This window comes from Cryptomeria japonica, chromosome 8 (assembly GCF_030272615.1).
Source record: "Cryptomeria japonica chromosome 8, Sugi_1.0, whole genome shotgun sequence".
Classification (NCBI taxonomy): Eukaryota; Viridiplantae; Streptophyta; class Pinopsida; order Cupressales; family Cupressaceae; genus Cryptomeria; species Cryptomeria japonica.
The window spans coordinates 491,089,675-491,233,853 of NC_081412.1; the positions used below are offsets into that span (position 1 = coordinate 491,089,675).

The 144,179-nt window shown below is 38.8% G+C and overlaps 1 protein-coding gene across 1 annotated transcript; it reads right to left on the reverse strand.

Moving 5' to 3' along the window:
* Window positions 1-29,451: 29,451 nt before the first annotated feature.
* Window positions 29,452-77,329, reverse strand: LOC131060069 (uncharacterized). The gene is made up of 5 exons (XM_059210455.1): window positions 77,231-77,329; window positions 73,556-73,606; window positions 32,387-32,498; window positions 31,281-31,808; window positions 29,452-30,940 (listed from the first exon to the last, which is right to left on the reverse strand). Exons 1-5 carry the CDS (start codon window positions 77,327-77,329, stop codon window positions 29,646-29,648), a joined length of 2,085 nt encoding a protein of 694 aa, XP_059066438.1. The 3' UTR covers window positions 29,452-29,645.
* Window positions 77,330-144,179: the final 66,850 nt, after the last annotated feature.

Genomic DNA, 144,179 nt, shown 5'->3' on the forward strand with positions numbered 1-144,179 from the left:
TTAGGCAATTGTCCATACGGGACGTAAAATTCCATCTATCCAATACAGGATAGGCATCTACCCATACGGGGTAGGCATCCATCCAAACGGGATAGGAGATGCTCTGGCCAGAGACTTAGACTCATCGGGACCATTCGAGTCCTGAGCCACTCACTAAGTACTACACTCTTCTAACAAGAATGCACCGAGGTCGCCGTCCTTAGGAGTAATTAAAAATAATACAAGCTTGAATTCCGCCTCGGAATTTGGCTTAAAGCCTCGGGAAGTCAAGCAAATCCATACGGGATTCCTTCCGAGTATGCATTGAATTAAATTTGATTATCTTATCTTTCAATTAGGATTCTTACTCAACCAAGCCTAGACCCCACCCACGAACGCCTGAGTACGAGGGACAACTCCATCCCAAGACTGCCTACATACTCGCTTCGGCACGGGATCAAGGCGTAAAATATGTAGTTCTATTTTCTATTCTATGGTTTGATGTAAACTAATTTGTGGGTACACAACCCTTTCTAGGGTCAGTGTCCCAGACAGTTTCTTTGCGGTTGCTACCCACGATGGTAGCACTTAAGCGAAGACTCAAGATGGCCTATTGCTTGTGGCCTAAAAAAAAAACTAGATGCTAATACTTATCATGAGCGTCACCCAATTGCAAATCACCAATATCCCTTCAAAAAAAGAAATCAATTTCATGAGAGCATTTAACTTGACCATCCCTAAAAGGGGTTTACTATGGTTTATCTCAACGGATGTAAAAATCATTTAAAGGTTATCTTATTAAATTATCGATCCAAGGGGGATTACCCGCCCCTTGGATTTTAACTTCCAAATGTCCCTTATTACTCCCCGACGATTTATAGGGACAATGCCATAGACGTCGTTAATGCAGCTTTATTAGGCGTTAAGTGCAATAGTTCAACACGACGGCATTCCCGTAAGCGTGACCCAGAGGCACCGTATATACCGAACGCTGCTAGTTTTGGTTTTCCAACTTCCTTTGTTTAGTTTTCTAAACTAACATCATGCTTGAAAATATAATTATGAAATGGATGTACATAATTTAAACTTTAATTACTATTTGAAAAAGAGAAATATCATTGTTCTACAATTAAATGAATTAATACATGTATTGGCGTGGTAATGATAATTGTGAACTTATGAGTAATTGCATGAAAATAAGGAATACGAAATAATAATGATGCAATGCAAAAGTAACGTCATTTACATACAAAATGCCGAAATGTTTTCTCTTATCGCGAGACTAATTAATTATAAGGTTACAACTTTCCCATGAGTGATTAGCTTATAATTTTTGAATTTTTTTTTTTTTGGATCAAATTAAAATAATAATACGACTTGTTTTCATAATCATGGATCAAATAATCCAATAATTCCCTAAAGGAATCGAAACAATATTTTGAATTCAAACCTTTTGCTAATTTTAAGAAAAATAAATTTAATTAAACAATAAAAAAAAATTAACTTAATTTTAACTTAAACGATATATATATATATCTTTAAAAAAAATAATTTAAATTTTAAAAAAAAAAAAAATGATTATCAAAAAGTTTATCGAATAGCAAAGAATTGTTTTTTTAAGTGTAGCATTAGGGGAAGGTGGGGACGACGGGTCCCATCATCCCCTGCGGTCCTGCATGCGCAGGCCCGTAGGGAATGAGGGGCCACGTGGTCCCCTCCACTCCCCTGCGGCCACTTACAGTGACCACAGGGTAGTGGGGGGTACCATAAACCCCGCGGTTTTCAAAACCGCCGCCCTGCGAAATCTCATTATTCGAAAAACATGCAACGTAAATGCGGTACGCTATTAATGCATTATCATTTGATTATTCGGTACGCTATTAATACATTGTCATTTGATTATTCGGTACACTATCAATACATTATCATTTGATTATTCATTATATATATATATATATATATATATATATATATATATATATATATATATATATGAATTCTAAATTTTTATTATTATTATTATTATTTTTTATAATTAATTTAAATAGGCACAGAAGTAGATTTTTGTTAAAAGGATAAAAAGAATACTGAAGTAAAACAATAAGGATTCATTCACAGGGTGAATAATCCAGGAAGTTACAGATAAACAATTCAGGAAGATGAAAGATAGATAATGTGCTGGGAAGGGTAACCTCATAAAAACTACAGAGATAAACTTTTGTTCTCAGAGATAGACAATCTGGATACAATAATTATTTCCAGCCATGAAGGTAAATGAATTATGCTGGTAAATGCAAGCTCATAAAGTCTGTTTTTTTTTCTCTTTTTTATTTATTCAATCTAAAACTTACAGAGATAAATTTATATTTTGCTTCTTCACATAGAGTTATTTCACATATTTAAATATTACAGAGATAGAAAGAATCAAGCATACATATTTCAATATTACAGGGATAGAAATTTAGAATAATCGCAGTGAAATCTATCCTTACTTTCAAATAATTTCTTTTTTTTTTACAGAGAATTTATATAACCAGATACAGAGGAAATAATCACAACGAAATCTCTTTAGAGGATGAGATTCAAATAACAATAACCAGAGAGATGATTCTAGAGAAAATAAAGATGGTTCTACCTCAGCAAGAATCAATCTAAAACTTAATAAGAAAAAAAAAAAAAAAAAGCAATTTAATCTGGATCTAACTTCTTAAACAATGAATCTAATTCTTATCAAAATTTGAAACTAATGGATCTAATTCTTATCAAGAATCTGAAAACAAATGATTCTAAATTTTTTTTTTTTAAAAAACAATTCAATCAAGTTTGAAACTAATGGATCTAATTTCTTAAACAAATTTAATCTAATCTAATTTACAGCAAGAATAAGATGTATGAAAAACTAAATTGAAAAGAACCTGGGTGCTTGGAAATGGTGTGGAATCCTCTATGAATCTTCCTTGATCCTCCAAACTTGAAGAGAAGTCCTCCCAAACAAAAATCTTAGCTGAAAATGAAAATTGACTACAAAGGAAAATTTTACTTGAAAAATTTCTTATGGAATAGCCAACACCTCTTTTTGAAAACTTGTACATCTTTTATAAGAAAAAAATTCCAAATTCCACTACCTAATTTTTTTAAAAAAAATAGAGATTCTCTCCAAATTTGGCCTTCATGCAAATTGATTAGACTTAGTGGCAGGAGTTACATGCAAGGTGGTGGAGAAGCCTATAGAAGCTTCTTATTCCTCCTACAACATGTGCCATAATTTGGGTGAGGAAGTTTAAATAAACATTTTAAAAAAAGGTTTATTTTCCATGTGTGTGTGATTTATTATTTTTATTCCTTTATAATATTCATTCAATAGTTTATTCAAAAGAAATATAATAGAGTTTGTATTTTAAATCAAAAGGTGATAAAGGAGGGTTGTGACATCCTCCCCCCCTTAATCTGTGCATCGTCCCGATGCACTTATTAAATGCATTCAAAAGAGTTTATAGTTCATGTTTAAAAGAAAAAAGGAAACAACTGCTGCATCTCCTTAGTGTCCTCCCACGTGGCATTCTTTTCATCATACTGGTCCCATTGCACTTTGCATTGATCAACCTCTCTGTTGCGCAACTGGCACTGGCGCCTCTCCAAGATTCTGAATGGCTCTATCATTATTCCTCCCATTTCTTGGACCTGTAAAGCATCCCAATTCAAAATGTGTTTCTCATCAGGTACATACTTTTTAAGAAGAGATACATGGAAGACATCATGGATTTGGCTCAATTGGGGAGGTAAGGCCAACCGGTATGCAACTGGATTAATTCTTCCCAATATTTCAAAAGGTCCGACATAACGAGGTGCAAGCTTTTTCCCAAATCTTATGGAACTCTTGTGTGGCCTAACCCTTAGGAAGACTTTCTCTCCTACCTCAAACTCCCTTGGTGTTCTATTTTTGTCTGCATAACTTTTCTGCCTATCTGAGGCTTCCTTCAATCTTTGCCTAATTTCCTTAGTTTTCCTTTCCATTTCTTTCAACATATCTGGCCTAATAATCACTCTATCTTCAAGACTATCCCAACTCAAAGGTGTTCGACATGGTCTACCATACAAGGCTTCAAAAGGTGCCATTCCCAAAGATGTTTGATATGTGTTATTGTAAGCAAACTCTACCAAAGGTAGGTACTCTTCCCATTTCCTCTGTTGGTCCATGCAATACATGCGAAGCAAGTCTTCCATAATCTGATTTGTCCTTTCTGTCTGATCGTCTGTTTCAGGATGGTATGCGGTGCTAAAATTTAGTTGAGTTCCTAGAGCTGATTGAAGTGTGGTCCAAAACCTTGAAGTGAATCTAGCATCTCTGTATGATATGATTTTCTCTGGTATTCCATGCAACCTAAATATTTCCTTAACAAAGCGTCTAGCCAAGGTGGGTGCATCATCCGTCAGATTTCCTGGTATAAAGTGTGCCACCTTAGTGAGTTTGTCAATTACCACCATTATTGCATCATGCCTAGAAGGTGACATGGGTAACCTTTGCACAAAATCCATGCTAATAACTTGCCACTTGTGTTGAGGTACATCGTGCAATTGTAACAATCCAGCTGGGTGTCTATGTTCTGCCTTTACTCTTTGACACTCCAAACATTTAGCTATATACTTGACAATATCATTCTTCAACCCTTGCCAAAAGTATAACTCTTTAGATCTGCATAAAGTTTGTTAACTCCTGGGTGGCCTGAATAAGGGGCATTGTGAGCCTCCGACAAGACTACTTCCCTCAAGTTCCCTGAATTAGGAATATAGATTCTATTATTGTATCTGAGCAACCCATCTTCATCTAATGTATACCCTTCGACCTTAGGATCGGTTGGGTTGTGTCTTAAAGTTAATTTGACTTGCTCATACCATGGGTCATGTCCTTGTTCATCCATTACTTGCCTTTTGAAAGAGGTTTTGAATGTTGCTATAGTCATCAAGTGTCTCCTCCTACTTAAGGCATCTGCCACCCTATTTTCTTTTCCCTTAATATATTCAATTTCAAAATCATATTCACTTATAAACTCTAACCACCTTCTTTGTCTGGCATTTAAGTGAGGTTGGGTAAAGATGTATTTTAGTCCTTGGTTATCTGACTTAAGCTCAAAGGGCTTCCCTAGTAAGAAGTGTCTCCATTTTTGTAGGGCATGCACAATTGCTGCCAACTCTAAGTCATGGGGTGCATAATTGACTTCATGAGTCTTTAGCTTCCTAGATTCGTAAGCTACTACCCCTTCATCTTGGACAAGTACTCCTCCTAACCCTTCAATAGAAGCATCTGTTATGACTATGAAGTGTCCATTTGGATCTGGTACCCTTAGAATGGGTGCTGAAGTTAGTTTTCCCTTCAAGATTTGAAATGCCTTATCACTTTGCTCAGTCCACACAAACCTTTTGCCCTTCCTTTGCAACGAGGTGATGGGATTTGCTATCTTAGAGAATCCTTCCACAAACCTCCTATAGTAACCTGCTAGCCCCATAAAACTTCTTACCTCTGAAACATTCTTAGGGATTGGCCATTCTACTATCGCCTTTATTTTATCTGGGTCGACTACTATTCCTTCCTTTGATATTATATGCCCAAGATAGTGAATCTTTTCCTCAAGGAAGGCACATTTGGACAATTTCCCATATAACTTATGTTCTCTCAACCTTTGCAAAACAATTTGTAGGTGCACTAAATGTTCCTCTTCATTTCTAGAGTAAATCAATATGTCATCCAGAAATACCAAAACAAATTTATCCAAGTAGTCATGGAGTACACTATTCATTAGGTTCATGAATGCAGCTGGGGCATTAGTTACACCAAAAGGAACTACTATGAATTCATAATGTCCATACCTCGTCCTGAAGGCTGTCTTCGGAATGTCTTCCTCCTTAATTCTGAGTTGATGATACCCTGACCGGAGATCTATCTTTGAGAAAACTGCCGCTCCTTTCATTTGGTCAAAGAGATCCTCTATGCGAGGTAAGGGATACCTATTCTTTATTGTGACTTTGTTCAACATCCTATAATCGATGCATAGCCTTAAGGTTCCATCCTTCTTCTTAACAAATAAAACTGGCGCTCCCCATGGTGATACACTTGGCCTTATTAATCCCTTAGCTAAGAGTTCCTCTAACTGCATTTTGAGCTCTTGTAATTCAGTTGTCTTCATCCGGTAAGGTGCCCTTGATACTGGTTCAGCTCCTGGGAGTACTTTGATAGAAAAGTCAAACTTCCTCTTAGGGGGTAAACCGGGTAATTCTTCTGGAAAAACATCCTTAAACTCCTTTAAGAAAGGGGTATTTTCAAATGTTGGTGTATTTTCCTCCTTTCCTTCATCAATTTCAACCGTATAGATTTGTCCTCCTCTTCTCCTTTCCTTCTTTAATTGCATTGTTGAGATAGTTTCTATATTAATGGGTTTAAACTTTCCTTGGATTTTGACCCTTTTTTCCCCATCATCCAAACATTCAACAACTTTTTTATAGCAATCTACATTAGCTTGATGGTCTGCTAACCAACTCATTCCCATAATTACATCATATAATCCTAGGGGTGCCACATAGAGATCTACCCTTGTTTCGAACTCAGGGAATTGTACCCTTGCCCTCGATAAACACTTAGTTACTTCCCTAGTTGCCTTATCCCCATATTGAACCGTCCATGATGACTCCATTTGATTAACTTTTAGTGCAGATTTGTTTACTAATTCAGGTGAGATGAAACATTCAGATGATCCAGTGTCAATTAGAATTGATATTGGTTGTTCAAATAGTGTACCTGTAGTTTCCACGGGAACATTCTGGTATCTTCCTCTTTGGTTCCTAACCGCTGCATGAATCCTTTGTTGGGGCCCTTGTTGGGGTTGATTGGCCCTAATTTGTCCTTGCATCATGGGGCACTCTCTAGCAAAATGGTTTTCCCCGCACATAAAGCATCCGCCTGGAGGACCCCTCCTACCTTGATTTCTAGGGGGATCATTCCTTGTTTCATTGCCCCTGGGTGGATAAGTTATCCTGTTCTGCTGGTCATTCCTATTATAGTTGCCCCTGTTATTATTGCCCCTGTTATTATTACCCCTGTTATTATCATTTCCATTCCTCTGATATTGATTAGGCAGTGGTCTCCTTTCGGAAGAATTATTCCTTTGACCCTTGTTGAAATTAGTGTTTCCATTGAATTCTTGCTTCCTTTTAAATGAGTGGTTCCCATTATAGTTCCGCCCTGCTAGTGTTTGAATCTTCCTCTCTTGCCTTAGGGACTTTTCAAGTACTTCATTCATATTTCTGGGTCCATGCATGTCAACCTCTGCCCCTATGTTGGTATTCAGCCCCAAAATGAATTTCCTTGCTTGGCCTTCTTCATCCTTTTGGTACATAGGCTCATATTTAAGCAACTTGGCGAACTTATCCCAATATTGTTGAACGGATAGGGGCCCTTGACGTAGATTATGGAATTCTGTCACCTTCTCATCAAAGAACAATTGAGGGAGCCATCTATCTCGGAAGTGGTGAACAAATTGATCCCATGTGACCGTATCCCTGTTATACCCATTTTGTTCCTTGGTGTTGGTCCACCAACTAGCCGCCTCCCCTGAGTTGATAGGAGCCCCATAAAGCCTTGGTTGTTTCGCTAAAATCTCTTAGCTCAAAATATTTTTCCATTTCATTTAGCCAATTCTTAGCCCCTTCACCAATCTGCCTCCCATCGAACTTAGGAGGGGTGATTTTCTTGAAATCCTTGGAGAGTTCCAATATGTTATTTTCCTTCCCATTACCCATCACATTTCCTTGATTGCTACCAGGGTTTCCATTTTCGGTACCACTTCTATTCTCATAGTCATTCTGCCTTTCCCTAAGGTCCCGCAGTGATTGTTCCAAGAAGTTGATTTTATCTCTTTGTTTGGTTAAAAGGTCGATTATAGCTTGGACCCCATCTCCGTTATTCCCTGGGTTGTGTCGATCCTCTTCATGGTCTTCCTCATAGTTTTCTTCATGGTTTTCCTCACGGTTTTCCTCATGGTTTTCCTCCCCTTGACTCCTAGTACGTCTTCCATTACCCCTTCCTCTTCCTCTTCCTCTTCCTCTTCCTCTTGCCATTCTAGGTTTTACTTGAAAGTTAAATTATGTAGTTAGCTTTTTTTTTTGATTTAGGATTTTTAAAAAAAAAAAAAAAAAAATTAATTTCTATTATTGTAAAACATTCCCTTAGTTGAATAAATTGAAGTGAGCACAAGGCCTAGATTTGAAACTTGGCTCTGATACCACATGTAATAACCTACCAAAATTGATTCAACAAAAATTGAGTATTTTTTTTTTTTTTCATTATGTTTTATTCAATTGCATACTCTGGGCATCCATCCAATTAGGATTAGGCATTCATCCATCCGGGATGAGCTTCTAACCATACGGGTTAGGCAATTGTCCATACGGGACATAAAATTCCATCTATCCAATACGGGATAGGCATCTACCCATATGAGGTAGGCATCCATCCAAATGGGATAGGAGATGCTCTGGCCAGAGACTTAGACTCATCGAGACCATTCGGGTCCTGAGCCACTCACTAAGTACTACACTCTTCTAACAAGAATGCACCGAGGTCGTCGTCCTTAGGAGTAATTAAAAATAATACAAGCTTGAATTCCGCCTCAGAATTTGGCTTAAAGCCTCGGGAAGTCAAGTGAATCCATACGGGATTCCTTCCGAGTATGTATTGAATTAAATTTGATTATCTTATCTTTCAATTAGGATTCTTACTCAACCAAGCCTAGACCCCACCCACGAACGCCTGAGTACGAGGGACAACTCCGTCCCAAGACTGCCTACATACCCGCTTCGGCACGGGATCAAGGCGTAAAATATGTAGTTCTATTTTCTATTCTATGGTTTGATGTAAACTAATTTGTGGGTACACAACCCTTTCTAGGGTCAGTGTCCCAGACAGTTTCTTTGCGGTTGCTACCCACGATGGTAGCACTTAAGCGAAGACTCAAGATGGCCTATTGCTTGTGGCCTAAAAAAAAAACTAGATGCTAATACTTATCATGAGCGTCACCCAATTGCAAATCACCAATATCCCTTCAAAAAAAGAAATCAATTTCATGAGAGCATTTAACTTGACCATCCCTAAAAGGGGTTTACTATGGTTTATCTCAACGGATGTAAAAATCATTTAAAGGTTATCTTATTAAATTATCGATCCAAGGGGGATTACCCGCCCCTTGGATTTTAACTTCCAAATGTCCCTTATTACTCCCCGACGATTTATAGGGACAATGCCACAGACGTCGTTAATGCAGCTTTATTAGGCGTTAAGTGCAATAGTTCAACACGACGGTATTCCCGTAAGCGTGACCCAGAGGCACCGTATATACCGAACGCTGCTAGTTTTGATTTTCCAACTTCCTTTGTTTAGTTTTCTAAACTAACATCATGCTTGAAAATATAATTATGAAATGGATGTACATAATTTAAACTTTAATTACTATTTGAAAAAGAGAAATATCATTGTTCTACAATTAAATGAATTAATACATGTATTGGCGTGGTAATGATAATTGTGAACTTATGAGTAATTGCATGAAAATAAGGAATACGAAATAATAATGATGCAATGCAAAAGTAACGTCATTTACATACAAAATGCCGAAATGTTTTCTCTTATCGCGAGACTAATTAATTATAAGGTTACAACTTTCCCATGAGTGATTAGCTTATAATTTTTGAATTTTTTTTTTTTTGGATCAAATTAAAATAATAATACGACTTACTTGTTTTCATAATCATGGATCAAATAATCCAATAATTCCCTAAAGGAATCGAAACAATATTTTGAATTCAAACCTTTTGCTAATTTTAAGAAAAATAAATTTAATTAAACAATAAAAAAAAATTAACTTAATTTTAACTTAAACGATATATATATATATCTTTAAAAAAAATAATTTAAATTTAAAAAAAAAAAAAAATGATTATCAAAAAGTTTATCGAATAGCAAAGAATTGTTTTTTTAAGTGTAGCATTAGGGGAAGGTGGGGACGACGGGTCCCATCATCCCCTGCGGTCCTGCATGCGCAGGCCCGTAGGGAATGAGGGGCCACGTGGTCCCCTCCACTCCCCTGCGGCCACTTACAGTGACCGCAGGGTAGTGGGGGGTACCATAAACCTCATGGTTTTCAAAACCGCCACCCTGCGAAATCTCATTATTCGGAAAACGTGCAACGTAAATGCAGTACTCTATTAATGCATTATCATTTGATTATTTGGTACGCTATTAATACATTGTCATTTGATTACGCTATTAATACATTATCATTTGATTATTCATTATATATATATATATATATTCTAAATTTTTATTATTATTATTATTATTTTTTATAATTAATTTAAATAGGCACAGAAGTAGATTTTTGTTAAAAGGATAAAAAGAATACTGAAGTAAAACAATAAGGATTCATTCACAGGGTGAATAATCCAGGAAGTTACAGATAAACAATCCAGGAAGATGAAAGATAGATAATGTGCTGGGAAGGGTAACCTCATAAAAACTACAGAGATAAACTTTTGTTCTCAGAGATAGACAATCTGGATACAATAATTATTTCCAGCCATGAAGGTAAATGAATTATGCTGGTAAATGCAAGCTCATAAAGTCTGTTTTTTTTTCTCTTTTTTATTTATTCAATCTAAAACTTACAGAGATAAATTTATATTTTGCTTCTTCACAGAGAGTTATTTCACATATTTAAATATTACAGAGATAGAAAGAATCAAGCATACAGATTTAAATATTACAGGGATAGAAATTTAGAATAATCGCAGTGAAATCTATCCTTACTTTCAAATAATTTCTTTTTTTTTTTACAGAGAATTTATATAACCAGATACAGAGGAAATAATTACAACGAAATCTCTTTAGAGGATGAGATTCAGATAACAATAACCAGAGAGATGATTCTAGAGAAAATAAAGATGGTTCTACCTCAGCAAGAATCAATCTAAAACTTAATAAGAAAAAAAAAAAAAAGCAATTTAATCTGGATCTAACTTCTTAAACAATGAATCTAATTCTTATCAAAATTTGAAACTAATGGATCTAATTCTTATCAAGAATCTGAAAACAAATGAAACTAATTCTCATCAAATTTTGAAACAAATGATTCTAAATTTTTTTTTTTTTTAAAACAATTCAATCAAGTTTGAAACTAATGGATCTAATTTCTTAAACAAATTTAATCTAATCTAATTTACAGCAAGAATAAGATGTATGAAAAACTAAATTGAAAAGAACCTGGGTGCTTGGAAATGGTGTGGAATCCTCTATGAATCTTCCTTGATCCTCCAAACTTGAAGAGAAGTCCTCCCAAACAAAAATCTTAGCTGAAAATGAAAATTGACTACAAAGGAAAATTTTACTTGAAGAATTTCTTATGGAATAGCCAACACCTCTTTTTGAAAACTTGTACATCTTTTATAAGAAAAAAATTCCAAATTCCACTACCTAATTTTTTTTAAAAAAATAGAGATTCTCTCCAAATTTGGCCTTCATGCAAATTGATTAGACTTAGTGGGAGGAGTTACATGCAAGGTGGTGGAGAAGCCTCTAGAAGCTTCTTATTCCTCCTACAACATGTGCCATAATTTGGGTGAGGAAGTTTAAATAAACATTTTAAAAAAAGGTTTATTTTCCATGTGTGTGTGATTTATTATTTTTATTCCTTTATAATATTCATTCAATAGTTTATTCAAAAGAAATATAATAGAGTTTGTATTTTAAATCAAAAGGTGATAAAGGAGGGTTGTGACATGGTCATTCTGTGGCTTTAGCTTTTCCCTTGTCATGCTTTGGGAATGGTTCCTTAAACATCTCATGCTCTTGATTGGATGAGTGTCCCTCAATCTCAATGTCACCTCTATCAATAAGATCTTGTATGATGTTCTTCAGTCGATGGCAATTTCCTGTCTTATGACCCTTGCTCTTATGAAATTCACAATACTCATCATCATTCCACCAATTTGGTTTAACCTTTAGCTCATATGAAGATAGATCTGGAATTGTTATTATTTTGTTTGCCACTAGTTTTTTGAAAACTGATTCTAGTGGTTCTCCCAATGGAGTGTACTTCCTTCGTGACTTGGAAGTTGTTTGAGTAATCACCTGATTGTTTATAGAGCTTGATCTGGAAAAAATGATTTTGGGTCGCACTATATTGGCATCCACAACATAATCATTGATTGTGTTCTTGTTTTTATTCCAAAATCTTGGCTTGTCTTTTCCTTTATAGTCTTTGTTTTCTTTGAATATTTTGATGTCTCCTTACTCAATTAGGACCTTCTCTGTTGCCAAGCCTTTTTCAATGACGTCCTTCAAAGTGGACAAGCAAGCTTTCCTTAGATCATAACTAATGTATTTGTTAACATTTTGGGTGACCATCTCTACCATTTGTTTTTGTGAAATTTCACAAGAGCATCTACTGGCTAGATTCCTCCATCTTTGTAAAAATGATGAAAAATATTCTCCATCCTTTTTCTTGGTGTTGCACAAAGTGGTGACTGATATGTCTGTTTCTATGTTGTATGAGAAATGCTGGATAAATACCTCTGCTAAGTCATGCCATGATTTAATTCCAGGTGGGATTTGGGAGAACCATTCCATAGCTTGTAAGCTCTGTGGGAATAATCTCATCAAATATGTCTCTTCTGCCGCTACCTTAATGCAGGTTGTGAAAAACTGTCTTATATGTGCCTTAGGATCCCCTTTTCCTCTATGCTTATCAGACTTAGGTGTCACAAAGTGTGTAGGAAATAGAGGCATTAAAATGCTTTTGTCAAATGGATAAGGACATATGTCTCTCATTGTATAAGTTGGCTTTGGTGTATTTATGTCCTCCATTTTCTTTTGTAAATCCTTAATTTTCTGTTCCAAATTGTTCTTTGGTGGAGATCGACTTCTTAGACCATATCCCATGCATGAGGCACTGGGTGGAGGAGGAGCATGCTGCATATATGGATGATATTGGTCATACACATATTCATATGGAGGAGGTCTATATTGATGTTGCGTATAAGGACCACTTGGTATAGAGTCATGATGAGGAATGGAATATCTGCTATGTCCATGTATACCATACTCTATAGGTATGTCATGAGTTTGTTCTAGTGTGTTGCCCCAAAATTTGACGCGAGGTTTCCTTGTGTCCAAATTTTGAGCATGCCTTTGGATATCCAATTGCTTTAGTGGTTGATCCTTAGCATTGGTATATGATTGAGTATATTTTTCTGCATAAGATTTCCATAATGGCCTGCAAAGGTGAGTATCATATGCTTGACCATGTGTGTATGGGACCTCCAGTTTTTGAAACAACGATGATGATGATTCAGGCACCATATGTGGTCCCCTATTGCCTCCACTATTAGGCCTCCTTTGATCCATGTTGAGGTGAGGTTTTTGCAAAGATCGATTTTCCATTATTTGAGACATGTCAAAATTATGAGGGATCTTGGCTCCACTTTGTGCCATCACTTGTAAGAAATATTGTCTATCTCTCCTCATTATCTCCTCAACCAATCGATTGAAACAGGGATCCATAATGGAGTCTTCCACTTCTGCTGAATGTATTGAAATGTTGTCCATATTGTCATTGTGTGTGTCATTGTTGTTTGTAGTGTCCATGTTCTCAATATTTGGAATGTTTCTATAAGCATCCATGTAAGGTAATGTAGTATGATCAGAATTGAAAAAGATATTATTGTCATACTCATAGGAACTCATGTTTGCAGACTCTTGAGCCTCTTTAGCTTTTCTCCTAGATTTTTGGGAACGGGTTTCAACCATGAACTAGGTCTTGACCAAGATGTGTGAGACTACATGAAAATGGAAAGAGTATGGAAGACCAAGAGTTGGATGGAATGTAAATGAATTTGAAGTGTACTTGCAATGTCCAAAGTGTAAGACCAAGTATGTATGTAGTAGAGTAGGTGTGACTTTTAAAGAGATGATAGTTTCTCTTGATGAGGTAAGTTGACCTTGACTCTAAGTAAAACCAAATGAGACCCAAAGGTGATAGACCTTGATGAGGGACCACTTAGCAAAATGTTGTTATATGTAATGTGTTGACAAAGTATGATGAGGACAAGCAAGTGACCTTTTGACTCAAGTTTAGACAAATGTGAATGTAATGCAAGATGTAAATCAATGATGAACTTTGTGAGACCCAAAGATAGGTTAAATTCTAGATGAAAACCTAAAGAGATAGCTTAGGAAGCTCCATAAGTCTAAAACTAACTGTTCTTGTTTGCTGGATTGTAAAAGTTTTTCAATTCTGAACACGGACGTGCCTTTATACTTCACAGACGCACTTAAATGACACAGACGCGGTTTTGTCAGACACAAACGCATTTATGTGATTTTGTAAGTGCAATGTTGCTTAAGAGAACATAGATGCATTCCTGCCCTTCACAGATACGGTTAGATGACACAAACGCAGTTTTGTCAGACACAAACACGTTTCTGAAAACTTTGTGCAATTTTTCCAATCTATGAACTGACTTGTTGTGACCAAATCTAAAATTTTGACTATTTTTCATGACAAGAGGACACAATGTTGATGAGGACTCAATTTTTGTAAGTGTCTAGATTCAAAATGACTCAAAAAAGTGTGTTGTTTGATGTAAAATTTTTTTGCATACACTTGAAGACACCAAAGACACAACGTTTTGATGTTTGGTCTTGAATGTTTGATTGTTCAAAATAAGACAAGCACAATTCTTATGGTTGGCTAGGACAATAGTTGTTGATCCCACATGGGGTTTCCCCCAAGGCTATGCTATTCAGAGCAAATACTTAGATGCTTGACCCCATTGGCTCCACCCTCGACACTCACTTCTCGGGGTAGCCAAGCATTAGTCCCCATGAAAACTCCCCATGGTGAACTTTGTATCTCTACTAAGAACCATATGTGTGTGGGTCGCTCTAGAGGTTCGACCTCCCAACCTAACAACTAGAAGGATTTTGGCTTCTAAAATAAAAAGGTGCTAGTAAGGGCATCCGCTCGTGTGGCGATACATGCGGCACTTTCAGCTTTGTAAATACAGAAGGCTCCCAACCGATAGGGGTTACACCCTATAAATGATCAAATAAATTTGATCAAACGAGTTTATGGGGAGACATAGTGTCAGTATGAACTAATCAACACATATTATCCATAGTTTTCACTATGGATATAGTTGTTTATAGTGGTTTGGAAGAGGTGGGTTTTCCTCGCTACCACTTGGGTCGTTCTCTTCTCACTAGTAGTCCAATTGACCACATGGGGAGACAAACCCTCTAGAGATTAAACAAAAAGAGCCTATTGCTCAAGACATAAAAGATACTAGTTCAATTTTAGTGCACCAATTGAAGTGCTAGCTAATCTATGAAAACAAGGCACACAATAAAGATAAAAAACCCTTGCCAAGGTCCTGCAACAAATATTTGTTAGTAGTTTGGATTGTTTCAAATGATCACCCCTTCCTGCAAGCACACAAGTTAGGTAAATTTTAAGATCCAAAAGACTTTGTGAAATAGGGGCCTTTGACAAAATGATTTTGCTTTCAAGACAAGTTGCATCAATTTTGTTAGCTAGATCTGAAGATGTTAACTCAAAATAAACCAGATTTGAAACCCGAATAACGAAAAACTAAAATCAAAGAAACCGAAATGCAAAAATTGAACACAGACGCAATTATCAGTAACACAAACGCTATTAAAATACGTAAATGCACCTAGATATGACACAGACGTGGCTCCCGAACACAGATGCGGCTCGCAGACATAAATGTGTCTGGATGCGTCGCAAATGCGATTAGAGAACACAAATGTGGCTCTGTAATCTGCAAAAATAAAATAATGTCGAAGGCGCAAACGCAATTCCAGAAGTCACAAACGCGGCAAAAAATAAAAAACGCGATCCAAAAGTGCACAGATGCGAAAATTTTGAAATGTTGGAAATGTCAAATCTGCAACTTCAAAAGCACAAAATCTACAACAAAAGATGTTAAATGTAAAAGGGACAAGAGTCCCACCGGACGTGCCAAAATGTATACGGTGAAAATGGAAACAACAATAATATTGAAAGACTAAATGAATTCAACTACAAAATCCTAGCCTAACAACAATAAAGACCCACCATAACATATGAAGATTATCTAAGACAATGCAAATCAAATGAAATCACAAAGATTATACCATCACATGTTCAATAGGGTGTGGATCTCCATTGATCTTGCTTGATATATTTGCTCTCCGATTTTATGTGTGTAGAAGAGCTCAACAAAGAACGGAAATGTGGTTGCAAGTAGACTTGATCGCATATGAAAGTTCGAATGCTAGAGTAGTCAGATAGTTAGCCAAGGTTGATAATGAAGGAAGCATCCTCTTATATAGAAGACACTATAAGAAATGGAGGGAAAGATTAAGAGGTGTAAAAGATAAATGGTCGGCTATGATTAGAGGGTAGGTAGAGGAAATAAAAAAATAATGAAAAGGGTAGGTAGTGTAGGAATTAAGAGATGAATGACATGTGTCATGGGTAGAAAAGGCTAATGAATTAATTAAATAAATAAAGATTTATTTAATTAATAGAGGAAGTGGGATCAATTAAATAAATAAAAGTATTTATTTAATTTAGGAAAAGACAATTTAAATAAATAAATGTATTTATTTAGATGAGAAATAAGGCTAGAAGAGGATAAATGAATTAATTAAATAAATAAATATTTATTTAATTAATAGAAGAATTAGGCTTAAATAATTAATTAAATAAAGAAATAAAGATATTTATTTAATTAGTCTGGACAATTTTAGGTGTCTACAATCAGTACTATTGAAACAACCTTACAAAATACATATAAGATGAGAAGAGTAATGCAGATTTCTACAGCAAGAATATAAATTTCTGTTGCAACCAATCTACACGCTGAAAGTACAAATCAATAGCCGATGGAAACTCCAAAATGCTCATAACTCCCTCATTTTTCACCCGAATCAACTCAAATTAGTCCCAAACCCATAATATATCACTCACAACAACAACCAATCCAAACTACAATCCAAACAACCCAATATTTATTTGGCACACATCTCAATGCAAGTACAAAAACCCACACTATACCTAGGAAGTTTGATTTTATCTAGGAAATTCATTGCTTAATGAAAATTGCTAAAAACTCACAAAATGAATCACCATTGTTGGGAAGGAGGATAGAGCTGATACCCATAATCGTCAGTCGCTTTAGCAGAGATGTATGATTGAAAATGTGCTTCAGCCACAGGCAAAACCAGCAGTCTCCAGAATCACTTCAACATCAAAATTGTCTACGGCCAACTCTGAGAATGTAAGAGAACACAATGCACAACTAGGTACTATATTTCAAGTACGAAACCGAATAGCACTAGGGAGACACACTCCGCAACCTCAAGTTCTGTCGCCAAACTAGCAACATAACATTACAATTTTTCAAGATGATGCAAATGGGAGCCCAAGTCTCACATTTATAACTTCACACACCTCTAACTCAAATGCAAATTCCTTCAATTTCAACGCCTCTCATTTGCATTTCATTCCACTACATGTGGACCCAAGTGTGGCGCCATTTTCCCACAAGTCAAACCTCACGCCCAAGGCTTGGACCCACGTTAATTACTTGGCAAAGAAGAGAGATGCAATATAAAATAATATCCCTCCAAATAAATTCGACATCGCTTATTATAGAAGAATTTCACCAAATACTTAAGATAAAAAATAAGGATTAATCCCAAATTCAATAAATCAGTAGCAATTAATCAAATTAATTAAATATTAAACCTTATGATAAGAAAATAATATTTAATTTGTCACATGACTCTCGTACTGATAACTATCCAAACCCGAATGAAACTAAGCCAAGAAGACCACTGAATTGCTGCAAAATCAGGACCCTATCCACTGCCAGAAATAGAATTATGTCATACCGCCACTTAATAAAAATAGTAAGTCAAGAACTAATGCTCTGAAAAACATGATCTTCGCGCCCATAGATAGAGCATGGAGAGCTCAGTAGGATAGTGTCACCAAAATAGTCATTCCCTGACTTACTAAGAATAGTAAGTCCTCATTTCATCAATACTGGACCCCTCATTCTTCATTCCACCTAGCCTACGGGTCTCAGGAATAGGCTAATGGACCACTGGAAGGTCGTCAATGAGAAGGGGACATTATAGTCTGCCCTCCCCAAAATTTCTTGTCTTCAAGTAACTGTAAGACTGGATGCAATAAAATCTCCTCATTTTCCCACGTAGCATCCTCAGCTGGTAGATTCTTCCATTTGATCAAGTATTCCCTGATCACTCTTCTCCTCAAAGATCATTCTCTAAATTCAAGCATAGCTTCAGGAACCAAAACCAACTCTCCCTCCTCATCAAGAGGAGGTAACTCAACTGAAGCAACAACATTATGTCCCAAAGCCTTCTTAAGACGAGACACATGAAATACATTATGGATCTTGCTGCTTGCTGGCTTCAATTTCTCAACCCCACTCTTCTTGAGAGTAGACTGTCTGTATGGTTGGAGCCTCAAATAAACCATATTGCCCACCTCAAAGGTGCGCTCAATTCCCTACTGATCAACATACAACTTTTGTTAATTCTATGCATGTTGTAGATTGTCCCTCAGAATCCTCAAAATATCTTGACTCTGCTGCAACATGTCTTTTGCCTGAGGGGTTCTGCTATCACCAAATACCAAGTCTGCGAAGCTAGGAGTTTCATAACCATATAGTGCCATAAATGGTGACATACAGATGGACATGTGATAGGAGGAATTGTAATAATATTATCCTAGGTGAAGCCATCTCACCCAAGTATTCTGTTGCTCCGAGACATAGTTTCTTAGATAACCTTCCAACCACTTATTCACTATCTTGGTCTACCCATCAGTTTGAGGGTGATAACTGGTGCTTGGAGTGAGCACAGTACCACACAATCTAAAAATATCCTCCCAAAAAACACTTAGGAACCTATTGTCCCTATCACTCACAATGTTCTTCAGTAAACCATGTAATCTGAACACCTCCCAGAAGAACACTTCAGCAACTTGTGCTGCTGTAAAAGAGCTGGTGATGGCAAAGAAATGGAGATACTCTCCCATTTTTGACCGGGAATAGGCAAGGGTTGTAACAAACCAGTTGGTAGAGTGTGCTCATATTTGTTCTTCTGACATGTATGACACTCCTTAATGTACTTCAAAACATCACTTTTAAGTCCCTTTCAAGAGAATCTCTCCTGGATCTTCCTTGGTGACCAGCAAGGGGGATGTCATGGAAAGTCTTCAAGATCTTCTTTTTTAACTTAGATTCAGCTACTATGAAGATTCTTCCCTTATATAGTATCAATCCCTCAACCAGTTTGTACCTTTCATCATGAAAAGTACCTTCTATAAGGCTGGTTGCAAACTGATTTTTGGCATAATCAACAAGCAACAACTTCTTCCAATCAACAGTAAGCTCGCCAAGTGAGCTTAAATGGGGTCTTTTGGACAAGGCATCTACCACAACATTGTTTTTCTCTTTAACATACTCAATATCAAAATCATAAGCCTGCAACTTACTCATCCATTTCTGTTGTCTCTCATTTAAATCCTTCTGATGCATGAAGTGTTTAAGACTATTGTGATCAGTCTTAACAATGAATTTACTCCCCACCTGATACTGCCCGAATTTTGCAAGGGCATGCATTATGATAAGCAATTCCTTGTCATAAATGAAATACAGTCTCTCCGGACCTCTCAACTTTCTGCTCTCAAAGACTATAGGATGTTTATCTTGCATGAAGACCGCACCAACACCTTCTCGAGATGCATCACACTGTAGCTCAAATAGCTTGGTGAAATCAGGTAATGCTAAAACAGGGCAGGAATTCATGATCCCTTTAAACTGCTCAAATGTTGTATGTGCCTTTTTGGACCATTCAAAAGCTCCTTTCTTTGTAAGATCTGGAAGGGGGGCAACCAACTGAGAATATCCCTTCACAAACCTCCGATAGAATCCACACAACCCAAAAAATCCCCTCAAATGTGTTATATTTTTGGGAGTAGGCCAATCAATGATGGCTCTAATCTTTTTAGGATCCACCTTCACACCACCCGCAATCATAATGTGACCAAGGTAGAGCAACTCTTCCATCCCAAATTCACACTTGGACTCCTTAGCAAACATGGATTTAGATTCTAATATACTCAACACTTCATCCAACTGTTGTAAATGTTCTTTCCAAGATTTGCTGAATATTAGTATGTCATAAAAAATTATCAAAACAAACTTCCTTAACTATTCTTGGAAGGTTTTGTTCATGCATGATTGGAATGTAGCAGGTGTATTAGTCAAACCAAAGGGCATGACTAGGAACTCAAAATGCCCAAAGTGGCATCTAAAAGCAATCTTCTCCATATGTGACACTCTCATTCTGATCAGATGGTACCCCGACCTGAGGTCAATCTTGGAAAAGAAAACCGCCCCATGTAGCTCGTCAATGAGCTCATCAATCCTCGGAATAGAATACCGATTCTTGATGGTTTTCTGATTCAGGGCTCTGTAATTCACACACATGCACATGGTTCCATCCTTCTTTCTCACCAAAACAATAGCCGAAGCAAATGGGCTTTTGCTAGGTCGTATGTAACCCATGTCAAGCAATTCCTAGATTGCTTTCTCAATCTCATCCTTGTGCTTCTCAAGATATCGATAAGGAGTAGCCATGACTGGCTTAGCTCCTTCTTCAAGCTCAATAATGCATTTGACACCTCTTTCAAGAGGCCTACTAAGAGGTGGATTTTCAAACACCTTTCTTCTCTTGGTTATCAAAGCTTGAATGTCTTCAGGATAATTTATGTGCTCCTTTTGTGGTTCTGAAGGCATGACCATGATCTTTCTTCTATCCTTGATCATTGCTGAAATATCTGAGGAATAGCTGCCCTTATCTACCGATGGATTGGAAGGCATTATCAAACACTCTGCTGCCCACTCCGCCTGATTATGGCGGATCAACCTTTCCATTCTTTTCAAGGAGACCACTTTAAGTCCCCCATGCGACATTCCTCTCAACACTACCTTCTTCCCTTCAGACATGAATTTCAGCTCCATGGTTTGTAGGTTTAGTGTGATTTCACCAAGAGACCTCAGCCATTGAATCCCGAGGCCTGCATCATCAGTCCCTCCAATGCTCACCACAAAGAAATCATCTCTGATTTTATGATTTCCCAACTTCAGAGACATGTTGGAAATCATTCGGTTACAGGATATAGTGGAGCCATCTGCTACCATGACTTTGAAGCCCTCAACTTCCTCTGCCACTAGTCCTTTTTTTGCAACAATCCTTTCATCAATGAAGTTGTGTTGCACCTGTGTCAATGAGAGCTATGACACGATGCTCTCCAATCATACCCCAAACTCTGAAGGATTCATTTTTGTGAATGCTTGAGAGTTGAGCAACCACTCCTCTATCTTCTGACCCAAATTCAGACCCTTCAGGGGCCTCTTCATACTCGTTGTCCTCAACTTCAGTTTGTTGTTCCGAAGTTTCAGAATCTGATCCATCTTCTAAATAACACTTCATCTGATGCAAATTCCCTTTTCCATGACACTTATGTCCGGGAACCCAAGTTTCTCTGCAAGAATAACAAAAATTCTTTCTCCGGAGCTCTTGACGGAGCCCATCATCCATACACGGAGGGAACCTCTTGGTCTGATTAGTGAACTTCTTCTTATCCTTTCTAAAAGGGAAAGACTTGGACTGAATTTTACTCTTTGGGGTAGCCAACTCCATACTTCTAGATTTTTTAATAGCCTCTGTCAAGGTGGGCAAATCAAAAGCTTTGACCCATCCTCTCAAAGGTTCTTCAAGTCCTTTAGTGAAAATGACAACTAACCGCTTCTCCGAGATGCTACTCACCATGACTGATAGGTTTTGGAATTCAATCGCGTAAGTGTCCAATGAACCTTGTTGCCTCAATTGTGCAAGTTCTCTAAACTTCACCTCTGGATCCTTAGTGTCGAATCTCTCAATCAGTTTGTTGGTGAAATCAGCATAGGTGGTGATTAAGTTATGACCAAGGGTGACCAACGCATGGTACCACCATTCGTGGGCCACTCCATCCAAGTGAAAGGTAACAAACTTGATGGCATCCTCCTCTGGCATAGGTCTCAAGGACAAGTAATTGTCCAACTTCTGTACCCATGCTCTAGCTGTACTCTTAGCGCTTCCATCAAAGTGTGCTAAGGTCACTCTTCCAAGAGCTTTCTGAAAATCTCTTGGGGCAGCAAACTTGTAGTCATTCCTCCTTCCTCTCTTCATTTTCTGATTCATAAACTAATCTAGAGTTAGGATATCTCGGATCTCACCAGGAAGGGAAGCATACTCCATGTAGTTGTTTCTTATTTCATCAGTTGTGGGTATCTCTATTTCATCTTGTTGTACTTCTTTTGGCAAAAATACAGGTTGTAAAGGCCTTGGGGCTGAACCTCCATTGTTACTCTCGTTGTTACTCCCATTTCCATTACCGACAGGAGTGTTAGAAGTGTTGGCTTCTGATCTATTGTTGGGTTGATTAGTGACCCCAACAACATTCTGGTTGAGCTTGGCCAGTAGTAGAGACATCGTGTCCATCATGACATTCAATTGTCTATCTGCCTTCTTATCGGGTGCCTCATTTGGTTCTGTAGTCTTATCTACCATTGAATCCACTGAATCTGAGGTATCTAGATCATTCCCTTTGTTTCTCAGTACTTCTGAAAATGTGTCCTTTTCGGGCACTATAGGAATCTAAAACTACTATCTCTTCTGCTCTCTGTTGTAGTATCTGACGTCTCTATCACTCATGGAGACTTCTGAACCCACTAACTCTCACAGGCTGGCAGGAAAACTAGCTCTGATACCACTGTAATATTCTAGTAATTTTTATTTTTTTAACAGTAAGAGTTACAAGCAAACACATCAACCCGTTAAGGTTAGAGAAATAATCCAAACTGCTGAAAGGGAACCCTTCCACCTTTTATTCACTGAGAGCCCAAGCTGCGAGGGTGAGAGCATACGGTGTTCCAGGGATCGTTAGCACCATAAAACAAATTGAAATTACAATGCTTGGGAGGCAAGCCAGCCCCTTCTGCTTATCCAACAGGACATAAAACAAACTCTTGGCGGTAAACCAACCAAGGGAAAATAACAAGAAACTGAAACTCAATCACTCTGCTGCATATTTCAGCGAGAGGACATTACATTAAGCTATCACTCTACCGCATATTTCAGCGGGAGGACCATTGTATTAAAACTTATCACTCGACCACTTATTAAATGGGAGGACTGAGTACATAAACTGAATTACAAGCAAGAAGGCAACAAACCAGCCTCTTCCACTTATGCAGTGGGGATTACAAATAAGAACAACAAGAATGGATGATCAGTACTACAGAAACAACCTTACAAAATAGAGATAAGATAAGAAGAGTAATGTAGATTTCTACAACAAGAATATAAATTTCTGTTACAACCAATCTGCAAGCTGAAAGTATAAATCAGCAGCCTATGGAAACTCCAAAATGCTCATAACTCCCTCGTTTTTCACCTGAATCAACTCAAATCAGTCCCAAACCCACAATATATCACTCACAACAACCAATCCAAACTACAATCCAAACAACCCAATATTTATTTGGCACACATCCCAATGCAAGTACAAAAACCCACACTATGCCTAGGAAGTTCGATTTTGTCTAGGAAATTCATTGCTTAATGAAAATTGCTAAAAACTCACAAAATGAATCACCATTGCTAGGAAGGAGGATAGAGTTGATACCCATAACCGTCAGTCGCTCCAACAAAGAGGTGTGATTGAAAATGTGCTTCAGCCACAAACAAAACTAGCAGTCTCCAGAATCACTTCAGCATCAAAATTGTCTACGGCCAACTCTAAGAATGTAAGAGAATACAATACACAGCTAGGTATTGTATTTCAAGTATGAAACCGGGTAGCACTAGGGAGACGCACTCTTAAGCCTCAAGTTCTGTCATCAAATCGATGACATAACATTACAATTTTTCAAGATGATGCAAATGGGAGCCCAAGTCTCATATTTATAACTTCACACACCTCAAACTCAAATGCAAATTCCTTCAATTTCAATGCATTTCATTTGCATTTCATTCCACTACATGTGGACCCAAGTGTGGCGCCATTTCCCCACAAGTCAAACCTCACACCCAATGCTTGGACCCACATTAATTACTTGGCAAAGAAGAGAGATGCAATATAAAATAATATCCCTCCAAATAAATTCGACGTCCCTTATTACACAAGAATTTCGCCAAATACTTAAGATAAAAAATAAGCATTAATCCCAAATTCAATAAATCAGTAGCAATTAATCAGATTAATTAAATATTAACCTTATGATAAGGAAATAATATTTAATTTGTCACATATGACTCCTGTACTGATAACTATCCAAACCTAGATGAAATTGAGCCAGGAGACCACTGAACTGCTACAGAATTAGGACCCTATCCACTACCAGAAATAAAATTATGTCATACTGCCACTTACTAAAAATAGTAAGTCAAGAACTAATGCTCCGAAAAGCATGATCTTCATGCCCAGAGATAGAGCATGGAGAGCTCAGTAGGACAGTGTCACTAAAATAGTCATTCCCTGACTTACTAAGAATAATAAGTCCTCGTTTCATCAATGCTGGACCTCTCATTCTTCATTCCACCTAGCCTACAGGTCTTAGGAATAGCCTAATGGACCACTGGAAGGTCGTCAATGAGAAGGGGACATTACACACATGTTCTTGATTGGAACTCTTTGCAGGTCAAGGACGGACAACTTTCCATGGAGCCCGTGCGCATTCTTCAGTGTCGGGATTTGATCCTCAGGGGTCGCACCATCGACCAGGTAAGGGTCCTATGGGACCCAAATGATGAGACATCAACGACTTGGGAGGATGCAACGAAGATGAGAGAGTTGTATTCTTATTTGTTTTAGACTTCCAGGAGTAAGCCTAGTTTTGGGGGGGATAATGTAGTACGTCTCCTCATTTGAACTTATTAGACTCAGATTTTATTATTGTTTACTTTTAGTGGATACATTACCATGATATGTTATTCAAACTTATATGACATTATTTCATGCTTTATCTGGATATGAGATGCATAATTTATTTGCAGTATTTCAGTACTTGTGATTTATGACATTTTATGGATTATTGCTATGTACTGACACTTTATGTTATCTATGCAATGTGAAATTATATGTTGTGTCTGTGGGTGTATTGGATGCAAGGAGATGATTTTACTTCACTCACTCCGGTGAGACAGGGAACGTCGCAATTCTCCTTCATCGGTGTGTATGTCGTGTTTTCTATATTGTATATATGCATGTGTGGTTCGGTGACGGAGGATATTGCAGGTACAAGTACCAGGTAGGTACGGGGTATCGTCTCCACCTGGCTTCATAGGTCTGAGCGTGCCTTATATTTGTCCGATGGAAGTGGAGGAGGTAGTAGTTGACCCTATTTTAACTAGTTACACTCTTGTGAATGTCGTCAGTTGGTCGTCCTGTCAATTTGTTTGGCCTTCGTGTATTGTCATTTGACTTTTTTTGAGTCTTTGTTTGGGGTTTGTTGAGTTTGTGTGTTTTAGTGGATTTAATTAATTAATTCAATTTATGGAGTTATCTCATAGTTGGTATTTTTGAATTATGTATTTTATGCATTGAGATAATAAATTTAATTAATTAAAAGAAGTTATTAAATTAAGTTGCAAGCTGCATGATATTAGAAATATATTTTATTTAATTTTAGTGAAAAATAAATTAGATTAATTTCATTTATTGTTTCCTAAAATTTTAAATAAATAAAAGAACATCAGAATAAATTAGAATTAAATTAAAGTATTGCTTTAATTCTTTTTTTTAGGAAATTAATTAATTTGAATGAGAAAAGAAAAGAAAAAAATGATTTTTGTTTATTGCATGTAATTTATTCCTTTGTTAGGAATTAGAAAAGAAAAATAAAATTGCTTTTAATTACTAAAATTAAATATTAGGGTTTTTGAGAAAAATATATGCAACTTAGAATTTTAGTTTAAAAGTGGAATATATCATTTTATTTTTGGGAAGTCACAGGAAAGAGGCAGTGATTTTGATGAAGAAAAATTATTGGAAGCTTGTTGAAGGATTGAATCTCTCATACAAAGTTCTTCCAGGAAAGCTATACCAGGTAGGGTGTGTGTTAAAATATTTGTCAAATCTAATATCCTGTCTAATTATTCCTTGTTCTTGACTAAAGTCCATTTCTGAAATTAGTTTCTAGTTTATGGAAAGAAGTTATTTCCTGAGTGTTTGTAGATTAAAATTTTTGAGAAGATTAGGAACAGTTAATATGACAAATTTTGCCAAGATTTTTATGGTGCATGAAAATTGCAAGATTTGGGAGAAATGAGATTTACCAGAGAAAATATTCCCTCTTGTTTGATTTTTGTTTCGATATTTGGCTATGGAAATCCTTTTTAATATATAGAAATATATTTAATTATTAATTAAATTTATTGGATTATTTAAGTTTTAGGGAAATTGTTTTTTTTAACTACTTTTGAAAAAAAAAATTGTATTAAATAAATTTGTGAGAAATAAATTTTTATTGGAAAATGAAATTTAATATATTGTAAATTTTAAATTTTTTTTTAAAAAAATTTAAAAATAAATAAATATAACATTTTCAGTAGTTACTACCGACGGTAGTACTTGCTACCGGATGCTACCATAAGGTAGCATGTACTACCTACGGTTGTACTTGCTACCTACGGTAGCAGGGGGAGGGGGACGGGAGGGTTGGCGGGGGTAGCCGTGTAAAATAAAAACTGTCTCATCAATTTTTTTAAATGGCCCACCGAATTTTATAAGTTCAGTTTTATTTTAATTTTAATATGTTTAAAAATAATAATATGTATATAGTATTTTATGAGGTGTTATCATGTAATTATTGGAAATGAAAGTTATTTCAATATTAAATCTTCATTTTATTATAGTTTTAATGTGCTATAATTACATAATATTATATTTGAAGAATATATATATTTATGTAAATATATTATATTATTATATATAATTTTAATTTGAAATTTAATTTAGATTATGGATATAAGCTAATCGGAATTATTTGTAAATTAATCATGAACATATAACTAGGGGGTTAATTTTTATGTGATTTTATTTTACCTTATTGGACAAATGACAACATTGATTTCTTTGTATTAATATAGTTGTATTTTCTTGTTTTCTGGATAATCTTTAATTGCAAGAATTTTATGTTTTTGATTGTTTAAAGAAAAAATTGTCTGTATTAAGATCTTGTGTAAATGATATTTGTAGTCGAGCTTAATTTCGTTGTAATTTTGGTTGAGTTGTCATTATGTCATATGTTGTTGTACCCCCTTGGTCGGGTGTTGTTGTGTAACCTTGTTGATATGAGCCATTGTGTGTTTTGTTCCAAATGGTCAATCCTAGGTTAGTGATTGTGTATCCTTCACATGTGGTTAATCAGGATTAGTTACGACTGTCTGTTTCACTATAGAGTTCTCGTAGAGAGACATTTCCTGTTAGTGTCCTACGAGAGAGTGGCTTTCGAGCGGGGGTCGTGCCCGAAGTGGATGGCAAGATAACCCCTCGAAAGTCAGTTAAGAAATGATAACCTCATAATTGATTTGGGGGTGAGTAGTTAAAAATATTAATTAAGATAATGTGCCTCGCACATGGTTGAGTGCTTGTATAAGCTCAGGATGTGGTGAGAAGGCCTGGAATGACAAACTTAGTTTAAAATATTAATTAAGATAATGTGCTTCGCACATGGTTGAGTGCTTGTATAAACTCAGGATGTGGTGAGTAGATTTGGAATGACAAACTTACCATCTTGTCTTCACGAAAGATTTGGTAGGGTCCGCATGAAACTTAGATGGAGTCGGAGGTTTGAGAGAGGTTACCAGGATAACCCAAGATGGGGGCTGGGACCTATGGAGGCCTACCCGGATAACCACCATAAGCCATGCGATGACACTCTCTTCTTAGAGTCGCTAGTGTTTGTGAGTTGAATCACATGGATGTTTGCGGAGTCATGTAGTTCTTTCGTACTTGTCTTATTTTGTTTGCTTGAGAGTTTTTTACCATCTCTAAACACACTGGGGTGGTTCCATTTCGGGATCACAAGGTCGAATGGTAGTGCCACTTTCCATTGGATGTTCTGGATTGTATTTTTAGGCGAAGAATGACTTCACTGGTGTTTCTTGGTTTGTGGTTCATGTACCAGCTCTTGTTTGTGATCATTGTTGAGTTGAGACCTTGTGGTCATTGTATCAAACTTTTATGTAACCTTGATATTGTAACTTTTGGATTCCGTGGTATTTTTGGAAGCCATGTATTTATGGATATTTTAATATTATATCGGTGGAATGTATGTTAATTTAGTTGCTTTGATCTTTTGTATAAATGAAATATGGATAAATAAATGCATTGGAATACTTTGAATCTTTCATTATAGAATTTAGATGTATGTGTAAGTTTATTCTCAAGCATTTAATTTACCTAATTTAAATTGGACAATTGGATTAACCATGGTGTTAATATAATCTGCGATTTAATCTTTGTTGGTAACCCTTAGAAAATCATGTTTTAGACTTCCGTTGTGTTATTAAACGTGCTATTGTTATAATTAATGCACTTAATCTTTAAAAAAAAAATTTAATTCACCCTTTAGTTGCCTAGTTGTGTTGTTTTCCTTTAGGGTTCCTGGCGGAGCATTACAGAACTTGTCTCCAACTTTTCCATTTCCACAACGATGGTTGTAACTTGTATGCAGTTTTTGGGATCTTGAAAATATTTCTTCTCAAATTGTAAAGAAGTTTTGCCAATATCATTAGGGGAAGAGCACCAGTAGTTGAGCATGTACCAATTGTTGTGAGGGTTGTTGATACCTATTGTTCCAAAAATTGAACAAATAAAACCTATAGTGTAAAAGTAACCAATCAGGTGATGCCATATCAGTGGCACAACTATTGGGCCCTCTTTTGCATGCCTATTGGTCTCTTTTTTTTTGGGCTGTTTTGGACACCTTGGCAAAAAATGTGTTGATGTGGCACCATACTTGATGATGTGGCGCTGAAATCTTAGTTATAAGCAGGGGACTTGCCAAGTAAGCTACTGTAAAAAAATTGAGAGTGATTTAAAATTTCCACGTAGGATTTTGAGAAACGCGAAGTTAGGGTGCTCAATTACTGGTGCTTTTCCCCTAGTTGACTCTTATCATTTTCTAGATGATTGCTTGAAACCTGTATGGTTGGCTGTGTGTATAAGGTATAACCTCAATCAACAGACATAATAATAATAATAATAGCCCAATTGACTTTGAGTGATTATGGAAAATAAATTTAAGCTGCTCAGTTCAAGTTAGTAAAGCATAGTCATAGATCAGTTAAAATAAAAAAATCTTTGCTTCACACTGACAAAGAACCTTAAATATCAACGTGTTTGATAGCAACCAGGGGGCCCAAATCCTTCACCCTTTACAAATAGAAATACATCATTCTTCTAATCTTTTCATCTTCGTTTAATGAAATCTGGCTTCACATCCCATCTTCTCATCTTGTAGTGGTTTTTGGGTGGCAAAGTATAACTGTCATTTCTAAACTGGGTATGTGACAATGCAACTGGCATATTAAATAAGTGGAACTTGTCTCCAACTTTTCCATTTCCACGGTGATGGTTGTGTCCACTTTTGGGATGTTGGAAACCTCTCTTCTCATGTAGTAAAGAAGATTTGCCAGTAACATTTATTGATTCTGTGTAGTTTTGTCTACCGTAGCCCTCATCATCTGTATACTTTTTGTTATAAGAGATAATATTCACTTTTTCTGAGTTTCTCTTGTACTCTTGCCTGTAATGATCTTCACAAAAGTTTCCTTGTTGATTACAAGAAATACCTTGCTCCAAATGTTGATTGATAATAGTTTGACCGTGCCAATCATTTTTTCTGGGTTCAACTCTTTGATATTCTTTCCAAGAGTGATATGATGTCCTTTTATCGTAAGAATTGTTGTTGGTAAGCTGCCATGAGTCTTTTCCATCTGTTCTACCATTCCTGTGATCAGATCTATGTGTTTCATGTTCATGGGAAGACTGTTTTTTATGTGAAGCCCTAAAAAATCTTGACACACCAATATTCTCATCCATATCCAGCTTTCTAAACTTCCAACTCGGTTCATCATTAATTTCATTTCTGTGCCGCAGATTTGGAAGAACTTCTGTTTGCTCATATTTATCTCTATTAAATTTTTGACCCGTGTCCTTTGAAAGGCTCGTCCGGGGTTGAAATGGGCGGTCCGCAAGTCTTCTTGTATCTTCCTCAATTCCTGTACAATTGTATTCTGAAGAAAACTTATCCGGTAGTTGTTTCTCAATTGAAAGCATAATGTTTTTCTCAAGTTCCTTATTTTTTTCTGAACTGTCACTTTCTATTAAGCAGATTCCTCGGGCTGTTGCCATAGCATTACTTCCTATTTCTTTGATTTTACCAAAATCGTCATTGCTAAGTCTTGCTGTATCAGACCTTTCTGGAGAATTTTCATCGTCTGACAACCATCCAAAGCACGCTTTCCTTTTCAGTGGCATACTTGAGTTTTTGTGGTGGGAACAATACAAGTTGGATGTGTAAAAGGGTGCCTCCTGCCTTTGAAGTCCAATGCTAGGAAGTGATGTGATGCTAGTACTCTTTGCATATCCCCTGCTTCCTGAAATTCGATCAGCAACTTGTTCGGGCACAATCTGACATGCTCCTTGTAGCACATTTTCTGTCAGACAAGAATTGGTGACTGCATTTTGAGAGAAAGGAAAAACTGCACAACAAATTGTATGCATCAGAAATTATTTTCCAACCAATCCCAACAACCGAAGAACATGTTTCTATCTGGAATCATCAGAAAATGTGAACAGATATATATATTTACAGTAAATGTTAAGTGCACGTTTGTTTGTAGAGTACTTATGAAATTGCTCATTTTGTGTAGTTAGACATTTTTTATTGGTGATACTAGCTTCTAGCATTTATAAAGAAATAAAACACATCCCACATATGTTCACTGATTTTGTATTTGAATCAAAGATTTGAGATTTACCACAAACAAGATATAGTTCACAAATTTTGTTTAAAGTTATAACATTCTTTGAATATCTCACCAGTAGTAGTTTCAGTCACAAATGGTTCAGATGAGTTTCCCAAGGAATGAATAAATGAACTGGCATCTTTTGTAAGATCCCAAAGACATTGTTTCTCTCCAAGCCCTTTACCATGTTTGTTAGATTCTTCACCTTTCTCTTTTTCCTCAGATTTCTCTGCTTCTGGAAGAGTCAAGGTATGCAAGAATACTTTGGTGTCCACATTGTCTCTTTGATCCAAGCCTTCTTGCAAACTAACCAACAAGGAATTCTGTATTTTGTTTTTGCCCGCATTTTCCCAACTATTGTTCCCACCAAAGTTGCAGTCCAAAGAATCACTCTCAATCTTGCCTTCATATAACCCTTTCCGACTCACCACTTCAGCCTTTATAGAATCCGGAGTATGATCCAAAGGATCAGATATTTTTAGACCAACATCCCCATTAACTTCCTCAGCTTGACTGGAGTAATGAACAAATTCACCATCTGAAGCCAAAGATATGCCAATTTCCCTTTTATGGGTCAAAGTTCCATCCCCATCTGCAAAGTCTGTAAAAACAAATTTGAGTAAGGTGTCAAATGACATCAATCTATGTATTCCACCTTAACTTTAGAAAATCTACAACTTCAACATTCATATAACAGATTAGACTACAAGAATAATGAATTGATTGATATCTGCGTTATCACTTGAATTCCCAAATTTGTTTTCTTCAGTTCTTGTTAAGGTTCCATTAAAGATGGAATTATCATATAATTGGTTCTCTATAGGGATCACTTGCTCAGTATGCCCACATTCTTGGTGTATAAGAGTCTTGTCTATTTGAGCTGTCTCACCTGTAAATAAAGTTTGAATTAGACTTCCATTTAATCTAATATAAAGGTTGGATCTGTTCCTCGCATAAAGAAATATTTTTAAACTGCAAAATCTGTACTCAAGACATTTTAGTTTCGTCTTCAAAGAGAGACAATAAAGCTTCCAATATAGCATCTTCTAAATTGGAGGTCCTTGGTTTTCAACTTGTGTGGATATTAAACTCTTCAGAAAATAGTGACATCTCACAGAAGCTTTTTAATATTATGTTCTTTAGTTTCTTCCCATATTTTGAACCTTGTGCTAATTTTACCTTCCAATTTTGTGTCTTCCTTTGGCAAAGGTTCGTTCTCATTCCATTTCACATTAGCCAAATCAATGTCAATGTGTTCTGTGTTTGACTCTCTCCCATCCAAATCACCTGCCTAAATGAAAGTACGTAAAAAAGTTAGATTTCTCTCTTATTCTAATTTGCCACCATCAATTAACTTTAGTTGCTGTTAGAGGATAAACATTATTCCAGCAGCTGTCAAAATGACAATCAAAGTTAACAAATATGCACGATGAGCTAAATTGATAATGGAGATATAAAAATTCAAACAGTGATAACAACTACAGAGGATGCAGAACCTTTTTTATTATTGCAAATAATTTGAGTATCATACGTACAAACAAACAATAATGCCACAGGTGAGATTAGGAAAGAATAAGTGAAGTATATATCGTATGCTATATCTCTTTTGACATATGCATGGTGAAATACTGAATTAAAATAGATGTATCTTGCTCAATGGCAAGCTGAAAAACTGAGAAATTGACTTTGATTAGATCTTTTGTTGATAGAGAAAGATGAGAAACAAATCTGTTGTTACCAAGCCACCTATAATTACTTCTTTATCACTAATTGAAGCTAAAATCTAAGTTGTAGATGCTTCCTCAGGTCCCAGTCCTGTACCAAACTGGCATGGGTATGGGTTCTGTGACGATAGTGGCCCAAGAGTGGCCAGGGAATGCTAGCCGCTCTCAAGTAGTCCCATGAGATCTCAAATGCACCAGCGACCACAACACTGATTTGAAAATAAATAAATGTCAAAACATAATTTTTAAAGTATTTTTTCAACATTAAAACATCAAAAGAAAATCCTAAATTTTTCAATTAAGAGTGAAGGCCTTATACAGATTTTTTGATTGTTTTATTTTCAAATTTTGCAATTGTAATGATTTTCATTTCAATCTTGACTTTGGAGTCTTGGACCTATATGATATATGACATAATATTAAAATTTTGAACTATCAATTGACAATTAATATTATCTTTATAACTATCATTGATCAATGATGAAATATCACACTATCGAAGATTCAAATGTCATTATTAATAATTATTATATGATATATCAAATGTATATATACAGCCATTCTGTACCCAATATATTTCTTTTCCCGTACCAGAAATGGAAACTTGGGCAAAAATCAAATATGGTTTTCCAGTTATACAAACCATATAATTGGCCCAAAAAGCATATGGTCTTTAGATAAGAACAGAAGAATCAACTTCTGGATTATGAACTTCAATCCTTGTGCGAATAAGACTTCCTTTACCAGCCAACTTTTGGGATGACTGTCTTCCAAGCTATTGCAACAAAACCAATTGTATTCACAGTTTGGTTGAGCCAAAAGATCCTAATCTCTTAAAATCGATTTTAAGAAAGCCTATGACAGGATGGGCTGGCCTTTCAATTGCACGATATTGTATGCTCTTGAGTTTTGACCCTCACTTTCTTCAGTCTGTGCAAATGCTCCTTTCAGATGCATTCACCTACCTTAATATCAATGGTACTTAGTCAGACCAATTTAGCCTTTATTTGATCCATTTGCCAATGTTGTCCACTTGCTCCTACATTGTATGTCTTTGCAGTGGAAGGATTTAGTTATCTCCTTGCCAATGCAATCTCTCATAAGCTTGTCCAAGAGTATTTTGCTTCTCACTAACTCCTCTCAACAGTTGGTGAAAGGTCATTTTGTGGATGACTCCTTTCTTATCCTTATTGAGGATGAAGCAAATTAAAACATGCACTTCAATGCCTTGACACTTCTTGTCTCTCAGGGTCTAGCATTCAATGGAAGAAAATGGAGCGTCGTAGGTAATCCTTCCTTTTGGTTCCTGCTTGCCTTCAACCCTCTGGTTGGAAAAGGATTGAGCATAAAGAAATCTGTTCACTTCTTGGGCATTCACTTTGCCTTCTAGGCATCTCCTTCCCAATAACTATTTCTACTTGATATGGTTGAGAAGAAACTTGTCTATTGTATCACCAAGCCACCTTCTCTAGCTAGGATGTTCAAAATCTGATCAAAGGTGCTTGTGTTTATCCTTTTTTATCATTCTTCATGTTGGGCTCCTTCCAAGGCCTCTCCCAAGAAGTTAAATGGCTTCTTTGCAACTTTATTTGCACCATTTCAAAGCAAGGCAAAGGCTTTCATAGAGTTACTTGGGAATTTTGTCCCAGGGATTTTAGTAGCCTTGGCCTCTTAGGTATATAGTGGCAAGGCATAACACTTTTTGCTAGTGGATTATCAAGGCATTGGATGGCAATGAGGCTTGGAAGACTTTTCTTATTCATAGAATTTCTTCCAGCCTTCCATATGATCATGAAAGTGCCTATCAAGTTTCAAGGCACCTTTATAGTCAAGTATTTGGAAGGCTTGGAAAGCTATTAAACCTTGGCTTCTATGGATTGATGCTGGCTTCAATGATGGAATTTCATTCAACCAGCATTTCTTTTGGTGATCCCTAGTTATCACTTTTCATGATGTGCCACTTGTGGAGGTGCTCTAGATTCATGCTCTTAATTTTTTTTTTAAAGGCATAAAGACCATTACTAATCTTTTTTTTAAAAGCAGCTTTCTCTTGGTTTTCATGACCTAAAGCTAAAGCCAAGTATAATTTAGGCAATCAAGAAGAGTCCTTTCAAGAAATCCTACAAATAGTTCCTCCTCACACAAACAAATTGGCATACATTCCACTAAGCATTGGTGGAAGGGTTAGAAGTGGTATCCTACCACTTATATTTTAAAATACACTCACAGGGAATATACCTGGCTCTCTCCCCATTTGCTTAAGGTACAAAAGCTGAATGAAAGATGGTCTCTTCACTCCACTCCACAAACTTGGATTTGCAGGTTTCAAATAGTTTTGAAAGCCATTCTTGAATTAAATTGTCCTATTTTTCTTGGCATGTTCTTTATCAAGGCTTGCCTTTGGGATCTTAACTAGTGCAGTTAGGGCTTTCAACTCCCAACAGCTCATTTTGTGGGCATTTGGCCACCTTTAATTATTTGTTGTTGGGTTTTGTCTAGGAGCCTAGGCTATCTAGGTCTAAAGTCATGGTTTTTTCAAACCTTTTCAGCCTGAATTTTTTCTTGGTGTAATGTGCTTTTAGTGGATTGATCAAGCTTGCTTTCCAATTTCCCTCGAGTTTGGAATGGTTTTTGAGTGGAAATATTGTTCTCAATATAGAAAGATAGAAATCTAGCTCGTTTGTTGAATGCTTCTATTGATCAGCATTTCACTTTGTATACAAAGTTGATTTTCATTTCCATTGTCCTTTTGTAGATTTAAATCCATGCCAACAAGGTGCAGACAGAAGTTGTACAATTATATGTGCTTTATGACAACTAGGGTAATGCTCATTGCACTGTGGCAAGAGTTTTATTGATGCACCAACATGTTTAAAACCAATTTGGACTTAAGGTCACTAAATTTTCATGCCTAATTTTATTTTGTGCCTAGTCCTCTTGGTTTTACCTTGTCTTGATAGTTGGTTAAGGTGTTAGGAAGCCTACATGGTGTTGCTTTTATTGCCCTTTCTAAATCATTTGTGAGCAATGTTAATGATCAATCTAAGAACTCCATTTTAGGCCCATGAACTTCCTAGTTTTTCCTTAGCTCTATATGTTGTGTACAAACCTATGGTTTTGTCTTGACAAGCATTCATGGAACACTAAATCATTTAAACATACATACCTCAAGCCTTTTTTTAATACTTCTAGGCCCTATGCTTTGTATTCTAACTGCGTGGTAACTTGCATTTATCACTTAGCAATGCTAATGATGCAACCAACAACTGACATTGACCTCTCAGCCTACCGTTTGTTTCAATCTTTGTATCGCTTCCCTGCTACCATTGATCTCAAATGCAAAGTGCTACGTGTCACAATATCAATAGATGTGGACAAGCCTTCTATATCAATTGAGCAAAACCATTACAATTTTTTTCATGCTTGATCCCCCAATGCCCTTGGCTCTAAGGTAAGCAGATGCATGATTGCTTTTTAATTGATAATTATGTTGTTCTTTGAGTTAGCTTGTGGCCCTACAAAAAATTAGTGTTTCAAGGTGACATTGACGATTTTTATTGGTTGTAGCTCATTAATTGAGCCATAAATGTCATGTTAATGGCCATTGAGAAACAGATAAACTAAGCACCTACAATGCCATTCTCCCCATTTAAACAGTGAATGTAAATCTTGCTTAGCTTTTGTTAGACTATCAGATCCTATTATTGTATAACAGTTGGGACCCACAAGTAAAAGGTACACATTAACTTTGTTGAATCCACCTAGAATGAGGTGTCATTCACTTAGTTTATTAGGTGTTCATATTGATCCACATCATAGAAGGGCATATCAAATTATCCCACGTGTGCATTAATGACATGGCTTTGGCGGGCCATTTAATTTATTTAGGCTGGTGAGTGACATAAAAATCAGGCACATGTGCATGGAAGGCACATGGAACAATATTATTGGTTGCAGCTAGTCGTCCAAGCCATTTGTAAACATCTTTGGCACCCTTTCGATGCTTCAAGACCATTATCTCAAGCACAATCCCCATCATTGTTGGATCTCCCAACCACTTAACAAGCCTTTACACTAGATCGCTGTGAAACAACAATGCACTATTGACCTTTCTATTCATGACTGGGGAGGAGGGCAGAGGGGAGGTCCACAGGTCAGCTCATAGGCAAAACAACTAAATGTTAATGACCGACATTTTTGCTTTCACTGGTTGACCCTAGCTATCAAATCTCACTTTATCATCTTATGTCATTGGATGAGCACATTGTCTCACCAAAAGATTTAATAACCCATGGCTAACCACCTAAACAAATGTCTTATACTTTTGCTTTCACCATTTTGTGGTCTTATTCTTCACTGTTGTTCCCTGTGGGTGTTTTTACCCAATATAGGTATGTTCTTGCTGTTAATATGAAGTCAATTTTTTTTTCAAGCATTCATTAAACAATTGATGACAAGTTCCATGGTAGTGAATTGTAGAATTTTTTTTGGGGACTTACTATTTTTGGCCATATGACGTGTTTAATCTGCCATGTTTCTTTTGTTATGAAGTGCAGATTGATGTAACAATAAAATATTCTTGAAATATTGTGAGACCTTTGTCTGGTTTTTCCTAGTACATCACCAGGTTTTCAATGTAAATCTATGTACTTTTCATTTATTGTTTTTCATTGTTACTTTTTGTACTAATAGTTTTCACAACACTTGCCACCTAGCCCTTTATGAGTAATCATGTCATCCTATCAGTGAGATATGTAATTTCAAGCCCGAACAAACTTGATAACTTGTCTCCAAATCAATTTACCTACAACTACAAAGATAATGAAGGCCCCCTTGCGAACTAGCCATGAATTCTTGGGCACTAAACACCAAGCTGGGTATCCATAACAAAAAATATTGTAATTCAAGGTCTATGCTTTGATGCCAAATGATTATAGGAAATTTCAAGTTCCTTGAATGGGGAGAAGCTGTGCAAAGGAGATCTGATCCTTCCAACCAAATCAAAGAAAAATAAAACTTGCACAAACTTAAATGACCTTTTATATTGGAGCTAAACTTAGATAAGGACGTGGTTAATTTAATGATTTTAATTGTTTATAATAAATAAACATGTGATTCTGCTCTTTTCTATGCAGGATTATAATAGCATGATTAAATTATCTTGAACTCTTACACTTGGCAGTTAATAGGACAATTGTAAACCAGTTGGTGCTGACTTGGACATCTCTTGGAGCAATGCATAGCTGAGTCACCTAATGCTTGGAATGATTGATTGCTTGAGAGAATTGAATGACAAAGCGCAACTAAGAGAAAAAATGAAATTCATTGGACCTATTTAAATGCTATGATGTTTACTCAAATCTGATTTAACTCTATTGAGGTATTTACTCTTGGTTCGTGAAGGATCTTGTAAAGTCCATCTAGAAAGTGTTACGAATAAAGGTAAACACCACAAATAGAAATCTGAAACCTAATTAGAAATCTGAAATCAAACCCTTGTGATCATGAAAAACCATTCATCTAAAAGACCTTAATTGTAGAATACCGTTAATGGAGGTTATGACAGAAATCAGGGATTTAACAAGATTGGCAATCCTCATAGAATCAACACATAAAACTGGAATTACATGGAGAAAACCCTTAAGGGAAAAAACTCCATAGGAAAGAAGTTAAGATTGCATTAATCTTCATATACATGAAACATATACAACAATCTTTCTTCTACTCCCAATTCTAGTTGCTTTTGTGTACTTCTAAAAACACCTCACACCACACACCATCCAAGAACCCCAATATATACAGATGTAGAGAAGATTCATGGGCCCAAATCTGCCTCTTCAATTCCCTACACCTTGGCCATTGGTTTTCCTTCTCTGTAATGTGAAACATCATTCTAATACCCTCCTTTAAATCTCTATCATAGGCACCAAACTTTGGAAGTTCAACAGTCATCTTTTTTTCTTTCATTCCCTTCCTAGGCATCTACATGAAGGAATAAGAAACAGAGTAATTTAATTACAATTTTCTTATAAATGCATCTACAACATATAATTGGGACATCAATACAATCACATAAGATTTACAAGGATGATAGCACCTTATCCCAACATTCTCCAACTTGACATCATAAAGTGTAAAGACATCCATAGAAATGCAAACAGATCAGGTACTTGGAACAAGGCCCATGGCCTCCCTGTACCAACAATTTTTTTTTGTGCTAACAGGCTTGGTCAATAAATTTGCAACATTTTCTTAGTTTCCACCTTCTTTAACTCTACCTATCTACTTTCAATCATTTCTCAAACAAAATGGTATTGAACATCCACATGCTTTGTGTGAGCATGGTACATTGGATTCTTTGCCTAACAAAGTGCATTCTGACTTTCACATCCACTTTGAATGGTCCTAAAATCAAACCCAATACTTGCAGGCAACCTCTGTAACCAAACCGCCTCCTTGGAGGCATGTGTATCAGCCATATACTATGCTTCAGTATTGGACAAAGAAATCATGGGTTGCCTCTTGTTCATCCACCTCACTTCACCACCAAACAAAGTAAATACACAGCCACTAGTGGACCTCTAACTGTCTAGATCATAGCAGCAAAAATCTTTTGGGGGAAAAACCAGAAAACCACAAGTATAAGACTTTTTGAAAAAAATGGACTTCAAAAATAACAATATAATAATTATTGAATTATATTGTAATAATGTAATTATAATATATTAATTATTATTATGTTATTATATAATATAATAAAATATATTATATTGTTATAGATATATTATAATTAATAACTATTAATTAAAAATTAAAAACAAAATAATATTTAACTTATTATTATATTATATTTATATTAAAATTAATAATTAAAAATGGAAATAATTAATTAAATTTAGTACATATTAAAACCTATCGATTTAAAAATTGAAAATTTAAATTTTTATTTTAGACTTTTAATAAAAAATACAAATATGATAAATATTAAAATATTAATTGATAATTATACATTAAATATTAAATGACTTATGAGTAATTTTGATTCCATGATTGAGGCAAATATGCTCGAGGGAAATAATAAATAAAAAAACTTATAAATAGGAAAGGAGCTCATAAACGCATACCATAAAAAGAACAATAACTACACTTAGTTCCCCCCCACGCCCTACATCAAGACAAAATAAAAAATTAATGCTTACCCCAAGATGCACGGCCTACCAAAGATATCAATATCAACAGATGAAATGTAGTGAATTTCAGTGTGTGAAGAATGAGCTTCCATGTTCTTATTCATGTGAGCTAAGTCGTTCCAAGACATCAAGGATATCACTTCAAAGAGAACTGGAAACCTCTAGAGCCCTAAACACATAACCTTACCTCTACATTTTTGCCAAAAAACTCTATAACAAAAGAAAAATGCAGTGTGAGATAGCGATTTCATCGAGATTTAAATGATGCATTTAAAGGGTAAACGTATGGTCAAAGCCATTGACCACAATGTCAGAAAAAATCGGCATTTTTTAGAGGGAAAAAATTGCAACCGCCGGTGATTCAAGACTTTTACAATTATTCGCGATTTTTGCTTCTTTGGTCAAAAGATCAATGGCCCAATATGTATGCATCAACATAGCCCTGTATGAATAAACTAAACAATAATCAAAAGTACCTTGCAAATATCTTTAACACACTTTTAACATAATTCCAATGTTCTCTTTCTAGGTTAGACATTAACCTACTTACAACTCCCACTACTTGGGCAATATCTGACCTAGTGCATACCATTGCATACATCAGGCTACCAATTGCACTAGCATAAGGCACATTAGCCATGTTCTCAAAATCATCCTCAGCTTTGGAACACATGTCTAATGTAAGCTTAGTGCCTTCAAGTAAAGGAATATTCATTGGCTTACAATCATGCATATTAAATTTGCATAGAATAGTCTCAACATACTTACCCTATGTCAACCAAAGCTTTTTGTTAACTCTATCACCTCTTGATTTCCATTCAAAGTATGTACAACATATCATCCGCATACAAGGCAATGATTAGTATCCAATCATCAATGCAACTAACATAAATACAACGATCTTCTGTTTGCCCTCTCGGGTAAACGGTTAAATGCAGAAAGTAAATGCACAGAACATAATGGAAATATATTAAATAATCAGCCTCTGTATTAATTCCACAGTCCATGTACAATAAGTGCTTATAACATTACATCTGACACGACTAACATGATCCTACTTCGAAGAAAAGGTACACAATATATAATACCCGAAGGGGTACGACACAACCGTCGCGACTCCAACCGCCTACCCATCGGCTAACTAACTGACTGCCGTAACTCATTATTACCGATGACAACATAAACATAACAACATAACATAATGATTATTCCCGGCAACATCATCCCCCCCAAGAAAAGAAGTCGACTCCGACAACTTAATACAAAATAGAGATGAACGACAGGAATTATTGACGCCAGTCGGGCCCAGATCTTATACACTTGTTGCGTCCTCGCCTGAAAACCCTTTTTTGCTACCATCCAATGCTCAAGTGTGGATTTCACCAATATTGCTTCCTTTGCCATCATAGTCCTCCCGTGCCTAACCCAAACTTGTCTGCAAAACACATTTTTCAGTCTCAGCTTCCACCAACTGCTACTCAAATGATATTGTCTCCCTAGCCAAGTTGTCCTCGATAGCCACCCGTGCTGCTCTCCCGGCATCTAACTCCTGGATACGCTGAACTAAGTCTCACGCGACTATTGCCTCCAACCTGGTGGTTAGCTCCTCTCGATCCCTCTGTGCATCCACCAAGGCAACCTCACGTCCAGCCGAGACATACTCCGAGTTCCTCAAAGCGTACCAGTCATGCCTGGAGGTGGCCACAATCCGCTGGCACAAATGCTAGGAGACACCTCAAATCCTTCATCACACTCCCCAAAGGTTAATAACTGAACTAAATAACTCCCTGTTGTCGTACAACTGCGTGGACCTGCAATGCCTTCCCTCAAACTCTGTTTGTTCGCAACCTCCAAATCCGTCTCCCTCTACGGCTTATGGCTTCCCCGCCAATGCTTAGCTGCAGGCTTCTTTCTCACAGTATGGACAAGCACAACACCTCTCGTGGTATTTTGTAGCTCAAAAATAAACTGGGGGTCTGGGGGCAATGCCCCCAGTAGGGTTGAGGGGCAGCGCCCCTCATGGGGTTTGGGGCAGCGCCCCTCATGGGGTCGAGTGCCCCTCGCAGGGTCCTAGGGCAGTGCCCCAGGTGCGCTCCTTGTCGCAATACAGGGCGGGGTTGAGGGGCAGCGCCCCCGCCGCCAACACCAATTTACAACCCTCAGAACCATACGAAAGTCCATGGCGCACAGCATTTTAGTGATATTTTAAGATGCCAAAACCCTTCTTCTCCACTCTGAATTTCCAATGTCCTGGCTTCAAACTCTAGCGAATCATTTTAAATCTAGTCGTTGTCGTTTTTTGTTTTTTTTGGGCACCTCGGCCATACAACCTCCTTGTACGGTCAACAACAGCACTGGCACCTCCAATCATGCGGCCTACCCTCCACCATACGGCGGACCATGACGACGAAGCCGCTGTGCGGCTTTGTGTGCGACTGGCAGTGCGTGGTTGGCGTGTGCGGTTGGCATCCACCTTCAGTGTTACCACCGCCAATGGCCCACCGCACGGTGGTCGCCGTCGGTGTTGCCACCACACGGTGGTCGCCGTCAGTGTTGCCACCGCCGGGGTGGCCCACCGCACGGTGGTCACCGTTGGTGTTACCACCGCTGTACGGTGGTCCGTTCCTTTTTTTTTTTTTATATATATATAATTTTTTGACCGTGCGGTTGCCTGCCATATGACCGTACGTTTTTTTTTTTTTCATCTCCTAATTTAGTTGTCTTAGAGAGTTGTCTGCTTGGGTCCCCTGTCTCTGGGATTGCCCTTCATCCTTCTCGGTTTTCCTCGCCCGAGAGCCGCCTGCTGTGGTCCTGTGCCTCTTGAGTCGCTTGCCTGGCCTCTCGAGTCCCCCTCCATCCTCTTAGGTCCCCCTCCGGGCTCTTGGGTGTTTGTCTGGCCCCCTCGGGTCCCCTGTGCACTTGGCGTGGTAGGGTTTCAATTTGGGCCCGTTGGTGGCCAATCTATTTTCAATGGCCATCCGAAGACTTGGAACCACAAATTCTACAGGGACCACGGTCTCCTTCCCGTACATAAGAAGAAGAAGAATAATAAAGATTTTGAAGGCAGCGGCCTTCCACACAGGGTTCTAATCGTTGTCGACACAATTGTTCTTCAGATTATCTGTGTCACCGAGGTTTGGGGCGTCTCCCTTCCAATATTCTATGTATTCTGGTAGGTACACCTCTATTGGTTGCTCTAGTTCCTCTACTTCGAGCCTGTAGCTTTGGAACATTTCGTAATCCTCCATTTGCCAGTGGAAGAGCCCGTTAAGTGAGCATACCTCATCTTCAGAACATCCCTCCAATTCGAGCACCCCTTCACTGTTCAGCTCCATCACGTTGTTGCCCTTGCTTTCATTGGGACCCCCTTCCCCTTTATTAGAGTCCTCTGAGTCTGAGTCGGAAGAGGCGAGCTCTTCGCCAACATCTTGGGTGTGTAGGTCAATGGTATATTTCCACCCTCCCTTCTCCATGGAAAGTGTATTTTTCTTCCAGTTGTGGTTTACCCTCGCGTTGATCAACCACGCTCTCCCTAGGATGGCATCATAGCCTTTCTTCTTCGAGGGAATAACCACGAAATCTAACAAGAATGGTTGCGTACCAATTGTCACTTGCTGGGCCATCAACAGGTCGAGTGGCTTAATGCCGTGTTGGTCCGCTCCCACCAGGTTGAATGTGGGTGGCCACAGGGTGGGCTTCCCCAGCCACTTCCATGTTTCTTCTGGTAGTACATTCACCCCAGATCCCCCGTCCACAATGGTGTCCTTCAGAATTGTCCCACAGATACCCATTTCTACGACAGCTAGGTGTCTACCACTGCTCAAGGCTAGTAACATCAGGTCAGTCGAAGGGTTGACGGAAACCTCCACCTGTGGTGTACTCTTCGAAGCGGTGGCGGGAACCCCTACCTGTGGTGCACTCGACAATGCGGTGGCGGGAACCCCTACCTGTGGTGTACTCGACAATGCGGTGCTTTGCACATTGGTGAGGATGGCAGTCCTCAATTGTGGCATAGAGTCTAGAAGGTTTTTTACCTTTATCGGCACCTCCATCTGCAAGATTTGCCCAATGATGTTATTTTTCACTTCCGTACGGAATGATGTACTCGCCACCTTGTTGTCCCGTCGTTCGGTCGTTATCTCACGTTCAATATTGGCCTTTGCCTCCCGTAATCTCTCCTTCTCCGTACGGGGGTCGGGATAAGTGGCTTTTTTCGCCTGGGCGCGGGTGATCGCCAGTACTTTTTCTCACCAGTCTTCTTAACCTTCTCAATGTTGAGGAGATTAACCCCTGCCTATGGGCAATTTGCGTCCTCATGGTCACCTGGCCCACACCAACGACAAAGGTGCTGAGGGGTGGCTTCCTTCATGCAATCACGGGCGAAGTGCCCCCACTGATTACAGGCCCTACATTGGATAATTGGCCGGCCCTTGGCGTCATACTAGATACGGCTTCCGTTATTGGTATTGTTACTATTCCTTCCGCCGCCGCGTCTGTTGTCCTGGTATCCTCCAGATGATGCCGTTGTGTTAGTATGTTGGCCGGTACCTGCTGGTGCGGATGTTGTGGCCTGCTCCGTGACCAGCACCTGGTTCATTTGCGTACCTCGGGTTTTCATGTTGTATGGGCACTCCTTGGTGGAGTGTCCCATCACTTGGCAAATCTCGCAGAATGCCTTCTTTTGGCAAGTACCCTTTGTGTGCCCTTCCTCTTTGCACTCAGTGCACCATATGTCCCCTTCGTTCCGACCAGTGCTTCTCATTATTTTGAATTCCTTTCTCATTCGCTCCATGTCTTTCTGGAGTGCTTGCATCCGTTTGCCAGCCTTGTCGTCGTTGCTGCTTTCCTGTGAAGAGTCATCGTCCTCGGATGAGGATTTATTACTTTTCTTCTTCTTTGATGTTTTGTGTTCGCTCTCCAGGTCCATCGCCCTATTATAAGCATCGTCAATTGACGTCGGGGGTACAATTTTCATCTTCCTCCGTAGGGAGGATTTCAACTCTTCAACGAACCATCGTTTCTTCAATCCATCTGTGGGTTGGCTTTCCATTTTACCCAAGAGTTCTTTCAGCCTCCGACTGTATGCCCGTACTCTCCTTGGTGCCTTGTTTGGTACTGTATATCTCCGTTACAATTTCATTGTCATCACGGAGCAACCGAAACTCCCCCGTGAATTCCTTCTGTAGATTGCCCCACGTGGCCACTTTTTGCTTGTCCACATCGGAGTACCAATCTATGGCAACTCCTCGTAACGTGGCTGGGAACTGTTGTACCCAGTCATCCTGGTTTGTTACTCCGTTGGCGGACCAAATGGTTTCACATGTACGGCAGTGCTGTAAGGGGTCTTCCTTGCCCTCCCCTGTGAACTTTGGCAATTTTTGTTTACTCGCCATCCCACCGCTGGGTCTCGCTCCTCTAATTCCTTGTGTTCTTGTACCTGGCGATCCTCCGCCTCCTGCAACTGAACCTCCACTCATGGGTCCTCCGAAAAAAGTTGCTGACACCAAACCAAACAAATTGCCTCCCGTACGGTACCCTTGTGCTCCCTCGGCACCTTCAGTCGTACTGTCACCTTCCGGTGTCTCCCTCCGGTTGGTTGTCTCCCTCCGGTTGTCCTCTGAAATGGATAAATTCTTTAGCAAGTCTCTGGTAGCGTCGATCAAGTTTAGACTTCGCCTTGTTTGTTCCACCAACTCTTCGCAGCGTCTTACCCTACGGTGGTATTCTGGCGAACTGTAGAGTTCTCCTTCGGCACCCTCCGTGACTCCTTCTGGCAGCCCTACAACAGTGTAGACAGTGTAGTTCTCTCCGTTTATCTCTACCTCCGCAACCTCCGTGACACCTCCTGGGTTCCCTTCGGGCAACCCCTCGGCTGGTCGTCCCTCGGCAAGCTGCCTTAGCCTACGCCTTCGTTCTATCTGCTGTCTGAGATTCAACGCGGTTTGTGCCACTTCCCATTCGTCACTCTGTATCTTTTTTATTTTTGTCCTTATTTAGTCTATTGGGCATAAGTCACTTCCATACACAACAAACACACGCCATGTACACAAAAAAACTTTTATTATTTTTATTTTTTATTTTGCCTTTCGGCCACAATTTATATCAGCAGTGTGTTGAGATTATTACAAGGTTGCAATTTCCCCTTCGCCTCTTGCCATCACGCTCTGCGTCCCACGACGATTGTTCCCTTTGCGCGTTGTCGGCCTCTGGGTCAATCTCACCGACGAGTAGGCCCGTTGTGTCTGTGCGCCATCTGTGTCTTCCGTTCCTGAGTTCGTCTAGGCAACGGCGCCAAATGTTTGCCCTCTCGGGTAAACGGTTAAATGCAGAAAGTAAATGCACAGAACATAATGGAAATATATTAAATAATCAGCCTCTGTATTAATTCCACAGTCCATGTACAATAAGTGCTTATAACATTACATCTGACACGACTAACATGATCCTACTTCGAAGAAAAGGTACACAATATATAATACCCGAAGGGGTACAACACAACCGTCGCGACTCCAACTACCTACCCGTCGGCTAACTAACTGACCGCCGTAACTCATTATTACCGACGACAACATAAACATAACAACATAACATAATGATTATTCTTGGCAACATCTTCCTCACTTCTAACAAAGCCCAATTTCATCACAAATGAATCAAACTTTTTATACCACAAACAATTCAAACTTTGTATACAACATCCACAATAATTGTTTCAAACCATAGAGAGACATTTTTGACTTGCATACCAAATGATCCTATCCTTTTACTTCAAACCCCTTTGGCTGTTGCATCAATACTTTCTCTTTGAGATCCCCATGTAAGAATGCAGTTTTGACATCCATTTGCTCTAAATTTCCTCTTTGAGATCCCCATGTAAGAATGCAGTTTTGACATCCATTTGCTCTACCTCAAAAGTTACAGCACTGAATAAGAGAAATCTAATCAAAGACAATTTAGCAATAGGAGAGAAAATCTAATCAAAATTAACTCCCTCTCTTTAGGAGTAGCCCTTGGCCACCAATCTAACCTTGTACCTCTCTCTAATGAGCAATTTGCTCCAAAATTCTTTTTGTAAATCCATTTCCAACCAATGGCTTTTCTTCCCTTAGAGCAATGAACAAGATCCCAGGTGTCACATGAATCTAGAGCCATCACCTCCTCTTTTATAGCTTCCTGCTGTAAAAGACTCACTTTCTATAAAGGACTCACTTTATTTTGAAAGAATAGCTTCCATATAGAAAAATACTAAGCGGGCTATACCTGTCGATTCAATTGGATTTTGGGTGGAGTATGGGATTTTTCTTTTGTTAGACATTTTCTTCTTTAGGTTCTTGTTTTACCTCTTCAATTTGTTGAGAACTCCCACTTGATCTTCATCTTCAAATCAATGTGCATTGTTTTACCAATAGTCATTTCCTTTGGTTGTTCAAGTACAAGAAAAGCTTGAAATGAAATCTCTAGGGAAAAAGTTGACTTGGTTAGTGGATTAAAACCTTGTAACCTTTTATAATCTCACCATATCCTATGAAATGCATTTTTGTGCCTTTAAATCCAACTTAGACCGCTTTTCTTTTTCCACATGAACATAAACCTCACAGCCAAAGACCCTTAAACATTATATAGATGACTTTTTACTGTCCACTTTGTTGTGACCTTTTCACACATCACCCCATCACAAATGGGGACCCCCTATTTTTCTTCCCAGTTGTGTCAATTTCCTAGGGTTAAGGTGGCTAGCAATCAATTTTATGCTCCAAGTATGAAGTTTGACCTTAAGAAGTGACGAAGTCACCAGGATCTCAATTATAAGCATGAGTAGGTCCTAGGGTTTTAGGATAGCAAAGGTCAAGATTGAGGCATGATTGTCAAGAATTACCTTCCAATGATGAAACACACCCAAATAGCGAAGAATGAAGGCAATGAACTCGTGGAAGTTTGGAGAGAACATTTGACTAAGTTAAAATTTTGCTTAAGTCATGGTCCTTATACTAGCTTGCTCATCAAGGGCAATTTGTGCAAATGAACCTAGAATTTGTACCCAACCTAGAAGGGGTATCAAAGCCTCTAAGTCACTTAGAACTTCACAAGAACCTAGCAACATATCAATCAAGGTGGCAAAAGTTGATGAAGAGGAGAGGTGAACTTGAGGTTTGCAATGAAAATTTCACTGAGTCTTGGCAAGGACCACCTAACTTTCAAAATCGTGCAAATGGGCATGAAAAATGCGCCCAAGCAAGAATGGTCCAAATGAGAGGGCAAAATGTGCCCTAAATTGTACAAATGAGAGGTGAAAAGGCACTCAAGCAACCAAGATTGAGTGAATGAACCTCAATTTTGCGCCCCTCCTTTTGTGCAAATGGACATGGACAATGCACTTAAACAAGTAAATGTTGTGTGAATGAGCCTAGGATTTGCGCTAAAATTTGTGCAATTGACCATGGCAAATGCACCCTCGCCCTCCCTTACCCCTTTGTGCAAATGAATGCCAAGAATGCACCCTCCTTTAAGTTTTTGTGCAATTAACCATTGAAAATGCACCCAAGCAAGGAAAATTGTGTAAATAAATGTCTAGAATGCGCTTAAGGGAGCATTTTGTGCGACTGAACCTAAGATTTGCGCCTTCATTTGGACAATAAAGCATGAAAAATGCGCCCTCATGTGTGCAAATAGATGTGAAAAATCCACCCTAGCAAGATGCTCCTAAGTCAAGTTGCAAGGTTTGCTAAGTTGGCCACATGAAGAAAAGCGCTCAATGAAGGAGATGAAACGATTTGTCTTTTGTCAAGTCGACCTTGAAGATGAAAAGACACCTCCTTTGGTGGTTGAAACGCCTATATATGAATGGGTTGAGCATTTCATTTGCTCAACCATTCAAAGCATTCTATCCAATTCGAACATACCTGCAGATCCGAGCAAGACGATTCAATCAGGCATCTTAAGGAGAAGCTGAAGAGATTTAAGACAAGCATCAAGCAGCATAGATACAAGTTCGAACCTTGGCAGATTTGAAATTCAAATTATAACAGGGTCTGTGGCAGTCCTAAAGGCAAGGCTGATCAAAATCAGGCCATCAACATCAATCAAAACCTCATTATGAACCTGAATTTGAGGCAAGATCATCATTTGCTGTGGATTTCAAGAAACGCTAGGGTTAAAATTTTATTATAAGATCAAATGTCTGAGTTATTTACATCATTTTCAGGTCTGATCTAGTTGACTCAGCACTGTAATTTCATTATTGCAAATTGATTTTCAGTTTGCAATCTGACTTCTAAAGAAAAATCAAGTTTTCTTTTCATTGGGGTATGTGGAAAGCTGAGATTTAAGTTTAAACTAGGGTTTTGTGTGGCATTTTATTTCAGATTTCATTGCTTGAGGACTGATTAGGGCTTACTCTTTTTCACATCCTTTGCATCAATCTCACTGCAATTCATTTCAGACTTAAATGCATAAGAGGTGTACAATCTGACCTTTTATCATCATTTAATCATCAAAAACCTCAAGCAATATCAATTTTGTAATACAAAATAACTTGTTTCACAGATAGCTGTTGGGAGCAAGGACTAGAGGTAACAGGAGGCACGTGCAAATGAAGGATGAGTTTAGAGGAGTACTCTTGGAATCCAAGCTCTCCTCTCAATGGTGAAAAGTTGGTGACACCAACCTTGGTCACATTGACATCAATGACTTTTGAGATCGAGTGCTTGGGAAAGGGAAGTACAATACTTCCAAGATGGTAAGAAAGTTGACAAAGAATGGCATCTCCCATATTGTTGGCTTCCCCCTACAGTTCAACGTAGTGAGCTGATTGTAGAGTGTGCCAAGCACTACAACTTGGAACAAAGACAAATTGTGGCACCCAATGGTAAAGTGTTAGCTTACTTCATAGAGGCAGCAAGAGCTGAAGTATTTGATCTTCCTATAGATGACTCCATGGTTTACAAGAGCAAGAAGGATGCCTTAGCATTATATGATAGTAGGCCTGAAAAATGTGCTGAGATTATCAACAATGAGTGGATCAAAGAACGTAGACATCATCATAAGAGGTTACCAAAGAAGCTTCTCAAATCTGACTTCAAGGAAGGATTTGGAGAATTGGTCATGATGCTAAACAGAGTCATGGGGTCACCCCAAGCTTCTTCATATGAGCATTGGATGTGGTATTACATCAAAGAGGTTTAAAAGGGAGCCAAGATCATCAATTGGGCTAAGTTATTGAGTGACAACCTGAATGAATAGTTGAAAGATATAGAGCAAACAAAGACTTTTTATATGAACTCATATGTGGTGTATATCCTAGCTAGATATTGCAAATACATATGACTAACTTGTAGAGCACCAATTGGACCTGTTGAAGGACAAATGTTGGCATATGACACCTATCCTCAATTACATTTGCACAACATTATTCACTACAAGAGAGTGAATGACGCCTTCACAATGCATATTGTGAGAATGTTACAAGGAGGCATTCATATGAGGTCGTCTAAGGAGGCTATGAATCTGATCAAAAAGTATGGTTCATGGTACATGTTATCACAAAAGCTTGCACCCTTGCTGAGCTATCAACTCAGCAACCTCGTGAAACATGGAAACAACCCCGAAGTGTGAGACCTTGTGCAAGGGGGTTGAATCTCCGGAGAAGGCCGACTTCCTTCTCAATCCAGGTGCAGGTGTTGAACCAACTCAACACTTCAAAACTTACTCCTAAGCCTATCCTAACAACTTGCAGAGGAAAAGGGAAGAGAAAAATGCTTAAAATAAAAGGAGGTGATGCACCAAGAAGAGATTGTTTCTCTCCCTACCCGAAACGACACAAAGAATCAACTAAAATACCTAGGAGATGCACAAACTTCGGTTGTATGAGTGACCCCAACGCATGTATGGAGGTTAGAATTCGCTGAATGTTAAGAGAGGAGAAGGTTTCCCACAAGTCACACTCAGAAATAAGTTAACACAACATATATGAGAGAAGAGCCACAAAATATACACCTATGATGAAGGTAAGGAAACGTACACAACATACATAAGTTGAAGGAAGGCAAAAATGGTGATTTCAATTCATTATAAGGCCAATGGCCAAACTTACAGTTGCAAAATGCAACATAAATACAAGAGAAGTAAAAGAGCATATAATAGCTCAAGTCAGCAAGGAGAGAACCCTTTACAATGAGGCTTAACAGCCTTCATATATAAAATTGGTTACAAGAGTGATCATGACCCTTGTGTGTGCAGGGAAGTGCATGCACCTGACTTTCTGTACATGCAAGCAACCTAGCCATACCCTGAAAAGGCAAACCTGAGAAGGGTGGATTGACTAACCTTCCAAAGTCAAAGCATGCAGACATGACATAAGTTACCACAACAAGCATGGCCCTATACCTCTCTTGATGGAAATCCTGCCAAAATCATTAAATGCACCCCTGTAGCTCCACAAAAGAAGGTGCACAAATCACAAAAGTCGTCAAAGCATTTAAAATTTTGAGTGTTGATCACGCCATCTAGGAGTGTTGCCAGCCAGAAAGAAGTTTGAGGACTCCAGAAACTCAGGTTCCCGAAGTGGGGAAGACAAAGAAGGATCTTCGGGACCTTGGGGTTCTGGAGTTCCGAGGAAGGGGAAAAACTTCAGAACCTCGGGGTTTCGGAGTTCCGGAGAACAGAGAAATGGCAAGGAGGGAAGGAACTTCGGAACCTCAAGGTTCCGGAGTTCCGAGAAAAGAAAGGGGCTAAGGGAAAGGAACTTCGGAACCTTGGGGTTCCAGAGAACTGAAGAGGAGGGGGAAGGAAAGGTCGGAACTTCAGAACCTCGGGGTTCCAGAGTTCCGAGAAGAAGAAAGGAGAGGCAACAAAGGGAAGGAACTTCGAAACCTCGGGGTTCCAGAGTTCCGGGGAAGGGAAGAAGACGAAGAGGGAACTTCGAAACCTCGGGGTTCCGGAGTTCCGGAGAGAGAGAAGAAGAGAAGGCAAAGAGAAGGAACTTTGAAACCTCGGGGTTCAGGAGTTCCGTGGAACATGAAAAAAAAGGGAAGCAAAGGGAAGGCACTTCCCCCAAACAAGACAACACTTCTCACCTCATAATTCTTCTGCTTTTCTCCTTGATCAATTGGGGCAGCACTGGTCCATGGATCGTATCTCTAATCGGTTCTTACTGATGGATCAAGGGTGTCATAAAATGACAACAGTACATTCAATTCCCTAAATTCAGTTCCCTAAATTCACTTATCTAAGGATACAAATCCTACATATAGGATGGTGCTACTAGAGTTATCAAGGCATTTGCTAGAGTATGATAAGATTCAGAAGAAAAAGAAGAAGGCAAGAACGACTTTCCTCATCATGATAGGGAAGTCCATTGAAACATGTCCTACCTTACAAGTGGCATAAGGATCTGAAGAGGAGTTGCAATATTATAATCTCAAGACACACACTGCAAGAAGTAATTTTGATCCTTACCACAACGACAAGACAGTGAATGGAAAGAAATTCCCTCATCTCATGCACATTGAAGATCATTGGGCCAATGCAATAGATGACTATGAGATAAGGAAAAGACTGTATTCAAGGTTATCACTTGAATTGATCAGATTTACAAAGGTATCGTGTGTGCCTGATCAGCTTGAGGAAGATGATAGGGTTATATTACAGCATTTTGACAAGGAGAAAGGTAGACATCTTCCTTCATTAGATTGGTCTGATCCGGAGATTACTCAACCTAAGATAATTGATCAGCCAGTGATAGATAACACTAAGAGATGGATTCTTCATCAAGTTGACAAGCTAAGAGAAAAACGCATCCCTTTAACTTATGAATTGATGGACATAGAAGAATCATCATCTTCAAAATATAAATATTCTGAGGATTCCGAAGATGAAATCACAGAAAATGATGTAAATACACAAAGCGGGAGTCATGGTAGAGAAAGAGATGTTCCCAAGAGTTCACAATCTCAAGGAAAGAAGAGGAAAGGAGTACGTGATGAACCAATGCAGCAAAAGAGACATAAGTCAGCAACTAAGCAGTCTACTATCAGCATTTCTTCCATAAGAGAGGTAGATCTCTTTGTGGATATGAATGCAGCTTCAAAAGAGAGATACATATACCAAGAAGGAGATGGAATTACTCCAAATTTGCAAGATAGGAGGAGTGTCAATGAATCAAACGAAACTATCCAGCAAAAGGATGTGGAAGTCAATTCACCACTTCACAATGAAGATACTACATACAATCAGCAAGCAAATACTATTGAAGAGATGCTAGGGATGGACATTGAGGCAATTGAAGAAGAGTTGCATGAATATACAATCACAGCCTCAAGAGGAAATCAAGAGCAAGCTGAATTGGAGGAAGATGATGAACAATTAAGCCAAGTACTGGAATGGCTAAAGGAGAGGATGAAGAAGAAGCCTATAACAGTGATTGATGAAGTGACAGATTTGGATACTCTCTTAGCTCGGGTGTATCAAACTAAAGAAAAGAAGAAACCTAAGAAATATTCAAAAATTGTAAATGAAATTCTGGTTCTCAAACAGTACAAGTGGCAACCCCAAAATTTAATAAACCTAGGGAAGAGATCACAGCCTAAGATTATGATATAAGAGAGATTGATCTAGGTCCTATCATTTAGAGTCAAGCAGTTGACGAGCTACAAGGTTCAGTCTTTAACATATAAGATCAATTAAGAATGTTGAACGAAAAGAAAAGACAATTGAAGAAAGAAAATAAATAGTTAGTGGACTATATACAATGTTTAACAAAGCCACTCCGACAAGGTGAGACATTTGTCCCTCCAGAAATACTTTCCAAGGAAGTAGTTGAAGGCATCGAGGAGACAAGTGTGAAAGCTTAAACAACCAAGGGGTAGATTGAAGGTACCTTTGACCAAGCAAATGTGTTTACCAGAGAATTTGTGCAAACATATGATAAAGTCACATCATTCTTGTGTCAGATTCATAACACAATAGAATTGTGAGATGACTTCCAAGTTATTCAAGACAAGACTATCCCACTTTTGCAAGCATTGAAAGAAATTCCTAAGCAAACTTTGGTAGATGGAGGGGTGATGGAGGAAAAGACAATTTATGACTTTAGTCGATGGTATTGTGTCTTGATAACTAAGAAGGAAACTCTTGAAAAGGTGAAGGATGATTGTATCAGAATGGAAGAGATGCTTAAGGGAATTCGGGATCACCTTCGTATGTCAATCAGAGAAGTGTATGGGTAAGAGATACTTGATGAGAATGGCTTGAGTGTTGAAAATTTGCAAAGTAAAGTGAAATGCAAGTTCTTTTCAGCTACAAGCTTTTCAGCAAATCTCTTGAACAGTGTTTCTTCATTCATAGTCTTCATGGAAATTTTTTGAAAACAAGAAATGGAATGGCAAAGAATCTTTGCTACTTGTGCTAAAACGTTGGATGTTATTGAGTTCAAGCTTGACATCATGCCAAGCGTATCCGTGGAAGAGCTTGAGACAATCATGTCCAAGTTCATTGTATTTGCTCTCAAGGAGAGAGACAGAGGGAACATTTTCCTAAAAGAAAGATTGTTGCAATGCTATTGGCATGGAATTTTGCCATTCGTTCTCTTTCCTTGCATTTTGTGCCAAGGAAGGTGTTCATCTTTTATTGGCTGGTTTTTTATTAAGTTTGGTAATTAGTTAGTTCGTTACAACTAACCCTAATTAGGGTTTTGTTATCTCAATCTTGGCCATCGATTTTAGATTGATCTTGGCCCTTTATTTGTATTTGGAGCTCTATATAAGATGCCATTTTCTCTTTTGTAAGGGATGAGAGATTTGGAGAATTGTTGCTACTTTGCTGCTGGATTAATATAAGACACTGAAGCTTGGTGATTTTATGTTCTATCATGGAGTATTTGCATGATTATCCATCTTTTCAAGTCAAAATTTAAGTTTTCTTAATTGTTTTAGATGAATGAAAGGTCTTTTTTAATGATTTATGGTGAAATTCGCATATTCATACTACTAGTATTTGGCTGATTGTTAAGTACTTTGCATAGTCAACTGAATTCTTTATATGAACTTAACTTCTATTGCTATTCATTCATTGACATGCATTATATTAATGATGTCTATGTTGGTAGTAATTTGAATATCATTTGTTTACCTTAGAAGATCCCACTAGCTTTGTGGAATTGTTCTTTCTATGTCAAAGCAAAACCTAGTTGAGTTTCACCAAAAATTGTCCATTGTCCTTGCATTCCTAGGTTTAGTTTAGTATCTCTCAAACCCCTAATCTTTTTATATTTTTTATCAAACAATCATTAGTAGTAGTAAGTGAAGTGTGTCATTGAAAACCATTAGAATCCAAATTCATTTAGCATTCCTTGTGTGATTCATCTCTTCAGAACAATTACGCAAGTCCCCTTGGATTACCAACAATCACATCAACCATTGAGCTATCTACATGTCAAGACTTGACAATAGAAACCTTGAAGTCATCTTGGTTGATCACATATTTTAACATCTGAGGCGATTGTGATCAAGAGAGGATAAAGTACCTTTGGTATTTTATTCTATGTTAGAGGTGTCTTAAAAAACACATCAACACACTTCACATGAGGAGTTTTATGAGAGCCATGCAAGGAGATCTATTAACCAAGTAAAAAGTAGTACAAACAGCCTTTGCCCAAAAAAATTGGTCCAACTGTGCAGCATTTGGCTCTTTCCATTAGGATTTGGTTCATCCTCTACCACACCAATTTGCTCACATGCTTATGGAAATCATCAAAATCCTTAGGGCAATATTTACCTCCATTATCTGATTTCAACACCTTTATTATACAGTTTGATTGCTTTTTCCACTAAGGCTTAAAATTCTTTAAACTTAGCAAACACTACAAATTTATGATGCATAAAATATACCCAAGTGTATCTTGAGGTATCATCAATAAAGGTCACATAATACTAAGATTTACCAATAGAATCAACATACACCAAACCAAACACATCCGAATGAATGATTTCTAATTTTCTCATTGCTTTATGTATTCTAATATGAAATGATGACCTATTATGTTTACCAAACACACAATTCTCACAAAAGTCCAAATACTCATCATAAAACGACAAACCAACAACAAATTTTTATTTATCAAGGGTTTTAATCCTTTTTCATGAATCGTGTCTCATCCTACAATGCCACAACATACAAGTATTTTCATTCAGCCTAAATAGAGTCCTTGTCCTTGACCTCTTCACTACCACCAATTCATCCTCAATAATCTGCAACCATCTTTATCAAATGTCACCTTCATTCTTGAGTCATTTAACTTTGAAACTGAAATTAACTTTCTTGCTAATCCAAGAATATGTATGACATCAAGGAGAGATTTTATTGTCCCATCAATAAAGCACAACTTTACCTTTCCTAAACCAATAATGGTATATGAACTGTCATCACCAAAGTAAACCTCTCTACCATCATGTTTGATACAAAGAGAACTGCTCCTTATGTGGAATCATATGATATGAGCATCGTAAGTCAATCAACCAATTTTCATTAGAAACATAATTACATGAAATGATTGAAGTCTTATCACCTTAATCAGATTTTTCTAAGGAAGAGTTCCAATTCTTTTTCTTATTTTTGCACTCTTTCTTTACATGCCCTCTCTTTCCACAATTCCAACATTTAACTTTGTTCTTTCCAAGAGTTTTAGAACGGCTCTTTAGACCCCTTATTATCTCCCTTTGGCTCTATTCTTTAGGCCTTCCTCTAACATGAAGAACATTTTTACTTGCATCCAAACTGGTCTTTTTCCATATTTCTTCCCCTTATTATCTCCCTTTGGCTCTATTCTTTAGGCCTTCCTCTAACATGAAGAACATCCTTACTTGCATCCAAACTAGTTTTTTTCCATATTTCTTCTCAAAGCAAAGTAGCAACAAGGTTGTCCATCTTGGGATGATCTATCAAGTTAGCACTAAATGCAAGAATCATATTCTCCAATGACCTGAGTCTTTCGACCCCTTATTATCTCCCTTTGGCTCTGTTTCTTTAGGCCTTCCCTTAACGTGAAGAACATCCTTACTTGCATCCAAATTGGTCTTTTTCCATATTTCTTCTCAAAGAAAAGTAGCAACAAGGTTGTCCATCTTGGGATGAGCTCTCAAGTTAGCACTAAATGCAAGAATCATATTCTTCAATGACCCGAGTAAAAAACAAAGAAAAATGATACATTTATCCTTTAATCAATTTCTACATCTACATAGTGCAAGTTGACTCAAAATCAAATTGAAAGAATTCATATGCTTAGCCAATGAATCACCTTCTTTCATCTTGAGACAAGATAATTTTCTTTTTAGATAAAGCTTATTTACCAAACTTTTAGCCTAATATATCTCACCCAACATTTTTCACAATTCATATGAAATCTTCTCTTTTGATACATTCAAAAGATTGAAAATAGAAAGGCATAATCGAATTGTACCCTGAGCCTTCTTGTCTCCCATTCATCTTGATTGACTGTAGTGTGCTTCTTCTCATTTGTAACAACCATCCATTGATCTCTCTCCTTCAAAAGGTCCTCCATTTTTAGTTCCCATAACTCATAGTTGGTATCATTGAATTTCTCCCAATCGAACCGTGAAGTTGATGTAGCCATGGCTTCCACCCACAAATTTACAAAACAAAATCACTAGAAATACAAGTGTAGTACAAAACCTTCACTTTCCACCTAGAGGCACCACAACTAGCCAAGCTCTTATACCAAATGTTAGGAATAAAGGTAAACACCACAAATAGAAATCTGAAAATCTGACTACAAATTTGAATTTAAACTATATAATAAAAATCAGCCATAATAAATTAAGCAAACCTCATAAAATCAACACAACACTAGAATTATGTGGAAAAAACCCTTAAAAGAAATAACTCCACAAGAAAGAAGCCAAGATTGTGTTAATCCTCAAATACATGAGACATAAACAACAGTCTTCCTTCTACTCCCAATTCTAGTAGCTTCTATGTACTTCTAGAAACACCTCACACCATACACCATCCAAGAACCCCAATGTAAAGAGATGTAGAGAAGTTTTATGGACCCAAAATAGGCACCCAAATCTGCCTCTTCAATTCCCCATAAGTTATCCCTCTTTGGAATGTAAAACATAGTTCTAATCCCTCCTTTAACTCTCTTTCCTAGGCACCAAACTTGGGAAGTTCAACAAACACCTTTTTTGTCTTCATTATGGCCTTTTATCGCCTTCCTAGGCATCCACATGAGGGAATAAGAAACAAGGAATAATTAAATTACAATTACCCCTAAGCCCCTTTCTTGTGAATGCATCTACAACATATAATTGGGACATTAATACAATAACATAGGGTCTACAAGGATGATAGCATCTTATAGCAAAAGAAAGCACTATACTAACATGGCAGGTGCCTATAGATGAAAGGCCTAGTTTTTGGGTGAAATGCAAGGGGAGAAGTAAATGGAATTTGACTAAGCCCATGTTGTTCCTAGAATTCAAAAAAGCAATGATTTGATTAAGAAAGAGTCGCCTTCTAGCCTTCATTAGGCATCAATGAAGTCATGTTAGGTGAGGAGGCAGATTGTTGACATGCAAGCCGAGACCAACCCCCATTGTCCATTGTCCCTTCTTGTAGCCGAGGGAGAAGCCTAGGAGTGAGCATCCTAAGTACCTCAAGTAGAAAGACTCCATCCACGTCAAAACCCACAAGGAGGCGAGCGACCTCTAAAGGAGGAGGTAAACAGAGGAACTATGGCCACCGCACAAGGGGCATAAACCCTAGAGATTGAGAAAGACCTATAAGTGAGCAACCCCTAGTGCAACTTTATTAGCTTGTACCCAAATTTGTAATAAGACATTAGAATAAATAATTGATTTAGAAAAAAGTGACATATATTGATCAACAAAGCAATTGGCAAATATTGTTGAATTTCTATCTTTCCATATGTTGAAGAGTGAGAGATACAAAGCCAATCCCCTAAATGAACCATGTGGCAAAAAAAGACCATGGTTTCAAGGGCATGAAAAAATCATGGGTCCAAGTCCAAAGTTTTTGGGCTCTAGGACAAAACCAAAATATATGCTTAAAAGACTCTTATTGCTAGTTGGAAGGGCAACAAGGGTCATCGACACCCAAGTGAGATAATTTGGAGCCCATAAGAAGGCCTTGGAAAAGAATAAACTACACAAACTGGGCCAATTTAGGTTCCAAAACAGCCGACCAAATGATATGAAATCTATGTTGCAAAACTATGACTAGAGATTGCAAATGCCATTGCTAGTTTAACATTAGAACCATGGGAAAATGGGGAAAGAGGCAATGATATCCGTGTCAAAGTTCATAATTTCAAAAGGTGGTGTTTGGACCTCACTTGTAATATTTCTATCATAGCCTGAAGGAATTGATAACAATTTTGTGAAACATATCAGTCGGAATCACCCCATGACTATATCAAAAGTTTTATAATCCTGATTAGAAAGGTGAAACTTGGTTTTAATTTCATTCCATGGCATGAGGCTCAGAGAATTTCTAGAGAAAAAATCCTATAGACTTTGAATTCCTTTCTTGTAAAATATCAGGCAGCCTTGCCAATGGACACTCTTGATCTTGCTAAATGTGGAACCAAAGACTAAATCATTCCAAAAAAGTCAAGGTTTCTATAATGTCCCTTTTCGGTTCATTCCAACATTCTTGGAAAGTTCCAAAATTCTTACAAAATGCTGACTTTATCAAAAAAGAATTCTGATAATGGCAGTGAGATCAAGAAATCAAGATGAGTCCAATGGTACCTTTTGGATGAAATTTTGACATTCTTAGAGCTCTCCACACTTCTTGCAGAAATTTTCTACTCTTGGATAGAACCAATTTTCATGATGTTTGATATCTGAGAGCTTGAGAATATTTTGGCATGGTCAGAATTGATATTTGATCTAAATATTTTCCATAACTTTGGGTGCATGTGTAGAATTATTAGATAATTAAATAGTTAAACGTTAAATAGTTGAAAAAGTAATAATTAAAAAACAATTTATATTTAATTTGTTAGGAGACTAAAGTCAATTTTCGGAGGGAAATTAAGAGGACACTATTGATGAGGGAAAAGTACTCTCTTATTTCGGTCAACACATAATAGAATGCTAAGTATATCCTATCCTCTCTTGGATAAGGGAATCCCTAATGCTATTCTAAATGATCAAAGGGGATAACCTCAAGGTTCCAAATGTCAAGTCTTGACTGCTCAGGATAACTCAACGGTGATGTGTTTTGTTGGTAAACACATGGGGACTTACGAATGCCACAAGCTGGCCTGCATTTGGCAACGCCTTGATTCTCGAACTGGGATAATAAAAAACAAGGGGATTAGGGTTTGGGAATCCTAAGGACAATGATAGTAACAGTTGGTGTCGTGGGTAGACATATTTCACATAAACTAGTTCCTTCTTAGCCAAAGATGCACAACTCCACAAGAATAGTGCAAGCTCCAAGGGTGGTGTAGGAGCACCTAGCTTCATTCTCAGTTTCATTTTCATCTCAGGTTTGATTTTTGTTGTTTTAAGTTGGAAAGTTGTTTAGGATGTTTTTGAAGTTGTTCTAGGTTGTTTTGATGAGTTTTGAACTCATTATGGAGTTTTGGTTTCTTGTTTTCATCTTTTTGCTCAAAATTGTCAGTTTGGTCTTGCCTGGCAAAATGATGGAAAAATGAGTTTTTTTTGTGGTTTTTGTTTTGAAAAGGTTTTAGACATGTTTTATGCTTGGGTTTAAGGTATGAAGTATTTTTAGGTGATGGTTAGTTTTGGAGGTCAATCTTGCATTTTCTAGGCACCAAAAGTTGTCATTTAGGCATCAAAATGTCAAAATTAAGTGCCCTTGGACATGTACCTGTCCGTACAGGAGGTTAACCAACTTGGAGAGGTATTTAATCTCCTGTTTTAACTATTGTAAGGGTTGATCATTCGAAGTGAAGAAGCATTTTGCAAATTTACACTAGTTTTGTTTAGTTTTTCTCTAGTTTTTCGCTCCATGTGAACAGCAGTCCATACAGCAGATGTACTTGGCCGTACTGTTCTTGCATTTTCTGATTCTAATATGTTTTCCTAAACTTTTCCCTTTGGTGGCATTTGATTTTATCAAGTTTTGAGTTTGTGGCAAAATTAGTTTGATTTGACAGTTTCACTGCCTTGTCTAGGAATTGGCAAGGATGCTTGATCAACTTGGCTTCTTGGAGTCCTAAAATGCTCATGGCTTCCCAAGAACCAGTTGGTCAACTTGTAGACTATGTAAATACATGTTTTGTTTTCAAGAATGCAGGTGTATGGAGTTTTTGTGGCCATTAAGCCCTAGGCAAGTGTGTCATTTGGCTAGGGTCTTGAAGGCATTTAATGCTTTGCTCTACTATAGCAAGTGCATTTAAAAGTCGAACAGACTTGCCTTGATGAAGAAGTTTGTATGCCAAGGCAAAGAGGCTTTCTAAGCCTTGAGGAGAATGTTTTCATGTTTAGTTTGGAAAATATTGTAAAAAACAGTGAGTCACTGTTTTAGAGTCTATTTTCTTTCATTAGCCTACTCTCCATCATGTATTGGAGCTTGTAAGGTTGTTATACCTCCTTCTAATTGCTTGTGAACAAGCACAAGGAGTGTTTTTGATGTTAACTAAGGGTTTGAAGATGCCAAGATCAATCAATGATCTTTGAGGCAAGATTTGGAATGCAAATTTTCTGTCACAGTCAATTAGGACTGAGTTTTACTTTTTCCTTTAAGTTATACATGTATTCTTCTCCTTCCAAATGACAGGTATGAAGGACAATAAGTCATCAAAGATTGAGCCTTGTAAAGGAGCACTAAACAGACTTTTTGTGAGGAGTTCTAATAGTGAAAGTGCAGGTCACAGTGAACTACAAAAAAACAGTGAAAGACAAAAGGGCAGCAACAGTCAGCTTGACAGTGAATTAATCCATTTTGTAATTGCCTAATGCTTGTATGCAGGGCTAACATGACTCTTCTTTGCTTCTAGATGGTAGACATGTTCACATGTTGAATGTAATTGGTTTTATTTGCAAATGATGTGTTTGAAAGAGGCAATATTGGAAAAGTTGTAAAATGTTGCATTTTCCTTATAAGCAACTTTTTGTAAAAACTTGTTCTTCAAACTTTTAAGTGTAAATCTTCTTATTTGTGGCCTAAATAGTCAGTAGTAGGATGACACTAAGGTCTCTTGTCAATATTGGAGGTTTATAGTTTAGATCTTGGTTTTTCACCATCAAAACCCTTCGAAACCCTCCTTTTTAACCCATTTTTGGGACAGTCATGGAGAAGGCTTGAGAGACCCTAAAACTTTATGAATCGTCAAGTTTTCCCAAAAGGGTATCCATAAATGTGAAGCTTTTGTTCTGGAAGTCCATCGTTTGAATAGGGTGAGCGCGAAACCCCTAATGGAGGGCTAATTCCTTGTAGCCTTTTTTAGGCCTCAAAATTAAGTTTTTGTCAAATCGGGTACAAACATGAAGGATGTAAGGCATAAAGCTCAACAAAAACAGTTGAAACAAGTTGTCCATTTGTGAATTTAACCCTTTTGGTGGGGAAGACTCCAAAATTTAGGTTGCAGAACTTGTGAAGGCTTCTACACTCCAAAACGTAGAAGACCCACAAACATCCAAGGAAACAAAACTTGTCTCAAACTCATAATCCACTAAGAGGAGTCTTTGTGTAGTTGGAGAGCAAATCAGGAACAGAGGATTGAATGCCATTTGGGTGAGTAGGGAGTTGGATTACCAAACCAGAGAGATTATGAAGTTGGAGCATTTTGAGTAGCAAAGGAGAGCTTGACATAGGGAGGTGGAACAAGGTGAGTTGTTAGACTGCCCTTGAGCTAATTGCATTCTGACCTTGGTGTTTACACCTTGAAAACAGTAAGGAACTATTACCTAGCAAACATACTAGTCACCTAGCAACCACCTAGCACTATCCTCCCTATCATAGTGGTATCAGAGCACGGCTACACTTGAGAAGAAGTAGCAATTTGGCAACCATGGTGACGAATGCAGAATTAGCAAAGAAAGTGGAAGACCAGGAAGAAGAAAATAGGTTACTCAGAGTGAAGCTAGACCTCTTAGAACAAAAGTTGGGTGAAATAGAAGTGAAGGTAGATGAAGCCAGCAATAAGATAGAGGGAACAAAAGGTAAGGGTAAGCTATTAGCTATAGAGGATGAGACCCCTATACCAAACCCTGTGATAGAGAATGAACCCTTTTTGAAAGCCTTAAAGGCTATGAGTGGGAGAACACTAGAAAGAGTCCCACTATTCAGTGGTAAAATGGACCCAGAAGTGGTCATGGAGTGGATTGAGGGGCTTGAGAACCATTTTGAGTGTGATGGTGTGACAGAGGCCTAGAAAGTGAAGGTGGCTAAGTCCAGGTTGAGAGGAGCTGCCTTAACATGGTGGAAGTTCATTCAGGATGAACGTGAGAAAGAGGGCAAAAGGCCCATAGCAACTTGGAAGGGAATGTTGTCCAAGATCAGATAGGCTTACATTCCAGAGGACTATGAAATACAGCTCCATAGGAGAAGACAAAACCTTAGGCAAAAAGAATTAGATGTCAGCACCTACACCGAGGAGTTTCAGAAGCTATGCCTTAGGTCAAAGATCCAAGAGGATGAGAATGTCAAGGTTGCTAGGTATCTCAATGGTTTGAGATGGAACATATAGGAAGAGTTAAGTTTGTTGTGCCCTACAACAATCCAAAAGTGCTATCAACTTGCACTCAAGGTAGAGGAAAGGAGTAGGAAGAAGCAAGAGCAGCATAACAGAGGTAGAGGAAGAGGCAGAGATGGTCGAGGCCATCGAGGCAGTTTTGGGGGAAGACACATAGACCAAAGGTCCCAGGGGGAATCTACGCTTATAGAGCAAAGTGGGGATTCTCAGAGAAAACCTAATTATAGGGGAAGGGGATCAAGCAACCGAGGAAGGGGTAGGTCTAGTGGCCCAGGTCGAGGGTCTTATTTCTCCACAATGAAATGCTACAACTGTCAGAAATTGGGTCATCCTGCTTATAGGTGTCCTGAAAAGCCTAGTTCTTCCCATGGAGGTGAAAAAAAAGTGAACTATGTGCAGGAGGAAGGGAGTAGTACAAGAACTCCAGCAATGCACCTAGCACCCGAAGATGGTGAAAGTCTAATGATGAGGAGAGTATCGATGCAAGAACCTCATAAGTGTGAAGTGTCTCAGAGAAGAGCGTTGTTCAGGATCAAGTGCAAAATCTTGGGCAAGGTATGTAAAGTGGTTATTGATTCAGGCTCCACAGATAATATTATCTCAGAGGAGGTAGTTAGCAAATTGAACCTACCTAGAATGAAGCACAGTGAACCCTACAAGGTAACCTGGTTAAACAAGGGTCAACATGTCCTAGTGAATGAACAAGCATGGGTAGACTTCAATATAGGTGAATACAAGGATAGGATACTATGTGACATCCTTCCCATGGATGCATGCCATCTACTATTGGGTAGACCTTGGCAATTTGACAGAAGGGCACACCATGATGGTGAAAAAAACACATATTCCTTTCAAAAGAATGGCATTGTCTACAAAATTCAGTCTCTTAGTGAAGAGACAGGGAACAACAAACCACAGGCACCTAAAGTGCTATTAGTCAATGAAAAAGAGTTCATCCAAACAATGAAAGAGGGAGATGGGATTGGTTATGCACTTGTAGTAAAACCTAAGGAGGATAAGAAAGAAAAACAAGTTGAGATCCCACAAGAAGTGCAGCAACTTCTTGATAACTTTAAGGGCATCATCAGTGATGGACAACCAGCAACATTACCTCCTCCTAGAGCCATTAGTCATCAAATTGACTTTATACCAAGAGCTTCTTTGCCAAACAAAGCAGCATACAAGATGACTCCTGAGCAGAACAAAGAGGTAGCTAGACAGATTCAAGAGTTATTGGATCAAGGATTAATAAGAAAGAGTATAAGTCCTTGTGCAGTACCCACTGTGTTAGCACCTAAGAAAGGGGGCACAGGGGGCACATGGAGACTGTGCACAAACTCCAGAGTTATCAACAAGATCACTATAAGATACAGATTCCCTATTCACAGGATAGAAGATTTGATGGATTGTTTAGGGGGTGTGAGGTATTTCTCCAAAATAGACTTAAAAAGTGGTTACCATCAAATAAGAATAAAAGAGGGTGACGAGTGGAAAACTACTTTCAAAACAAATGAGGGTCTGTATGAATGGTTGGTTATGCCTTTTGGACTCTCTAATGCTCCCAGTACCTTTATGAGGTCAATGAATGAAGTACTGCAGGATTTTCTCAGTAAGTTTGTGGTAGTCTACTTAGATGATATACTCATTTTTAGTAAGACTAAAGAGGAGCATTTGAAACACTTAGCTATTGTTTTGCAAAGATTATCTGATGAGCAGTTAACAATAAATCTTGAAAAATGTGATTTTATGCAGCAAGAGCTAGTCTATCTTGGTTTTGTTGTGTCCAGTGGAGATCTTAAGATGGATCAATCCAAAGTTGCAGCCATAACAAGTTGGCCAACCCCACAATCAGCCAGTGAAGTTAGGAGTTTTCATGGTCTAGCCCAGTTTTACAGGAAGTTTATCAGAGGTTTCAGCGAAATTTGTGCACCCATGTTAGATACAATAAAAGGTGGTCATAAAGTCAAGTTTCAATGGACCGAAGCAGCCAATAAGGGGTTTGAGTTACTCAAAACTAGAGTTGCTACAGAGCCAGTGCTAATCCTTCCTAGTTTTGATAAACTCTTTACAATAGAATGTGACGCTAATCATCTTGCAGTAGGTGCAGTCTTGAGTCAAGATAATAGACCAGTTGCTTTCTTTAGTGAAAAAACTGAATGATGCAAAGAAAAAGTATTCATCTTATGATTTAGAGTTATATGCATTGGTGCAGGCACTCAGGAAGTGGAGGCATTATTTGCTTCCTAAGGAATTTGTTGTGTATACAGACAACCAAGCAGTCAGTTTCTTGAATTATCAGGATAAACTCAACCATAGACATGTGAAATGGGTAGAGCACCTACAAGCATATACATTTACTCTTAAGCACAAGAAAGGCCAATGTAACAAAGTAGCTGATGCTTTAAGTAGGAGATTGTTAACTATTTAGGAGATCCAAGTAAAGAGTATTGGGATTGATTGCTTTCAAGATTTATATCCTAATGATGATGATTTTGCTGCTGCTTATAAAGTTTGTCTTGCTTTTGAGAATCATTTTCATAGTGAGTATGCTGACTATACATTGCAGAATGGTTTGTTATTCAGGGGAGGACAGCTATGTGTTCCTAAATGTTCCATGAGAGAAAATCTCATTCAAGAGAAACACAATGGATGTTTGAGTGGCCATTTTGGTCTCAACAAGACCTTAGAGTTGGTTCAACGCTTTTATTACTGGCCTAAGATGCAGAGAGATGTCCGGAGGTATGTTGAACAATGCATGGTATGTCAAAAGGCCAAAGGTCATAGCACTAATGCTGGTTTATATCAGCCACTTCCCATTCCTTCTAGGCCATGGAAGTGCATCAGTATGGATTTTGTTGTAGGTTTACCAAGGGCAAAAACAGGGCATGATAGTATCTTTGTGGTTGTGGACAGATTTAGTAAAATGGCTCACTTTATACCTTGCAAAACTACTAATGATGCTAGTCATATTGCTTTTCTTTTCTTTAAAGAAGTTGTCAAAATAAATGGTTTGCCATCTAGCATTGTATCAGATACAGATGTTAAGTTTTTGGGTCATTTTTGGAAGACTTTGTGGAAGAAATTGGGTACTAACTTATCTTTTGGCTCAGCTTACCATCCACAGACAGATGGCCAAACAGAGGTGGTGAATAGAACATTGGGTAATCTACTCAGATGTCTCACCAAGGAGTATGGACAAAGTTGGGATCAGCTCATCCCACAGGCAGAGGTTGCCTACAATGACAGTATAAATAGATCCACTGGTAAGAGTCTATTTCAGGTTGTTTATGGTATGCATCCAAGAGGTGTTTTTGAGTTACATTATGTGACTAACTTGCAACATGTTAGTGGGACAGCAGAAGATATGGCACAATCTCTCAAAGAGATACATGAACAGGTTAAGCAGTCTTTGCAGGACACCACAGCAAGAGTCAAGGCAAGGGTGGATGCTTCAAAGAGGGATGTCCAATTCTCAGTTGGAGATTTTGTGATGGTACATCTCAACAAGTCTAGATTGCAAAAGGGAGTTCCTACCAAGTTACAAATGAGAAGAATTGGACCTTGCAGGATTTTGGCTAAGTATGGTCCAAATGCTTATAAAATTGATTTACCTGTTGATGTTTCTTTGTCTCCTATCTTTAATGTTGCAGATTTGGTACCTTTCAAGGGGCAACTTCTAGAAGAGACTCAGAGAACTTCAGACATTTCAACTTCCCTTTCTGATCTATCTATCCCCTCTTCTTCTTCTCCCATTCCTGAACAGGTACTTGATTCCAGGATCATCAAAAAGACTAGAAGACATGACTACCTTGAGCATTTGATCAAGTGGAAAGATCAACCAGCTTCTGAAGCCACTTCGATACTTGAAAGTGACTTCACCAAGGCTGGTATTCCTCTCTCTATTCTGCCCAAAGGAGTCACATGACTTCTTTGTCACCGGGGGAGTATGGTGCAGGAGCACCTAGCTTCATTCTCAGCTTCATTTTCATCTTAGGTTTGATTTTTGTTGTTTTAAGTTGGAAAGTTGTTTAGGATGTTTTTGAAGTTGTTCTAGGTTGTTTTGATGAGTTTTGAACTCCTTATGGGGTTTTGGTTTCTTGTTTTCATCTTTTTGCTCAAAGTTGTCAGTTTGGTGTTGCCTGGTGTTGCCTGGCAAAATGATGGAAAAATGAATTTTTTTTGTGGTTTTTGTTTTGAAAAGGTTTTAAACATGTTTTATGCTTGGGTTTAAGGTATGAGAAGTATTTTTAGGTGATGGTTAGTTTTGGAGGTCAATCTTGCATTTTCTAGGCACCAAAAGTTGTCATTTAGGCATCAAAATGTCAAAATTAAGTGCCCTTGGACATGTACCTGTCCGTACAGGAGGTTAACCAACTTGGAGAGGTATTTAATCTCCTGTTTTAACTATTGTAAGAGTTGATCATTTGAAGTGAAGAAGCATTTTGCAAATTTACACTAGTTTTGTTTGGTTTTTCTCTAGTTTTTCGTTCCATGTGAACAGCAGTCCGTACACCAGCTGTACTTGGCCGTATTGTTCTTGCATTTTCTGATTCTAATATGTTTTCCTAAACTTTTCCCTTTGGTGGCATTTGATTTTATCAAGTTTTGAGTTTGTGACAAAATTAGTTTGATTTGACAGTTTCACTGCCTTGTCTAGGAATTGGCAAGGATGCTTGACCAACTTGGCTTCTTGGAGTCCTAAAATGCTCATGGCTTCCCAAGAACCAGTTGGACAACTTGTAGACTATGTAAATACATGTTTTGTTTTCAAGAATGCAGGTCTAAGGAGTTTTTGTGGCCATTAAGCCCTAGGCAAGTGTGCCATTTGGCTAGGGTCTTGAAGGAATTTAATGCTTTGCTCTACTATAGGAAGTGCATTTAAAAGTCGAACAGACTTGCCTTGATGAAGAAGTTTGTATGCCAAGGAAAAGAGGCTTTCTAAGCCTTGATGAGAATGTTTTCATGTTTAGTTTGGAAAATATTGTAAGAAACAGTGAGTCACTGTTTTAGAGTCTATTTTCTTTCATTATCCTACTCTCCATCATGTATTGGAGCTTGTAAGGTTGTTATACCTCCTTCTAATTGCTTGTGAACAAGCACAAGGAGTGTTTTTGATGTTAACTAAGGGTTTGAAGTTGCCAAGATCAATCAATGATCTTTGAGGCAAGATTTGGAATGCAAATTTGCTGTCACAGTGAATTAGGACTGAGTTTTACTTTTTCCTTAAGTTATACATGTATTCTTCTCCTTCCAAATGACAGGTATGAAGGACAATAAGTCATCAAAGATTGAGCCTTGTAAAGGAGCACTAAACAGACTTTTTGTGAGGAGTTCTAATAGTGAAAGTGCAGGTCACAGTGAACTACAAAAAAACAGTGAAAGACAAAAGAGCAGCAACAGTCAGCTTGACAGTGAATTAATCCATTTTGTAATTGCCTAATGCTTGTATGCAGGGCTAACATGACTCTTCTTTGCTTCTAGATGGTAGACATGTTCACATGTTGAATGTAATTGGTTTTATTTGCAAATGATGTGTTTGAAAGAGGCAATATTGGAAAAGTTGTAAAATGTTGCATTTTCCTTATAAGCAACTTTTTGTAAAAACTTGTTCTTCAAATTTTGAAGTGTAAATCTTCTTATTTGTGGCCTAAATAGTCAGTAGTAGGATGGTACTAAGGTCTCTTGTCAATATTGGAGGTTTATAGTTTAGATCTTGGTTTTTCACCATCAAAACCCTTTGAAACCCTCCTTTTTAACCCATTTTTGGGACAGTCATGGAGAAGGCCTGAGAGACCCTGAAACTTTATGAATCTTCAAGTTTTCCCAAAAGGGTATCCATAAATGTGAAGCTTTTGTTCTGGAATTCCATCGTTTGAACAGGGTGAGCACAAAACCCCTAATGGAGGGCTAATTCCTTGTAGCCTTTTTAGGCCTCAAAATTAAGTTTTTGTCAAATCGGGTACAAATATGAAGGATGTAAGGCATAAAGCTCAACAAAAACAGTTGAAACAAGTTGTCCATTTGTGAATTTAACCCTTTTGGTGGGGAAGACTCCAAAATTTAGGTTGCAGAACTTGTGAAGGCTTCTACACTACAAAACGTAGAAGACCCACAAACATCCAAGGAAACAAAACTTGTCTCAAACTCATAATCCACTAAGAGGAGTCTTTGTGCAGTTGGAGAGCAGATCAGGAACAGAGGATTGAATGCCATTTGGGTGAGTAGGGAGTTGGATTACCAAACTAGAGAGATTATGGAGTTGGAGCATTTTGAGTAGCCAAGGAGAGCTTGACATAGGGAGGTGGAACAAGGTGAGTTGTTAGACTGCCCTTGAGGTAATTGCACTATGACCTTGGTGTTTACACCTTGAAAACAGTAAGGAACTATTACCTAGCAAACATACTAGTCACCTAGCAACCACCTAGCACTATCCTCCCTATCAAAGGGATAAAAGGATTTTCAGAATATGAGTTTTCATTCAAACAACCAATTTTGGCGTAGTTTTAGACGAACACCCACAGTTGAACTCAGAACAATATTGGGTTTAGACTAACCATACATGGAGACCTACAGTCAACAATCCAACAATCCTCCAATGGTATGAACCTGAAATCACATCAAATACCCTAACACTTCATTAAAATCATTTAACATTAACTAACCAGATGAAGGAAAACCATGTAAACAAATTAGGGCAAATGACAAAAGACCATGCTTCAATGCTTGATTCACTTGTTCTAACTGCCATTACAATAGTTTTTACCCAACACCTTCTACTCTATTCTACTTCTACTCTTAATTAGACTTTAAAAATTCTAACCTTGTTTAATGAGAGGCACTGGTCTTTTATAGATTTTACATTTTGGATCAATGGCCATGATTGAACCCATCCAATGGCTCTGATCTGCATTCTGGAAGCTCTAACAACTTTCTGGTTAATGATTTCAACCACCTCCAACTCACTTTTAGCTACCTGCAACTCTTTTTCAATTTTCCTAGAAGACAAAACTTTACTCAGCTCAAGGCATAAAAGGGTAATCTTGGTAGCTGGGAAATAAATGACTTGTGGTACCCTTCTGAATTTATATTAAACTCGGTCCACAAGTAGTCATCTTACAATAAAGCAATTTCTTTTACAAACAAATTTATTTTTTGTTATTTCCAACTCTGTATTTTCTGATTCTGCATACTCCTGTAGCATTCTATGCAAGCACTTGCCTTTGATTACGTGCCTTGTTCTTCAACTTGTTGCCGGTGGTGGTGGTGGTGAGGGTCCTTGCCTATCCAATCTTGTCACTTTGTTCATGGACTTCATTCGTAGGTGTCCTCAAGATGCTGGCTGTGGAATTCCTTTTCTGGATTTGTCCTGGGGATCTTCTGGCTCAAGTAGTGTTGTAGAGCATACTTCATTTGGTCTCCTTCGTTGTGTCTTCCATCCTGCATGATCACACAAGTCATGGGTTAATCATCATCTCGCACTTCATTTATTCCCCGAAGGATTGAAATACCATTGTGCTTGGGAAGGTCTTAGGGCTTTGTGGAAGTGATGAGTTGCATCAATCCGCGATGAACACTTTGGAGAGTGAAGACCTCTCTTAATTCTAAGCTAGATAAGCATTAGAAAGTCCTTTGACGCCCCCAACTTCGACCTTGTAATTGCAAACCCACCTTGAGGCACCCTAGGAGGCAACCTTGTGAGTTGGGGCCTTTGGTATTTAGAAGGGGAGATCACAGCCTTATAGAATGTTAGCATGAGTCGAAGAAGTTCACACTCCATCTTGGCATTTGAAGGGATGATTGGCTTAGGCCTTGACTTATGAGTGACAATAAGGATCACAAGAAATCGTGCTTACTTTACCCCCAAAGCGAACACCTAAACTTGAAAGACACGCACAAACCAACCCCCCCAAAGCCCAACATTAACAATGGGAAAAAACATCAATATTTCATGTCCTTAAGGACTTTCGGTATATTTTTCGCCCTTAATAGGAGCAAAGCGAAGAAACACATGCCGAACTCCGATAATTTAAAAAAAATAAAAACCTGACCTTTTACCAGCTTAAAACATGAACGATAGTGCTTGTCTCGGATTTTGCCAAGGGCGAGGATTAAAAAAAAAAGAACGACTTCACTCTTGTTTTAAATGCGATTTTGGTATGATTCTTGACAAGAGAAAAGGCAAGAATAATAATTTTCACTTTCTAGTGTCAAACTTTGACTCTCTTTATTATTTCAACCTTCTTTTGAATGCCTACTTCAGGTTATTCTCGGGCTTATCAAGGATGAAAATAATTTATGATTTCAGCATCTCCCCCATTGCTTATCCTAATAATGTTGAACTTAGACCTTTTTTTGCGATGTCTGATTATAAATCTGATTATGTATTGTCATTTCGGAATGAATGTTGAGTAACCCCTTAAATGACTTGGAGTTTAACACCTTGTCCCTGGAATTGGATAGATCGAGTCACGAAATTAAATAAGTCTAAGGTCAAGAATGGGAAAGTCAAGTCAAGAATTCCATGTCCGGGGTAGGAACTAAATGTGCAATCCACCATCTAGACTAGGAAAATTCCTTGTTTTGAGATTAGAAATGTGCAATTGTTCCAAGGAATGAAAATGGAAGTTGTCCAAATTCAAGACCAAGGGTGGGATCAAGTTAGGAATTCAAATTTTGGGCCTAGAATCCAAGAATAAGTGTCTAGACCAAGAATTGAGGTGGAAATTCAAAATGTTGACAAAGTTGCTAAATGTTGTCAAAAGTGCAAAATGTTGTCAAAATTGTCAACTGAAAGTTGTCAATGTTGTTAGGACAAGTGGTCAGGAAAAGTGAAACAAGGAAAATGCTAAGTATGGAAGAATGAGGAAAACTGATACTTAGACAAGGAAAATTCCTTGTCTGACCTTGACAAGAGAGAAAATAAAAGTAAAATTGTAAGTTCAAAGATGAAATTTCAAGGGAGAAATCAAGGAAATTCCAAGAGAAGTCATGAAAAATCATGAACTATGAAAGAGAATTCCATTTCCAAGTTGTGGAATACACAATATTTCCTTTCCGTTGTGTAAAAAAGCAACAACTTCCTTTACAAGGTAAGAAATTTCCTCTCCATGTTGAATTGGTGCTCGAGATTTCCTTTCCAAGGGCTCATCTCCACTTCACAATTCCCTCTTCAAGGCAAATTTCCACTCCAAATTTCTGATCTCATGTGAAATTGCAACCTTAAAAGATGAAATTTCCTTTGCATTGTGAAAATGCGCTCAACAAGGGATGAGGAAGTAAGAGGAGGGCGGAATTTCCATACCCTAGTGCAATCCCACCCAAGAGAAGTAAACAATTCCTTCCCTTAAGCATGGAAACCCATACTAAATATTCCTTTCCTAGCATGGAAATCCGACCACAAAATTTCTTGTCCTACTTGCAATTCTGCCCGCCCTTAATTTTCTCTCCTATAAGGAATTCTGATCTCTCAAAGAGGAAATTTCCTCTAGGTGTCTCAATCTCACCCAAGGTGTAGTGAAATGATCTAAGTCATTTCACCTCCATGTTGCAATTCCGCCCTCATCATTTCCTAGGAGACAAGGAAATCTGCCCAAGCAAGAACTCCATTTTTTTTTTCACAAATCAAATTCGAAATTGCAGAGCAGACCTAAGAGAAATGCGAATTTGCAGAGCAGAATTAAATTAGTGAGAAGTATAGAATGTGTTTGCTAAAATAAAGAAATCAACTTACATTTATGTGTTCAAGCAAGGTCAAAGCAACATCAAAGAGGGCCAACCTGACCTGGAAAAACAATAAATTCCTTTTGAAAATCAATTTCAAATGCAAAGAAGGACCAAGGAGCTGACCTAAATGATGGTAAGAGAAATTCAAAGTTGCAAGTGAAAAGTTATCCAAGTCGGCTTACCTAAGGGATTAGCCACAATTGAGATAAAAGACATCAAGTCGGCCCTATAAGGATAAAACAAAAAACAATTTAAATGTAATCAGTCCGACCTGATTGAGGAGAGGTAAATGAGCAAGCATATATACGAGATCAAATCACAAATCGTTTCCATCATTCTCAAAAGCATAAATCAAGGCGACACGGAGCAGAATAAGTTCGAACTGTAGCAGATTGGATGTGATTTCTAGCAAAGAAGGCAATTTGAATAGATTTCAAGGTGGATTTTAGCAGATTGAAAACAAATTCTCATTGAAAGTCTAATCTGAAGCAGAGCAGATATTACGAATTCACAGCAGAGAGGCAGATTAAAGGAAATCAATTCAATTCAAATTATCAAAGGCAGATCATATGCGAATTCAGGCAGAAAAAGACAAATTTAATCAGAATCAAGCAATTCCTAATCAGAATTAAAGAGAATTCCTTTACTCAAGAGACCATTTCCAGATTTCAAAAAGCAAGAAGAAAATCATTTCCAGATCTGAAACATCAACATTTCCAGACTTAAGTGTCATTCCAGATTTGAAAGGGCTTTGAGAATCATGAGTTGTGAAGTGTTAATATTACTTTCATTCGTTCCATAGTGTTTTGATTCAAAATATGTATGTTTTCCAGGTTTGATGCAAGAAGAACAACATGAACATTCACATTTCAAAGGGAGAACAAGATCCACATTCGAAGAAAGCATCAATGTAAGACACAGCAACATGAAGGAATCAAGTTTCAAGTCATGCAAGGAATGGAGGATTGATGAAAAACAAGCTTAAGAACATCAACAAGAAGACAACTAAGCGGAGATGAAGATGACATTCACCATTCAAGAAGGAATTCAAGATGAATGGAATATGGAAAATGATTTCACAACATCAAAACTTACACTTCATTAAGATCAAGATGAAGGAACTCAACAATGCAAGGAAGTCCAAGAGATTGCATTATGAATGCAAGATATATTCATCACAGCATCAAGAAACAACTACTACAAGGGGATCAAAGACATGCTCCACAATTCAAAAAGATGTCAAGATGAACAAGATCAAAGTAAAAGATATTGCAATATGGAGGATTGTTTAACTACAAAGAAATCAAGTTCAAGAATGTCTGAGAAAGAAGAATTTCAAGATTCCAAAGATGAGGATTGCAATGCGAAATGAAGGCATCACAAGAAGGAAAATTCCCCAATGTGAAGATAAAATGCACAAGGATGATCAGGGAAGGTAGACAGTTTCAAAAGAGTTAATCAAAGTTAGAAACTTGATCATCAAGATGATGCAATTTGGGAATATGAACCATTACATCAAGAGATATTGCTAGGGATACGTGCAAGTTGAGGTGGTTCCCGATCATAATCAACCAATTCAGTTATGCCAAGTCATTATGTCTAGGTGCATTAAACCTAACTCATCAAAGGAAGAGCAAGTGACATGTGGCACTACATCAAATATTATTGAATATACCTAACCTCGTTTCTTATTGGTCTTGTTGTCATTTTATGACACCCTTGGTCCATCAGTGAGAACCGATCAGAGATGTGATCCATGGACCAGCACTACCCCAGTTGATCAAAGAGAAAAGCAATGGAATTATGAAGTGTGAAGTGTTGTCTTGTCTGGAGGAAGTTCCTTCCTTAGCTTCTCTTTCCTCTTACCCGGAACCCCGAGGTTCCGAAGTTCCTTCCCTTGCTTCTCTTCAATTCCCCAAAACTCCGGAACCCCGAGGTTACGAAGTTCCTTCCCTTTACCTTCTCTTCTTCTCTTCCCCCGGAACTCCGGAACCCCGAGGTTCCGAAGTTCCTTTCCTCTGCTTCCTTTTCTTCCCTTCCCGGAACTCCGGAACCCCGAGGTTCTAAAGTTCCTTTCCTTGCCTTCTCTTCTTCTCTTCCCCAAATCCTTGAGGTTTCAAAGTTCCTTTCCTCTGCTTCCTTTTCTTCCCTTCCCTGGAACTCCAAAACCTTGAGGTTCCGAAGTTCCTTTCCTTCCCTCCTATTCTCTTCCCCGGAACTCCGGAACCCCGAGGTTCCGAAGTTCCTTCCTTAGTTGCCCCAACTTCGACAACCTGTGCTTCCAAAGTCTTCCCAACTTCCTTCAAGCTTGCAACACTTCTAGATGGTGTGATCAACACTCAAGGTTTTCAATGCCCCCAACAACTCTTGCAACTAGTTTTCTATATAAGGCTATTAGGCCTCATTGTAAAGGGTTCTCTCCTTGCTAGCTTGAGCTATTCTATGCTCTTTCACTTCTCTTGAAGACTTGTATTTATTTTGCATTTTTGAAACTGTAAGTTTGGCCATTGGCTTTTGAATGAATTGAAATCATCACTCTTGCCTCAATTCAAATTATGAATGTTGTGTATGTGTTCTTACCTTCATTATAAGTGTATGTTTGTGGCTTTCTTTCACATATATGCAATGTTAACCTATTTCTGGGTCTGACTTGTGGGAAACCTTCTCCCCTCTCGACATTCAGCAAGTTCTAACCTCCATACATGCATTAGGGTCATTCATGCAATTGAAGTTTGTGCCTCTCCTAGGTATTTCAATGTAATGTCCCCTTCTCGATGATGACCTCCTAGCGGTCCATTAGTCTATTCCTGAGACCCATAGACTAGGTGGAATGAAGAATGAGGGTCCAGCATTGATGAGGCGAGAACTTACTATTTTTAGTAAGTCAGGAAATGCCTATTTTGGTGATACTGTCCTACTGAGCTCTCCATGCTCTATCACTGGGCGCAAAGATCATGCTTTTCAGAGCAGTAGTTCATGACTTACTATTTTTAGTAAGTGGCAGTATGGCATAATTCTATTTCTGGCAATGGACAAGGTCCTGATCCTACAAGCAATTCAGTGGTCTTCCTAGCTTAGTTTAATCCTGGTCTTGACAGTAATCAGTACGAGAGTCATATGTGACACAATTAAATATTATTTCCTTATCCTAAGGTTTAATATTTAATTAATCTGATTAATTACTACTGATTTATTGAATTTGGGATTAATGCCTAATATCTCATAAGTGCTTGGCGAAATTTATGTCTAAGAAGGGGATGTCAAAATTATTAAGGGAGATATTATTTTATTTTCATCTCTATTGTTTGCCAAGTGAAAATCATGGTCCTTGCTTTTTGGCGCGAGGGTTGACTTGTGGGATGGCGCCACTCTTGGGGTCCACGTGAGATGTAATGAAATGCAAATGGGGAAGATGAGTTTGAAGCAATTTGCATTTGAATTTGATGGTGTGAAGTTATAAATAAGAGCCTTGGGCTCCCATTCTGGATATCTTGAAAATTTGCAATGTTATGTTGTCGGATTGGCGACAAAACTTTTGAGACTTCGGAGTGCGTCTCCCTAGTGCTTCCTGATTTCGTACTTGAAACATAGTACCTAGCTGTGTGCTGTAATCTACTATATTCTCAGAGCATGTCTTAGTCATTTTTGGTGTTGGAACAATTTTGGGAACTTGCTGGTTTGCCTCTGGCTGAAGTGCATTTTTGATCACACCTCCTTGCTGAAGCGACTGACCGTTATGGGTGTTGGCTCTTTCATCCTTCTCGATACTGGCGATATACATTGTAAGTTTGTGGCATCTTTAGTTGAGCTTTGAATTTTCTAGACAAAATCGAAATTCCTAAGCTAGGCAGGTTTCTGAAGTGCATTGGGATGCGTACAAAATTAATAAGGGAGTTATGGTATCATGTCTTTGGTTGGTTGTCATCACAGTTAGTCTAGTGTGGGTTCAGGACTGATTTTGGGTGATTTGGATGTGTATTGAGAGAGTTTTGAGCCTTTTCGTGTTTCCTTAGGATGTTGGTTTTGCAATTTCAGCCTGCAGATTTGATATTAGCAGAATTTCATGTTCTTATTGGGATATTCAGCATTACTCTCTTCTCATATCATCTATTTTTTGTAAGGTTAAGTAGTAGTACTACTAACCAATTCTGTTTTGTAATTCTCGTCCTGCTAAAAAGTGGAAGAGGCTGGCTTGTCGCCTGTTATCAAGCAAATTGTAATTCCAATCCTCCCACTGCAATAGTGGTCAAGTGATATCTGAGTGTAATGGTCCTCCCGCTGCATAAGCGGTCAAGTTGAGATTGTTATGTAATTTCAGTCCTCTCGCTGAAATATTGCGGTTGAGTGATTCGTATTTTTGTGTATCTCACTTGCCTGGTTCTTCGCCAAGTTTTCTTGCTTTCCCGCTGGATAAGCGGAAGGGGCTGGCTTGCCACCCAAGCATTGCATTGTTTTCAGTTAATTAAGCTAATGATCCCCTCAACATAGTATGCTCTCACCTTCCCACATTGGGCACTTGGTGATCAGAAAGTGAAAGGGTTACTTTCCCAACATGTTTTAGTTTATGATTTCTAACCTTAACGGATTATCTTCTTGTTTATGACTATTGTTGGCCTTAAAAATAAAAAATAAAATAACTGGGATATTATAGTCGTATCAGAGCTGGTTTTTCTGCTAGCCTATGAGTTTCAGTGGGTTTAGAAGTCTCAATGAGTGACAGAAATGTCAGATACTACAACAGAGAGCAGAAGAGACAGCAGTTTCAGATTCCAATAGTGCTGGAAGAGGACACATTTTCAGACGTACTGAGGAATAGAGGGAAGGATTTAGATTCTTCAGACTCAGTGGATTCAATGGCAGATAAGACTACAGAACCGAATGAGGCACCTGATAAGAAGGCTAAGAGACAATTCAATGCCATGATGGACATGATGTCTCTACTGCTGGCCAAGCTTAACCAAAACGTTGTTGGGACCCCTAACCAACCCAACAATCGACCGGAAGCCAACACTTCTAATGCTCCTGTAGGCAATGGAAACGGAAGTAACAATGGAGGTTCGGCACGAAGACCTTTACAACCTGTATTTCTGCCAAGAGAAGTACAACAAGCTGAAACAGAAATACCCACAATTGATGAAATAAGAAACAGCTACATGGAGTATGCTTCTCTTCCTGGTGAGATCCGAGATATCCTAACTCTGTATCAGTTTATGAATCAGAAAATGAAGAGAGGAAGGAGGAATGACTATAAGTCTGCTGCCTCAAGAGATTATTAGCAAGCTCTTGGAAGAGTGACCTTAGCACACTTTGATGGAAGCGCTAAGAGCACAGCTAGAGCATGGGTACAGAAGTTGGACAATTATTTGTTCTTGAGGCCTATGCCGGAGGAGGATGCAATCAAGTTTGCTACCTTGCACTTGGATGGAGTGGCCCACAAATGGTGGTACCATGGGTTGCTCACCCTTGGTCATAACTTAATCACCACCTATGCTGATTTCACCAACAAGCTGATTGAGAGATTCGACACCGGGGATCCAGAGGTGAAGTTTAGAGAACTTGCAGAACTCAAGCAGCAAGGTTCGTTGGACACTTACGTAAATGAATTCCAAAACCTGTCAGTTATGGTAAGTAGCATTTTGGAGAAGCGGTTGGTTGTCCTTTTCACTGAAGGATTTGAGGAACCTTTGAAAGGTTGGGTCAAAGCATTTGATCTGCCCACCCTCACAGAAGCTATTAAAAAATCTCAAAGCATGGAGTTGGCTGCCCCAAGGAGTAAAATTCAGTCCAAGCCTTTTCCTTTCAGAAAGGATAAGAAGAAGTTCACGAATCAGACAAAGAGATTCCCTTCGCGTATGGATGATGAGCTCCGTCAAGAGCTTCAGAGACGGAGCTTCGGAGGAAGAATCTTTGTTACTCTTGTAGAAAACCTTGGGGCCACAGACATAAGTGTCATGGAAAGGGCAACTTGCATCAGATGGAGTGCTATTCTGCAGATGGATCAAATTCTAAAATTTCAGAACAACAAACTGAAGTTGAGGACAGCGAGTATGAAGAGGGTCCTGAAGGGCCTAAATTTGGGTCAGAAGATAGAGGAGTGGTTGCTCAACTCTCGAGCATTTACAAAAATGAGTCCTGTAGAGTTCGGGGTGTGATTGGAGAGCATCGTGTCATTGCTCTCATTGACACAGGTGCAACACACAACTTCATTGATGAGAGGATTGTTGCAAAAGGGGACTAGTGGCAGAGGAAGTTGAGGGCTTCAAAGTCATGGTAGCAAATGGCTCCACTATATACTGTAACGGAATGATTTCCAACATGTCTTTGAAGTTGGAAAATCATGAAATCAGAGATGATTTCTTTGTGGTGAGCATTGGTGGGACTGATGATGCAGTCCTCGGGATTCATTGGCTGAGATCTCTTGGTGAGATCACACTAAACTTACAAACCATGGAGCTGAAATTCATATTTGAAGGGAAGAAGGTAGTATTGAGAGGAATGTCGCATGGTGGACTTAAAGTGGTATCCTTGAAAAGGATGGAAAGGTTGATCCGCCATAATCAAGTGGAGTGGGCAGCAGAGTGTTTGATAATGCTTTCAAATCCAATGGTAGACAAGGGCAGTTATTCCTCAGACATTCAAGCAATGATCACGGATAGAAGTAAGATCATGGTCATGCCCTCAGAACCACAAAAAGAGAATAGGAACTATCCTGAAGACATTCAAGCCTTGATAACCAAGATGAAAGATCCCTGATAGATCTTTGCTGTTAACCTGCTGTAATTTTTTTTATTTTTAATTTTGTTTTCCTGTTTATTTAAGTTTTTCTTACAGAACTAGACAGAAGTGCAGAAAGGGTTGTTTGTTTTTGTGTTTTTGATTGTTTTATAGCATAGGAAGGAATAGATAACAGCAAATATGAAGCAATACTGAAATAAATGAGGTATACAACAAAAGTCAGAATTATTGCAAATCGTACCAGGCAGATTTGTCTGAATTACAAAGCCAAACAATGAATCCAATGTATTTCCCAAGCTCTCATACAAATTCGAAGTCAAACTGGAAGATGAAGAATGTTCTCCAACCCCACATACACTGGAAGTGAATACAAGCAATACCCTATACACCACGTGGTGTATTTGCTGCAAATGGCATTCCTCCAGCTGCAATGAACCACGTCTCCACTGGAAAGATGGTGGGCTACGCTGAAACCCCACTGAGAATTGATGCCTCTGTCCTTAATCACCACGCACAATGCCTTATAAGTCCGGTGCCAAAGATTGCTGAGGGCTACGTCCCAGCCAATCCTAATCCTGGGGTTTGCGTCCCAGTCTAGAAATCGCTCTCCAGAGCAAATTCATACAAGTTGTCAAATATGCAAAAGATGATCATAGAATGAAGTTCCTATCCCCATATAACCCCTCTCAATTGCAAATCGAACCCTAATTGTCTCCAAGTGGCGTGGTCTAGTGGAAATGTTATAATTTCTTATTTTAAAGTGGTCATGTTACTAGAAAATGACCTTTTTCCTCATAGACAGAAATCCGCTCACTGAATTGCCCTGAGACCAAAGAGAAAGATTTAAAGAATTTCAAGATCTTTCCAACGAGCTATCACACAATAGGATGCGCATCCAGATGAGGCCAAAAATCCCCTTATTACTCCAAAATGGCTAACAACTTAGCCTTATTTAATTATTAAACGCTAACTTAGGAAATATTAAAAATATAACCCAAATAGCCACAAAATGCCCAACTGACATTACAAACCCTAAAATCATGCCGTCACCTATCTGTGACTGAAGTCGGAAATCAAGGATTCACTGGTAGTCTCATCCCTAAAATCTAGGGATGCTCCTAAAATTTAGGAAACAAGCCCAATCTCTCTGAAACTGAACCCAAAGAGGCATCTCATGGAGACCCAACCTTGGGCATGATCAAACCTGCTAAAAAGTAGGAACTACCTCCTAAAAACAAGGAATGTCTCCCAACTGATCAATAATTGCTAGAACACCAAGTCTCCAACACTGAATAACCATACCGGGTCTCTGTCCAACCCTGTCAGCCTACAAGACCCCATAATAAGCTGACTCACATGTCTCTGCTAGACTGAGCTAGAGTGGGGACATGACACAAGAGAAGCAAGGTGTTTGAAAACCCACCTCCTGGCAGATCCCTTGAGAGAGGTGCCTAACACATTATTGAGCTTGAAGAAGGAGCTAAGCCAGTTATGACTACTCCTTACCGATATCCTAAGAAGCAAAAGGATGAGATTGAGAAAGCAATTCAGGAATACAGGATGAGCTTGACATGGGTTACATATGGCCTAGCAAAAGCCCCTTTGCTTCGGCTATTGTTTTGGTGAGAAAGAAGGATGGGACCATGCGCAAGTGTGTGGATTACAGAGCCCTGAAGCAGAAAACCATCAAGAATCGGTATCCTATTCCAAGAATTGATGAGCTCATTGACGAGCTACATGGTGCAGTGTTCTCCAAGATTGACCTCAGGTCGGGGTATCATCAGATTAGAATGAGAGCATCAAATGTGGAGAAGACCGCTTTCAGATGCCACTTTGGGTATTTTGAGTTCCTAGTCATGCCCTTTGGCTTGACTAATGCACCCGCTACATTTCAATCATGCATGAACAGAATCTTCCAAGAACAGCTAAAGAAGTTTGTTTTGATATTCTTTGATGACATACTCATACTCAGTAAATCTTGGAAAGAACATTTACAGCAATTGGATGAAGTGTTAAGCATATTAGAATCTGAATCCCTGTTTGCAAAGGAGTCGAAATGTGAGTTTGGGATGGAGGAGTTGCTCTACCTTGGTCACATTATTAGTGCAAGTGGTGTGAAGGTGGATCCTGAAAAGATTAGAGCCATCATTGATTAGCCTACTCCCGAGAACATAACACATTTGAAGGGATTTTTGGGTTTGTGTGGGTTTTATTGGAAGTTTGTTAAGGGATATTCTCAGTTGGCTGTCCCCCTCACAGATCTTACAAAGAAAGGAGCTTTTGAATGATCCGAAAAGGCACAGACAGTGTTTGAGCAGTTTAAGGGGATCATGAGTTCCTGCCCTGTTTTAGCATTGCCTGATTTCACCAAGCCGTTTGAGCTACAGTGTAATGCATCTAGAGAAGGTGTTGGTTCAGTCCTCATGCAGGATAAGCATCCTATAGTCTTTGAGAGTAGGAAATTGAGAGGTCCCGAAAGACTGTATTTAATTTATGACAAGGAAATGCTTGCCATAATGCATGCCCTTGTGAAGTTCAGGCAGTATCTGGTGGGAAGTAAATTCATTGTTAAGATTGATCACAATAGTCTTAAACACTTCATGCATCAGAAATATTTGAATGAGAGACAACAGAAGTGGGTGAGTAAGCTGCAGGCTTACGATTTCGATATTAAGTATGTTAAGGGTAAAAATAATGTTGTGGCAGATGCCTTATCTAGAAGACCCCATTTAAGCTCACTATGCGAGCTTACTGCTGATTGGAGAGAGTTGTTGCTTGCTGATTATGCCAAAAATCAGTTTGCAACCAACCTTATAGAAGGTACTTTTCATGATGAAAGGTATAAATTGGGTGAGGGATTAATATTGTACAAGGGAAGAATCTTCATAGTGGCTGAATCTAAGTTAAAAGAGAAGATTTTGAAGACTTTCCATGACATCCCCCTTGTTGGTCACCAAGGTTATTTCAAAACATACAGGCAAGTTCGGAAGAGATTTTCTTGGAAGGGACTTAAAAATGATGTTTTGAAGTACATTAAGGAGTGTCATACATGTTAGAGGAACAAAGATGAGCACACTCTACCAACTGGTTTGTTACAACCCTTGCCTATTTCGGTCAAAAATGGGAAAGTATTTCCATAGATTTCATCACGGGGTTGCCTCGGGCTCAAGGGAAGGATAGTATCTATGTGGTGGTGGACAGACTTACAAAGTTTGCTCATTTCTTTGCCATCACCAGTTCTTTTACAGCAGCTCAAGTTGCTGAAGTGATCTTTCGGGAGGTGTTCAGATTACATGGGTTACCGAAGAACATTGTGAGTGATAGGAACAACAAGTTCCTAAGTGCTTTTTGGCAGGAGATTTTCAGATTGTGTGGTATTGTGCTTACTCCAAGCACCAGTTATCACCCCCAAATTGACGGGCAGACCGAGATAGTGAATAAGTGGTTGGAAGGTTATCTTAGAAACTATGTCTCCAAGCAGCAGAATACTAGGGTGAGATGGCTTCACCTAAGAGAGTATTGTTACAATTCCTCCTATCACATGTCCATCTGGATGTCACCATTCATGGCACTATATGGTTATAAAGCTCCTAGCTTCGCGGACTTGGTATTTGGTGATAGCAGGACGACCCCTCAGGGAAAGGATATGATGCAACAAAGTCAAGATATTCTGAGGATTCTAAGGGACAATCTCCAGCATGCACAGAATCAGCAAAAGTTGTATGCTGATCAGCAGCGAATTAAGCGCACCTTTGAGGTGGGCAACATGGTTTATTTGAGGCTCCAGCCCTACAGACAATCTACTCTCAAGGAGTGGGGTTGAAAAATTGAAGCCACGATTCTATGGGCCTTTCAAAGTCAACAGGAGGATTGGAGAAGTGGCATTTGAGTTGGAATTACCAACAAGCAGCAGGATCCATAATGAATTTCGTGTGTCTACCCTTAAGAAGGCTCTGGGACATAATGTTGTTGCTTCAGCTGAGTTACCTCCGCTTGATGAGGAGGGAGAGTTGGTTTTGGTTCCTGAAGCTATCCTTGATTTCAGGGAACGATCTTTGAGGAGAAGAGTGATCAGGGAATACTTGATCAAATGGAAAAATCTACTAGCGGAGGATGCTACGTGAGAACATGAGGAGATTTTACTGCATCCAGCCTTACAGTTACTTGAGGACAAGCAATTTTGGGGAGGGCGGACTGTAATGTCCCCTTCTCGTTGATGACCTCCCAATGGTCCATTAGCCAATTCCTGAGACCCGTAGGCTAGGTGGAATGAAGAATGAGGGTCCAACATTGATGAGGCGAGAACTTACTATTTTTAGTAAGTCAGGGAATGGCTATTTTGGTGATACTGTCTTACTGAGCTCTCCATGCTCTGTCACTGGGCGTGAAGATCATGCTTTTCAAAGCAGTAGTTCATGACTTACTATTTTTAGTAAGTGGCAGTATGGCATAATTCTATTTCTGGTAGTGGACAGAGTCCTAATCCTGTAAGCAATTCAATGGTCTTCCTGGCTCAGTTTCATCTTGGTCTTGACAGTAATCAGTACGGGAGTCATATGTGACACAATTAAATATTATTTCCTTATCCTAAGGTTTAATATTTAATTAATCTGATTAATTACTACTGATTTATTGAATTTGGGATTAATGCCTAATATCTCATAAGTGCTTGGCGAAATTTATGTCTAAGAAGGGGACGTCAAAATTATTAAGGGAGATATTATTTTATTTTCATCTCTAATGTTTGCCAAGTGAAAATCGTGGTCCTTGCTTTTTGGCGTGAGGGTTGACTTGTGGGATGGCGCCACTCTTGGGGTCCACGTGAGATGTAATGAAATGCAAATGGGGAAAGATGAGTTTGAAGCAATTTGCATTTGAATTTGATGGTGTGAAGTTATAAATAAGAGCCTTGGGCTCCCATTCTAGATAACTTGAAAATTTGCAATGTTATAATGCCGGATTGGCGACAGAACTTTTGAGGCTTCAAAGTGTGTCTCCCTAGTGCTTCCCGGTTTCGTACTTGAAACATAGTGCCTAGTTGTGTGCTGTAATCTACTATATTCTCAGAGCATGTCTTAGTCATTTTTGGTGATGGAACGATTTTGGGAACTTGCTGGTTTGCCTGTGGCTGAAGTGCATTTTCGATCACACCTCCCTGCTGAAGCGACTAACCGTTATGGGTATTGGCTCTTTCATCCTTCTCGATACTGGCGATATACATTGTAAGTTTGTGGCATCTTTAGTTGAGCTTTGAATTTTCTAGACAAAATCGAAATTCCTAAGCTAGGCAGGTTTCTGAAGTGCATTGGGATGCGTACAAAATTAATAAGGGAGTTATGGTATCATGTCTTTGGTTGGTTGTCATCGCAATTAGTCTAGTGTGGGTTTGGGACTGATTTTGGGTGATTTGGATGTGTATTGAGAGAGTTGTGAGCTTTTTAGTGTTTCCTTAGGCTGCTGGTTTTGCAATTTCAGCCTCCAGATTTGATATTAGCAGAATTTCATGTTCTTATTGGGATATTCAGCATTACTCTCTTTTCATATCATCTATTTTTTGTAAGGTTAAGTAGCAGTACTACTAATTAATTTTGTTTTGTATTCTCGTCCCGCTGAAAAGTGGAAGAGGCTGGCTTGCCGCCTATTATCAAGCAAATTGTAATTCCAGTCCTCCCACTACATAAGTGGTCAAGTGATATCTGAGTGTAATGCTCCTCCCGCTGCATAAGCAGTCGAGTTGAGATTGTTATGTAATTTCAGTCCTCCTGCTGAAATATTGCGGTTGAGTGATTCTTATTTTTGTGTATCTCACTTGGCTGGTTCTCTGCCAAGTTTTCTTGCTTTCTCGTTGGATAAGCGAAAGGGGCTGGCTTGCCACCCAAGCATTGCATTGTTTTCAGTTAATTAAGCTAATGATCCCCTCAACACCGTATGCTCTCACCTTCCCACATTGGGCACTTGGTGATCAGAAAGTGGAAGGGTTACTTTCCCAGCATGTTTCAGTTTATGATTTCTAACCTTAACGGGTTATCTTCTTGTTTATGACTATTGTTGGCCTTAAAAATAAAAAATAAAAATAACTGGGCTATTACATTCGATTGATTTTTGGTGTCATCTATGGGTGGGGAGAGAAACATCGCTTATCTTGGTGCATCACCTCCTTTTATTTTAAGCATTCCTCTCTTCCCTTTTCCCCTGTAAGTTGTTAGGAGTAAGATATAAAGTGCTGAGTTGGTTCAAAACCTGCACTTGGATTGAGAAGGAAGTCGGCCTTCTCCAGAGATTCAACCCCTTGCACAAGGTCCCACACTTCGGGGTTGTTTCCATGTTTCATGAGGTTGCTGAGTTGATAGCCCAGCAAGGGTGCAAGCTTTTGTGACAACAAGTTTTTCACCTAAAAGGACTTGTATTTAAAGCAATGTAATTTTCTCATTGGTCAATGAGGTGTTAGTTGTAACTAACCCTAATTAGGGTTTTGTTGTTCAAATCTTGGTCATGGATTGTAAATCAATCTTAGCCCTTAAATTGTAATTGGAATGTCTATAAAAGGCCTGGCCTTTTCATTTGTAAGGGGTTAATAATTAGAAAATAGGAGTAATAGTTAGCAATAGAGTAGGAAGAAGCTAGAGATTGTTGCCAAGACTATGTTAAAATCAATACATAACTTTCATTGAAGCTATGGTGGATCTTTGTGTTGTGTTTCTACATTTTACATGGTTTCTTTCTACTTCTCAAAGTTAATTAAAGTTCATTGATTATGGTGTATACGTGTGAAGATATTTGATGAGTTCCTCGGTTCATACCATTGGTGATTTCTTGATTGCAAGTTGCTTTGCATGGTTACTATGAACCTCATAATTGGTAATAGTTCAATTGTGAATGTTTCATTCGGATTGTGCCAGCATTGGGTATTTGAATGAATATTTGCAATATGAAAATCTTTCACTACCATAGAAGATTGCACTCTTTCTATGGCGTTGTGAGCTATCTCTAGTCACATAGAAAGTAGTTCCATAAGGAGGTTGTCTATCAAAGCATTATCTATTATCATCATTGTTCTTAGGTCTTAGATTAGTTTCTCTAAACCCTTCCCCCTTTTGATTTTTTTTGTTTGGCAGAAGTAAAGTTAGTTATCGAGTTCCAGCTGTTTTGCAGAAGCATAAGTCCCTTTGTGATACCAGCATATCACATTATTTCACTAAGACTATCTAATTTGCATGTCAAGACCTGACTAAAGAAACCTTGGGTCACCTTATTTGATCACATTGTTTAGCATATAACGTTTCCTTGTTCAAGAGAGGATATAATACTTAGTAATTTATTCCATGTTCGAGATGTCATAAAAAACACATTAACAAGTAACAACAAGGTTAATCTCTTTGAGATCATGGAATCACTAGAGAATGTTGGTAAATCTATCCAGTCGAAGAGAATGAGTATTTCAACAAACAAAATTTTGATTCGGGTGAATAATTAGGTGATTCTAATAGTCATAAAATTGTTTTCAGCCTGCACCCATGTTGATTTGTGTCCTTTCTTGAAAGGAACAGCCTACAACATCACTCATGAAGATCATCTTGCAAAGGCACATGTTGTGGAATTTAACGGACTATCTATGGATCTAATTTAGGACAGCAGACTTCTGCACAAATATGGTCATCATTTAGAAACTCTAGAATCAAAAACACAAAATATTTGCAAAAAAATTCAATAGTGCAATGGAACCTTGGTATAACAAAGATTTTTTTTGAGGAAACTATAGAAATACTTGCAAAATATTGCTACACATTTAGCAAGATGTTTGAAGGAGGTTATATTTGAAGCAAAGAAACGGGACTCGGACTCGGCGCGGACTCGGACTCGGAACTCGGAGTCAAACTCGGCTGGACTCGGGAAAGTGAAAAAATCAAGAAATTTAGAGATTTTTAAAGATTAAAACTTATTTCAGGAACCCTTTATTGAATACACCTTAAAGACACAATAACATCATCAAACTCGGCTCATTTGATTACATACACAAGTATACATCAATCACATAAGCATAAACGCAAATTGTAGCTGAAGGAAATAACAAACATAGATATATAAATATTATCAAATGTATACAATATTACAAAACTCATGGAATAAAAAATCCATGTCATCATATGATCATCATCAAATGTTTCATACAAATACCAAAGGTAAATACAACTACAAGCCTATGGCTCAGAGGAGCCTGCACGGCAGCACCCTCCGACCCCAGCCCCTTGCGAAGGCGTCTAAGGTAGGTCCTGGATGATTCGACAGTCATGGCCGCTGCTCATGACACCATGCCATGCTCACCAACATCAGGAACATCCGTGTCACTATCTGCCTCTGAATCTCCTGTCTGTGCTCGTGCTCTCCGCTCCTCCCCTTCCATGGCTACAGTCTCAACCTCTATATCTACCTGGTCGATCCAATCAGTGTCAGACTCGGAGGTTAAATTTTCCTTACTTCTATCGATGCAGTTTCCCCCCATATTTTTCGACGGGGGTTTGGGGGCAGTGCCCCCAAGGTGGGGTCAAGGGGCATCGCCCCTTGCGAGGTTAGGATACAAGGCGGGGTTGAGGGGCAGCGCCCCGCGAGGCCAAAAAAACTTATTATTTAATAAAGGCATCGAGTGTTATTTTTCTATTGGCTGACATGTTGTAACCCTAATTGTTCTCATTCTCAGGCAAAGGTTGTAGTGAACAAAGACGAGACCATTCATTTTAAAAAAACTTTTTAAAATGTTTTTTTTTTGTCATTTTACTTAACCCAGACAGTAGCCGAGTTTGGGGCTTGGGACTCACCAAGTTTGGCGAGTTTGAGCCAAACTCGCTAACTCGGCGAGTCCGAGCCCGAGTCCCAGAGACTCGGTGAGCATGGCTCGAATTCGGACTCGCCAAGTTTAGGGGATTCATGGCGATTCCCGTTTCTTTGAAATTTTGAAGGCATCATGCTGCTTAATGTAACAAGTCTTTGAAATTGACTTGGAATCCTGAAATCACTTTGGGTTTTATCCAAGATCAATCGATGATTGAGTTGGTATTGTTGAGGACAAGCAATTTTGGGAAGGGAAGACTATAATATCCCTATTTAATCCATTCCAACATTCTTGGAGAACACCAAATTTATCAAGAAGGAATTTTGATAGTGGTAGTGAGTTCAAGAAATCAAGATGATCCAATGGTACTTTTTAAATGCAGTTTTTGACATTTTGGGAGCTCTCCACACTTCTTGGAGAAGTTTTCTATTTTCGGAAATCAACAAATTTTCATAAAGTTCAATATCTTGGGAGCTTAAGATGATTTTGATGTGGTCAAAATTCATATTTAGTACATTTCAATTTCATAATTTTGGTTGGATATGTAGAAAATAATTAAGTAATTAAATATTTAAATGTTAAGTTTTCAAAAAGGTAAAAATTAAAAGACAATTTATATTTAATCGTTTAAAAGTAGTCTAAAGTCACTTGTTAGAAGGAAAATAAAAGGTCACAAATAATAATAATTTATTATTTGGAAAAGTGCTTATAAAAGCGTGGTTTTGAGGAAAAAAGATCATTTTGAATACCTTTTCATACCCTTGACTATATGGGAGATTGAACCAAATTCATTCTTTAGCCAAAGGATGAAAACCCTTTTCGCCATCAGTTTCATGGATGAAAACCCAATTAGCTGATCAAGTGGATTTATACGGAGTTCACCATTGTGCTAAACGTTTGTGCCATTTGATTTTGCAATGTTTTGGGTTTTGTGATTTTATTCCCAAATTTGCAGTTCACAAATTTATAGAAGTTTTGCAAGAAAAATATAAATTTATTAAATTTATTGAAAAATCTAGCATAAGATCTGAATGGAGTGAGGCGCTACTAGTTAGGGTTTCTACATTCATATTTCTAGCCATCTCATTTAGTGTCTTTCTGGCCACTCCATTTGATGATGATATCTATTCCCTAGTCTAGCCGCATCATCTTAAAAAGTTTTCTTTGCATGAGATGGGAAACATCGTGAGGATTTAGAAGAAAAGTGTATAAGGAAAGTGGCACTATCTCCAATCTGAGTTTTTAGCACCTATAGCATTGGCTGCCTGTCTATGGGTAATCTTTGGTGATTTATATGTGAGTCGCTACCATTTTGGAAAGGTTTTAAAGTGTTCAAACTTCAAACTGTTATATAACAGGCTGTAACAGGGGTTTCAGAGGACAAAATTGCATTCTTCATAGTGTTGTTCAGATTTCCATAACATTAATTAAATGCTTCTGTAGTTCCAATATTTATGGTAGGGTTACACTTAGGCCAGCATCATTTGCAAACTTTATTAGCTTCACATTGAGGGGTTTTGGAGGACAAAACTGCATTCTTCATAGTGCTATTCAGATTTCCATAATATTAATTGAATACTTAAGAAATTCCAGTATTCGTGGTGGGATTACACTCAAACAAACATTATTTGCACACTCGGTTAGCTTAACATTGAGATCAGAAATTAAGTTTTTCAGTATTGCATGCATTTCTGATTTTATATTGGCATTTACTAATATTTATTGTAAGTTTATTAGCTGGTCTCTTGAAGTTGCCAACTGTTTAACAAAATGTCCCAATGAAATTCAATGCATGACAAGTTGTTTGTAAAATTGTCCATCATTATTTTTTATAATGCAAATGTTCTTTGATCTTTAATTCAAAAATATCGAATACTACAATGTTCTTTCAACTGATTGACATAATGTTTGTGCTAAAGATGAAGAATCTGCAAGTTTATTTTTTGTTTTAATTTTGGGTAGGAACATTACAATCATCCAAAAGGATGACCAAAGGTAATAAAATGCCGAACAAGAATTTTCCAAGCTTTGTCTCCATGAAGGGCACAAATAATCCATTTGGCGCAAAGTGCTAAACCTTGGTGTTGTGTGGATAAAAGCCCCAATCCTCCAAAGTCTCATGAGAGACAGCAAAAATCCCAAGCAATTTGATCAAAACCCTTGTGATTTTCTATGGAAGCCCAAAGAAAATCATGGAGAAGCTTTTCCAACTTCATGTAAGAGGCCTTGGAAGGAGCACAACATGAATAATAATATACATTGATAGCCACAAGAATCTTGGAAAACCTCTGAAATTTATTTACCAGAGAGAGGATTTTCATGATCCAATATGCCAACTTTTTCTCAGTTCTAGTAAGAACAACATGCCATAAGGAAACCTAAAACATGCCATAAGGAAACCTATGAAACCTGGAAAGAAAAAGGGATTCCCAAGAATCTTAAAACTTTTGTGACCAATCCATTGCCAACCGAAGTTATTGATCCGCGTGGGCATGGGAAGAAATGATTGTCTATATCATTGAGTCTTATGCCACTGGAAGGCAGAACCAAAAGTATCCAAGCACTTAAAGGCTTGTTTGATATTTTGCTCCTCTTCAAGGAAAATGAGGAACAAATCATCCACAAAGTGGTTATTGACAAGCTAAGTTGAGGAGTTAGGTAATGCAATACCTTTGACCAATTCTTGATATATAGTGTGCACTAGGAGGTAACCAAAACCTTTAGTTGCAAATATATAGTGTTAGACTGTGCATAAAAAACACATCAACGGAATCGGCACTAGGAGGAGGGCATGATCATGATGAATTCCTGAACAGCTGAACTCCAGATCATATCAATTAATATTTGTGAGGAGTAATCTTATAGCCTTTTTTTTCACTCTCCTCCACGCTCAACAGAATAAGGAGGCATGAAAGTGAATATATGCTTGAACAATCAAAGAAGGTGATCGTTGGGTCGTCAACCGGACTTGTAGAAGGAAAGAAGTACCTCACGCAGTTGGAACCAGTTGAGCTTTCAAGTTGAATTCAAGATTCACAAGATCTCTCTTATTCCAAAAATCCGAAAAAAGTAAAAACCAGAAACATCCAAAAAAAATCAAAAAAATCAAAAAATCAAAAGAAAGGTTTCTCAATGGAGCGACAACATCCCCGAGATGAGCAACAAATTGATATTCCTCAACTTTGGTGGAGATTGAATGCACAACTTTACCCACGCCGTTTGTCTGAATTTGCATCACCAAGGAAGTGTAGAATCCATGAGACAAATGAACATGACGAAATGCATTGCTTGACTTACCTATCAAGGATGGAATCGGCAGTGCAAGGAAAGATCTTTTTGGGATGTTCCTAGGCCAGAAACGAAAGAAAGCAATTTAATGTCCCAATGAGTACTAAGCCTTTTTCAAGCTTCTTAGGGATGATTGAGAATCAGCTTGTCCTAAATGGTGAACTGCCTTTAGAAGGCATATTACTACCATTGTGGTGTAGGATTCATAATGCTCTTCATTCCAAATTCACTTGCTCATTGTGCGAAATGGCTATCAACCAAGTCAGATTTCAGTTTGTCTTGCCAGCCTTATCTAAGGAAGATTGTATTGCGAATTGGTCTTGGAGTGCACACCTTGCAGCCGAATTTAGAAGAACATATGAACAAAGAACTGCTACATCACCTGACAGTGAAGGTAATCAATTGCAAGTGGATGGCATAAGTTCGCTTGGTGATCAATGTATTGCAATGGATAGCTCTCCATACCTTGCACCCCAAAAAAGAATACAATGGAATGAAATTTGAAGAAATAATTGAGAATGTTCAAGTAGTAACAAGTGGTGATCAAAGTGTTGAGCAAACAATCAAGCAAGAAGAAGAGGAATTCCTTGAAAAATACTCGTTCATGCTACAAAAGTAGATCCTTGAGCATGAAGCACAAGAGATTTCAGGCATTCTTAGAGAGGAAGATAATCATATGGAGATATCGAACAAAGAATTGCAAGTTATCACAAGTGAGCCCATGTATGAAGAACAATTTGAGGGGGCGCTCAAAGACATCGTCACCATCATGCTATTCGAAGGGGCATTAAAAGATCTCATCAAGGAAGTAGAAATGGAATCACTGCCAAAACAATTTCAAGACAAACAAGCTATTACGAGTGATATGATTCATCATCAACTCCAGCCTCCCGAGACAATGCTTGAGGATGAAATACCACCAGAGATTGTATTTGATCAGCTAGAGGAAATGTTTGAAGATCAATCACTCAAGGAAACTCTCATTTTCGAAGATATGCTTATGGATGTTCATGAGGATGCATGGTTTATGCAAGATGTCACTGTGAAAGCAAAGAATGTTAAGCTACTCGAAGGGGCGCTAAATTTCTTTCGAGAGGAGCTTGAAAGCAATAATCAACATGTTGTGAATGCTCGTGGAATGGTACATCACCAATGGCAACCTCTTGAAGTAGCTGATAATCTCACTTCCTGCAATGCATTGATGGATGGCGACTAGGAGTTTCTATTGAAGCCCGAAACACGCCAGGTTGTCTCTTTCCTTAATCCTAGCTCTAAAAATTATTATGATTTTGATTATGGGGGTTATGGGAAAACAACTTGCATTTGGATAGATCATGGACCTAATGAATTACCTCAATTTATCATTTTAAGTGAGGATTTGCCTTGAGTATGAGACTTGCATGGTGAGAACCTACTCCTTGTTTAAGGACGAATTTGCCCGATTGCAAACTATCACTTTTGCCATGCTCATCTTGAACATATTGAAAAATCATGTAAAGTCATGTACATATGTCACTTATTCGAGTCGTGTCAAGTCTAGGAAGCTTGTATATAATTTAGATTAGATTAGACTAGGTTTTCTTTCCGCATGTTTTAGCTTTAGAGGTTTTGTGGAGCCTTCTTGTTAATTTGCCTTGAGTAATTTGACTCATGATTCTCAAGTGGCTCAAGTAGTTAGTTGTTTGCTTTCTTTAGTTCAATTTGTTTTTGGATTGTCTTAGTTTAATTTTCTTTTGTTTGCTTTAATTTAGTTTGCTTTTGAGTCAATTGTTTTTCATAGCTTAGGTGTCCTAAGTGGGAACCTTCATTTGTGAGAAAGGCGTTTGTGTTGTTTTCTCATGCACTGGCACATTTTGGATCTTATGTTTGGTCCATTTCTTAGATATTTATTCATGAAATGCTTTTGAATCCAAGGTTATTCCTCTTTAGCTTTATCATTTGGTAATGACTTGTACTTGACTTGGAAGAGAATCACTTTCTGTGTCTTGATACCAAGATCTTTTGATTACTATATCTTAACACATTAATAAACTCCGAGTCATTATGGTCTTCAAGTGAAGTCGTGATTAGTGAAAAATCCAAAGTCTTGCTTCAGTGCCACTGTAATCGTCAACCCAAGTGAGCTTCATTGCTTACAAGCCAAATGAATTGACGGAATATGAAAAGAAAAGAAAGCAGTATCAAAAGAGAAAAAACGAGAAGAAAAAGGAAAAAATCAAGAAAAAATGAACAAAAAATGGAATATCAAAATTGGCCATGGTACCATGCGAGTAACTCCAACAGGGCTATAGACGCTTGGCTGGCAATGGAGCAATATTTGTGAGATTACAGCGATAACCTCGTCGGGGCTATAGATGTCTAACTGGCAGCGAGGCTATATCACGGTGGAACTTGAAAGTCATGAATGTTCTTGTTGAGAGGAAATGAACACAATTGCAAACACATGGGTAATCAAAGACAAAGTGACTTGATCCAATTTGGGATTCTTCTTCCACTTGGAGTATGTTTTCTAGTCTCTTGATAAGTTGGGTTGAATTTTCCAGAGATTCTAAGTATGGATCGGGTATTTATCTTTGAAATGTTTAGGAACATTTATTCGAGGTGACGCTAGATGTTGTGACATATTCACACATCGCACCATTGCAAATGGGGACCCCTCAGTTTTTCGCTTTCTAGGTTGGTTATCTTAAGCTTAGTTGTTGGTAGTGGTCAAATCTTTGCTATTAGCCTTTTGTTTGTAGCTGATCAGAGATGATCAAGTCTCTTTCTTAAGGATGAAGTGAGGTTCAACACTTCCTTTGCCCTCCTAATCCTTCAACTTGTTTCTCCCAGCACTGCCAGTGGCGGTTTTTGCCTGTTCTTCTCTCTGCTTTTTAGGGTTTTGGGTTAGTGAGTCAGTCATCTGGACTAGGGTTAAGCCTTAGGGTTTCCATTTTGATGTTTTTAAGCCAGAATCCAGTCCATTTTGAGAATTTTTGAGCTTCCTCCCGTAGGATGCAATTTTGAGATGGGGTGAATTTGTCAGGAGGTCAAGTGAGCCTGTCTAGGTTCAGTCGGAATTTTGAAAGCAAGTCCAAATTTTGCCTAAGTGTTAATGATGGAATTATGAAATTTTGTTTGAGTGATTTTGGTCAAATTTTGGAAATTTTGATAATTGATCCCAGACCTTGGAAATAGCCTAGTTATGCCTTGTGAAGTGACTGCAGTCTTAAAACCTTGATATTTTGGCCTATGGAAGCAAAATCGCTCCTGTCCCTCTACCAGGGACCAGGGCGAAATTGGTATTTTTATGCATCTTGGTCATTGACTTCTTTCATTTGTCTTGTGCAGGGTCGCCAGGAGATGCAGTTGAACGTGAATTGAAAGTTTTGAAAGATTTTTGAGATTCGAAAATGGCAAGTTTTTTAAAGTTTGAGGTCAAATCGCTCCTGTCCCTCAGTCAGGGACCAGGGCGAAATGACTTACTTAAACTATTTTGGACCTCATTTTGATCAAACTAAAGCATCAAGGACACGATGGAAGGTGAAATCAACATGATAGAGCACCAGGATTTAGTCGTTTGCAATAAAAAGTTGAACATTTGCTGTCAAGGACAAAAATCGCTCCTGTCCCTCACTGAAGGACCGGAGCTTGTTTCTTAAAATTTCACTGTCCTTGCAGGACCAAGACGATTTTTGGATTGGAAGAGATAAAGGAGGACATCTTTTGTCCATTGAATATAATTTGAAGAAATTTGCAAACAAGGAAATGTGCCAGAAGGACAAAATCGCTCCTGTCCCTCACTGAAGGACCGGAGCTTGAAATCCAAGATCGCCTTGTCCTTGCAAGATTTTAATGATTTTGCGATTTGAGGAGAACAAAGAAAGTGTGTTTTATCAGTTGAATATAACTTGAAAGTGCCATCATGGAGAAAATCGACCCAAGAAGTAAAATCGCTCCTGTCCTCCAGTCAGGGACCAGGGCGAATTTCAATGATAGCTCCCGTCCCTCTCTCAAGGACCAAAGCGATTTGCTTAGAGGACAGGTTTTTGGCGAAGTGAAATGAGTTTTTAAGTTTGAGGCAAGTAAAAGGAGGCGTAACGAATCTATTGAAGATAATTTTGAGGATTGCAAAGAGCCAGTGAAGCCTATTTTGTCCTAGGCGCTCCTGTCCCTCTCCCAAGGACCAGAGCGATTTCCTCTTAAAACAAATTTCCCACCAAGTTAAAGCAAGTTTCATGTCAAAGATAAGTGAAGGGGAGCATAATGAATCCATTGAAGACAAATTTGAAAGTTGGCAAAATACGAATGAGCTTACAAATGAAAGTTCGCTCCTGTCCTTCAGTCAAGGACCAGGGCGAAATCTTGGTTATTTAGCCTTCCCCTTCGAATTTTAATGAATCCAGGCCAAGGTACAAGGGGGGCAATGATGTTGAAGGTGCTTCGAGGGAAAGTAAAGTGTAAAAGACCATGAAAAGTGATGAAATTGCCTAAGGCGCTCCTGTCCTTCAGTCAAGGACCAGAGCGATTTCAATGAAGACCATCATTCCTTCCAAAAACCACGCCAAGGCAAAGTTACACAAGATCGAATATGTCCTTGGAAGGATGATGGACAAGGAACCAAACGTCAAAAAGTGACTAACTTGAGCAAAGATGCAAAATCGCTCCTGTCCTTCAGTCAAGGACCAGGGCGATTTCTACTAAACTGGTCGTTTCCTTCAAAAAATTACGTCAAGGCAAGGTTACACAGGGTTGAAAATGTCTTTAAGAAGATGATGAACGAGAGGTTAACGACAAAAAGTTGACAAATTTGAGCTAAAATACAAAGTTCGCTCCTGTCCTTCAGTCAAGGACCAGGGCGAAAATCACTTGAATGTCAAGTTTGCTTTGCAAAGAAGGAGTTTAGCATGTGTGAAACAAACAAGGTGATCATTGCCTACCTCACGAATCGATTTGGCAACTTGGAAAACAAGGACCAAGGAGTAAAAGCAAAAATCGCTCCTGTCCCTCACCAAGGGACCAGGGTGAAAATGGTCTAGGAGGCATTCCTTTCAAAAAATTGAATCAATCAAGCTCCAAGTTACGAATAAAAATCCCAGTTTGGACGTAAGCGAAGTAACTTTGAACGTGAAAATTAATCCAAAGTGGCTAAGGCACTCTTGTCCCTCTCCCAGGGACCAGAGCGATGTGGTTTGTATCCCTTACATCTCCCATGTTTAGGCGCCAATATTTTTTAATTATATTAAATGCTAAAATTCGATAAAACTTGAAATATTCAATTAAAATTAGCATTTAAAAATAGCGCATGAGGTATTTAATGATTAATTTAACCCTTTAAAAAAAATCGAAATTATTAATTATAAAGGTGTTTAAATTAATTAATTATTAATTTAAATAAAAAAGGGAGAGCGCTTGGGTTTTATTTTCCATATTTTTACAAAGTCGGCCTCCATTTTTATTTGAAATTTATTTATTATTTGCCTATTTTCAAAAGTCGGCCCAGGGGAGATTGTAGAGGTGAGCGCCTATAAAGGGGAGGTATAATATCACATTTCAAATCATCATTTAATCATCCTTTCATATGCGATTTGGAGAAGACAAGGAAACTGCGAAATTTCCATCAAGGGGAGTGCGAATTTGATTTGAAGAGGAGCGAATACTCTATCATCACGTTGGAGACCCCAAAGGTGGTGGAATTAACTAAGGCGGCGCCTTTGCTAGAGGAGGATCACGTTGAATACTTCAAACTTCAATTTTGCCTAGGCGAATTTCCTTATTTCGCATTCTTTTGTTAGAGTTAGCTCTCAAAGAAAGGTATGGCAAGATCCCCTTTGTCTAAATTTTGAATGTTAATCTTCATAGTCTTAATCTAAATTTTGAATTTTGAAATTTTGAATTTCCTGTAGCTCAATCGTATTTAGGAAATGATAACTCAAAGACTTATCATGAAGTTTCCTAAATTCAATCTTTAATCTTTAATCTATATTTATACATTGCAAAATCTATTTCTTATTATGAAATGTTGTGTAGGTGTTACGATGGCGACCCCGAAGGCGGGAGCATCCACCAGTCGTCCAGCTCTCATGAAGGAAGATCAAAAGAATGAAGAATTGGAGACCAAGATCGTGTCGAAGTGGAGCAACATTGGAGATACCAACTTGGGAAACTTCAGTACGAAGAAGTTTCGAGAAGTCCCTTACATTGGCAAGCCATCACCTGTCGCCAGGAGGATAATTGAAAGTGGCATCATTAAGGCGGTCGGCTTCCCTCCAGCAATCCAGTGCCATGAGTTGATGATCGAGTGTGCTCGCCATTATGATCCCCAGTCAAGATCGATCGTGTCCAAGGAGGGAAACACTTTGGCTTACCTTTCAGAGGAGGCTATAAGTGAGGCTTTCCATCTTCCGGAGCACAGAGATATGATCTACAAAAGCATAGAAGGAGCCAGGTCCATGTACGAAGATGATCCAGACGCTTGCCTAAGCATCATCAATAAGAATTGGCTACTCAAGAGTCGTCCTCGCTTGAGCAAGATTCCGAATACACCACATAGGATCGATTTCCAGGAGGAGTACAGAGATTTGATAACACTACTCAACCGAGTTACAGGAGCCCCTCAAGCCTTCTATTTTGAGAAGTGGATGTTCTACTTCATCCAAGTGATAGTTCAGGGAAAAGGAACAATTCATTGGGCTAGAATGATTAGCCATTGCTTGGACGTACAGTTAAGGTGACTGAAGGCTACCAAGTCCTTCCATATGAGTTCATACATCATATATGCCTTGATCAGGAGCTTTGAGTATGCAGGACTACCTCACAGAGGAGTGATTGGAAGAGGACCCGGCGAGGTCAGAGTTTGTGATTCCTATGTTCACTTGCATCATCCACCAGGAAGTAACTACAAGTTTGTCAATGATACCTTCACGATGAACATCACCAGGACATTGCAAGGCGGAATTCACAATCGGCTATCTCAGGATGCACAAGAGCTTGTAAAGAGGTACGGTGCTTGGTTTATCCAATTTCCGAAATTTACATATATTAGAGTTCATGGATGTCCTTCACCTCCATACATGTTGCCGAGATATCCGTCAAACAGAATTGTGTTACTTGAGGTAACTAGACAATTGGCGGCTTATGCGAAGGCATTCAGACACAGACATGGAAATGGAGTTCTTGTGCCTATCATATTAGGGAATTCAGTTGAGGTATGTCCTAATGCTCTAGCAATGGATGATGCAGAAAAGGAATTAGCTTTGTATTCATTTTCATTCTTTGCCTTGAGAGAGAGCTTTGATCCTTATGGGTATATAGAGGAGACAGTCGGTAGAAAATATAAGCATGAATTTCAGATAGAAGATTTTATGATGAATCTCTCAGATGATCTTGAAGTAAAAAGAAAGATGCATTCCAGATTGCCTTTAGACTTCATCGGGAAATGCAAGATTTACAGAGTGGCCGACCAAGCTCAGGACAGTGGCAGACATCTCCAATCATCTTATGATCGAGAAAGAAAATCAGTGAGGCTAGATTGGAATGAACCCGAGGTTGTGGATCTGGATGCTTTGATGGCTCCAGTTTTGTCTTGTACTCGCAGATGGGTTGATGTGCAACATCAGAAATTGAGAGAGCAAGGCATAGCTATGACTTTTACTTTGGAGGAAAGACCAGCAGAAGGTGGAGCAAGTGTAAGTGAGGGTAATCCTAATCCGAGAAATGCAAGCGAAGGCAACCTTCGAAGCGTAAGTGAAGGCAATCCCCATCCTAGAGGCTCGAAGAGGAAAGAGAGACCTGAGAAAAGAGAATCTTCCAAGAAGAAACAAGAGGCCAACCGAGATCGTTCATCCGGCACATCTTCTCGACCAGAGAAGAGGACACTTGAAATAGAAGAGTCTATGGAATCAATGGTACAGAATGATAAACAGGAAGAAGGACAGGCACCTCGAAGGTCACCAAGTGGATCTCTCCAAGCTAATGAGCTACATGAAGACAAGAACAATAACGAAGTAACATCTCCTCTCAGAGAAGAAGAAACATTGCCTAAGGAGATACAGGTTAAAGAAACAAGATTTGCCATCCTAGATTGGTTAAAGGAAAGACTAACAAGGGTGATTGTGATCGAAGACGAGGACAATGTGATTGATTTAGAGAGCCTTGTTGGGAATTCTCAGGAAGTGACAGAGAAGAGGAAGGCTACTAAGATGTCCAAGATGATCAGAGATGAGACAGGATCCAGGAAATTGCAGATAGCTACACCAGCAGTGGACAAATATGAAGGTGAGATCCTCGCAGAGGAATATGATGTAGAGACATTTGAGCTTGGTCCACTCACAGCCGAGCAGACACTAGATGAGGCCACCGATTCATTTGAAGCACTAAAAGACAAGCTTAGGGAAGAAATGGAGAAAAATAGAAAGCTTGAGAGAGAGGTCGGTGCATGGAGAAGTTATTTTAGCCATCTTAATCAGCCTTTGGGACGTCAGGATCCAACAGTATCACCCGTACAGGCACTTCCCCTTCAATCAATTGGTGAGGCAGAGAGAGTCAGGAGTTTGGTCCAGCTGATGAGCTCTTGGATTGACAAATCTCATACAGTTGCTATGGAATTTGCAACGAGGATGATGCAGACCATTCATAGAGCTATCCAGGTTCTTGAGATCATCCACAACTTGATGATAACGGTAGCTGCCTTTGCTCATACTAAAGATGTTATCATTCCTGTCCTGCAAGTAATCAGACAAACATCAAGGAAGGTCCTAGTCATAGTTTTAAAACTCTTTGACTCGCCTCGGACTCGCCACGGACTCGCGAGTCCTTTGGCGAGCCGAGTCGACTCGCCTAGGACTCGCGTGGCGAGTCCAGGCGAGTCCCTGTGAAAGACTCGCGAGTCTTTCGCAAAGACTCGCGCGAGTCTTTCACTCGGACTTGCGAGTCTTTCACAGGGACTCGCGGGCCCAGAAAAAACGTGCCCGTGGGGCTTAAAACCAATTTTTTTTTCATTTTTTGACTTCAATTTGGGTTTTTTTTGGCTGGAGCAGGTTAGAAGGGTTTGGAGGAGTAGAGGGAAGAAGGAAAAATCAGCAAGAGAGATCTAGGTAAGGATTTTTCTCCTTCTTTTTTTTTTCATTTGAATCATTTCATTGTTTTGAAACTGAAAAAAATCTTGAAAAACAAGGGGATATGCTGCCAAATTTTTTTCTATTTTCTTTCCTAAGTTATTTCCTCTTTTTTTTTTCTTGTTTTTGAATGCTATTTTTCCCAAATGATTCATTGTCATTTTTTTTGTTGATTTTCCATAAAACCCTGCTGATTTTTTTTTTTTCATGTTAAATCAGCAATGGCAAGTTCAACTCCAAGGGCAACCCCAAGGTCAGGAAGACAAAGAGATAAAGCTTGGAAATATGGGATTGCAGGAAGCAAAAAGGGGGAGGTCACTTGCACCGAATGCACAAGATGGATGACTGGTGGAATCAATAGATTAAAATACCACCTTGCACAAATACCTGGATATGGTGTGGAGGCATGCCCCAAATCAACTCCTGAAATTATTAGAGAGATGAAGGCCATTCTTGCTGAGAATGATATGCATAAGGAAGAAAGGCAAAAAACAAGAGAAGCCATAGCAGCTGCAATGAATCCCACATTGTCCACTTCGGGTCCCATTGGTCATAGTCGGGGTCGTCAGTCACTTTCATCTTTTGGTGACAATGAGGGTGAGGCTAGTGGCACTCCTGTTAGATCAGACCCTAATTTTTTTGTACCACGCAATGTTTCAGGTGCACAACCTTCACTTGAAGGTACAGGATGGAATAAAGAGAAGCATGAACAAGCATGGATAGCAGCTTCAAACTTTTGGTTTTACAATAATCTATCTTTCAATGCAGCAAACAATGTGTATTGGGAAAGTTTTGTTAATGCATGTACAGTGGCGGGTAAGGGGTTTAAGGCCCCAACAGGTTATGACTTCAGTGGGCCATTGCTAGAGAAAGCTGTGAAAAATACAGAAGGTGTGGTTGATGATCAGAAAAGGTATTGGAAGAGAAAAGGATGCAACATTTTATCTGATGGATGGACAGATGGACGGAATAGGACTCTTCTCAACTTCTTGGTGGCTTCAAATGGTGCAATGGTATTCATAAAGTCTGTTGATGCCTCAAATGAAATAAAAAATGCAGAGACTTTGTGTAATCTGTTGGATGGTGTGGTTCGGGAAGTTGGAGTTGAGAATGTTGTCCAAATTATCACGGACAACGCAGCTGCATATGTATCTGCAGGTAGAATGCTTATGCAGAGGCATCCTTCGATTACATGGAGTCCTTGTGCTGCACATTGCTTGGACTTGGTGCTAGAGGACATTGGGAAGATTGGATGGGTGAAGAAGGTGGTTGAAGATGCAAAAAGTGTCACCAAATTCATCTACAACCATACTTGGGTGCTTGCTTTGATGAGAAAATACACAAATGGCAAGGACCTTGTGCGACCTGGAGTGACACGATTTGCTAGCCACTTCATCACTTTGCAGAGCATTCTTAGTGCCATTCCTCATCTTAAGCAGATGTTTGTGTCAGATGCTTGGTTGGGGTCTGCATACTCCAAAAGACCTGAAGCAGAGAAGATTGTGACCATTGTTTTTGATGATGGGTTCAATAAAAGTGGAGAGGAGTTGACTGCGGTAAGTAACAAACACAAAAGTAAAGTTTATACAATCTTGTCTATTTGCTGATTTTATTTTTTAGGGGTTGATTTTGTATTAATTTAAAATTTGTTTTAATTTTTTTAGGTGACAGAACCTTTGGTGAGGGTTCTTCGTATGGTGGATGGAGAGGGCATGCCAATGGGTTTCATTTATGAGGCCATGGATAGGGCCAAAGAGGCCATTTCACATTACTATCGTGGAAATGCAAGAAAATGTGAAATCTTTTGGCGCATCATTGATCGTAGGTGGACAAACCAACTCCACCAACCGATACATGCCTTCGCCTACTTTTTGAACCCGAAATTCTACTTCTCTGATTCATTTAGGGCTGATGAGGAGGTCATGGCAGGTGTTATTACATGCATTGATAAGATGACACCTGATCCTGAGTTGAGAGACAAGGTTCTTGATGAGTTGGAGGTGAGATTTGACATTTGCAATTGCTCTATCTTTATTTATGAATTCGGAAATGTTCATTATTGAATTTGAGTTTGACACTTTGACTATCTAGTATCTATTTCTGAATTTGGAAATGTTCATTCCATTGTTCAAGATCTACAAAAGTGCAGAGGGGAGACTCTTCTCATCACAACTAGCAATTGATAGGAGAGGAAAACAACAACCAGGTAAAACATTTAGTAACTTAGTTCAACAGTGCAAGAAAAAACCTACAAACTTGATTGTTACATTTTTTTCTCAATTCTAATATTTCTAAATGTTTTTTGTAGATTTATGGTGGGAGAATTATGGTGCCGGCACGCCTAATCTTCAAAAGATAGCTATCCGTGTTTTGTCTCAGCCATGCAGTGCTTCTGGGTGTGAACGAAATTGGAGTGTCTTTGAAAGCATTCACACAAAGAAGAGAAATAGATTGTCACAAAAGCGGCTCAATGATCTAGTATTTGTTCGGTACAACCTTCGCCTTCGAGTTAGACAGGTGGAGGGTGTTTCACATGAGGCCATTGACTTGGATGAAATTGATCCATATGGTGATTGGACCATGAATGAACAAAATGATGGTGATGATGTCCTCCTTACCGAAGAAGAAATTGCAGAAATAGAGAGAGGAGCAGCACAAAATGCAGAAGGAGCAAGATTGGATGAAGATGAGGACGAAGATGAGGATGATGATGAGGACTATGACTTTGAAGAAGACTCATCTCACCATTTAGATACCACAACACCCACTGCTACTACTTCTAGCTCAAGGCCTGAAAAATTGAGCTATATTAGGAAAAATACAAAGAGGAAGATGTAGTCTTCTCTTTGGTTTGTTCATTCACATTGCTGTTTTTCACATTTGCAGTTGGACTTGGACATATCATTATATGTAATTTTGTGAACATTTATATACTTATGCTGCCATTATAGTATTATACATTTTAGAGTTGAAACTTGAAACTTGAATATGCTGCCATGAATGATGAAATTTTAAATATTGCGTGTTTGTACTTTGTAGATCATATGACATGTGTAATGTTTCAATTATGGCACTTATGTTCTCTAAATGCATTAATTTCTTTATGTTTTTTTGTAAAACTACGGTTTTTTTTTTTTGCCGAGTCTTTGCCGAGTCTTTCGCGAGTCCGAGTCCGAGTCCAAAATTTTGGTTTGCCGAGTCCGAGGCGAGTCCGAGATTTTCAACTATGGTCCTAGTGCAAGAAAAGATAATGGATGGAGGACCTCATAGTTTACTTCAATGGTCAACCTTACTCCAGATGAAGGAAGTTCTCTTCGAGGACATCAATACTAGATGCAATCATATTGAGGAGGTTATCCACCCGATCCAGGACAGAGTGTTTGAGGTACTACGTACTATTCTTGGCAGGAGGATCGAAGTTGAGACAGATATGGATTTGCAGGAATTGGAAGAAAGGGTCAAGGTCATCTTTTGCAAAGATGCGAATGTTATCACAGATGAGCAACGAGACCAGATGTTTGCTACCATGCTCCTGATTGAAAAGACCAAAGAACTTGAACCTGAATGGGACGCTGCTCTTCTCAAGGCTTTTGATCAGGTCATCCACTTGGAAGAACGAATGAGGAATCTTCCCGAGATTCCAATTGCTGAGATCGAAGGAATCGTATCCAGATTCATTGCATATGCTAAAAAGGAGCATTGGAAAGGGAATAAGATTCTAGAAGAAAGGTTGTTATAGATGACATGGCACCTTAATTGTCATTGGTCTATGTCTCCTAGATTTTTGTGCCAAATTTAATATTTGGCTATGCATTTAATATTGTTCAGTAAAAAGGGGGCTATTTGTAATAAACCCTAATTAGGGTTTAGGTGTCATAATCTTGGCCATTGATCTTCTTTTTGATCTGGACCGTTCATTGTAATTGAGGATGCTATATATACCCTCATTTCTTTTCATTTTGTAACTAGAAATTAAGGAATAACTAGAGATTTAGATATCAGCATTAGTGATTAGAGATTAGCAATTTGATAGAAGCAAGTTACTTTGTAGCAAGATTGAGCTTTAAGGAAGGAATTTCAAACAATTGTTGTTCATGATGGCTTTGAGATCAATAAAATATTGAAGTAATGGTGTTTTATTGCAATTCTTGTGGCTATTTCCATGGTTGTTCGTTTTCTTGAATCATTCTCAATCAAAGTAGTGTTTTAGTTTGAAAGACTAAGTGTTGGGCTTGATCTTTGGTAAGAGTCACTTTCCAAACCACTAGCTTCTTGCTGATTGTAGGAACGCCTTGCGTGGTCAACTGGAGAAACTTGAATCACTTAAACCTTCAATCGTTGTTGTATCTTGGATATGTGCCTTCGTGGTAGTATCTATGATCCTTGATGAATTGAAAGATCATTTGTTACCTTAGAAGATCGCATCAATTTCAATTGAGTTGTTATTTTATGGCAATATTGAAGTTGGTAGAATCTTGCCAAGTCTCGTCCACATTGAGTCATTCTTAGGGTTAGATTAGACTAGATCTCTTGCAAGCCCTACTCTTTTGATCTTTTTGAGAATTTGTTTAGTTTAGGAAATTCTACTTCGGAAACGTAAGGCCCCTTGATGACACAGCAATCACAACGACCACTGGTGCTTATCCACACGTAGAGACCCTACTTAAAAGAACATTGGAGTCACCCTGACTGATCCTTCTTGCGATATCTTCAGCAGTCAGAGACTTTATTCAAGAGAGGATAAGGTACCCTTGGGTATTTTATTCTGTGTATGATTGTGTACAAAATACACGTCAACAATGCCCAAACCCGATCACTCCCATTTCCATTCCTCACCATTTTCATCCCTTACATCTCCCTTTCCACTTCCATCTCCTTTAGCTTCCATCTCCTTCCACATCCCTTATCCCTCCATCTTCCTTCATCACCTACCCTTCTACCTCACCCTCACCCTCACTCTCACCTACCTTCACCTATACCCTCACCTACCTAACCCTCTTCCCATCCTAGCATATTCATCCACTACCCTTCACCTACATTTACTCCTACCTCTACCTTCCCATGCATTCTCTAGACCTCCCTTTATTTAATTACCTACTACCCTTCGCTTAGCATACCCATCCACTATCTTATTCCCCTACCACCATACCCTTTTCCTTTACCTACCACCCTACCCAACCCTCATTCCATCTTAGTCTACCCCACCTTTACCCTTTCACTAGCCCTTATACCTCCTGTTACATTTTAGTCCCCATATATCCTAACTCCTTTTCATTACCCCCCTTATACCTCCCACATCCTAAACCTCCCTACCCAACCGTAGCACTCACTCTACCTCATATCTCCCCCACATCCATACCTCTTATGTCTCCCTTTCCTCCAACATCCCATTCCTCTACTTTCCCCACGTACCACTTCCCTCACAGTCCTCTCACACATGCTGGGCCCCACAAAATCTGAAAAGGAGATTTATAAAGCTTCAGGCATAGTATTTCCTTTGACTTCCTTTACCACCATAGCCTTGATTGGGCCCCACCAAACTCTAAGGTGAAGGAAAAAGTTTTTAAGGCATATTTTATTTTTAAAAAGGAAATCAGCCACCTCACCATTCCCTTTGATCCCTAATATCCCCAGCATAGGCCACGATGAGACATAATGCATGGTGTGGCACCAAGAAAGATAGGGAGCTGACCTTCGAATAAAGACATGTCACTTAAATAAGGATAGAGAAAAAAGGTGACCCCTAGCATCCAACTCCCGTATAAAGAAAGTGTTTCACATCATTTGAACATCATTCAAGCAATTAAAGTTCTGCTCAATGCATCAAGGCACAGTGAAATAGACCTAGAGAGTGATCTATCAGAACTGAAAACATCATTTGATCATATAAAATCAGAGCACATAAGAGATGAAGGATAGATAAAGATAATATGTACTTTATGATGTTTGAGATCTTCTTGTTTGTTTTGCAGGTAAAAGAAAAGGGGCAGATTTTGGAGGAATTCCATTACATTATCAGACATGGAGCAACAATAGCAAGTTTGGGCAAGATCAGACATTAATGAGAATTTCCAAGTTCTGATTTGATGTTTGATTGAAAGATGGAAAACTAGGAAGGGGAGGCCAGATCATTCATCCCAAATATCAAACAGTCTAATTCGGTGCAGATTGAGAGACAAATCCAGTAATCAAGAGCAAATATCAGAACAAAACAAATAAGATCATCAAGACCGATTCCTCTAGGATTGAGAAAGTGATCAAAATCTGATCAAGATTACTTGTTTGTACAGATGAGAGCAAAAATACCGATTTGAAATGAAAGAATTGATGTAAGAAGAGATAAGCAATGTGTTTGTCAAATTTTGTTTTGTATAAACAAGGCATCAAAGACTGAGAGGCAAGCAAAATCTGATGGATCAAATCCTTTAATACAAATGAAGCCTTGAATACCAATTCATCTAAAATGCAACCAAGTGATCAAAGTTGATCAATTCAATCATCTGCTACAAATGGAACTTTAATCACTGATTTGGGAGTGGAAGGTTTTTGGTCACATAAAGATGAGAAATGCTTTCACCAAACAACTTTAGTACAAAGGTCCCCTAATCTGGCCGATCATTTTTTTGCAAAGCTATCTAAGTTAGCCAATCAAGCGGAGAGGTGCAAAAGGAGTTAATTTGGCAGATCTAATTCAAAAGTTGCAAAGACATTCAAATTGGCCGATCACGGTGTAGAGTTGCAAAGGTGGCTTAGAAATCCGCTTAAGTGTTGAGTGGCAAAGCTCCCTTCAAAATCCGCCTTCTAGCAAATATGGCAAAGGTGTTGCAAAATGCCACCCTCAACCGGAGTGGCAAAGGTGTTGCAAAAGCCGCCTCAATCATGACTTGCAAAGGTGCCTTGAATTTCTGCCTCTTAGTAAATATGGCAAAGGTGTTGCAAAAGCCGCCTCAATCATGACTTGCAAAAGTGCCTTGAATTTCTGCCTCTTAGTAAATATGGCAAAGGTACTATCAAATGCCGCCTAGACAATGATGGTAAAACTCACTCCAAAACCCGCCTAGATGTGCATAGGGCAAAGGTCTTATCAAAATCCGTCATGGTGTTAAGTAGCAAAAGGTCCCATAAAAAGCCGATCACACCAAGGATGGTAAAGGTCCTTCAAAAATCCGCCCTCATCAAAATGGACAAAGCCTCTTGGAAACTTCGCTTAGGTATGTTATCTGGCAAATCTCTCATCAAAAGCTGCCTTGATGTGAAATGGTAAAGCTCCCTCCAAGAGCCGATCAAGTGTTTGGATGGCAAAGCTCTCATCAAAAGACGCCTTGATGTTGTAATGGCAAAGGTACTCTCAAAATCCAATCACATCAAAATTGGTAAAGCTCCCTCAAATTACCACCAAGGTGATAAGTGGCAAAGGTCTTCCAAATAGCCACTTTGATGATTGACTCGCAAAGCTACCTTGAAATGCCGCCTCAATCATAAAGTTGCCAAGGTATATTAAAATGCCACCAAAATCAAAATTAACAAGTCGTCCTCAAGTGTGGAGCGCTCAACATAAAAGGCAATTAAAACAGTTTTTTTACAATATGCAAGTCGGCCTAAGGGAATTTGAAATGAAGAGGCACATCTATTAACTTCAACACCTATATAAGGGAGTATCCATTTTCATTTCAAAAGCATCATTCAAGGCAATCAGCTTTGCAAATTCAGGAAGCCGGCAAACTTCATAGAGCAATTTTTGAATTTGCATCTCCAAACAACATTTTTTGAAGGGCGAACTCCCTCTATATTAGCGATTTTAACAAATAGGTTTTGATCATTTCATTGATCAAAAAACAAATTTGCAAGGAAGGCGATATTGATTTGAAGAAGTTTATTTTAACTTAGGAGCATTTTCAGTCCAAATTGAAGACAACCTAGACAAAATTTGGTGAAATTTTGTATATCATCAGACCTGATTTTGGTCTAGTGCAAGGAGTGAATGCGAGGAATGATGGAAGAAGATTCAAAACATTGCAAAGATGAAGGACTTGGATTCAACAAAAAGACAATATCAGAACAAGGTTCGTGCTATGAAGAGGTGATTAAGTAAGGAATCAAAGACAATTCAACATCAAGATCAAGTTCAAGACTTGCAATGCAAAGATCAAAGTCAAGGTTCTGGAGCATGAAAAGGATAACTTACATGATGAAAGAATGTTTTAAAATCTTAAATTCCCTTCGAGAATCCAAGTAACCTAGACAGTACATCAGGTGCATCATTCATCAAGTGTAATTGATTTGAGCCTTTGAATTGTAATGAGTTCTCTATATAAGGCTCAAGCTTCTCATTTCTAAAGGTTAATAGTGAATAGAGAGTAGTAGAGAAATAGCAAATAGTTGATAGATCTTAGATAGTGTTAAGACAAGGACCAGCTAGGTCTCGAACCTAAGACCTTCCATATGGTGTTGGAGTGCTCTACCACTGAGCTACTAGGCCCTCTTGGACCAGTCCATCGTCGGTCTGGGTGTGGCTTATTTCCAACACCCAACACCCCCCCTTAAGCCACACCTCTCATGTGCTTGGGGCTAAGCATATATTGAGGTACCTCCAAGATATTATTGGACATGGACTCAAATATAAAAAAGTTGATCTAAATCTACATGGTTACTCTGATTATGATTGGGCTGAAGTGTGACTGATTGGAAAAGCACATCAGGGTGTGCTTTAGTTTGGGATCAGCTATGATTTCTTGGATATGCAAAAAACAGTCTTCAATAGCTCAAAGCTCCACAGAGGCCGAATACATTGCAGCATCTTTGGGAGCAAGTGAAGCCATATTATTTGGAGAGCCTCTGAAGCCTATTATCATCTACTGTGACAATCAAAGCTGCATCAAACTCTCTGTAAATCCAGTATTTCATGATAGATCAAAGCATATAGAGATTCCTTACCACTATGTGAGAGACATGGTAGAAAGGGATGTGATCCAGTTGGAGTATATTAATACAAGTGATCAAACAACAGACATTCTTACCAAGCCGCTCCCTAGAGTGAAAGTTGAACACTTCAAGAAGAAACTTGGTATGGTTGAAATGTAAGTTATTGAGATTATCTCTAAATTTCTATTTGTATTAATATAAATAAAGATGTTTAATGTGTAAACTCTTCTGTCATTTGTGTGACTCTATGACTTATTGGCCTACCCTGTGTACATTATTGAAAGGTGACGATCTTTCAAATAATGAACACTTGCATCCGACATTGTAAGGTGACGACTTTACAATGATCGGTTCACTATCATGACGAATATCATGTGACTTGATATTCATGGACATGTCATGATAGTTAATATCTCTTGGGCTTATTGATAGATATCATGAGACTTGATATCAATTGAATATCATTATGCTCCTTATGAGATGATCATGGTGGGTATTATGTGATGTAATATCCATGGAAATGCCATGACTTGTTATGGTAGACATCATGAGACGTGATGTCAGTGCACATACCATAACCTGGATGTTTATGTGAAGAATGTCATGTGACTTGATGTTCTTAAACCATCCTCCAATATCACGAGTTAGATGATATCTACATACTTGATTATCTTCCCTAGCTAAGAGGAAGTGTTGATGCATAGTAGCTTCGGTCAGATATAAGGGTGACCATTAATATTGATTAAACATATATAAGCATGTATTGTGATGACCCCTACTATATCACCTAATGTACACTTTATTTAACACACCAATAATAATAACATATATTATGGGGTCCAATAGAAATATATAATATGAAGGAGCAATTATTAAAATAATGTTAAAATATTGCAAAAATAAATAAATCATTAAATATTGTTAATATATTAAATAAGGTTATTATAAATAATTGATTAAACCATGTAATGTATTTAATATATTTAATAATGAAATGTATTGTCAAGTGAATTATGTTAAATGCAATTAAGATGTATAAGGGACTGTGAATTCATCCCGGTTACACACCCCCCCCCCCCCCGCGGGAAGTGGTGGGACGGTAGTCACAGCCTGGGTTGCAACCACCGTGACACTCCTTCCCGCGGAAGGGACCCGTGGAGGGACGCAACCCTTCCCATCCATGGGGTATAAGGTAGGTGACCACGGCAAGGGAGTTGCACGGAAGGGAGGAACACAGGAGGACTGCAAACAGCAACTACGGACTACGAACTGCAAACGGCGGGCTGTGGACTACGAACAGGTATGAGGTATTTACTGGCCACAGGGGTATATATGTGTGTGGACGTGTGTGCCACACACACACATATATATTACTAAATATTTTGTCATACATAATAATACAACAATTCCTTTAACAGAGCTATAGTAGGATAGCGATATTATCTTATGTGTATGTAGCAATGAATATAGGTATGTATACATAATAATACAACAATTCCTTTAACAGAGCTATAGTAGGATAATGATATTATTTTATGTGTATGTAGCAATGAATATAGGTATGTGTGCAGAATATTTATATGTATGTAGGATCAATAATGGGAATTAAGGAATATGTAAATGTAGGCAAAAATTATGGATTGAAAAATGATAATGAATTGTAGAATGTTATATGAATAATGTGGCTATATGATGGAGGCTATTGGGAGGAAATTCCCTTAGCCTAATTCAGGGATTATGATAATCCCTGGTAGGCAGTATATACTGAGTATTTATATGCATATATGTTATGGCTTGGGTGTCAAAAGCTCACCCAAGAAGAGACGGATCTGGCCAATCCTCTCAAGTAGACTTGGATGATGAGATGCATCATCGAAAGCAAGGAATTGACCATATATGATGGTCTTCCTTGGTAGTCTTGGATGTAAGATGTTACATCCAAGACAGGAATTGAATTACCCATCGATTTCTTGGTACGGCTTGGAACCAAGATGGGTTCCAAGAAGGTGAGCATCACAACCACCTAAGGACATGTCCCAGTACTGCACTCATATCCTTTTTATTAAATAAGAATTGAGATCAGTTTTAATTAAATAATTGAAGTTTAATTGCAAATTAGATTAGTTACATATATATTTGTTGCATTCTAACAGTCTGTTTTGCAGGAAAGTGATCTCTAACTAGTAGGGACAATACATGTATGTATGCATGTTAGTCCACTATGTGGACTGACATACATACACACATACTCCTTCGTTGTGTTTATAAGGATAATCACTTCGAATACTTTGCAAGCCGTCATCCTTATGTCTGATCGAAACTCTACATTAATCTATGTGTGATCAGATTCTATTCTTCTCTTGCCTTGTATCGTGTAATGATCATTAAGGCATCATTGTATATAACAAGATCAAAGTTTACATGATCGTATTCATTAGATCAAACTTATATGTTCGTATTTGATAAATCGAACTTGATAATGTGTTTTGCACAGATCGACAACTTTAATTGGTTAAGAGTTAAGTTAACTAACATAATTAAAGTTTGCATCCCTTGGTATAAAAGGGACACGTTATGAGAGGACATGCCTCCACATTGTGGAGACATGTCCCCTGTCCCACTAAAAATATATATATATTCGCCGATTTCAAGAGAGAAGGATATAGAAATCAATAAATGCTCTCTCTCCCTTGATAGACGAATTTCAAACTTGAAGAAAACCCCTCCACTGCCCTTGATACATTATCATTGTTGACATTCATATTTGGAAGGAGTAAATTCTGAATACTCTGAATTGAAAGGGAAATCTGCACATTGAACAAATTGCATCAGTCTGATATAACTTTAATTTCTTAACATGGTATCAAAGCCCTGGTAAAAGGAGATCCAAATTAAATTTGAGACATCAGACTATAATCCATTAAGTATTGCAGTCACATTTCATTCTTCACAATGTCAAACATGATCAGATTTGAAGATCGACTCGAAGGAGCCAACAACTTCATATATTGGAATCTCAGAATTATGATGCTTCTAGAGGAGAATAAATTAGAATCCTTCGTAAAAGAAAAAACAACCAAACCTGAAAATGAACCTGAGAAAACTCAATGGATTGAAAGCAATGAGAAAGCCATGAAACTTATAGTGGATGCAGTCAGGGATCATATTGTAACTATATTAGAAAAACATGAAACTGCAACCCTTATGTTCAAATCTCTTGAGAGTGCTCTTGAAATCCCTTGCCCTAAAGAGGCAAATTAATAATATAAGCATGAATAAGGGAGAATCTGTCAATGCATATTTCATGAGAATCACTGAACTAAGGGACCAACTATCAATAGTTGGATATGAAATTGATAGCAAGGAATTGACACTCATAACCTTAGGCGGTCTTCCAAATTCATAGGAATCATTTGTCCAAGGAATAAGCACAAGATCCAAGCTTCCTAAATTTGATCGATTAAGATCTGATTGTCTACAAGAAGAGTCAAGACAAATAACAAAAGGGAAGCAAAAACCTATAGATGAGGATATTCATGTCCTTAACACAAATTCTCATAAGAAAGGTAAGAAGAAGAACTTCAAAAGGAAGAGAAATTCTCATGGAAAAAGTTCATCCAAGCAGAGAAAGGACCTGTCACAAGTTCAATGTTTTAGGTGTGATCAATATGGACACTATGCAGTCAAGTGTCCTGACAGAACAAAACAACAAGCCTCATTTGCTAAAATCGGAAAGACAAATATAGAACATGATTCTTAGAAATTTGCTTTCTACTCAGCATTATCCAGCCAAGTCTCGAACAAACTTAACACATGGGTAATCAACAGTGGATCATCAAGACAAATTACAGGATAGCGAGATCACTTAGAAACTATGGTAGAAGAATCTGATGAAGAGGTTACGATTGGGGATGATTCTGCACATCCGGTAAAAGGAGTTGGAACCTGCACCATCAAATTGAAATCTGGGATCTCTATTCAACTCCCTGGAGTACTGTATGTGCCAGGTATTAAGAAAAATTTAATATCTATATCAGCTCTTGAAGATAACGGATATAGAGTTACATTAATGGAGGGTAAAGTTCTAGCATGGTTGAAGAACTCAACCATAAAGAAGGCCCAAACTATAGGCATAAGACAAGGACACCTTTACAAACTTTGCACTGAGTCAAATCAAGCCCTCATTCATGGGACTTCTGACTCAAATGAGATCTGGCATCGAAGGTTAGGCCATATTCACTTTTGTGCCCTAACTTCTATGGATAAATTTGTAACCGGACTACCTAAATTAAATCAAACTCACAATGGGGCATGTAAAGGGTGTGCCTTGGGGAAAAATACTAAGGGTACTTTTCCTAATAGTTTGAGTAGAACTAAAGCTGTGTTAGAATTAGTCCACTCTAACTTATGTGGACCCATGTCTGTACCCTCCATAGGAGGATTTCTATATTATGTAATTTTGATTGATGACTTCTTCAGGGAGTCCTGGATATACTTTCTCAAGTGCAAAGAATCACAAGAGATCCTTAAAAGGTTTAAGGAATTCAAAGCTCTCACAGAAAATTCTTCCGAGGAGAAAATTAAAATACTTAGAACAGACAATGGGAAAGAATATACTTCTGAAATCTTTAAAGAGTTTTGTGTAAACGCAGGGATTAAGAGGGAGTTCATTGTACCCTATAATCCTCAACAAAATGGAGTTGTTGAGAGGAAAAATAGAACTATAGTAGAGGCAGCTAGAGCAATGCTTTATGATCAAAACCTATAAACCTCATTTTGGGCTAAAGCTTCTAATACAGCCGTATACATTCAAAATAGATGTCCTCACTCTCACTTGGAAAATAAAACTCCCGAAGAAGCCTTTACTGGTGTAAAACCAAATATTAGTCACTTAAAAATATTCGGGTGCCTAGTTTACATTCATGTGCCGAAAGAGAAGAGATTGAAACTAGAACCTTCTGGGAGAAAAGGAATATTTGTAGGCTAGAGTGAAACTTCAAAAGCTTACAGAATATACATACCTGCACAGAGACAAATTGAACTAAGTAAAGATGTCATTTTTGAAGAAGACATTGCCTTTAAGAAGGCCAGGAGATCAGATAAGATAGAAATACCAGATTCACACAAAAGTATGGAAGAAGATCTTGCTCCTGAGTTTCAAAGGGAGTATCCAAATGAAACTACAAATGAAAGTCAGATTCCTCTAGAGACTCAAGAAGAGGAACCAGAAAATAATCACAAGAGACCACTTTGGGCTAGAAAGGTGATACAAGAAGCAGAAATCCATGCAGCACCCAAAGGAACATTCAGAGAGAGCAAAAGACCTCGCAAATTAACATATGATGCATTAATGAGTGAAATCATTAATTCTGAACCTACTAGTGTTGCAGAAGCCCTCAAGCATCAAATCTGGAAGGATGCTATGATAGAAGAGTACCAATCCATTCTAAAGGATGATGTTTGGGACATAGTTCCTAGACCAAAAGAAAAATCTATTGTCTCGTCCAAGTGGCTTTTCAAAATTAAACATGCTGCAGATGGCAGTATAGAGAAACATAAAGCACGTTTTGTCACTTGACAATTGTCACAGAAGGAAGGTATTGATTATGAAGAGACATTTGCACCTGTTGCTCGCTATACCTCCATTAGAGCAGTCATAGCTATTGATTATGAAGAGACATTTGCACCTGTTGCCCGGTATACCTCCGTTAGAGAAGTCATAGCTATTGCTGCTACTAAAGGATGGAAGATACATCAAATGGATGTGAAAACTGCATTCTTAAATGGGACTATTGAGGAAGAAGTCTATCTAGAACAAACTGTAGGTTTCGTGATTCATAATGCAGCTTCACATGTGTGCAAACTGAAGAAAGCTTTATATGGACTTAAACAAGCTCTCCGAGCTTGGTATGAGAGGATCGACAGCTATTTGTTGGGTCTAGAATTCTCCAAGAATGATGCAGATCCAAATCTTTACTTTAAAGTAATTAATGATGATTTGTTGATACTTATTCTATATATTGATGATCAGGTAATTACAGGAGAAGATCACCTCATTGTTCAATGTGAGGACCTAGCATTAGAATTTGATATGAAAGACTTGGGCAATCTACACTACTTCCTTCGATTGGAAGTTTGGCAGAAACTAGATGGTATTTTTCTAAATCAAGGGAAATACACCATTGATATTTTGAAAAGATTTGGAATGTGGAACTCTAGACCAATGTCGACACCCATGGAAACCAACCTACATAAACTAAAAGAAGCAGCAGCAGAATCTAGACTTGCAGACCCTACTCACAAATAGATAATTGGATCACTGATGTACCTGGTTAACACTCGACCAGATATTTGCTATGCAGTGAATGCCTTGAGCGAGTTTATGTGTGAACAGCGAGAGATACATCTTGTTGCTGCTAAGCATTTATTGAGGTACCTTCAAGGTACTATTGGACATGGACTCAAATATAAAAATGTTGATCTAAATCTACATGGTTACTCTAATTCTAATTGGGCTTGAAGTGTGACTGATCGGAAAAGCACATCAAGGTGTTGCTTCAGTTTGGGATCAGCTATGATTTCTTGGATATGCAGAAAACAGTCTTCAGTAGCTCAAAGCTCCACAGAGGCCGAATGCATTGCAGCATCTTTGCGGGCAAGAGAAGTCGTAGGGCTCTGAAAACTGCTTGTGGGATTATTTGGAGAGCCTCTAAAGCCTACTATCATCAACTGTGACAATCAAAGCTGCATCAAACTGTCTGTAAATCTAGTATTTCATGATAGATCAAAGCATATAGAGATTCCTTACCACTATGTGAGAGACATGGTAGAAAGGAATGTGATCCAGTTGGAGTATATTAATAAAAGTGATCAAACAACGGACATTCTTACCAAGCTGCCCCCCAGAGTGAAAGTTGAACACTTCAGGAAGAAACTTGGTATGGTTGAAATGTAAGTTATGAGATTATCTCTAAATTTCTATTTGTATGAATATAAATAAAGATGTTTAATGTGTAAACTCTTCTGTCATTTGTGTGACTCTATGACTTATGGGCCTACCTTGTGTACATTATTGAAAGGTGACGATCTTTCAAATAATGAACACTTGCATCCGACATTGTAAGGTGACGACTTTACAATGATCGGTTCACTATCATGACGAATATCATGTGATTTGATATTCATGGACATGTCATGGTAGGTAATATCTCTTGGGCTTATTGATAGATATCATGAGACTTGATATCAGTTGAATATCATTATGCTCCTTATGAGATGATCATGGTGGGTATTATGTGATGTAATATCCATGTAAATGTCATGACTTGTTATGGTAGACATCATGAGACGTGATGTCAGTGTACATGCCATAACCTAGATGATTATGTGAAGAATGTCATGTGACTTGATGTTCTTAAGCCATCCTCCAATATCATGAGTTAGGTGATATCTTCATACTTGATTATCTTCCCTAGCTAAGAGGGAGTGTTGATGCATAGTAGCTTCGGTCAGATATAAGGGTGACCATTAATATTGATTATACATATATAAGCATGTATGTATGTATGTCAATCCACTATGTGGACTAACATACATACACACATACTCCTTCCTTGTGTTTATAAGAATAATCACTTCAAATACTTTGCAAGCCGTCATCCTTATGTATGATCGAAAATCTACATTAATTTGTGTGTGATCAAATTCTATTCTTCTCTTGCCTTGTATCGTGTAATGATCATTCAGGCATCATTGTATATAACAAGATCAAAGTTTACATGATCGTATTCATTAGATCGAACTTATATGTTCGTATTTGATAAATCGAACTTGATAATGTGTTTTGCACAGATCGATGACTTTAATTGGTTAAGAGTTAACTAACATAAATAAAGTTTGCATCCCTTGGTATGTAAGGGACACGTTATGAGTGGACATGCCTCCACATTGTGGAGACATGTCCCCTCATAACATGTCCCACTAATCATATATATATATATATATATATTCGCCGATTTCAAGAGAGAAGGATATAGAAATCAATAAATGCTCTATCTCCCTTGATTGACGAATTTCAGACTTGAAGAAAACCCCTGCACTACCCTTGATACATTATCATTGTTGACATTCATATTTGGAAGGATTAAATTCTGAATACTCCGAATTGCATCAGTTTGATATAAATTTATTTTCATAACAGATAGTAAGCAATTAGAGTAGATTAGGAGAAGAAGAAATCGTTGCTAAGGCTTGTAAAGGAAAGTACTCTTTTCATTGAAGTTATGGTGAAATGTGTTATTTCAACAAGTCACATGGTTTCTACTTCTCATTTGCTTTCATGTTGATTAGATTGAATGGAGGAATTTATTGGATGCATTTGTATGGAATCCATTTAGTCCATACCACTAGCCTCTTGCTAATTGTAAGTGTGCCTTGCGTGGCCAACTGGAATTATATGAGTTTAACTTCAATTGTTATGCGTCCATTGTTTATGCATTGACTTGAATGGTAATCAATGTTTGATGGTAATGATTTGAACATCTTTGAATTGCACCTTAGAAGATTGCACTGAGCTTGTGTCAAATTGTTCAATTTGATGGGGAGACATTGCCTAGTAGGATTCCATCTAATCATTCATTCATCTTCTTGCGTTCTAGGATTTAGGATAAATTCCTCAACCCTTTCCCTTTTGCCGTTTTTTTCAACTCAAGCTAGTTTAGGATAAAAAGCAACACAAGATTGTAACATCAGATGATCAAGTTCCAGCAATTCAAGCATTCAACAATTCAACGTAAGGCCCCTTGTGATCCGAGCAAATCACATCAATCACTGTGCTTATCCACACGTCGTGACGAAACATTGAAGAACCTTGGAGTTATGTCAAATGATCCTTAAGCTAATCTTCAACATTTTATTTTGTGTTAGACTGTGTATAAAAAACACATCAACACAACCTTGCTTTGATTTGAGATCCTCTAGCAAAATGATTGTTAACAATCTACTTTTGATGTTGAAGTTCAGCCACCCTAACCTGCAAAGCTGAAGAAAAGGGATCGGCTTCAAGAGCTGCAATAGCCTTATGAAGATTTGAGCAGCTGAACTCATATGCATGGCATCAAAATATTGCCATCTAACACCCATAAATGTAGAGGAAGCAAGACATAATCCTAATGGCTCTATTCCACAAAGCAATCTAGCCAGTTGACTAAGAGGGTTGGGCTTCAAGGTTCCACACTATCCTGATGTCGACTAGCGAAGGTTGATGACTCAATAGAGAAATATTTAAAAAATAATTGAGGTTTGCAACTGTAAGGAGGTTCCACGTGCCATTAAACTTTGAACTAGATGGGAAAGTGATCTAACAGGGGAACATCAGGCAACAACTCCACTAGAAGCAAGAAAAAACTAATGAAAGAGTAAAAACATTTATTAATAATAATAACATGATCCAAACATTTAAAGGCTCTGTCAAGACTCAAGACTTTCCCAATAGTTATTCAATGTATATCAATGGTGTTGATTGTGGCGTCAACCCATATTAGGATTGAAAAGACCCAATTTATTGCACATGTCATACCATGCCTCTCATTCACTAATTGTCCAATGTAAGGCTAACATCCTATCTTTATCATATGCCATCTCAACCATATTAAAGTCCTTGCACATAACCCAAGTGGTGGCAAGCAATGAGTCAACAACCCATCACCATAAAAGAGATCTCTCAACAACATCATTGGAGGCATAAATATTTATGATTCCAAAATACTTCTTGGAGAGCTCAATGAGACCTTAGACATTCTAGGAGAGGAAATTCATGGGGGAGAGTTGAGGGGGATGGCATTGTTATCTGACTCCTAGAGAGTAGAGTAGCAATTCGACAAAAAAAATTGGGAGAAAGAACCCGACTGAATGTTGGAAGATAATATCCTTTGCCTCTCTACAACATACTATCCCTCCAACCTCCCAAGAGGGCTACAAGATAGTTGCAATTTTTTACACAACATAGGAGAATCAACAAATATTTGTGAATAGAAGTTTGCGACGAGGGAGAAGATAGAACTGATGATGGCTATAGCATCCAATAAAATTGCAGCCTAGAAGAGGGCTCACTCAAGGGTGGCACTATTAGGGGTAAAAACGTATGTTAGTATGAATAATAATTATAAGTGTGTTATGTGTGGTTATGTTTTGCTATTGCCGAGAGGTTCCCGTCGGGTAGTTGAGAGTTGGTGACGGTTGGCAACTTGGCCAATCGTCAGGTCTATATATTGTTTGGTTGGAACCTCGGCAAGGGGGGATTATGTATGGATAGTTTTGGACATTGGAATAAAGATATAACTTTCTGGTCTAATTATAATCATTTGTCAATAATGTTATGATGTACAATTGTTCTGTCCCATGAATGCTTGGTACGTGCAGGAACTACTGTGTTATCTGATTATTCACCAACTATACATTTAGGACTAAACATTTTGGCGCCGTTGCCTAAACGAACCTGGAGATAACTATGGCGGCAGGCGGAAGCAATTAATGGGCCGACCATTTAACCAACAATTAATTGTCGTGGACAACGACACACACGAAGAGAGTACTGCAAAAGAGGAACGAGAGGATCAGTTGATGACAGACTTGGTGGAGTTGTGGGACGTGTCAGTCACAAAGTACGTGCAACGAGAGGCTTAGGAGAGAGCCATCTCGGAAGGCACGGTACGTGGTGAACTCACCATCAGCACCCCCGTCTTTGACCTACTCGGGAGTATTCCAAGGTTACTCGCCAGAAATTTGATTGCACTCCAAGATCAAAGGGAGGAAACAACAAAGGAACTTTGGCGGCAACAAGTCCTCCGACAGGCTGAGGAACAGAGTCGTAGGGAGGAAGAGGAGAGGGAGGCAAGTCGGCTCCGTACCTCTGGCACTTGATGCGCCTACGGCCGAACAAAGACAGGCGTACCACTACTACCGAAGGAGTAGACACAGGGCGACAGGAGACGGCGACTAAGGGAGGTTGCCGACTCAAGGAGTCCGGAGAAACACAGCAGAAATCGGAGTCATAGTCAGGAGAGGCAAAAACCGTGTACGTGGAAGGAGTTGGCTGAGGTCGCCAGGAACCTACCACTTCCAGACATAGCGGAAGAAGATCTCGCTAACCAGGCCCCACACTCGATGTCAAGTGAAGAAGACTCCAGAGCCCAATCACAAAGCACCCAATCGGAATTTTCCGAACAAGGAGGGGAGGCGGTACGAGACTTGCAGGAGGAAATCGCCACTATTTTTTAAGCAACGTTGTCTGGCAGTAAAAATTTGTCCTTGTTAGAGGGCATCAAAATAGGAGATCAGATCTGGAAACCCCGGGAAGGAGGGACTATAGAAGCGAAGGTGACCAAAGCCCGGTTGGCAGGGGCCCGACCAGACCAAGAGCGTACAATACTTCCCAAACACAGTACCTTTCCGGCATATAGCCACTTCCAGGCACTGCATAAAACCGTACAGAATAGAACGATGGCACACACCCCAAAGAAGCAGAAACTCCCAAAATTCATGGGCGACGGATCAGAGGACCCAATACGGCATTGCAAGACATGCGTCACCATTTGGTAAGCAAATGGCTAGGACGACTGGGTGAAGGCATTTCCGGCCACTCTGCAAGGAATAGCTATCGATTGGTACACAGACCTCAATGCCCAGCATAAAATGTCCTGGAGCAATCTGAGGAAGGCCTTCGAGGAAGAATTCAAACTACTACGGGATGACAACGAAATTGTGGCAGAAATTTATAACACCAAACAAGGAAAAAACGAAAGTGTGCGCGCATATAACAGAAGGCTGAGGGAACTACTTAACAAAATGGAGAACCAACCAGCAGATGCCCTCAAGAAGCGGTGGTTCGTGGAAGGATTGGTACCATCCCTGAGAAGGACGATGAAAGTGATCCCTCTGCCATCGTACGATGAAGCATACAACCGCGCCATGGATATTGAAAGTGAAAACAAGACATCCTGGGGGAAGCGATGGACCAGCAATGGTGACAGCACGGACGACGACAACAACGGGGGATCCAAAACCTTACAAGCACTCTGGAAGGATATGATGAGGATGATGGAGGAGTTAAAAGGTGACAAAGAAAGTGGTAGGGAAGCAAAAGAACTATGGTGTACTGACTGCAAGACTGAAGGACACACTAAAGGAAGTTGCCCCCATAAAGTTTTCTGTGACATCTGCCAAGTAACGGGACATTCCACTAAGGAATGCCCGTACAACTTGAAAGCACAGAGCACACAAGTGCTCTACGCCCAACCCGACCAAACCACACCGCCGAAGCCAACAGCAAACTCTGACGCCTCACCTAGAGGATATAGGAATAATCGAAGGGATAACAACAGATCCAATAATAACACACCAAGGAGCAGAATTCAATACGACGGGAAGGGCGACCCATGATTCAGTGCAGGAAGTGCAACAAATGGGGTCACTTTGCCCGAGAATGCCAAAACGGAGGTGATACAAGAAGTTTGTTGTGCAGATGGTGCAGTCCAGGAAATCACGAGGACATAGATTGTCCAAAACGAAAAGGGGTGAACATGCTTGATGTGGAGGGATCAAGAGAAGACGTACTAGCAATCACAAGGTTGCAAAACAAGAAAGCCATGTATCCTGACCCTTGCACAGAAAAAGAAAGGCTCCAGGAGGCAAGGGCGGATATCGAGCGGGCCATGGCTGGAGAGCGGAGGGCTTTTCACATGGCTACCGGTACACCAGTCCGGTCAAAACTAGAGAAAACTATCATTAAGCAGATGTTATAAACCACAATACCCGTACGGGTGTATGACCTTCTGCAGACCATGCCACAATTAAGGATGGCTTTGACAGATGTAACCATGGACACTACCCTTAGTCAGGAACACCAAATGGTGGCAGAACCATGTAGTATGGACCCGGTGAAGGAATCTGGTATGGATGCCATGAATCCTATGCTACTCGCGGTGGGCGTCGGACGGAAACCGGCAGTAGTAGAGATGGATATAATGGGACAAAAGCTTACAAACACCATTGGTGATGGTGGGAAAGGAGTCAATGTACTATCGGAGGAAACTTGGCGAAGCCTCGGCAAGCCTACACTCTGGCCACCAACCTTCCACCTGGTTGGTGCCGATCAAGACGGTATCAAACCCCTCGGTACCCTCATGGCACAAAAGGTGGTAATTGGGACGCAGCAATACCTTTTGGATTTTGTAGTCATTCCGCTGGAAAGGAAAGCATATGACATCTTCTAGGAAGGGGGTGGTTGATCATGGCCAAAGCTAATCATAACTGGAAAAGGAATACGCTCTCAATCGAGAGTGACGGTCATAAGTATGTAATTGATCTAAGGAACCAGTCCGTTAGCGAAGAGCTTGCGTCATCGAACTCCATCTCAGAAGATTCAAATAGATGGGAGTGGGGTTCTGAAGGAGACAGAGGAGGGAAAGAACCCGACGAGGAAGGAGTGTTGGAACTGGACGAATGTCCAGAGGATGGAACCAGTTCATTGGCGGGACTTTTTCATTGGCAAATGGAGGGCTATGAGATCTTCCACTCAGAGTGTTCCATGCTTCAAATATGTGAGATAGGAGAATCAAGCGGTGGGATGGAAGAACAACCCTTTCCCCCGGAGTGCAGTAGATACCAAGAGGGAATGGCACGGATGGACGACATGCCAACCCACTAGTTTGAATGGGATAAACCCATCAAGTACGAGGAAAGGGATGTGAAAAAAATCAATCTAGGCAAGGACGAGGACCCGCAGGTGATACTCGTAGGGGATGACTGGAACCCCATACTGGATCACTCGTACGACATACGCCAGTCAAGGGAGTGTTTGAGTTATCTGTACGATGTACGGTCGGCAAAGAAGGGAGACTGGCATAGCCCGTACGGTGTACGACCTGCAAGGGGAAGAATACCGTACGGCGGAACATTGCACCCATAGGAAACTAAGTCATAGATCTTGTACGACTAGCAACGGATAAAGGAGAAAGATTGTACGGTCAGAAAACAGACATACTGTACGTGTAGGATCCATACAATCACCTCCTTTGCAATGTTCGTACACACAGGGAGCAGTTGTATGAAAAGTTTGAGGGTATCTATGAAGAGATTTGTGCCATCCATGTGGAGTTGAGTGAAGAGTTGGCATAGGTTGAAGAGGTCATACGACCAGGGAGTAGAAGTGCACGAGTTAACCCGTACAATGTAGAGGCAGCAATTGGTCCAATGGTCTGTACCAATATGGCAAACCAGACAGGCAAAGGAGGTCGCACTAGGGAAAAACGAGGTCGTTGTACAAGTAATTGGTACTTGTACAACATCAACAGGTACTGGTATTGTGCCAACATATACTGGTACGACAGAAACTGGTACAGTGCCAACACGAACTGGTACGATGCCAACAAGTACTTGTACGACAAGAATTGATACTTATACGACAGGAATTGGTACTGTGCCAACAGGAACTGGTACGGTGTCAGCAGGAACTGGTACCGTGCAAGCAAGAACTGGTACGGTACCAGCAAGAGCCAGTACGGTATCAGCAAAAACTGGTACGGTGCCAACAGGAACTAGTACGGTACCAGCAGAAACCGGTATGATACCAGCACAGACCAGTATGGTACCAGCACAAACCGGTACGGTACCAACAGAAACTAGTATGGATGACTTGGAGGCAAAAAACGGTACAGTACCAACAGAAACTGGTACGCTGTCAGCAGAAACTGGTACGGTGGCTGCAGAAACTGGAACTGTGGCGGCAGAATCTAGTACGGTGGCGGCAGAAACCAGTACAGTGCCGGCAGGAACCGGTACGGTGCCAACAGAAATCGATACGGTACCAGCTAACTTAGAGGCAACCTTGGATACTCTAACAGATGACGATATAGAGGCCTCGCTGGATGGATAGCTGGGGCAGTTCGCCCTCACCCCACACCTTCCCCCCTCTCCTGTACCACATAACATGGCCATTGGGACAAGCATGACCACAGATAGAGAGACCTTTGTCCCAGACCTGGCAGGAGAGAGATCCATTGATCAGGAACGGTAGCAGGGAAGGGACAAGCAGAGGGCAGGAGCTTTCACGGGACTTCATATCACACCACCTAACCCAAATGACCCAGCAGGCTCACTCGGACGATTCTTAGAGGAACTACAAGGGCTCTCTGATGTTGCACGCAGCATGGCTCAGCTTACTAGACAGATGGAGGCCGACAATTCAGCCGACGCTACACAGCTGTGTCACTTCATGACCGAGGGGTGCAAGGATGAGTTCACATAGCACTTTGAGTAGCAGGGGTGGCCGGACCATAGTACGCCCAAGATGATTCGGAATTGGACCCACAGGCACCTGATAGGAGGTACAGGCACTTTAGGCACCACCTTCCGCAGCATGGAGGGGGTTTTCCGAGAGGTGTGCTTACAGATGCGGCAACGGCTCAATAGATGTGCATAACAACCCTGGAAAAGGAGGGTAAGAAGCAGGCAGAGTTGGCCACAGTAGAGAGGAGTCTGAGGAAGGAGATGGAAATGAAGATGACTACCTATGAGGCCCGCTGCAGCATACAGGAGAAGGAGGCACAGGCATTAGCAGCCTAGGTGGCGGCGCTCACTTCACAGCTGGAACAAAAGGATAAAAAGCTCCTGGAAGCTGCTCACATGGTAAAGAAAGCTCGCAAACGGCAATTGATGGCAGAAAAGAACCTGAAACTCCAAGCTAGACAGCAACCTCCTACAACGACCACTACAGGGACGCCTCCTCCCTCTTCTAGGTCTTAGCTATGTTTTTCAGTTATCTTGTCTGAGTCGTCTGGAAGACGACTACGTTTTTTGGGGGGGGCTAATGTTAGGGGTAAAAACGTATGTTAGTATGAATAATAATTATAAGTGTGTTATGTGTGGTTATGTTTTGTTGTTGCCGAGAGGTTCCTGTCGAGTAGTTGGGAGTTGGTGACGGTTGGCAACTTGGCCAACTGTTGGGTCTATATATTGTTTGGTTGGAACCTCGGCAAGGGGGGATTATATATGGACAGTTCTGGACATTGGAATAATGATATAACTTTCTGGTATAATTATTATCATTTGTCATTTATGTTATGATGTACAATTGTTCTGTCCCATGAATGCTTGGTACATGCAGGGACTACTGTGTTATCTGATTATTCACCAACTATACATTTAGGACTAAACAAGCACAACCTATTTCCCTTTCTCTGAAGGGTGTGAAATAGCTATGAGCTGCACTTTGGTAGTTGAATGATCTGAAATGGCCTGTGTTTTAGCCTATGAACTACTGGAAATGTTATTTTTTCCTTTATGATGAGAAGCCATACGCCATTTTTCCTCTATTTTTGAGGCAAGAGCCTCTACAAACTAGGCAACCTCAACCAACCACGAAGATGATTTGACCTAGGGAGCCGCCAAGTGGCAATCCTTAATTTTATGATCAGTAGACTGGCACTGAAAACAAGTGTTTGTCAAGTTAAGGTATAGCACACATAGGTGTGATGAAGGATACCAATTTTGAATATCCAAAAAATCTTTCAAATCTTTGGACATGTCAATCTTGTAACAAATGCATTTTTGCAAACAAGCTTGCTAAAACCTATCAAGCTAGACACAAATTGCATTCCCTAGGGAGGTGGCAATGGTATACAAAATATTCCAGAATGGAACGAGTAAACTTGAGAACTCAAGCCAAAAGAACTAGCTAGCCAAATGAGGTTCTAGACAACATCAAGTCGAATCCCATGTAAGGCCCAATGCTTGTTGAGCCATTAAAATGAAATGCTCTAACTATTTACAAGCAGAATCAAACATGGGGATGGGTAAAACCACATATGTTGGGTACTCGGAATGCATATTGTTGTGACCACATCACACATCGCCCCATCAAGATGGGGACCCCCTCTTTTTTTTAGGTTTTGCCCTCTCTAGGAGTATTTTCTCTCTCTATGCTCTTTTCTAGTGAGTGGAGTGGAGTAGATTATCAAGCATCAGGATTCAAGATTGAGCAAGTCAAGCTAAGTTAGATGAAAGAGTCAAGTTACGAGTTAGCCATAAGATTGCCTGCATTGCCCCAATTCGAGAACAAAGCCTCCAACAAAATTGTCATTGGACTGAAATTCGTTCAAATACCTTGACCTGTACCTTGCTCGGCCTTTAGAGCGAGCTTTTGTTTTAGGTCCCGTCCTTAGGACGGTCATAGAGCAAAATTCTCCTCAAGGATGGTGAGCGAGCTTCTTCACTTAACTTGCATCAGCTTGGACCGAATGCATCTTTTAAGTCTTGTCCTTAGAAAAATCTTGGAGCGATCTGTTTTAGGGCCTGTCCTCATCAAGGATTTAGATCAAATTATGTTTTGAAGCTTGCCCTTACCATGGTCATAAAGCGAATTCACCTCTTGAAGCTTGTCCTTAAGGAGGTCTTAGAGTGAAAAATGGTATATAAGTTGTGATGTCCCCTTTTAGCTAGAGACATCAGTCTAGCAGTGGTTGAGCCTATTATTGGACCCTCGTAAGCTAACACAGATGGAAGGGGGGTCAGTTTGGGCACAGGAGGAGTTGGTTGTCTTGTGATTTGTCTTCCGCAGAGCTCAGTGCCTTTGATTTGGTATTCAAGGATGTTTTAGACTCCATTTGGTTGAAAATTGCTATTTTTAGCAGTTGCTATTTTTAGCAATATGTTTTAGTCACATGGGGAATAATTGTACAGACTCTTGTTTCAAATGACGTAGCCAGATTCATAGTATTGATGGAGTTATGAATTTTACGGTGAATTGATATTAATTAAATGGTTAATGATTTAATATTAAGTCCAAATTACTTAATATTAAATCACTTAAGTGAAGGGGTCTTTCATCATTGAAAGGGGGGGCCACTTTTTATATTAGTTGAACTGGGAAATATTTTACCATGAATTATAGTCTCCATATTATTAAATGTTAATCATTTAAATGATTAAATGATGGAAATCGTGCCTTTTTGGGGAGCTGCACCAAAACCCTAAGTTAGGCGTTAAAAGGAGGAAGAGAGACTTTGTTGAGTAGGCTATTGATTATTGACAACCTTGAATCGAATTTTGCTCTTGCTTGGAGACCAGGGGATTTCTACTTGCAGCCGCCATTGGAGAATGAAGATTCTTCTCTGTGCTTCCATCTGAACTGGTGAAATACCCAGCGAACTTGGAATATTGGAGGGTTCTATATTGGGACTCTATTTGTGCTTCAGTTGGAGAGATTTAGTGAAGATTTGATCAGATAGTGAAGGGATTATATTGCAGAATCAGAGAGAAGGGTTACAGCAGAGGAGCAGCAGTATTTAGGACAGCCACAACAAGTATTTGCAGGCCTCATCAAACTTGGCGCAAATTCCTAGAAATTGCGATTTTATCATAAGGGTTTCAAAATTTGTAAAATCCAAAGAAGGATGGTGATCTATAGTTTCTTGGCACAAATTTGTGACGCAATTTCATAGCAATAAATCTACTGGCTGTTGGGAGGAAAAAATCAGGTTCTTTCTTGTTTTTTTCAGCATTGCTTGTACTGTGAATTTACTTGTAGAGATCAGATTTCTTCCTTGTTATTTTATTTAAATTTATGTTCAAAAACATCCAAAAAAACCCAAAAACTATTCAAAAACAATCACACAAAAATAGAACAGCAACAGAACCTTCAAGGGTTCTTACATAAGTCCTGTCCTTACAAAGGACATTGGGCGAAATTGTTTACAAGTTTTCTCCTTGCCGATGGTTGACTGAACTTAGAATGTGTCTTGGAGCGAGTTTTGTTATGCCTTGTCCTTACCTTGGTCCAAGAGTGAACTTGAGTTTGTCCTTAGGACGGTCATAGAGCGAAATTCATAATATAGGTCATGTCCACATCAAGGATACAGAGCGAAATGCATTGTAAGTCTTGTCCTTAGGCCAGTCATGGAGCAAATTTGATCATTATAGGGCCTGTCCTTGGAAAGGACATAGAGCAAGCTGCTTGTCTTGACCTTAACCACCCAAATAACATGAAATGAATTGATGAGAACATGCATTACAAAGTTAAGCAACTGAATTTTGATATAGGTCCTGTCCTTGGGAAGGACAGAGAGTGAAAATTTCATTTATGCCTTGTTCTCTCAAAGGTCAAAGAGTGAATTTATCATATGAGTTTTGTCCCCTCAAAGGTCAAAGAGCGAATTTATCATATGAGTTTTGTCATCTCAAAGGACAGTGAGGGAACTTTCTTATAGGTCGTGTCCTTGGGTGAGCGATTTTATGGTATAGGTCCTGTCCTTGGGACAGTCACAAAGAGAATTTGACATATAGGTCTTGTCCCTAGCAAGGACATTGAGCGAAGTCACTACATCAAGCGAAGTGCATGTACCTTACATAGGATCCAAAGCGATCATCCTCAAAGCAAGCATTTTGGCACCCAAAGTAATTCAAAATTCGAATTGATGAAAGGGAGAATAAGCTTTACCAAGTAGGCCAGCATTAAAAAGGATAATTCACATTTTTATTTTCACTATATCAAGTCGGCCTTGTATCCAAGAGACATATCTCTACCCTAGGTCGCATATATAAAGAGAGCTCAGAAGATCATTTCAACATCAAACTAAAACATTATCTTTCCCATCAGCGAATTTTGTAAGCAGGTTGAGCGAATTTATCCAGCAGTCAGCAAAATTCAGTTTCAAAGACAGTGAAGTATATTCAAAGAAGGTGAATTCAATCATTAGCAAAGGCAAATTTACCAAAGGAGCAGCAACAACAAAGTCGAAGTCTAGCAGATTGGAAGGCGAAATTCATCATTTAAACAGCAAGAGGTTAAAGGGACAGCGAATTCTTGAGCATTAGCAGTCACCATTAATCAAATTTCTTTAGGATAAAGTCCTAAAATCAGCAGGTAAGTTCATCATTTAGACAGATATTAGGTCAGGAGCAGGCCTCATTTAAATTGGTAATGATTTTGTTAAAGTCAGTTAGACCCTCTTAATGCATGTAGTAATTCATTTCATATTTTAGATGCAAGGTTCAATTCATAAATTTTAATGCATTGATAATTTACCATGAGTCTAACTTAAGCATCTCTCATAGGTAAATCATGGCAGCGCCTAAGACAAGCGGGTCGTCCTCAAGGCAGGCTCTCATCAAAGAAGACCAGAAGACTGATGAATTAGAGACCAAGATTACATCCCGGTGGAGTAACATTGGAGATACGAACCTTGGCAACTTCAATATGAAGAAGTTTCGTGAGGCACCATACATTGGCAAACCATCGCCTATAGCCAAGAGGATAATAGAGAGCGGCATCATCAAGGCGGTCGGCTTCCCTCTTGCAGTTAGATGCCATGAATTGATGATCGAGTGCGCCAAGCATTATGATTCACATTCAAGGACGATTGTAGCCGAGGATGGAACTGTTCTTGCCTCCCTATTAGAAAGAGCCATAAGTGAAGTCTTCCATCTACCAGAATAGAGAGATGTGATCTATAGAAGCCTTGAAGGAGCAAAATTGATTTATGAAGATGATCTTAATGCATGCCTATCAATCATCAATAGGGATTGGTTGCAAAAGAGTAGACCCCGTCTTAACAAGATACCTAATGGGCCATACCGAATTGACTTTCAAGAAGAGTTTAGGGACTTAATCACCTTGCTTGGCAAAGTTATAGGTGCTCCTCAAGCCTATTGTTTTGACAAGTGGATGTTCTTTTTCATCCAAATAATTATTCAAGGGAAAGGGATGATTAATTAGGCAAGAATCATTAGTAATTGCCTAGATGTACAATTGAGAAGGTTGATTCCTACCAAGTCATTCCACATGAGCTCATATATCATATATTCTTTAGCAAGGAGCTATGAATATGCGGGGCTACCACATAGAGGCCGAGTTGGAAGAGGGCCCGAAGAGATAAGAGCTTGTGATTCTTATGAAATATTGCACCACCCATCCAAACAACACTATAGATTGGTCAATGATACTTTCACGATGCACATCACCAGGACTCTACAAGGTGGGATCCATCAAAGATTGTCTCAGGAGTCGCAAGAACTAGTCAAACAATATGGGGCATGGTTTATCCAATTTCCCAAATTCACATATACAAGGATGTTTTTCTCCTCCTTATATGTTGCCACGTTACCCCACAGACAGGATAGTACTTCTAGAAGTGACAAGACAATTATTAGCATGTACCAGATCCTTGAGGTACAAACATGGAGCTGTCATCACTAATTCCATCTCACTTGGGAATTCAATCAAAGTTTGCCATTCCCTTCAAATACCTGAAAGTCCCAAGCCAGAGTTATCTCTCTATTTCTCTACACCATTTGCTTCTAGAGATAACTTTGATCCATATGGTAATGTAGAAGAAAAGGCTGGAAGGAAGTATAGGCATGTGTTTCAAGTAGAAGATTTTTGGATGAATGCACAAGATGAGTTCGAGATAAAGAAGAAGATGCACTCCCCGTTGCCTCTTGATCTCATCAAGAAATGCAAGATCTATAGAGTGGCTGATCAAGCACGTGACAGTGGCCGATATATCCAATCTACCTATGAGAAGGAAGATAAAGTAATAGAGATTGATTGGAATAAAAAGGAAGTCACAAATTTGAGAGAATTGATGAATCTATATCCAATCTACCTATGAGAAGGAAGATAAAGTAATAGAGATTGATTGGAATGAAAAGGAAGTCACAAATTTGAGAGAATTGATGAATCAAGTTTTAACTTGCACAAGAAGATGGGTAGATATCCAACATCATAAATTGAAGGAGCAAGATGTGACAATGACATTCAATTTGGAAACAAGGACAAAAGAATAAGAAAGGGCGAGTGTCAGTGAGAACACTTCCCACTCCAAAGGATCAAAGAGAAAGAATGAACAAGGAAAGGAGACTTCCAAGAAGAAACAAAAGACAAATGCCGATCAACCTCCTAGTGCTTCTTCTAGACACGAGAAGGAAAATCAAGGCAAAGATCAAAGGGTAGATGAAGGCATGGTCCACAAAGTAGATGAATCAATGGAGTCAACAATACAACATGACAAGAATGATAGGCAGAATCAAGGAAAGATGCCACAAGAATCATCAAATTCATCCCTTCGTATCCAAATTTGTGAAGATGAAGAACAAGGAGATAATAATGAAGCAACTTGCCCTCCTAGGAATGAATTATTGCTCGAAAAAATGCAAGTAAGAGAAGGAAGATCCTCTATTCCCGAATTACTCAAAGACAGGCTTACCAAAGAAGGGATAGAGGAAGAAGAAGAACAAGCATTTGATTTAAAAAGTCTTCTAAATGGACCTCAAGAAGTCATTGAGAGAAAGAAAGCTCCAAAGATGTCTAGGATAACAAGGGATGATGCAGGCTCTAGAAAGATACAGATTGCCACCCCAACAGTAGATAAATATGAAGATGAAATCATGGCAGAAGAATATGATTTGGAGACATTCGACTTAGGTCCACTCACTTCTGAGCAAGCCATGGAAGAAGCAACCAACTCAATCAAGGCAATTAATGAGAAGCTAAAGGCCGAAATAGAGAAGAACAAAAGGTTAGAAAAGGAGGTGAATGCATGGAGGAACTATGTTCAACAATTTCAGCAACCATTGACACATCGAAGTTCGGCAGCCACACCGCCTCCCTTGCTCCCCGCAGAGTCGGCTGATCACATGGAGAAAATGAAGAACTCAGCCCAATTTCTAGAGGCTTCGATCAGCAAATCCTTTACAATGGCTAATGATTTCGTAAGAAATATGATGAAGATACTTGGTAGAGCCATTCGAGTTCTTGAGATAGTTCATAGCCTCATGGTGATAGTTGATGCCTTCACTCACGCTAAGGACGTCACCATTCCAGTATTGCAAGCAATAAGGAAAGCACCTAGACAGATACTGACACAAGAAAGGGTAATTAGAAAAGAATCAACTCCTAATCTGTTACAGTGGTCGACCTTGCTTCAAATCAAGAAACTCCTTTTTGAAGATGTGAGTAACATATGTAATCAAGTCGAAGACACCATTCATCCTATCCATGACAAGATAATTGAGGTGATATGCATCATTCTTGACAAAAGGGCAGAAATTGAAACAAATGTGGACGTTCATAAGCTAGAAGGCAGGATAAAAGTTATCTTTCAGGGAGAAGGTGGACCAATCACAAAAAAACAGTTAGATCTTATGCATGCCACCATGTTCCTCATTGATAAAACAAAAGAACTTGAGCATGGATGGGAGGTCACACTTCTTGCAGCCTTCAATGAAGTAATCCACTTGGAAGAACGTATGAAGAATCTACCTGAGATTCCAATTTCTGAAGTTGAAAGCATGATGTCCAGATTCATTGAATATGCCAAAAAGGAGAAGGAAAAAGGGAATAAAATTCTAGAAGAAAGTTTGTTATGAGTTAACTTGGCATTTCATTTCCCTATTGGTAGATGCTTCCTCATTTTTCGTGTTAGCACATGTTGTCTTCTTATTGGTTGATTCATCATGATGATTATCTTGATAGGGTTTTCATGTGTATTAAACCCTAATTAGGGTTTAGGTGGCAAGATCTCGGGCCTTGATCTTCATTTGATCTCAGCCCTTGATCTTCATTCGATCTCGGCCCTTGATTGTATTTGGGAGTCCTATATAAGCTCCACTCAATTCATTTGTAAAGGTTAATAGTGATATTAGTAAACAATAGCTATAGCAATATAGTAGAAGAGAGAGAGAGTAATAGTGCTAAGTTTTTAACAAGAGAAAGACTCAAAGAATTATTATTGTTTGGCTTTTGGATAAATGAAACATTTAAGTTAAGGTGTTTTGCTCAATCCTTGAAGCTTGTTGCATGGTTCTTTTATCTTCTCAAGCCAATCTTTTGATGATAGTTTAAGCATTAGATTAGATGATGGAATGTTGCATTTGATATATTGTGAAGCTCGTTATCGATACCACTAGCTTTCTTGCTGATTGTAAGTGAGCCTTGTGTGGTCAACTGGAACATTTGAAAGTGTTAAGTTAGATTATTGCTTAATCATTGATATGCATTCAATCGATGGTGTCTATGGTTAGTAGTGATTTGAAAATTTTCAAACATCCTTCGAAGATTGCACTAGTTCTAGTTCTAGTGGAGTTGTTTGTGTATGGCGAAGTTGTAACTAGTTGAGTTTCACTTGTGTCAATTTCTTCATTCATTCATTTTAGAGTAGCTTAGAATATCTCTAAACCCTCATCTTTTGCCATTTTTTGAGTAATCATTTAGTAGTCTTAGGAGAAAATCCATTTGCATACCATCTGCCAGTCACTTCATGAGATCTTTTTTCGAACCATAAACTTGATGAAACAGCAATCACAACGACCAACTAAGCTTATCCACACATAGTGATCCTACATATATGAACCTTGGAGTCTTTTTGGGTGATCCTTAAGCCTAATCTTCAGCATCCAAAATATTTTGTTCAAGAGAGGATAAGATACCTTGGTATTTTATTCTGAGTTTGCATGTGCCTGAGCAACACATGAACACATACCTTGTGTAAAAATTTCAGAACAAACTTTTGGGGGTGCTTATTTGGAGGAGAATTGTGCAAAGCTGCCAAACTATCAACACCAACATGAAATGCTGGGTTGAAATCATTTGTGGTCATATAAAAGTTGAACTGAAAAGGCTGCGATAAATGTAGAAGGTTAAAGGGTTCCTTGTGCCAATTGTGTGGTTTGACATAATAAGAGCCAACGACAACAAAAAACACACAAACCAAACAAAGACTCAGAAGCGCTCTTCTTCATCACTACATATTCACATGAAGTATTTTCATTATAATGTTGAACCAATGACTCATCTTCCCCTGTTCTCAAAAAACATAGAATTCAAGAAATTAAATGCACTCGCATTCCTAGAAGGAACTTTCATCGGATTTCCTGGGAATCAAATTTGAATGAAATTTTTTGTCCCTTGGGATTTTGAAAACTTAGCAAATAAATTTACTGCATTTTGTAAAACTAGAGATCTATATTTAACAAACTCATTATCATTATAAAGGTTAGATGTTGGTTGGTTGGAAGATGTATAAAATATAATTCTGCAATCAGATTATTAGAATAAGTTTCTTTTTCAAGGATTTTTGTGAAGCTAACCCACGATGGTCAGACTAAGTTTACTAGTAAGGAATTCATGATTAGACTAAGTTTACTGGTAAGGAATTCATGATTTGAATGTATATACATGATTGGACATTATGCTTGTTCAAATGTTACCTTGATGTCATTGAAATGACACATATTCTGCTACTGCCAGTTTATCGAATTTGCTTAGGGCATGTTTATGAGATATTCTAGATTGGATCTATGGAGTTTTATGTTCTTACATATCATGTGTGCAATTATGCTCACTTAGGCATGATGCAATAAATAAACAAAGTTTAATTCATTTTGTATTAAAATGCTGGTTGAGAATGTGATGTAAAATTCATTTTTGTAAATGCACTTGAAGCACGTCTAATGATACACTAGAAATATGATGTTATAGTAAAAAAAAAAGAAAGAAAAAAAGTTAGAGCATATTTTACCATATATTTATGAGATATTAATGACCAAGCTAAGGGGTCATTAGTGTCTTGTCTACCTAAAAAAAACAGTCAATTGTAGTGACTATTAAAATCAAGACCTCATGACACTGTCTAGAAAATATATTTAGAACTTATCCCTAGCTAGGAGGCCCAATTGATAAATCAAATAAATATTAAAGGTCACATTTGTCAAGGCAAATTTGACAAAATTCATGTTAGAATCAGAGGAAATTCACTCCAAGCATACTAGGAGACCTGCAATTCAATGAGAAATTGTTAAAACAAGCATGCTCTTGTGTAGTGCTCTATTAAGAGTCACAATGAGCACTGCCAAGGATAGTGCATGACTTCTTAAAAATATGCATTTGCAAGATATGTATGTGGCAACTTCTTAAAGGCTGTTAGAATATCATAAAAATCAAAAGACAGGCAGGGTGTCATCTAGGCTCCTACTAGCCACATTGTACAAAACTATAATGCATATCAGGATGAGCAAGAGAAAATGTCAATAGAGAAGAAAAGCAATTCTTCTTTGTACCTCTTTTGTTATGTTGATGTAAGACAGGCACGGTGTCATCTAGGCTCCTACTAGCCACATTGTACAAAACTATAATGCATATCAGGATGAACAAGAGAAAATGTCAATAGAGAAGAAAAGCAATTCTTCTTTGTACCTCTTTTGTTATGTTGATGTCCCTTGTAGATGTCAGACAAAAGTCTTAACCATGGTAGAAAAGATATTATGTTATTTGTCCCCCTTGGATGTATTTATATCCATTAATATAAGGGTTTATAAGTTATAATCTACGAATTGGAGGATGTGTCCCCGGCCAATTGGGGGCATCCATGGTAGGAAATGTCTCGGGGATGTGGGAAAGGTTGGAAACATCGCCATGCCGTTTTCCAAATTCTACTAAATTTGGAAACACTCAGGGACATCCAAACAAAATTAGGAAACGCCAAGGGACGACCATCCTTGGGATGGCTAGGGGACGTCTGGAGATCCCCCAACTAAGGGATGACTAGTTGTTCCCTATGACCCATCCATTTCTCAATTGATTTTTAAAACAAAACACAAAAGTAATAAAAAATAAAGGATGTGGAGGCCCACAACCCTTTACATAAAGCCTAAAACTAAAAAAAGCATTATAACATTCAAAACAACAACAGAAAGAGCTCATTTGTGTCATTTTGCAAGTTGTGAAGAGAAAAAAAAAACTATGAGAAACCAAGTCAAAGAAGGAAAGAGAAGTGAGCAATGGGCCAAAGGAGACAAGGGGTAAGTTCATATTTTTAATTTTTTGTTTACTTTTACACATTCTTTAACAATTTTTTTGTTTTTGAAAAATTTCAAGTACTTAGGAAGGTTATTTTATTTGTTTGTGATCTATGTTTGCACTTGTAGCTATCATTTACATTTTTAACAAAGAAAAAGAATAAGCACTAACAATAGTGAGAGTCAAGAAACTGAAATTGAACAAGCATACCATGGAAGTTCTTCAAGGAGTGTGAGTGTTTCAAGGTACCCTAGTTCAACGAATTGAATTCAATGTATTTCCAACCTCTTTAAAGATTATGCAAAAGACTCATTTAAAAAAAACCTCTTTTACAATTTGCAACAGCCATAAACATGGAGAAAAAATATCAGGGGGGAGTAGAGTATGGCTGTCATATTTGCAAGGAGGACTATATGGGCAGCCACACGAGATTACTCCCATCTTTTAGGCATACCTCGTAAAGGGGTAAAACTCTGCAAAACCATAACATTAGCTGAGAACGCCGTGGTGACTAAGTTGGACATGGAGGGCAAAGCCAAAAAAGAGGAATACCAATGGAGTCATTGCAACCTAGTCGATCATTATCTAATGCTACTACTATTGAATCTAGAAGTGCCGAGCCTAAGAGCCAACGAAGAAAGAAAAGGTCTATTGGAGTTGCAAGCATGTTTCACATGTAATCACGAGATGTAGCTCATAGTTCTGTTGCCAAAAAAAATCTATGCTAATGCCATACCATTTCATGTGCCACACTCTTCATATTTTAAACAAATGTTCAAAGATGCACTTGTTGTTGGTCCTTCATATGTCCCCCCTAGAGCTCATAAGCTACACACCTCCCTCCTTGATAAGGAGTATTCTAAGGTGATATAATGATGGACGAATTGAGACAAGTTTTGATAGGGGATGGTTGCTCTATCATTATGGATGGGTGGACCAATATTAGACATCATCCACTCCATAGTTACAAGAATCTACCAGAATCGCCGAGTCTTGCCGATTCCTGAGGTGAGGCAATCTTGCGAAGTCTACGAACCTTGAGACTCAAAACTCACAAAGTATAACCGAGGCTAGTAGAGTCTCAGCAGACTCGCCAAGTCTGCCCAAGGCTAGCAGAGTCAGCAGACTCGCCAAGTCTGACCAAGGCTAGCAGAGTCAGCAGACTCGCCAAGTCTGACCGAGGCTAGCAAAGTCTCAAAGCCTGATCAAGGGTGCATGAAACAAGTTTTAAATCCTTAAAAATCTTTGAATTTCTTGGGTTTTTCAATTTGTCGAGTCTAAGCTCAAGTCCAAAATCAGCTTGCCAAGTCTAAGGCAAGTCTGGTTCTTGTAACTATGGTCCACTCATCAATGCCATTGTCACATATTCAACAAACTCTTATTTCTTCGAGCTACTAATTGTTTGGGAAAGAGGAAGGATGCAAGCTTCCAATTTCAGATTTCAAAGGATACCATAGAAGAGGTTGGTCCCTCTAATGTCAAGGTAGTGACTAATTCGACCTATGTATGCAAGTTAGTTGGCTTGATGATGTAGGGTGCTTACAAACAAATTTTTTGGACCCCATGTTGTGTTCATGAATTTAAAAACAACGCATTGAAAGACATTGGGAAAATAGATTGGGTGAAGGTAGGGATATTAGAAGCTAGAGGCATTTGGATGTTTATTTGCAATCATCACACATCACTTGCTTGTTTTGGACTTTTTTGCGGAAGGAATTCCTCATGCTTATGGATACCAGATATGCTAGCTACTTTATTTTGTTGGAGAGGATAATTGAGGTGCAAGAGCCTTTATATTGATGGTGGCTAATTCAAAGTGGGCTAATGCGCAGAGGCCAACACACTTGTAGACAGTAAATATGTCGCTCATAAATAAATGTGACTTGTTATGTTTTACTAATAAGGCAATATAATTAGTTCCCAAGGGTTGGGTTGGTTGATGACGTTGGCAATCTTAACCAACCGCTTGGCACTATTTATGTTGTTATTGTATTGGGAACAAGGCTATGTTGTTGATGTACGAAACTGCATATGATAATAAAGAAACATCATTCTGCCATAAGTTGTATTAAATATTCATTTGTTGTTACTCTGTTATTCTATTGTTAGTTTATTGTTCCACAAAACTATCCTATACAGCAATAAACATTTTAGCACCGTTGTTGATACGAACTTGGAGTTCAATATGGCCACAGATGGTAGGCATGCATAATGGGCCGACCATTCCAACAACAATTGCTTGTAACCGAAAGTGACACCCAAGAAGAAATGACACAGACAAAAGTATGACAGGATCAATTGACAGAAGACTTGGTAGATCTGAGGGAGGTTTCGGTCACTCAATACGTGCAAAGGGAAGTTCGGGAGAGGGCGGTCCCTGAGACACGGTGCATGGAAAACTCACAATGAACACTACCGTTTTCAATCTCCTCGAAAGTCAACAGTTGTTGGCACAAAATTTGATTGAACTGCAAGACCGATGGGAGGAAAGCAACCATGAACGACGCTTGCAATACATATTGCAAAGATACGAAGAGAGAACCTATAGGAAGGAAGAGGAGTGGGATACGAGCAGACATCGTACCCCCGACAATTAATGCCCCTATGCCCAAACAAAGACCAACGTACCAAAAAAACTCGGGAAGAGGGAGAAACATCAATACAGAGATCTCTCCGCCTAAGGGAACAAAGTGAAAGGAGACGGCGATTAAGGGGAATACTTGAAGTTTCAAAAAGTCCAGCGAGAAGTAGGAGTAGGAGTGCGAGTAGAAGTCGTAGTCAGGAGAAAGGCAAAGACCACGTACATGGAACGAGTTGGTAGAGGTTGTGAGGAACCTACCACTTCCAAACGTAGCAGAGGAAGATCTTGCCGACCAGGCCGCACACCCTACTTCCAGTGACTAACTCTGAAACTAAATCTAAAAACAGCCCCTTTGTACACTCCATACATGACAAAGAGGCATGGAACCTCGAATCCGGGGTTGCTGAAATCCTTTTGAAACCAGTCATACCATATTGGGAATTTGTCCCTTGAAGAGCAATCAAGAATAGGGGGTCTAAGCCAAAGACTCCAAGAAGAAGAGAGTTCAGAAACGAAGGTGACCAAGGTGCAGAAGACGCAAAAGGTGGACGCATAGAGAGCTTACACAAGACAGTCCAATCTAGTCAAACACACGGTACCTTCCACGCAAGGACAATGTTGCACAACTAGAATAACCCGGAGAGGCAAGAACTTCTGAAGTTCACAAGAGACGGATCAGAGGACCCTGTATGGCATTGTTAAAAATGTATAACGATATGGGAGGCGAATGGCTAAGATGACCAAGATTATTGGCTAAAGGCAGATCCCGCCACCCTTCGGGAAATTGCTATTGACTAGTACACAGATCTAGACGCTAAGGAGAAGGTCGAGTGAAGTGAACTGAAGAAAGCATTCGAGGAGTTCAAACTCCTGAGGGATGACAACGAAATTGTGGCCGAAATTTATAATACCAAGCAAGGGAAAAGTGAGTGTACGTTCTTACAATCGTAGGCTCAAAGAATTGTTGAACAAGATGGAACACCAACCGGTCGATGGATTGAACAAGAGGTGGTTCATGCAGGGACTTGTCTTGTCTCTGGAAGGAAAATGAAAGTTGTCCCTCTGCCCTTGTACGCTAAAGCTTACAACTGGGCAATGGACATCAAGAGCGAGCGTAAAACGTCCAAAGGGAAGAAAAGGATTAGTGACGATGACAATATGATGGAAAGTAGCGACGGAGAGTCTAAAGCCGCACAAGCTCTTCAAAGGGACATGTTGCAAATGATGGAGGAGTTTGTTGTGAGGTATTCACACATCGCCCCATTGCAAATGGGGACCTGTTGATGTGTATTTCATGCACTTGCGAACACAGAATAAAATACCTAAATGTACCTTATCCTCTCTTGAGCAAAGTTTCTGACTGCTGAAGATCTCGCTAAAGGATCAATCGGAGTAACTCCAAGGTTTTGTTATGTAGGATCTCTACTCGTGGATAAGCTCTTCACGGTATGATGTGATTTTGTTGGAGTCACAAGGGAACTTACACTCAATGACCTAAACGTCTGATTTGCTGGAATCACAAGTCCTATTAACTAACTAGAAGACAAACATATGACAAAAGATGCAAGGTTCAGGACGTCTACTCTACTACCTAGAATGCGAGAAAATGGATGAATGACTAGGTGGAGTCCTACTGGGCTGGGTCTCACCATCAGGTTGAACAATTCAACACCAACTCAATGCGATCTTCTAAGGGATGCTTCCAATATGTTCAAATCGTACACCATCTGACAATGATCACCATTCAAGATAATGTATGAACAATAGACGTGTAACAACTTAAGATTAAGCTCATTTTATGCCAGTTGACCACGCAGGGTGCACTTACCATCAGTAAGAGGCTAGTGGTATGGACTAGACAGATTCCACACAGGTGCATTCAACAATTTTCTTCACTCAATTTAATCATCTATCATCAAAAATGAAGATTCAACAAGAGACCATGCACATTGCAAAGAAACAACATATTCCACCATATCTTCAATGAAAAGAAGTCTTTACAATTAAGGCAACAATGTCTTGCCTTCTCTTCTTAATCTACTCTAATTGCTATTCTACTATTCTGGCCTCTATTACTAACTATTAACTATTAGCTATTATTGACTAACTATTAGCCTTTACAAATGAGGAGCCAGGGCTTATATAGTGCCCTCAATACAATTCGATGGCTCAGATCAATTTGAGATCAATGGTCGAGATTTTACAATGAAAACCCTAATTAGGGTTTGTTACAACAAACTCAATTCTGGCCAATGAAATAATTGCATTATTTGGACACATGTCTTCTCTGGAATATTCAACCAATGGAAAATCGGGGTAGGTACATCAAAGTTTGTGCCATCTCCCATGAGTCAGGTACATTGAATTTGGACACGCTGAGGTGGACCAATCCAACCGGAGGAGTGATGACTGGGATGCCACCTTGTTTGACACTTGTAACTTGGTAGATATTCAATTTGATGTTGCTGAAAAGCTAGCTTTAATTAACTCTTCTAAAACTGTCTGCTTCTTCAACAAACCCTTGCTTTAACTTCATTTGTCTTCGATGTGCAGGATGGATGGTGTACCTTTCCTTCGAATGCTGAACTGGAAGAGGTCGTCCCTGATGATGCTGGACCGGAGAAGGCTGTCCTTGATAATGCTGGGCTAGAGAAGGTCGTCCTTGTTGATGCTGGACTGGAGAAGGTCGTCCTTGTCTTGGCTTGATCTTCTTTCATCTGCAAAACAAATCAAAAGATGATTAAGGACAAATAATAAATTTATTTCAACATAATATTTCACACCTTAAATCATCAACAAAAGATATTAAAATGAAGTTAGTTCAAGACTCTTTCCAGGGACAGGCCCTATAAGAATTTCGCCCTGGACCCTCTGGAAGGTTCAGGAGCGAATTTTGCATTCCTGGCTCATTTAGACCTCCATTCAACGTTACCTCACAATTAGCTCCTCGCCTGGCCCCAACAAGGTGAAAAATGGCAGTTTCAAAGGATTTCGCCCTGGACCCTTTGGAAGGGTCAGGAGCAATTTTCTTGATTAGGCCTCAATTACCCCATTTTTTCACTCCAAAATCCTCCGGAAGGTGAGCATATGCTTGTTTTAGTCCAACAAAGTCTAGGGATCCATCCTTTTAGCTTCTCACATGGGCAAATTAGGTGATAATGAGAATTTTGCTCTGGACCCTTTGGAAGGGTCAAGAGCGAAATTCCTTCTTTAGGCTTTATTTTACACTTCCTTTACTTCAATTCACCCTACAAGGCAAGAGCAACCTCTCTTCTCTCATCCAACCCAAGTTTGACTTGATTTTGCAAGGAGAAAAGGTGATTTTAAGATTTTCGCTCTGGACCCTTTGGAAGGGTCAGGAGCGAATTTCCTATTTTGAGCTTGTTTTGGCTACTCCATTACCTCAATCCAATATTCAAAGGCAAGAACACATCAAAGTCCACCTAACCATGCCATAAAACTCAAGCATTTGACCATCTCCAAGAAGAAAATATGAGTTTCCAAGAATTTCGCTCTAGACCCTTTGGAAGGGTCGGGAGAGAATTTCAAGTTTTGAGCATGTTCCTCCATCCTTTCAACTTCAATTCACCTCCAAGGCTAAGGACACATTGCCTAACTCATATCTAGGCCATAAAAATCAAAATTTTAACTTGTCTTGCAAAGAAAGTAGGTGATCCTAGGATTTTCGTTCTGGACCCTTTGGAAGGGTCAGGAGCGGAAATCACTTTTTGGCTCAATTCCCTCAATCTTGATAATAATTGGCAATTTGGAGTCATTCCTAAGGCCTTCTTTAATCATGATCCACACTAGATTTGGCATGAAACTAAGGGAAAAGATAGGTTTTGCACAATTTTGCCCTGGACCCTCTAGAAGGGTCAAGAGCGAATTTCCCTTTCTAGCCCAAAATCATAATTTTTTGAGACAACAATCAATTCAAGGACAATCTCAAGGGCATCCCTCACCTTGGTCTAGGCATGGCTTGGTTCAAATTTTGCAGAAAATGATGGGTTTTAGGATTTTCGCTCTGGACCCTTTGGAAGGGTTAGGAGCGAAAATCTTGTTTTAGGCTTATTCCTCCGTCATTTCAACTTGAATCCACCTTAAAAGGCAAGAAAACACTTCTCCTCACCCATCCAAGCTACAAAAACCCAAGTTTGACTTGACTTTGCTAGGAAAATAAGGGATTTTAGGAATTTCGCTCTGGACCCTTTGGAAGGGTCAGGAGCGAAAATCTCATTTGGCTTCAAAATTTGCATTCTTGGTGACCAAAATCCACTCCAAAGCAATCCAAATGACCTCTCTCATGCTTGTCCAAGCTTGGCTTTGCTCAAAATT

Bases quoted from the DNA above. Each gene is read 5' to 3' on its own strand.
- LOC131060069 (XM_059210455.1), bottom strand. From the start codon at position 77,329: ATGTATATCGCCAGTATCGAGAAGGATGAAAGAGCCAACACCCATAAC. The intron at 32,499-73,555 runs GTAAGTTGATTT...ACTTTCATTTAG, and splicing joins CCTTGCTTGAACACATAAAT to GCAGGTGATTTGGATGGGAG. The intron at 31,809-32,386 runs GTAAAATTAGCA...TTGTTTTTACAG, and splicing joins GGAAGACACAAAATTGGAAG to ACTTTGCAGATGGGGATGGA.